The sequence below is a fragment of the Molothrus aeneus genome, chromosome 21 (assembly GCF_037042795.1).
Source record: "Molothrus aeneus isolate 106 chromosome 21, BPBGC_Maene_1.0, whole genome shotgun sequence".
NCBI classification, from domain to species: Eukaryota; Metazoa; Chordata; class Aves; order Passeriformes; family Icteridae; genus Molothrus; species Molothrus aeneus.
In genome coordinates this window covers 152471-268938 of record NC_089666.1, presented here as the reverse complement: position 1 = coordinate 268938, position 116468 = coordinate 152471, and the positions used below count along the sequence as shown (strand labels likewise).

At 47.9% G+C, this 116468-nt stretch overlaps 5 protein-coding genes and 1 long non-coding RNA gene across 16 annotated transcripts; 2 read left to right on the top strand and 4 right to left on the bottom strand.

Annotated features, from left to right (window-relative positions):
• The first annotated feature begins 1110 nt into the window (after positions 1 to 1110).
• Positions 1111 to 6460, top strand: CLDN19 (claudin 19). Of its 7 annotated transcripts, none has more exons than XR_010784872.1 (5): positions 1111 to 1333; positions 2255 to 2419; positions 2652 to 2739; positions 3170 to 3379; positions 5809 to 6460. XR_010784872.1 is itself a non-coding variant. In XM_066564118.1 (5 exons), exons 1-5 carry the CDS (start codon positions 1111 to 1113, stop codon positions 5849 to 5851), a joined length of 666 nt encoding a protein of 221 aa, XP_066420215.1. In that variant the 3' UTR covers positions 5852 to 6460. The 7 variants fall into 7 exon arrangements, 2 of the variants coding, with proteins under 2 accessions (XP_066420215.1, XP_066420216.1); XR_010784871.1 differs by having other exon boundaries at positions 3170 to 3423; XR_010784870.1 differs by having other exon boundaries at positions 3170 to 3423; positions 4087 to 6460.
• Positions 6461 to 10112: 3652 nt separating this feature from the next.
• LOC136565515 (claudin-16-like) lies at positions 10113 to 12982 on the top strand. The gene is made up of 5 exons (XM_066564136.1): positions 10113 to 10277; positions 10572 to 10674; positions 11621 to 11785; positions 11935 to 12126; positions 12695 to 12982. The coding sequence occupies exons 1-5, from the start codon at positions 10113 to 10115 to the stop codon at positions 12796 to 12798; spliced, it is 729 nt and encodes a 242-aa protein (XP_066420233.1). The 3' UTR covers positions 12799 to 12982.
• A 1972-nt stretch (positions 12983 to 14954) lies between these two features.
• Positions 14955 to 24320, bottom strand: YBX1 (Y-box binding protein 1). Of its 3 annotated transcripts, none has more exons than XM_066563836.1 (8): positions 24015 to 24320; positions 23607 to 23670; positions 20253 to 20286; positions 18122 to 18211; positions 17604 to 17906; positions 17171 to 17250; positions 16803 to 17080; positions 14955 to 15330 (listed from the first exon to the last, which is right to left on the bottom strand). In XM_066563836.1, exons 1-7 carry the CDS (start codon positions 24169 to 24171, stop codon positions 16834 to 16836), a joined length of 975 nt encoding a protein of 324 aa, XP_066419933.1. In that variant the 5' UTR covers positions 24172 to 24320; the 3' UTR covers positions 14955 to 15330; positions 16803 to 16833. The 3 variants fall into 3 exon arrangements, with proteins under 3 accessions (XP_066419933.1, XP_066419934.1, XP_066419935.1); XM_066563837.1 differs by having other exon boundaries at positions 14955 to 15325; XM_066563838.1 differs by having other exon boundaries at positions 16803 to 17068; positions 24015 to 24318.
• Positions 24321 to 25658: 1338 nt separating this feature from the next.
• PPIH (peptidylprolyl isomerase H) lies at positions 25659 to 37049 on the bottom strand. Of its 2 annotated transcripts, none has more exons than XM_066563879.1 (10): positions 36930 to 37049; positions 36507 to 36571; positions 35876 to 35899; positions 35341 to 35385; positions 34886 to 34928; positions 33309 to 33401; positions 31725 to 31812; positions 30851 to 30891; positions 29576 to 29664; positions 25659 to 27984 (listed from the first exon to the last, which is right to left on the bottom strand). In XM_066563879.1, the coding sequence occupies exons 1-9, from the start codon at positions 36993 to 36995 to the stop codon at positions 29596 to 29598; spliced, it is 534 nt and encodes a 177-aa protein (XP_066419976.1). In that variant the 5' UTR covers positions 36996 to 37049; the 3' UTR covers positions 25659 to 27984; positions 29576 to 29595. The 2 variants fall into 2 exon arrangements, with proteins under 2 accessions (XP_066419976.1, XP_066419977.1); XM_066563880.1 differs by having other exon boundaries at positions 36934 to 37000.
• On the bottom strand, positions 37001 to 46494 carry HIPK4 (homeodomain interacting protein kinase 4). Its single transcript, XM_066564215.1, has 2 exons — positions 45273 to 46494; positions 37001 to 37233 (listed from the first exon to the last, which is right to left on the bottom strand). The coding sequence occupies exons 1-2, from the start codon at positions 46492 to 46494 to the stop codon at positions 37001 to 37003; spliced, it is 1455 nt and encodes a 484-aa protein (XP_066420312.1).
• Positions 46495 to 56006: 9512 nt separating this feature from the next.
• On the bottom strand, positions 56007 to 63252 carry LOC136565537 (uncharacterized). 2 transcript variants are annotated; one of them, XR_010784879.1, is made up of 2 exons: positions 62636 to 63252; positions 56007 to 60351 (listed from the first exon to the last, which is right to left on the bottom strand). It is a non-coding gene; the product is annotated as an uncharacterized lncRNA (long non-coding RNA). The 2 variants fall into 2 exon arrangements; XR_010784880.1 differs by lacking the exon at positions 62636 to 63252 and adding an exon at positions 61987 to 62192.
• Positions 63253 to 116468: the final 53216 nt, after the last annotated feature.

The window sequence follows — 116468 nt, the reverse complement described above, 5'->3', positions numbered from 1 at the left end:
CCAGTGAGGAGGGAACTGTCCTTGAACAAGAAGGACATTGAGCACCCTGGCACTCCCGGACAGGGCATTGAATTGTTCCTACAGATGTCTGGCCATTACCATAACCATCCCGGGAATGTGGGCAAATAAATCCTGCCCCATGTGCAGCCACCCAGCACCCCTATTTCACTTGGAGGGCCATTCAGCATTGGGGTGGGCAAGGGGGGATCTGGAGGATGTTTTCTCCAGGATGAACATACAGTCCCAGTGGAGGCTGCCCACCATCCCAGTGTCCACCCCCAGCTGCCTGAGTTCGTGAGCAGACTGCTGATGAGGCCATGGCAGTTAACGATTGCCAGGTCCTGGGGCAGCAATGTGCTTGGTGTCACCAGGGTGGTGACACATGTTCCCCACACCCCCGCAGGTATACACCACTGACAGTGGCTTCTCTTGTTGGTGCCATGGTGGCATGGTGTGCCTGAATTCCCTCACTGAATGAACTGTTTCCCTGCTTCCTGCTGAATTCCTGGAGTGACCCCTGGGGGCTCCCAGTCCACGGCAGGGGGTCAAGGATGGTAACTTCCCACTAACCCACTCCCTCCTCCTGTCGGGGAGCCCCATTTTCACATATCCCCCCACTGTCGTTGAGTGGTTTCCATCTCTCTCAAGACCCAAATCTCTTGTAGGACCCAAATTCCTTCCATGCCCCAAATCTTTCCCTTAAGACCACATTCTTCCCTCTAGAATTCAAATCCCTTGCCTCCAACCCCAAATCACTCTCCTCCGATTCAAATCTCTCCCCCTCAGACCTAATGCTCTTCCCTGGGCCCCAGTGCCCCCCCCCAGGCCTCTAATTCCCGCTTCCCGGTACCCAATTCCCCCTAAGCTCCAGGTAACCCACCCCCTTGGCCCCAACTCTCCCACTCGAGACTCAAAAAATCCCCTCTGGGACCTAAATCTCCCCGCACAAGACCCATGTCTCTCCCTTCACCTTAAATCCTCCCCCGACACTGTCCTCCTCCCCCCGCCCCGACCCGTCTTCCCCCTCAGAGCCCCCCCCTCCGGCCTTGTCCCTCCTCCCACGGCCGCTCTCCGTCCGCCGGGGCGGGCCCGGACGCGGCGGCGGCGGCGATGGGCGGCGGGGCGCGGGAGCTGGCCGGGTACCTGGCGGCGCTGGCCGGCTGGGTGGCGGGGCTGGCGGTCGCCGTGTTGCCGCAGTGGCGGCAGAGCTCGTACGCCGGGGACGCCATCATCACGGCCGTGGGGCTCCACGAGGGGCTGTGGATGAGTTGCGCCGCCCAGAGCACCGGGCAGGTGCAGTGCCGCCTGCACGACTCGCTGCTCTCCCTCGAAGGTGGGTACCGGGGCCCGGGGCCCCGTAGGATGAGCCCCGCTTCCTTTCCTGGATGCAGTCCCCCCCTCCCCGTCTCCGCCTTGGTCTGAGCTCCCCTGGGATCCTGAGATGCCCTTGCCCCTTTGTAAGTCTGAGTCCCGCTGTGGGTTTGACCCTCCCCCATAAGGCTCTGAGCCCTTCTCTGTGTTTGAACCCACCTCTATGAGTTTGAATGCACATCCCGAACAGGTCTGTATCCTCTTCATGTCTGGATGCCTCCCTCCCCTATGCATCTGAGCTCCCCTGGCTCTTCCTGGAGCCTGAGTCACCTTCAGGTCCAAGTCCTTCTTGACTCCACTCCTATTGTAGATCTGACCCCCCCTCAGAAGGGTCTGAGTCCACTCATCCACTGAACTGAGCCTTGATGTGGGTCCAAGCTTCCCTCTCCATCCGTGAATCTTGGGCCCCCATCCCAGGACTGAGCCTCTCTTGGCCCTGTGGGTTTGAGCCCATTTGTGTGGCTGGGATGCTCCTGGCCCCAGCAGGTTTGAGCTCCAATGTGGGCATCACATTTAGATACCAACAGTGCCCCATGGGGACATCAAACACTCCCCCCCACCCCTGCTCCATGACCGTGCATCACCCTTTTGGCATTTGGTGACTGTGGTGCCACTCCTGCCAAGGTGTTTCCTAGCCCAGCACAGTCATGACCAGGATGAGGGTGGAAGGGAGGAAGGTCAGGGAAAGCATTGGGAGCAGTGCCTTGAGCAGAGCTGAGGTCCCCATATCTACCAAGTGGGGAGGATATGACATGGGAGCTACACAGCAAGGACAGGGTTAAGGACAGATCCATCACCAGCATGGGACACAGTGACCTTGCTTCCAGTGCCCAGCCGTGGTCAATGGCACCTGCTGGGAGCAGTTTTTCTTCCCCTCTTGCAGTTCACATCCAGACATGCCGGGCTCTCATGGTCATTTCTCTCCTCCTGGGCTTCTTTGGCATCATCGTGAGCGTGGTGGGCATGAAATGCACTAAAGTTGGGGAGGAGGATCCTGTCACCAAAAGCCGCATAGCTGTTGCTGGAGGTGTTCTCTTCATTCTCTCGGGTAAGGCAGCTCTAGCCTTCATACGTCACTGGTGCAGGAATCCTCAAACACCTTTCAACACTGATAGAGGAAGGGGAGCAGTTTGGTGAGGGCTGGATGTCACTGACAGCCAACGTTTGATGTCTAGTGGAACAGCTAGGCAACCATCTCACTGCAGGGGCTTTGAACTAGGTGATCTTTAAAGGTCCCTTCCAACCCAAAACATTCTGTGATTCCACGATTCTGTGCCCAGGTCTGTGCACACTGGCTGCCGTGTCATTGTATGCAACACAGGTGACCTATGAGTTCTTCAGAGAGAGCACCATCCCCATCAACGCTAGGTAAGAGCCTGGCTCAGGGGGTGCCCTTCTGAATCCTGTCTTGTCCCTGCACTTCCCATTGGACCTTTCCTTTCTGGTTTTGGTGAGGTACAGCATTGTGGGCCAATGTGCCCCACGGGTGGGACCTCTGCCAGCCCTCGCTGGCACCTTGCAGAAGATGTCCCTGATGCTAAAGCTTTAGCTGTTACCAGCTGGGACTGGGTAGTGGTGCACATGTGGAATTTCAGCCCAGGGGAGGATTATAAGCTGGGGACATGTGGTAGCTGGATACAGCCAACAGGAAAGATGAGGATGGAGAGGGAAGAACTAAAATCTGCCTTGACATCACCTTGATCACCTAATCAGAGCTTCAAGCATCCTGTTGCCCATCTCAGTTTGCACCTGTGCCTCTCTGCCCCTCCCTGATGCTCCCTTACCCCTTTCATCACAGGTACGAATTCGGCTCTGCTCTCTTCGTGGGCTGGGGGGCTGCCAGCCTCTCCATGTTGGGGGGGTCCCTCCTGTGCTGCTCCTGCCCTGCCAAGGAGCGCCGAGGACAGCAGTACCATCAGCAGTCACGGCCCTCCACAGCCCGGGAGTATGTCTGAGCCCTCACCCTACGCTCCTGCTGCCCAGTGCCTCCCTTCCCTCCCAAAAAGAGGCAAGACCCTGGTGTTCCCACCCTGCTTGGACCCTGAATGCTCCGTGAGACCTTTCTCCTTCTTCCAGGTTTCAGCACCATTTTCAGCGCCAGCCTCTAAAGTAGAGGTTTTAAGTGTCACACCTCTCATATCCATCACTGCTGTGTTCTCCTCAGCTGGGCGGGCCGGTACCCCCAGCCCCACATTGTGGCCACGCCATCTCTGTCTATCACAGGCATTCTGTGGGGGTGATGCAGGGAGGCTGATGCCAGTGGCAAAGGGGCACAGAGCCAATTGGCCAATCCCACAGGGGTGTGCCACATGGAAGGGGTTTCTACCATGGCCACCCCTCTCTCACATCCTGTTTTCAGGAGCAAGTGGGGAGGAAAGCCAGTGTTTGGTTTTCCTTGGATGAGGTCTTTACTTCTAACAGCACCAGCCCAACTTGGGGTTCAAGCATCCCTACACCCTGTTCTTGGCAGAGGGATGCTTTTAGGATGCAGCATTACCCTTCCTCATTGCTACTGAAAAGCAACAGTTTAAAATTATTATTAATTATTATTGATTCCTTCCTGGAGGCCAGTTGCTCCAGCTGAGCCAGCCCAAACCTACCTTGGACTCATTCCTGTCCAGGACCAGGCTGTGCCTTGTTAAACAATAAATGGGTTTGGGCAAATTAAAGCAGCAAAAAGGGGGTCTGAACATAAATTATTTGGTTTTGTTGCAGATGGACAGAGCCCTGAATTTTGGTGCCTCCCTGCTGGGTCCAAATCCCTCTTCCCCTGCCAAGATCCCCTAGAGCAGACAGTGGAGGTTCCAAATACAACCTGCTAATTGTCTACACCACTTTGTACCTCTATTCTACTGTTACTAATTGTTTTGCAACTGCCAAAGCTCCAATTTCATCTGTAAATCCTCCAAACTCTCTGTACTCCATCCCTCCAGCCCTGCTGCAAGTGTTGCACCAACCAACCCACAGGGAAGGACGCTGAAAATTATCCAAACAGCTTCATTATCTATTTTTTAATTTTATTTTTAAACCCAAATATGAAGAGAAAGCTGATTTTTTAAAAATTTTGAGTTGCTCTATTTTATTTTGCTTTATTTTATTTTATTTTATTTTGCTCTATTGTGTTTTATTCTACTTTTCTAATTTTTATTTTCTTTCCTTCTGTTTCATTTCCTTTCCCTCTATTTGATGATATGCCCATGCCCGGGTCTGGGTTCCTGGCTGCGCTGGAGGATAAACAATGCTATTTTTTCCCCGAAGGGGGGCGTGATTTCTCTCTTTCTCCCTGGCATGAACTGCCTTTTTCTCTTTTAAGTTGCAGTCCCCCTGTAAAACTGTCCTGCACACCTCATGGGAGAGCAGTGCTTATAGGCTGGCATCACCCATCAGGTGCTGAACCCAGATTTTGGGGTTCGAAAAACAACCAAAGCCACTGCAGTAAGGATTGAAAAGGAATCTTATGCTTTAAAACAAACAAAAACAACCCCCCCCCCAAAAAAAAAAAACCAACCAAAAAAACCCCCACACACTAAAAAGGCCTTTTTATATTTCACTGTAAATAATGGTTTTTATTCTATTAATATAAATTTCATTAACTTTTCCTTGGGATGTATGGCCTTGGAATTTTTTGTACTTAAAATTGTGACTTGGTGGTATTACCAAATTATAATATTTTAAATCATGGGCATCTTTCTGGAACTGTCTCTTTGATTTCCCCTCACTCCCCATCTGGACCGGAGCCACTTCAGTGTGGCAGGAGCCTTTCCCCCATCCTCAACGGTTCTGGCCCTCCTGTAAATATATTGCATCTTTTGCCACGTGTTGCTCTCAAAGGTGGGGATGTGGTCTTACAAATTTCTTCAGATTAAATCCTTGGGAATCCAGCTTGACCCCTCCACAAGTCTCTTCCCAAGGCTGAAATGCCACCAGCATCTTCCACTTATGGGCCCTCTTATGAACCCTCATAGCTGAAGTCTCGCTGTTTTCTCCCATTTCCCATGAATTCAGAGCTGACTTGTGCCTAATTGGGTAATTACTAATTTAAGCCGATTTTTACTCCACTATGCAGGGACGTGGCCCCTGCTGTGCATGTTTTTCTTTAGAGGTCATGTTTTCCATCCAGGTTTTTGCATGGCTGCTGTGTCGTCTTAGCCTCCTGCATCTAGTCCAGAAATACATCCCATCCCACCTCAAACCCAGGGATTTGCTGTCCTTGGTGGCTGCTGTGACATCTCCAATAGTCACCTGAAGGCTCCCTGGGGGTGGACACCCAGTCTGGAAGCACATCAGAGGGGGGGATCTGCCTTTGTTCACAGCACAGGCAGGCTGAAACTGTTTCCCCCCCTCCAACCACTTAGTCATTAAACCAGTTGTTGGGAGTTGGGGTTTTTTTCCTTTTTCTTTTACTCACAGATTTTTCTTTTTCCCATAAATTGCTAGGAAACTAACTACTGGGGACTTATGGATACTTACGGGTACTTAAGAAAGACAAAAGACTGTGTCTGAAGTCGGGAGAGGAATGGAGCATCTGGCTATACCTTTTTTCCCTCGGGGAGTTTCTCTCCGGGGGACAGAGATACCGCCAGAAAGGGGGCAGGTAAAAAAGACGGGGTTGGAGGCAGCTGGGTGCTCTCCGCTCGTTAGCATCAGAGGAGGACAGCCAGGCTGTCGCTTACTGCAAGAGAGAATTCACCGGCACCGCCACAGTTCAGCCCTGAGGGACCGATCACCATCTGCTCGTGTGCCCTGGGAATCCTGAACCTCGCCTCTCGCTGCCCTGCTCGGAGCCGGGCCCCCGCTGCCCTGGCCCCGCTGTTTTTTCGGTCCGGCCTCTGGGTTTCTCCACACTGTGGCCGGCGCCGTCCCTGAGTTCCAGCTACCACTGTGGAATTCTTAATACATCTAGTCCACCACCCCGGGATTTTTTTTGCTCATTTCTGCCAGCTGTGACAGTAACTGCACTAAAGGGGAAAGTGCCAGCAGTCCAGAAGGCTTTTACTGGGTCCCTGCTTCTGTTTCTTGTTAATGTTATAGTTATTGTTTTGTTTGCCTTGTTATACATACTAGTAAAGAATTGTTATTCTTCTCCTCATATCTGCCTGAGAGCCCCTTGATTTCAAAATTATAATAATCCAGGGGTAGGGGGTTTACATTCTCCATTCCAAGGGAGGCTCCTGCCTTCCCTGGCAGACACCTGTCTTTCAAACAAACACACCAGATTAATGAGCAGTATTGAGGTTTTGGGTCATACCTCGTGCTTTCAGCCAAAGCCCTGTGAAATAACAGGCATTTTTTAAATAGGCAGAAATGAGGGAAAAGGGAAAACTACCCCCACACATAGGCATGCAGAAGGGCTTTTCTCACACATCTGAGACATGGCTGTTTGAATTTGGTGGTGATTTTAATAATTCTTATTCACTGTCCTGCCCCTACAGCATCTGCTGAGTCCTCTCTAGTTCTCTGAGATGATCCCATCTCAGAAAACATCTTTCTTTTTTTTTCCCTTCCAGCCACAGCAGGTTTTTTTTAGTAAAATATTTGCTGAAGTTCAAGGTTTAGGTCTTGCCAGCACTTTTTTAACACATGGTTGTGACAAACCTCATAGTTTTGACAAACCAAAATTTTTTTGGCAAACCCAAGATCCAATTTTCACTGTCATTAACCCGGGAAAGGAGCTTAATCATTTGACCACTGTTATGTGGAGTCGTGGGTGGGAGACAGACACACGACACAACACAGAATCACCAGCAAAGAGCATTGAGCTGAATGCAGCTGCCCTCTTTATAGGGCGTTTGAATCTCCCAGCTTAGATAGCTGATTGGATGGGACCTCTCTCCCCCAGCTCTCTGGCCAGTGGTATATCTGCATCTAAGCTTGAACAGGGTTGGCTGAGGTTTTTGTTACCTCTTTTCTAGAATGAGCCAGGGCAGACGAATGGGATTTGTTATGGCCAGATTTACCTTGTTCAGCTACAGACTAGCTGTGCTGTGACAGACTGCTCCTAGTTCTGCTCCTCTACCTGCCTCTTTTTACCCCCAAAAAGGTTTCAGTTGGGGATTAACAAAGCGGATTAGTTTGATATATCATAAACTGAGTGTTTAGACAGAGCAGAAAATATAAATACACCTATTCTATATGTGTTGCCAAGACCATGGAGGTACAGTTTTGTATCACTTGTGGTCACACAGTATTTCATGCGTCACAGATGTCCAAGAACGATTCTTGATCTGTAAGGGTTGGAAAATGAAGGTTAGCAAACCCTTCTGAACATTTTTGGCCTTAATTCACTGCTGCATTCCAAAGCATTAGGCTTGCCATGTGCCAGAATTCTGGGAAAATAGAATAACTCAAAGCCCCAGGAATCTCACACATCAGGCACCTGGGCATCTCTGCAGGGCTGAAGGATTTGCCAAGATTGGTGTTTTGCCAAAATGCCCACAGTAAAATGCTGCAGAGGATTATCTAGAGGAAAAAAAAAACCCAAAAAAACAAAACACAACAAAAGCAAAACCCACCCTAAAAACCCAAGTGCACCTCAACTATGACCCACGAATGGAAATGAGAGATGAGGGTGAGCGGTGGCAGAGCCATGAGGCACAGCTGAGCCCAGGGATGCTCAGAGGATGCTGTAACACAGATCCTGTGTAATCCAAACAGTAGGGGATTAGAGAAGAAACCTGAAGCTTTTAGGGCAGCTCCAAGTGCCAGACAGCTGGGATGCTGCTACTCAGGTTCAGAGGCACATCCTTGGGGGCTGACTAGACAGGTACCTGAGCTATCACTGCTGCAGGGGTTTTCACTTGTTTTCTGCTTAATGGGAAAAAAAAGAAAGGTCTTAATTACCAGTCAAAGAGGTTCATTATCACCGTGGCATTCCAGCTCCTTTCTTTGGCCCCTTCCAACCCTCTGAACTCAGGTTCCACTCCTGGATCTTACTCCATTCCAGCGTCTTAGGCCACTCAGTTTTAGGCAGTAATTGAAAGGTCTAATAAAAAAAACCGATTATTTGTCTAGCACACATAGTCCCTCACCTGGGGAGAGTTCCCAGCAGGTTTCCACTGGTTTCCTCATGTGACATTTTTGGGGAGGCTCCATTCCCAGCCTATGACTGCTCTAACTGCAGGGATGCCCATCATGTCTCAGAGCACAAAACCCAGCTGACATACCTTGGACAAACCCTAAATAGCCCAGCACAAGCTCCAGCTGTTGCTGCCTATCCCTGACTCCATTAGATGAGTCAGGATCCAATCCCATCAGCACCTAAAAGCCTTCCAGACTTACATCCCTTATCCCAAATCATCAGCAACAAAGAGATTCTGTCATCACTCCCTCTGCAACAAGGATGAGCCTGCAGTGAAGGTAAATAGTTCATGCTCTCCATGAACACCTTTTATTATTAACAAGGTTTAGAGCTGATTTCTCCCAGCATTAAGATTTTCTTTCTCTTCCTTTTTCTTGATTGTATAACTGAAGTGGTTGAACAGATTTTCTTCAAAGGCTCCAAAACAGCTGGGCTCTAGCAGAAACAAATAATGCTCTGGGGAATTAGCTCAGAAGAGAGCATGGGGAATTAAAAAAACTTGCTATAAATTGGGGTCTAAGAGACTGCCCACTTGGAGTGAAGCTGATGGAAGTGCTCAGACATGATGGGAGAGTGATGCATTTACTACCAGTGAGATCTCAAGAGGGGATGTGGGGGGACATGGGGCACATTGGGTGTGGGGACAACCCTCCTTTCTGTCTTTGCCCGACAGGAAGCCTGTGTCATGCCAGGGTGGGCGGCCTCTGGCTGGAGGTACTAAACAAGGATCATGATGAGTTATCATTTCGGTAATTAACTCATGTAGCTCAGAAACTCATCTGGTGCTGCTAATTAACTCATTTGTATGAATCCCTGTCCAAAGGGTTGTTGCAGTGGTTGCAACTTCAGGCAGTAAAATATTTGGCTTTTGGGGTTGAAAAACATGACAAAATAGGGTTCCTGACCAGGGTTTGCAGACACAATGTCCCCAGCTCATACCTTGGGCACAGCCCCCCTCTCTCCAGAGTCCCTTCATCTAGGCATGGAAAACATCCATCTAGGATGGAAAACAAATGGTGCCCTCCCTTCTCCTCTGTGGAAAGCCTTGGCAGCTCCTCAGGGCACCCACATCATGCCCCAGCAGCCTTTGTTCCCCTTGGAATGGGAGATGTGTCTTTGGGCTTGTGCTTAAGATTAGGACGTCTCCATGGGACACTTGTTTGTACTCCAACCTGGACGTTCAACACCTCATAGCTTTTCTTGGAGTGAAAAGCTAAAGTAAGAAAAGGCAGAGGATGTACCCACCAAGTCATATGGCAGGGATGGAGGTGTCTAGAGGTTCTCTGGAGACATACTTAGGTCACAGGTTTTCCTAGCAGCAGTTATTTGACAGTGGTTTCCAGCATCTATTGATTGCCAAAGGGCAAGTACTGATGGTTGGCATTTTCTATTTGGAAGAGAGGGAACCAATGTGGGAATGTATCCACTACAAAATTACTGTGTGTCTAAAAGCTCTCTCTACATGTAAACCTTGTGGCCCAACCTTGGCTGAGGATATTAGAGCATTTTGACAGCAAGTGAGCACTGTGAGACAGGACCCAGATGACTCCTAAGTATCCATAGGATGCCTGGCCCCGGTGGCACCTTGTCCTTGTAAGATTGGGTGTCTGGAAGTAACCAGAGCAGAGTTGGTGAACATCTCTGTGCCCTTGCAGGTCTCCCCATGAGCGCAGCCCTACAGGTGACAGCATTCGGGCTTGCTCTTCTCTCAACACTCTTCCTACTCCTGGCCACGTGCACGGACTGCTGGATGGTCAATGCTGATGACAGCTTGGAGGTGAGCAGAGTAGCCACCTTTAAGGTGAGCAAAGCAACCATCATCCTCAAGGTGAGCAGCTGAGAGCAAGATGGGTGCCTTGCCATCCATGAGGTTGGCTCCACAGGCTTAGAAAAGGGACACGGTGGGGCAAAGCCACTGCTTTTTAAGTTGAAGGATTAGATGATTATGGAGGTAGAGGGATGGAGCAGGAGAAAACAGAGAGCAGGTATGGGCAGGGAGTCACCAGGACATATCCAGGTGTAGTAGTGGGAGCCTGAAATCTGCCTTGCTGGGCTGGGAGATCCATGGGAAGCTGGGGAGACCCTGGTGCTTTTTGCATGAGTGCCTTTCTCCTGCTTCCAGGTAAGTCACAAGTGCCGGGGCCTTTGGAGGGAGTGTGTCACCAACATGCAGGATGGGGTCAGGACCTGCGACCAATATGACTCAATTCTGGCTGACCACCCAGGTGAGCTGACCTGGCCTGGAGGCATTTATTAAGTTCACAGCTCAGAGTCTTCTTGAAAGGCAAGAGGGAAAGTGATTTTCATTGTGCCAAGCTGCCCTTTGTCAGTCAGCCACACCAGCCTCGGGCTGCTCTTGATCTCCTCCCCAATAGCCTGGTCTTGGCAGAAACTTGGCAGTTAGACCTGCCATGGGGTCATCAGGCAGGAAAGATGCTGTGAAGCTGTGCCACCACACAACAAACATGCTCCAGCATGTAGAGCCTAGGATTTGCAACCCACTATGCTGCAGGCAGAGCAAGGACCATTCCCACTGGCCAAGGACTCATGGCCACAGCTCAGGGACAGTCACATCAGGGTAGGGACATTTCTTCTGGCCTGCACAGGGCATACCAAGCCCTCCAGAGAGAACCTTTGTGTTGGGTCATGACATGGAACAACACAGATTCAGGCAGTGGAGAAGGAAAGTAGTTGGTATGGACTAAGGGGGGACTGCCACCTTGCTCTGGGGGAGAAGCGAGCTTTGCAGGGCAGTCCCATCACAGCTAGTGAAATGATCCCTGCCAGCTCTAGTTTTTCACTGGTATATTGACATTTGCTGTTTAAAACACCTGCTACACAACTTGAAGGAAAAAACGGTGTGAGCAGCAGTGTCCTCTGCTCAAGAATGGCTTGAGCAGGCAACGACATACCAGGTGCTGATGGGTATACCTTGAGTTGTTTGGTTTCTTGAGCTGGTATAATCATGGGTTAAAGTCCTCATTAAGTTTCTGATGAGCTTTTTGAGCACCTTCCCTTGGCCCATGGCAGGGATGGAGTTGGTGGATTCCAGTGTGATGGCCACTGGTGAGCTGGGTGAGTCATAAAGGACATGGGCAGAAATCTGGAGACCCCTGTTCCTCTGGTAATTCCTCATTCCTGTTTTTGGTTGTTTTTAACGTTTCTGCCCAGTGAAGATCGTGGTGACACGGACCCTGATGATCACGGCAGATCTCCTGGCTGGCCTGGCTTTGGCCACACTGGTCCTTGGGCTTGACTGCATCACCTTCTTCAAGGAAGATCCTTGTGTCAAACTGAAGATGTGCTATGGAGCTGGAGTCATACTCTGCGCTGGGAGTGCGTGACTGGGCGAGCTTTGGAGCAAACAGACTTCATGTCCCACAGGGAGCTGGGGAGCATGCTGGGAGCTAGTGGCACCCCCTCAGCAGGGCTTGGGGAGCATGGGGTGTTGTATGGTTGTTTCTAACAAGCCCCTTTTCTCCTAGGCATCCTGGGTCTCATAGGCTCTGTGTGGTATGCAGTGGATGTCTACGTGGAGAGGGCCATGCTGGTGTCACACAATATATTCCTGGGAGTCCACTATGACTTTGGGTGGTCGTGCTGGCTGGGGATGGCTGGCTCCATGGGCTGCTTTGTGGCATCTGTCCTGCTGACCTGCTGCCTCTATGCCTGCACAGGTCAGTCTGTCTCATTCCACCCCATCTTATCTCAAGTAGCTTTTTGCCCTGCAGATATAAGGGGTAAAGAACCAGCTCAGAGGGCACACAGGCTTCTTGCAGGGCCCAGCCTAACCAAGGGGGACCCCTCTGTGCCCAACCTGTGCCCCTTGGCTGGGAAGGCTACACAAGGCAGAACAGGGCTGAGTGAGGGGCCCGATAAACCCTATAAGGGCATGAAGAGGGTGCAGGGATCCATCCACTCTGTGGGCCTCCAGGTCCTGATGAAGGTGTGCTGATGTTTACTCAAAGCAGTAGCTGTGCTGAAGTTGAATCCCTGTCATCAGCCAAAGCCTGAGACAGTGGCTACAGGGATGTGCTGGTTGAAATACAGCCCTCCCACCAGGGACATTGGGCAGATGATGCTTCTCCAGACATCATCTCCAATCTTTATGCCTGGTCCCATGGGGTGGAAGTTAACCCTGCTGGCTGTCTCAGTTAATTTCTCCTGCCATGTCCCCATGCTGTGGCAGTCCCAAGTCACCCTGCAACTGCCAGCCATGACACAACCCCAACTCTTTTCTGGTAGCCCCCAGCAGCCACTGTCAACCCCAGAGGCATCCCCAGCCCCGGGGCCGAACAGCCACCCGGACAGCCACCAGCAAGATGTACGCCATGGATTCCCGTGTGTGATGGCCACCGCACCTCCTGCACCCTGCCCTGATATGGGACACTCTCCATGCCAGTCCAACCCCATTAAAGCTCTAGCACCTGTACTGAGACATTTCTGCAGCTGCTTCCAGGTTCTGATGTAGCCAGCTGACTGCTAAAAGCAAAAGTACTGCAGCAGTCAGCCAGGGAAGGGTGTTTTCCCCACTTCCAGCCAGGTTTAATGAAAATAAATCCCAGAAAAGTATTGCTTTAAGGAAAGATGCCCCTGTTCTCTGGAAAAGCTGTCAGGACACTGAGGGCAGAGTAATTCCTCTGACATTGCTCAGCCCATGCTTTGGGAGAATTCAGTGGGAAGTCTTTTCCACACAGAGCAGCACTGACTCCATGTGGCTGGTAGCTCTCCCACACCAGCCCCACTGGAAACCTTCCCTGGGCTCAGACTCAGGGTGGTACGAGGCTTGCGCTCAAAAACTGGGTAAAACCAAGAGTCTGGAATACTTAGTTATCCATGTTTTCATAGGGGATCATGAAGGAACACCGAAGCCATACACAGAAGGAGGTGAGTCAGTCTGAAGCCTGATGGAGATACTCTACTAAGAGTGTGGTTTTTAAGTTCACACAAAATGGGAATTCTGTTTTCCAAATGAATTATTATCTTTCAGCATTTGTAAACCATTATGAAAACAAACCAGAACCTGAAACTCACCAACTCAATCCCCACCACCCTCAATTACTGAATACTGGTTGTGGCCTCATTCCCTTACTTCTCACCCCAAGCTAAGCACACAGACACCGTTGCAGCACAGGGAAACCAAGCAGAATCTCCCTGGCACTGTCACCCTGAGAGGAGGAAAGTCAAGCTCCAGGCCCAAGTAGATGGTGCTGCAGGGGCAGTCAGTCCCCAAAACAGACGGGTGTGAAGACTCGCAGTCCCACTCCTGCAGCCCAGCCAGGCTGCAAAGCACCTGCATCCAAAACCTAGAGGAGCTGTAAGGGTCTTCTTGAGCCATCTGCTCCCTCACATGAAGTCAAAAGGCAGCAAAGCTGTTTTTTAGCTCTGCTTCTCACACTTCTGCAAGATGGAATGTCTAGGGCAAGTCTGTCCTGTTTCCCAGGACCCCAGGAACCTGGGAAAGGAGAAAATCCAAACACTGAGTGGTAGGAAGGAGTAGAGATGAGATTGTGCTGTCAAACAGCAGTGTCTGGAGGGCAGGATGCTCACAAATGGCACAGCCAGGGGATAAGCACGTGTGAGCATTAGCAGGCGCAGAGAGCAAAGCCTGGAGGACTAGGATTGTTGGGACACCTGGGAAGATTGGGACACTGGAGCCCACAAGAAAATTTTTAAGAGTACAGAGCTCACTAGTATGCAGAAGGGTCCCAAAAACTGCCATTGGACAGTGACCCCCTCCTGCAGGTGCTCTGCAGTGGTTCTAATGGGTGTTGTCAGACATGGCACAGCTGTGAGCTCCATGCTGAGGGAGCAGCCCCCACTCACCAGGTTCTCACCATGGCAGTGGGGTGCAGGCAAAGCCAGTTTTGTCATAAGGCACAGCCCCATCTCCATGCTTCTGCACCCAGCTGGCTCTGCAGTGCATTCATGGAGCAATTGTGCTATAGCACAGCCCCAATGGCAAGTTTGGCACTTTTTTGGTATCTAGAACCTGGCACAGGCTGCCCAGAGAAACCATGGCTGCCCCATCCTGGAAGTATTCAAGGCCAGCCCGGACAGGGATTGGAGCAACCCAATCTGCAAGCTGCAAGTACGAAGGTGTCCCTGCCCCACTGAGAGGGTATGGGATGAGGTGAGCTTTAAGGTTCCACATTCCTCCAACCCAAACCAATGTGTGATTTTACCATTTTTGGGGGAGGGTTCCCCCTTTTTTTTAAGCACCATCACACCAAGTCAGGTCTGCAAGTGCTGTATTCCAGCAAGGACACAGCCAAGCTGTACCAGCAAACAGCTGGAAACACACTGGGCTAGCACTAGAAACTCACACCCCTCTGTGGCTGCCCATCATTCTCCAATGTGACTCAATTGCACCTCCAATGGTTTTTTTACTTCAACTTTTCTGCTTTACCCCACCAGCCTGTATGCCTAAAGAGTAAAGCAGTCATTTTTTTCCCCAAACCTTCTATGAATACTGAAAACCTTTAAAACACCCAAGCACACATGGTAACTCTTTAAGACCTTTATTAACAGATGCTTGCAGTTTGACTTGAAAAAATCAGGCGTATATTTCATACAAATTAAAAATGAGGTTCTTAAAAATCTCAACGTGACCAGATATGAAACAATTTACAAACTTTTAAAGGTATATTGAGAAAAACCAGGCTTTTAAAAAACGCGTTTATCATTTCCAAAAAGAGAATTCTTTAGGTAAAAATAATAAAAACCCCATGCTGCATAGATAATGCAGATAGTTCTAGTAATCTGGTCAACAGCAAAAAGCAAGCACTTAAGGTCTTCAGTTCCAATTCTTTTGTTCATTTCTTATTGCTGGAATTTCATTTTCTTCTTCATTTCTTGAAGTCTTTTCTTTGATGACTAAACTGAAAAAGAGGGAAAAAAAGGCTGATCAGACAGGTGTCAAAGGGTTACGGGGTGCTTTGTGTACCAAGGCTCACCCACAACTCAAAAATTCACCCTAAGCTGCCTCTCACAAGCTCACAGCGCAACCCTCACCAGACACTTCTCCTTGTCCACCCCACCCCCCACAACCACACCAGCCACCTTTGCAAAGGAACAATGCCAAGGACTCCAAAGAGTCAGTCAACTTAAACCCACAGGGATCCTTCCTGTCATGGGGAAGGCTGCTTCCACCAGGCTTTGCCAACATTCAGCCACTGCTCAAAGCACAGAAACTAAACCCAATATTCTCCAATGCTACCAGACAGCAAGAGGAACCAAGGTGACTTTGTCATATTCTTCTGAAGCCTATGTTCTAAGAATTCATCCAGGAGGTGCTGACCACAAAGATGAATACTAGGATACAGCAGATGTTCACCAAAAGTGCACAGAGATCACTGCAGCACAGTCTGGACAGTGAATGAATGATCCATCTGCAAGTGGAACATGAAGCAGTAGAGCCCATGCAGATGAACTCCCCAAGCTCCCATAGTTGGGAGAGGCTGCAGCTGCTGCCAACATTGAGCCATCTCCCAGCCCAACTCCTCCAGCCCCTGTCCATCCCATCAGTGTGACCACACAGACTGCTCCCACTACAGCCTAAATGCTTCTTTCACTTTCCTGCCCTCCAAGTAATAAGGAACAAAATGAACCGGATACACACATGGGTGACAAGAAATGCAGAACAAGTAGAGTCTTGGCAATGAAAATATTCCCAAATTAGCAGAACTGTCTCTCAGGAGTCAGCACCAAACAAGCCTCAATCACAAACAGGTTCCCTTGCAACTAACTCAGCCTCTGGCCCCTGCCGTGCACACAACCCTTCCAGAGTCCACATCTTAGCACTGCAACACAACTCCCACATGCTCTGATAAAGCCACAATTTCTACCAGTTTTTCCAGCACTTTGATTAGATAAAAAGCTGCTCCTGAGACACTCCTGCTAATTCTGCATCACCTTTGTAGAAATGGATGCCAAGGTCTCAAAATGCCAAGGTCTCAATGCCATCCACCTCCCTGTAGGGATTTAGCACAGGCACTGATGGAGCTAGGTAAATCCCAGCATGTAATTCCCAGCTTCTCCTGACTACTTTCAAGTCTTTACATTTGCACTGCTTGAATTTCTGGGTGAGCAGAGACTGCTGTGCACCTGAACTACTGCACACAGCCAAGATTTTAGGTGTAACAGTACTCCATCAATGACAATTGAAGCTTGTAACTAAGTCCTCCCAATCAGTCAGCATTGATGCAACAAAGCCTCACAATTCAGTTCTGCAGACACAATCACAGATCAGTTACAGCATGTGTGAGCAAGAAGAGTCCAAACATTGTAAGGCACAAATAAAAAGCAACAAAAGAAAGTCAACAAATGGCATCCCAAGGCCCCTGTCACGCACCCGGATGATGGTAGAGATGTTAAGCCGGTATTTACTCAGCCCCGCCCTGCTCAGCCTCGGGAGCGGACGTGTTCTCAGCTGGTGGTTCGGCTGTCTTCGTCTCTTTGCCATCTTGTGGTTTAGGGTTCTCTGGGCGTCTGCGTCGGTAGTTGAAATTACGGCGGTACCGACGTTGAGGTGGCTGCTGACTTTGGGTTTCATCCCCTTGGTTCTCTTTATCTTCTTCATTTCCATCCTCTCTAGGCTGTCTTTGACGAGGAGGACCCCTGAAAGTCAAGCTAGGCTTTAACTATGCAGCACCTGAGCATCACCATGTCCCGGCTCTGTTGCTGAACAAGGCTAAAACCAGCAGCTGATCTGCAGCATACCTGCGAAATCTTGGTCTGTAACCCCGGTACATGTTTTGCCTGACTGGTCTGCCATCTCCTGCACCCTGGTTGTCAGCACCCTGCAAGACATCAGGCCACAGACCTCCTCAGCCCCAACCAGAAATGTGCTAACTCCACAGCTTGTCACACTGTGAGAAAGCAGCTGGAAGGTCATCAGTTCAGTCAAGGTGGACAGCAGTTCTAGGGAAGAGGTGCACACATGATGGAGAATCCTCCACTTAATCATACAAACTGCAACACTCTGGTTTTTAGAAGCTATAACATGAAGACCTTCAGCTACTTCATCTCACGCTACTGCCAAACCTTTCCAAAATCAGCTGGAGTACCTACAAGAAGTGTCAAAAGGTGCATCCCATCACCCTGCTCCAAAGCAACCAAGCCCGTTTAGCATCATATGTCAGGCAAATGTTACCTCCACTATCTCTCCCTGTACGGGAGGGTTGGTGTATTGTGGACGACGCCCGTAGGGCCTACGCATATAGTAAGGTGGGTACCGCCGCCTGCGATAGGGACGGCGTTGCTGGGCTTGGCCTTCTGGTATGTTCTCTCCTCCTTCATTCTTTTCCCCACTCTCACTGTTCTGGTAGTTCTGCTGATAGTTGCGTGGAGGACCCCTACGACGTGGATATCGTCTGTAATGGTTACGATCTGCTGCGTATTTACTGCCCTGCACTGGAACTCCACCAGGTCCTGTGACATTGGCTGCCTCCGCACCCTAGAGTGGAAATAGCATTAGGGAAACAGTCACCATCCCACCAGCTACAGCGTAAGTCTAGTACTGAGCAAAGATTTACATCCACATTGTGAAGAAATGAAAAACCATTCACCTCCTTGGATGTCATCAGGCATCAACTCAAACCACAGGCACCACACCAAAGCCTGCAACCTGAGTTTTCCATGTGCGCTCTGACACCCGAGAGATGTGTTTACCTTTTCTCCCTCAACCACATCAAACTCCACGGTCTCTCCATCTCCTACGCTGCGGAGGTACTTCCTGGGGTTATTCTTCTTTATGGCAGTCTAACAACACAACAGTGCAGGCACAGCATAAGAATACAAAGGAAGACTTTTTTTTTTTTTTTTAAGATTACTAAATACTCAAGTTTCTTTATCTGAGGAGAAAGACCTGTACTTCTGAAAAAGCAATTGAATAATTGGGAAAATCCAGGAAGTCATAAAATGTACGTGAATTATGCTCTTGACTATTTGAAATGCGCAACAGCTTTACCATTAACTGGAAGCACCTGTCAACATGCTGTCTGCTGGCTAAAAAGGCAGTTTGAAAACAAAGAGGAAAACTCTCACACCATACACTGGCTAAAGCACTCCTATAATCAGAGTTTAAAATTCAACATCACTATGATAGTTATACATTCCTCCGATGCCTATACATCAATATATCACAGCCTTTCCAATCACCCTCTTGGATTTCCAGCCCTCCATTATTTCCCACACACCACAGGACACAGAAGCTTCTGTGTTCCATACTCTGTAAACATAAAAATGGCCAGGTATCAAGAGATCTCCTCCTCCAAGGCTTCCAACACCATAGTTTCTACTACAGGTCTAACCAATTAATCCAAAATCTACTCCAGTTGTGTATTGCACAACAAGGATTGGTCTTTTCCAGGCATCAGCACCAGACAATCCTCTGTATCAGTGGCCCACCTGTCAAACAACATTACTAGAACAGACTCAGTTTTCAGTGCTCTGCTGTACTGGATGACATCTTCAGCAGACAAGTTAATACTCAATACACACCGTGCTCAGGCATGTCCTGCTTATCGAACACTTTAAATGAAGGACAATAACAGTGTAACAACTTTAATATAAATTCCTGCCACACAATTTGATTGGATTTCTTCTGCCTAAATTGTACAAAATCAATGGAAAAGTCTCAGTAACCTTAAGGAAAGCCTTATTACAACAAGCAGCCAGTCCAACAGCTTTTTGTGACACCTGAGGTATATAACAGGGATGGAGAAAAGCATACACAGCTAGACTTCTCAAACAACCTGATTTCTTTCTGATAAGAGCCCTATTACGGCTTAATTGTAAAAATACTACACTAAAACAAATCATTACCAAACTGTTATTTCAGAAACATAGATACCAGCTACATGACAAGTCCTGTAACACAACCAGTAAGTCAAGGTCACTTACAGGTGGCCTTACGTGCCCATCGGGTCTGAAAGCCTCCCCTCAGGGTGTGTATAACCTCTCACAAACCACTGCCTCTAAAAGCTGGTAATTCATACAAAGAACAAGCATGAAGCTGAGAGATTATAAAAACAAAACACTTTCCAGGCATTGTTTTTCCCTTCCTTTGTGTTAACATCAGCAGCATATCCCTAACTTGAGACAAAAGAATGACTCCGAAATGCCAGAGTAAAGCAGGCTCCACTAAGAATTTTTTGTGGTCTGCTTACTAAGGAGATCCTGAGCCAGAAAGGGCAAAAAGCAAATTGCTGATCACAGCCTCTTAATTAGACAAAGAACTAAACCAAGGCAAACCTGCTCCATAAAGTAAGACACAGGTGTTGTGTGCATTCTTGGTCTATTTTCCAGAGGCTTACCTATTTGCCATACATCATATCTAAGGATACATATCAGTTAAATTGAAAAGCCTGTACTAAAATGTTGGTAGACTTTCATGGAAAGCCTATAGCAATAAAATCTGTAATTCTGCCTAGGAAAAAAAGTTTCATTGTCACTTCATCCCTAAATTAAATTAATTTCTCTCCCTGCTGCAAGCTATTCATTTATTTCCAGATGCTTACTTAACCTCCTCATGAATCCACAAGATGACTGAACTCCAAGCAGTTATCCCCAGCCCATACTAGCAGCGAGTGCAATTCTCATCACTGTACAACCTCAGCCCACTTCGCTGATGTGCAAAACCCCAAAGTGCAAGCAGGTTCTTCTTGCAATGCAACCAAAAATCAGTTGTTTAAGTAACAGTGAAAAGGCAAGGCTCTTCCACAACTTCAATCCTACTTAAATGGGTCAGGAACAGGCAATTTCTGAGAGAGAATATGTTTCAGTTTCAAGGAAATCTTACCTGATGGACAAACACATCTTCCTTGGTGTCATTCCTGCAAGACAACAGGAAATTGAACTTAATAAAATGCACAGTAAATTAAAAATTCAGTTGTTTGGTACAAAGGCAAAATGCAGATCTATCATAACAGGCTTTCAGCATTACTCCTCAACCTGCTCCCAACTAGTTCCTACTGTGTGTAGGAAAGAGATCAGCTTACACAAAGTACAAAGCGCATGCTGAATGGTCAGTAAGGCACATTCCTCCTCACTGCTGCACACCCCTCTATCCTTCACATCCTATCATCAGAGATGTTTGAACACTCACTCCCTCCCAGCAGTGCTCTGTGGGAGACTGGCACTTCAGCTTTTGGAAGCAGCTCTGCCCTTGCCACTGTAGCCTCACAACCCCTCAGCCTCAGTGTTTCACTTACCTGAGGAACAGCAACATCAGCTGCCCATGAAGGCAGCACAGTTGGTCAAGCCTTGGTCTCCCCTCTCAATAAACAGAAAAGAGCTCAGGTCTGTATCTATAAGGACCCAAGAGCACCCATCCTTCAGCGTGACCCTGGCAGAGCTTTCGCAACTGCCATGAGCCTGAACAACCACAGCTCAGTACCAGCTTCAGTCAGGAGTTTCTTTTCTGCTCTGAAGAGGTACAACAGAGACAACCTTGCGCTGGTTAGGGCTGCACAAGCCATCTCCCCCACTCCTGAAGCATTCCAGCTCCCACCACACCAACCCACCCTCACTGCAGTGTTAAGTTTCATTACAGCATGGAACAGCCTGAATCAACAGCAAAATGGCTTTTATTTCCTAGTTAAAGACATAAGTAAGCTTGTGTGAAAAACATGCTCTGAACTGAAGTGCTCATGGCTAGTGGAAACAGAATACTTGGGATGGTTTTTAGTAAGATAAAGCCAGGTGCTCCTTACTCCCGGCTTTAAAAAGTGAGATTTGACAATTAAACTTCTTCCAGAAACTCCATCCAAGCTACAGCTATTCCATCAGACATCACCAGTAAAAATAAGTCCCCTTGTTTCCTCTTGAAATTGATGCCTACAGACCACAAAGGTTACTGGGAAAAGGCAGCCAAAAAGCAGAGCCATTCCTATGTCATCTCCAAAGCCCCAAGAAAGCAGCACTCAGAAGCCCTTGCAAAGCCAAAGCTGAAAGACTCTTCTTCAAAATATAATGCCCAAAACGCTGAAAACCTTCACAAGAGAATAGTAACATGCTTCTAGTAAAAATGCTGAGCACCTTCTTTCAGCCTCAGCTGAAAAACAGTGGTAGGAAGTGCTCATTCACAATATGGACGCCTTGTACTTTTGTACAGGTTGAATTTTGGACAACCAGACCAAATACTTGTTTTTAAAATCCATTTGCAAAGCAGTTTCCATTCAAGAGGACATCGGAGTTTTGGCTGGACAACTAACAAGGTCACACAGAGCTCACTGATTCAAGTGAAAAACACACCATGTCATTTTTACAGCCTCATGACACTGGCCACATCACTCCCAATGCTGTTTTCCAGCAAGCATGCTGTCATGTGGATGATGGAACAACAGGACCATCACTTTTTCAAAGAAAATTTGGAAGGGTACAAGAGAAACACCCATTCTGAAAGCCAAACAAATAATTCAACTGATCTTTGCACTATGCCACTCTTCCATTCACATCTTTTATCCACTAAAATATATTAGAAAAAGGGAAACAGACAAGCAGGCAGACTAAGAAGATGCCAAGTCCAGCAGGGCACCAAATACCATGCCAGACAGTGTAGCTCCAGCTATGGCACAGACCAAGCCAGTGGCTTTTGCACATCCACTTGTTATTTTGGCAAACACAAGAAACAACCATCAAAGACCCATAATTCAAACTCCTTCCTATTTTGGAACAGAATCACACCTCTAACACTAAGAACACACAGGAAATACCTGAAGTGAGCATGCAACCACATCAAAGCTCATTTCAGTTCCATAGCCTCATTTTATCTGAAAGCAGACCTGGCTAAAACAGAGCCACGCAAGGGCAGGAGCTCCTGCACAGCTTCCCTATAGCCAAGCAAAGATTCCAGAGCTGAGGAAATGTCCTCCCCTTCAATTACCAGGCTCTAATCTCTTGATAATACGAGATCATGCTGAGTTTCTCATTACAAATGGCAACCTCAGGGATTAAACAGCTGCCAAAGTAATGACTGGGGAAACTACTCGGATGTCTCAACTAGCTGCTGCTGCTTCCTTGCTTGACTGACATCACAGAACATTTTCACTGCCGAGGAAACAGGAAAAGCCTTCCCTCGAGGTGGAGTTTGTGGCTGGGATTTGGGAGGCGTTTCCAAGGCCAGCGACACGACAGCTCTCAACACTGGTGACTCCTCAACACTGGGAGCTGAAGCATGGCATGAGGAACAATGCCAAGTGGGAGACTGGGAGGCAAGTTTGTAAAGCTGCAGACACAAAACCAATTCAGGAGCTTGACAGACAATTTAAGACTAGTTCATAAAGTAACAGGCAGTTCCAAAAGGCAGTGTTTAAACCAAACATAAATAAAAGTTCCAATAATAACACTGTATTTGCTTGCCTAAAGGGGGATTTTCCAGTATGCAACCTCATTCTGAGACTGGGAAGTTTAAGTACCACGAATTAAGGGAAACAGCTCTGGCAACACTCCGGGGAGGCCCCCCCAACTAATGGGGCCAAGAATTGCCCATTTTTAAGAAACTTGTTTGCAGAGCACTTCCTCTCCTTGACAGGCCTACTTCAGGTACTTAAATAAGTCCCAAAGCGTTCAAATTATTCTTTCACATCAACTACTGTCATAAAAAGAATCTTCTAGGCACTTGTTTCATGAGACCAGTCCATACACTCGAGTGTGGCAGTAGACTGTGTGAACTGTGCTCCTTTTGCTCATTTTCCTGCATGTTGGGGGTGTCCTCATTAGAGCGTGTTTTAACTACCAAGTGCTAAAAGCAATTTTTGCTTGCATTGACTGAACTTCACGCAGCAGTTTAAACAAATACTGCGTGTGCTGACAGCCAATGTACTTTTATATCCTTAAGGGGAAAAAAAAAAACCCGAACACCATAAAAGGATGGACCATAATGTAAGACACATCGCCGTGGAAACAGACTCGCTTCGAGAGCGCAGCTCTTGCCTAGGTTAAAGGACTCAAAAGCCAACCAGGCAAGCCCCGAGCGGGTCAGAAACCCCGGGGTGGAGAGAGGGCGCATCTCATCAGCTCCTTCTAAGCAAGAAGGGCGAGAGGCGGCAAAGGCACCGCCGCCCCCGCCCCGCCTGTCACCCGCGCGACACAAGCGCCGTGCCCCCCTCTCCGGGCCTCCCCGTAACAAGGCCCGCCGCGTCTAGGCGCTCACCTGTTGATGAAGCCGTAACCGTTCCTCACGTTGAACCATTTCACTGTTCCCAAAACCTTCGTTGCTGCGGGAAGGGGCAGAGTGAAGAGGGGAAGGAGGGGAGGGAGCGGCGCGTCAGGGGCACGTGGCGGGGCGCGCGCACAAAGGCCCCGCGTGGCGGACATCTTGCGCCGCCCCGCCCCCACCCGGCACGCGGGGCCGGCGGCGCGCGGGGAGGCGAAGGAGAGGGGGGCGACTAACGGCCGCCGCGCGCGCGAGCTAGCGAGCGAGGACACGAGCCGGGGGCGGGGAGGGGGCGCGCACCGCCCCTCGGGGGGGAAGGGAGCGCGCGCCACCCTCAGCCATGGCGGGGGAGGGGCAGGGGATCGGGGCTTCCCACCCCACTCCGGGACCCCAGGCTGCCCTCACCGATGACCTTCTTGTCCCCGCCAGCGGGAGGCGCCGCCGAGGCCAGGCCGCTGCCCCCGTTCCCGGTCCCACCGTTTGGCTTGGAGTCGGCGGGGGCGGCGGGGGCCGCCGCGGGGACGGGGGCGGCGGGCGGCTGGGTCTCGGCCTCGCTGCTCATGGCGGCGGCTGTTCGGTGCGGACGGTGGTGGTGACTGCTGTTTGCGCCGCCTCCCGCGGTGTGATGGTGACTGAGGCCGGCCGTGGGGGGGGGCTGCTCCCTGCTCCGGGCTCGCTGAGCTCCGCTCTCCGCTCCCGATACCGATCGAACTGGCCACAATGGCGGCGCGCACCGGCTAGCCACCCCGCGCGCCCCGCCCGCACGCGCCGCAATTCGCCACCCGGCCCGCCCGTTAAACGGAGAGCGACCCCATTGGCTTTTCCTCAACCCGCCCCCGCCCCCACCGAAAACCTATTGGCGGTGACACCTGCCTTTCCTCAGGAGCGAGCGCTTATTGGTTGCTTCGCCCGCGGCTGCCAAGCTAGCTTTTCTCACCGGCCGACCCGGGGTCCCCGCCCCCGCCCCTGATTGGCCGTTCCGGCCGCCTCTCCCGCCCTCAACGGGCACGAACGGGGAAGTGCGCGCGACCATGTGGCGGCGGCTCATGTCCTATGCCGCCTCCGACCCCGCTTCCGCTTGCTGCCAAGATCCAGGGCAGAGCGATCCTGCGGGCGGCTCCGGTCCTAGCGCTCCGGGGGCGCCCAATCCCGTTAGTGATTGCCAGAAAAGGCCTGGGAACGTTAAATTCCAGCGGAAAATGACGGATTTGGAGCCGTGTTAGAGCTCCCCAATCCACGTACGGACGTGCAGTTACAGCACTGAGCTGACCCGCGCGGATTCAGCCTTTCCCTAAGCATCCCATCCTTCACTTCCCGGAGGGGCGGGGGCAGCTCCTCACCCTGAGCCCTTCTACCCACCCAGGCTGTCGGGAAAGCATTACTTACCCTGCTGGAGCCTTTCTCCAACCACCACCGCTCAGCTCCTCTTTGCCTTCTTACCCCTATGTCCTCGCCTTACAGTGGCCTGGAGATACCCGACATCTCTTGCTGGATTCCCCAGAAGGAAGGTCGAGAGGAAAACCCTGTCCTTGTCCAACAATTAAATTTTTCTTAGGCAGTTGAAGAATGTGGTTGGTGGCCAGATTCCTAGCCCTGCTTTGGCTATGTCATTTGTCTAACATGGCAGGAGGGAAAGGTCATCAGCAGCCACCCAGAATGTCTCTGGGAGATGACCCACCACTCCACCATTTTTGCAACCAACTTGTATCCCCTTGGGATCAGCCCTCTCAGCACTGCACACAAATCGCTGCCCTGTTGGCCATCCCGGTCCCCCATATTCCACCCCAGCCAGGTGAGGGACTCCAAGAGGCCAAGCTCAACCCATTAGGAACACTGGTCTCATCCTGCTCTCTTGGGAACTCTTTCACCTAATCTTTAAATCAGTTAATGAAAGGAAGGGCTTGAAAACAGTAACACAATCCCACAAGGATCTGCACCAGGATGATGACCTGGATAAAGAAGCTAGAATGAGGTAAAAATTGGATGCTGCTTGGTGACTGTCAGAGTTTTGTATGAGAAAAAAAAAACCAAACCCTATTTTAAAAGTAATAAACTAACAAAAAATTTTAAATTTTATTTCTTAACATTATCAGTAAAAAAAAGTTATAAAAGAAAAATATTCTAAAGAGTTTAATTCTTACTACTTTTTTCTTTTAATTACTGTTAATAAAATTTTCTTTATACCGTTTTAAAATTTTAAGCCTACTTTACCTTTCTCCTGATCCTATCTTCCTATTTCACAACAAGAAATAAGTATGTAAGTAATTAGCTGACACTAAAACCCACCACAATCATCAACATGTTAATTAAAAAAATCTCAACATTAAAGAAATCCTAAATTAACAGACCAAAACCACTACAGTGAATCGCCTGAAAAATAATCTTACTATAGAATCAGAATTAGGGAACACACCAGGCAGTGACCCATGATGGAGAAAACTCCAGGGAGGAAATCTGTGGGGATGTGTCAGGGCCATGCACCTACAGCCGAAATCATGGGCCCCAACAATGTCTTTGGGGGGTAACACTGTGGGATCCAGAGGCAACTCAGACCCTCAGGGAAATGCACAGGCCACCAGAAACACCATCTCCAGCTGCAGCATCCACAGCTGGAGGAAGATGCTGGAGCTGAGAGGAGGTTCATCATCTCCTCTACAGGACATTCCAGGATTTGCTACGTACAACACAAGGGTGACATCTTCATGGCAGAATTCAAACAAAAAATGTGAGTTTTGAGAAGACTTTCAGCCAGCAGGTAAGGAACATGGCACAGAAGCTGGAATCCTGCATACTCCACATTGAAGGGAAATATAATGGGATGTAATTAACCATTGTAACAACAAAGAGGTAGTAATTGATTTGCCACTCTTAATTAATCTGGGGAAGCTCTGTGACCCCTGTATGCAGGAAGTGAGGCCAGCTGATGGCAGTGGTATAAATACATCAGGCTGAAAAAGTGCTGCTAAGCCTGGACCAGAAATAAACTGGTTTCCCTGGTGAAAAAATGGTGAATTTGGGTACCAGCAGCCAGAAGTGCAAACCTCAGCACAGCACTGGCAGGCATAGCTCTCTGAGGCACCTGAGCCAGCCTGTTGAGAATCTTCAACTGTCCTCTATAGGAGAGCCTTCTGCAAAGCATGTGTGGGGCTGGGGAAGAAAGGACTACGGTGTCTGTGCTTCTTTTATCACCTGATGTTCTGCAGGTACAAAGTGATATGCCTCAGGCTGGAGAGAAGTGAGTGTTCTCAGCTGCTGTGCAATCCTAGGAATGAGGACATAGGAATCCTGACAGCCAGAGCCTGCTGCCAGGATTTCAAAGAGCCATGAGAGAAAAGAGCACAGCCAAGCCTATGGGAGCTTCTTCCAGCATGTCAGTGCTCAGCAAGGCCAAGCTCAGGCAGAGAGTGCACCCTACACCCGCTGCCCAGGCACGGATGGGATGTCTCCACATGGGATGAACACCTGCATGTGGCAGAACAGACTCTGTCCTAACTTTCATCAGGCGCTTTACCTTTAAACAGCTGGATGAAAAGCTCCTGCTGGAACCCAGCCCTGTGCAGGTGCTGGCTTGTCCCCTGCCAGGAGGGTGAGCTCTCAGCCCTGTTCTGGGAGAAGAAAGACAGCCTCAGCTGCACTCTCCTCAAAACACAGGACAAGCAGCCCCAGTTTCATTCCTATACCATCACCATTCTGGTTTTCCCATATGACAAGCCTGCTCCAACACCTTTTTAAGTACCCAGGTGAACCCCTCCTCCAACACATGTGGCACATAACACCTCAACTGCCTGGTGCTACCATGTGCTAGGGGAAGACTGAAAGACACCTGTTTAAATCAGAACTCTCCTCAGAGCACAGCACTCATGGTGGTGGAATCTGTGCTATACCAATTCCTCATGCCTCAGAAAGGCTGTACACACAAAGGTTCTGGAGATTCGCAAGATGCCAAGAACCTTTCTGCCAGCCAGGCAGTTGTAGTTACCTGCCGAGTGGAAGAGCTGGTGCAGCACAGCTCTGCCAAGCTCCTTCCACCCCTTCTTTCTCTCAATTCCATGCAGTAAATGTTCCTGACTGAACCAGCCAGGGATAATACATGTTGCTGAAGATGTTACAGCCCTTCTCACCTAGAGAGGAATCCATTCCCACTAATGTTAATTGATGTGCACTGCACATGTTTAAAAAATTCTTTATTTACATTTCAAAATGTAAAAAAAAAAAAAGAAAAAAAAAGAAGAAAAAAGACACCCATTATTAAATAATTTCAGGAGAACCTCAAGAGGATGGATCTGGCCTGTGCAGAAGTCTGGGGCAGTAGGTGAGCTGGCTGGAATTAGAATTGCACAGAGCCAGCACAGGTCTAATCACCAGTAAAGGAACACTGAAAGGAAGAAGAAACAGGTAAGTCTAAATACAGGACAGCCGTTCCCAACAGATCCTACAACAGCCAGGCTGTGCAGTGACACTGGGGGCCACACAGTGATTTTAAATGCATGCCAGCTGCTACACACACCAGCTTTCATCATCCAGAGCACTCAGGAGTTCTCCTAAGTCTGCCTGCCAGGCAACCCATCTACTTCTGAAGTTAAAAGCAACAGTGCCTGTTTCTCCCAGCTGGTTTTCAAGGATCTTGACAAGTAGCTGATGTGGCTGTGTGACATCAGGCAATGCAAAAGCTGTTCTCATCTCCAGTCAGATGAGAGACATGAGAGTGCAGCAAGGCTGCAAATAAGTAAAGTGGCACCAGCCTTGCACCTATGAATGAAAAGCTTCCAGGCTCAAGCTGGGCATTGGCCAGAGATCCAGTACTCCAAACCAAAATGATAAGAAAGTCTGGGACTGAGTACAACCCTAAAGGGAACCTGACCCCTTCAGCATAGCTCTGCAAGAAAAGGAACAGCCTTGCTGCAGGCTTTTTTCAAAAGCCTGTAAATGCCACCAGAAGTACCAGGGGAATGGAGGAATGATTACATTCCCTGTTGTCACTTCATCAAATAGCAAGAGCTCCAAAAAGTTTGAAGTGCTGCAGGTCTCTAAGGCTTTATTACAAAAGAAGGAACATTGTGGGGAATTCCAGTTGCCTTTGGATATCATTTAATGGAAGGTCAAAAACTGTGAGTATGTGCTTTTGTCCAAACTGCCTCCTGAAATGTGGAAAAAATCAGCAACCAAAAGGCTAATACAGCAGATTTTTGATAAGCTGAAGCCCAACACACTGAAATCTAGACAGATTTGTTTAAATACCTGTAGTTTTTACAGTAAATTGAGCAGACAAATGGAAACAGAATACTTACTGTATGTTAGCCTGAGACTATTGGTTTAACCAAAATGAAGCCTGAATAACATAAGTAAATAGTGGAAACATCTCTCTTCAGAGAAAGACAGTGGTACTCTTTTCAAGTCAAGGTAAGACTATGCAAAATGGTATTCCTTGGTCCTTCAGTAATGTTGGTCCTACAGCTATACTGAGCAGGAGGCTTAAGTCCTCCCTTTCTCTTCTCCTTTTCTTGATCCCTGCCTGTCCCACCCATGGATAATCTGCTTTTTGTAGCTGTTGGAAAGTTCTCCAATATGCAGGTCAAAGTGAGGCTTCCCACCAGCTAGACTGCCTGGGTAATGCCAGAGGGATTACTGCTGTAATTCCCTTTCATCCACCTTCTACAATCGAGGCTTCAAGGCAGCCTAACCCAATCCAAGAAAAAGCTCCCACAAACCCATCTTCTCCTCAACTACAGCTGCAAAATCTTATCCCTGCTGTGCTGCCTCTGGTGTTTGTGCAGCTTGGAGGAAAGCCAGTTCTGGGACTTCAGCTGACAAAAAACAAATGCTGTTAGAGAAGCTCTTTCTGGTCTTTCAGTGAGCTGACACAGCTCTCTGCAGGTTCAAAGAAATGTGAAAATAAATCAAGAGAAAAGTAAGAAGCAGAACAGCCCAGAGTTCATGGCACTGTGCCTGTGAAGATTGAGACTTACCACATTGCTTTTTCATCGCTTCACATTTCCCCACACTGAGAGATCACAACTGGCAACTTGGGTTTGTTATTGGGACCTGTAGGCACGTTCTGGGGACAAACAAATACAGAACATTAAAATTTATAAAAGCACAGCAAACTCAGGCAGTGACAGGTACTGGAAGATTGGCTAAGAGAGATCTCTGTAACATGAGGAACAGGGAATTCCAGACACAGCTCTGAGGAGCAGAAAAGCAGCATTACACATTTGGCAACAGGCCCAGCCATAAGCTGGTGAATTCCCTCTGTAAGCAGAGGTTTGGGACACAGACCAGAGGCTGGTCCTTTGAATTGGAGGGAAGGAATAGAGTAAGAACTGGAGAGCTCCTCATGGAGATACTTGAGGCTGCTCTGGCTTTGATACTAAAAGCGGCTGCCACAAGCAAAACAAACCTGTGCTCACACAGAAAGGAAAGAGACCGTGGCAAAGAAACCCTCATTCTGAACCTCTTGATGCGCTAGACTCAGCTGTTCTCTGAATCTCTAATTTTCGTTACTTTGGTCTCACTGTACCGATACCCAAAGCAGGCTCACCACAATGCTCCAGCAGATTATACCACACGGTACTACTCCTTCCATGTAACCTCGTCTCAAAGCCCAACAGCTCTGTGTTTTGCCCCACTTCCTAGATTAGAGACCCTTATGCACATTATCCCACATGTGTCATGGAGTCAATGCTGGCTGTCTCAGAGAACTTGCTGCTATTTGTTAAATCTACTCATTATCTTGCCATGACACCCAGGCCTGATGTTGGCAGCAATCATCACCCGGACTGTATTTATCTTCAGCTCCTGGAAGCCTATCAGGAGATTAGCTTAATTTTTTCTTATTAAACATGCTGATCATAGATCAGCAGAACTGATGATGTTGCATCCACTGAATAATCCCAGTCAATGGCAAAGAAGTGAGATGCTTTATGCTCTTGTCTGAGCTGCTGATAGAACAACTTTTTAATTCAGCCTCTGAACAAATGCAAAGCAAATAAAGCCAAGAGCACAATCCCCGCTCAAAGACTATCACAGTCACAAGATCCTAGCATTTCCAAAGCCAACTCATATGACAGCCTGTGCTTCAACAGATTTCCTGCTACATTATAATGATGACAACCAATAATGCCAGTTATCAACACTGGTATTCACTGGTATCCTGTAAACAGACAGCAGGACAACTGTACTTAATCATGTACATAACTTTCCAATGCAGACATTCACAAGGAAGTAGCCATATTCAAACTTACTTCAATTTTTCTCATGACCAACAGCCCATCGACAATTTTACCTAGAATGAGAAAATTTATCCACTTCAATATGTCTGATTTTTACCTTTGTTCCCCCCCACTCATCACAGGTACACATATTTCTGTCCTTCCTGAAAAGCCCGGGGCAGTGTGTAGCTATTGGGCACTTCAGGATATGTTACTGATCTCTAAACTCATAAAGGAAACAATCCCTCTTCAAACATTCTCCACATTCAGCACAGATTAAGTGCCTCTTCCCATCACAGGGGTAGTGTGTATAGAAATTCGGGGGTTGAGACCACCAGCTTAAGACTGGTCTGGAACTCCTACAGTTCAACCAGCAGTAAATGCAAGTTAGCAGATACGGTTTCACAGAATTACTGTCCAAAACTCTGGTGAAAGCTCAGCCCTCTCTGATAGTGGAGAAGAAAGGAATACTTCCACTCATCTGTGCCCTCTGCACACGCACAATGATTTGTGTGCAAATACAGTACACTGAACACTGATCTGGATAAAAGCTAACCTGAAAAAATGATTCAACAGTGATCCAACAGGTTGCACAGATCCCTTAGATAGCACAAGTGAGGAGGGAAGAATGAGCAGTCCATACCCAGAGGTGGCTGGGCACTGAACAGGCACCCCAGGGAATGATTACAGTCCCAAGGCTGCCAGAACTCCAGGAGAATTTTGACAGAGTTCTTAGGCACAGAGTGGGATTTTTGGGGTGACCTATGCAGGGTCAGGAGTTGGTCTTGATGATCTCTCTGGGTTCCTCCCAGTTCGGAAGATTCTGATTCTCAGTACTTATTTTAACAGCTTCCCTGCAGGGATGTCTGTGTGCTGCCACTCCAGGACTTTTACGGCAGGTACTCACCGAACACAACATGTTTCCCATCCAACCAGTCACACTTGGAGCACGTGATGAAGAACTGGCAGCCATTGGTACTCGGACCACTGTTTGCCTGAGGGTTGAGAATAGCAAAATACAAGTATACTATTTCAGACTGAACAAAACTGAAGGCAGACACATAAAGAAGAGGTGTTATTTAAGTATGTATTATTTTAGATTATTGCTAGACAAACCAAAGGAAACAATACATATCTGCAGGAGACCCTGTGCTGGGATGTAGCATGTCACCACACCTGGTCACACCAGAATGCGCAAGCGCCATGTCACTAACTATTTATTATACTTCTACAAAACTGTGCCGAAGTCCAGGCTTAAGAGCAGACTCCTGAAAAAAGGCTGAATGTTTTGGTGATGAGTATTTATTGGCTGCAGCATTACCCTGAGGAAAACTGAACACCAGAAACCAGGGCAAGAAAAGAACCCAGCTGATTTCTGTTTTTTGGGAGGTTTCCTCAGAATACAAATAAAAAACTTTTAGTGATCATGATGAGAAAAATAACAACTGTATTGGCACAGGACTCACAGGAACCTTGGGATGCAGATGTGAAATTTAATTCACACCCAAGTACAAAACCCCAGAGCATTTGCATTCTGTTAAGAAAACATCTCTGCAACACTGAATGCCACTTGTCACATTGACAACCAGAAGCTACTAAAGCAAGTTTCTGTCCTGATGAGTGAACTGGTCAAGTTTTGCAGCTGCAGGACTGCAAAGGACAGGGTCATTTTGGCTTTCTAGTTAATGCCAGCCAGCTTCAAAAGAATCCAGCTGGGATCCATGGTTCCTGGGATCCTAGGTTTGACCCAGTATAATGACTTCAGAGCCATGCCACTTTAATACAAAACTGGCAATACTAGAGTGAATCCCTTCTCTCACACCACAGTACACTAGCTGTTTAGCTGTACCATGACATCTTTTTGGGCCATGTTTTCAACATGGATGAATAACTAACCCAAATTACTAAATGTCCTAAGCAAGTGGTTTTAAGGGCAGAGCAGCTGAAAGAGCTGAGGAAGAAGCAGCTGTGGATAGGAACACTGAAGCACTGGCTCCATTTGCTTTCTATTCCAAAAGTCAGGGTATTGTTCCTACCAGACAATGTGCAATGGTTGCAGTTTCTCCTACTATGTTGAATAGGAAGGTCTGTTTTAAAAGATACCATGGTAACACTGCTGTGACTTTGGAACTCCCAAATGTCTCTGTTTCATCCTTGCCAAGGTCAGTGTTTGATAAGAGTATCAGGAAAGACGAAAACACCACCACCTCACCACTGTATGAAAGCTGCAAGAATTAAGCTCTGAAAGCAAAATCAAGCTAAGCCTGTCCCTGTGCTCCAAAGGGCAGCAAAGAAAGGATGCTGCAGGATCAGGACTATTGTGTTACTCAACATATTAACCTAAAAGTAGCTGCTTGACTAGTAGCTACAAAGCAGACCTTGTACCCAATGGCAGATTCTGTTGCCAAGCAAATACTATATACATTTAGGAAAAGGGCACAGAGAAAGTTCCAAAAGATTTTAGTCTGTAATGTCATTATTTTATACTCACCATAGAAAGCAGGCCAGGAGCAGAATGTTTCAGCTTGAAGTTTTCGTCTGCAAAAGGACCTCTATATATACTGGCTACTCCAGTGCCGTCTCCCTGCATGACAGAGGTACCCAGTCAGCTACAGCATTTGTTCTGTAGCAACTGCTACAGAACAATTCAAATTAAAAATTAATTTAAAATCTCTAAGCAAGAGGAAAGGGCAAAATGGACTTTGTATTGCCATTTACATACACCAGCAGTGAACACATTCAGCGTTTCATTTCAGAACAAGAAATGAACCAGTTTCTAACTACACAGTTCATTGTTCATCATTCATATGTTGGCAAAAGCCTATGCAGATGGTAAGTTTAAGTCCAAACCTCCCAGAGTGAAGTGGAGGCTACAGATTCCTTAGTACAGACCCATCAGGACTTGGAAGGGAAAAGGCAGGAGACACAGAAGTATGGGATGGTGTGACAAAGAAAGCAGAAGTGGTTGCATGGCAATGGCAAAAGTTGTCTTACAGTGGTTTTATATATTTCACCTTATTTTCTGTGACTTTATTGGAAATAGGAAAGCAATCTTTCTGTTCTACAAGGACAGTTTCTAAAATAAAGATTTTCTGTTTATGTTGTACTTTCTACTAAGTCCTTTTGCTCTACTTGCCCAGCCCTTGTTTGTTTCCTTCCTGCTCTCTGTAGTTTACTTAAACTTTTGGCTCTGAGAAAGAAACTTGCACCCTGTCTCAGGGGTCAGTGTGACTGCGCTTGCTCCCCAGGTGGCTTTGTAATAAATATAACATATAAATTGCAAATACTGGAGCAATGTGTAAAGCTTATTGAGATGCAGTGGAAGTAATACAGTGCACTGGGACATCTGAGCAGTGTCACGATTAGCAACTACCACAGAGTCTGGTGTTGCTGAACCACCTGCTGTGTGGTGATTTCTCTAAGAGACTTTCATACAACCAAGTTTTATATTAAAAATCTTTATTACTTCCCTCATATTTTGAAACACTTCCAAAAATAAAATAATTTTACTGGATCCTGGAACAGTGAAGAGATCCTGTGGCCCTTCAGCCTTACTCATATGTTCTGCTTATCCCCATGTCAGAGCACAACCACCATTGTGGGTGCAAAGACTTTTCTATTTTGAGAAAATTTAGTAACAAAAGGTTAGTTTTGATTTAAATGACTTCTTACATTATGCACATTGCACACTGGGTTTTGTACTTAGGGTTTATCAACAATGTGAATTGAAATTCACAGAGGTGTTTTGTCTGGAGGAGGTCCACAGAAGGGGGAAGGAAAACAGGGCAAACAAATTTTTTCAAGTTTTGAAAGCTTCCAGGGTTTTGGCAGGTTACTGCAGAGAGAAAATATTTTGGGAAGAATGTGTGCTCCCCCAAGGCTCCAGATTTGTTTTCAAGTGGTTTATTGTCTGTTGCAGTAGGATGGCAGCAATGCTATGAGGATACCTCCAGTTACTACTGGATACCTCAAAAAAGAAAGAGAGCTCACAAATCAGCACAGACCCTTGGAAACAGCAGCATGTTATACCATAGAGGAAAAGGACAAAAAGAGTACAGGAGTACATACATTTACGAAGTCACCTCCTTGGATCATGAAATCCTTTATTACCCTAAAGAAGTAAAACAACACTTAGTTCTCAGTGGCCAAAAGCCTCAAGAAGCTCAGGATAAGATGAAAAGGGGTTCTGCCTTGCTGTGCAACAGAAGTTAACAATCTGTGAATGCTGCAGCCTAAAATCTACAACAAATATTAATTAATGGTTGATACAAGGTTATTTAGGACTCATTGCTTTTCAACAGGCAAAGTGATACCGTCACAGATGCCATATCTGACGTGGCACACCAGAACCAGGGGATTCCTCCCAGTGGGGAGGACAGCATCCCCAGGTCCCCCAAAGCCACAGAATTACATTAGCCATGCTCCGCAAATGTCTCCAACACCACTAATAGCTCATGGCAGGTCACAAAACCCCGTATGTCTCAGGCTGCTATTCAGTGTCAAAACAACAGCAGATGATTTACCTGTGGAAAGTACTTCCTTTATAACCTATAGGGACACCATCTTTCCTGCAGGGAAGTGAAAAGGAGAATTATTGCAACCTACTAGATATCCCAACACAAAATTGTCTCAGCAATTCAGAGTCCCAAAGGGTTGCTGTATACATTAGCAGCTGCCTTGAAATACAGCCAAGTGCCGCAGCCTCTCGGCTGCTGCTGTTGGGAGGCAAAAAAAAGCCTCAAGTGGGCTCTGCAGATGAAATGAATCTGTTCCCTGCAACACCCACACCATCACCTTTACAGAATCCCACTGCAATGTGCAGCATGAGCAGGTGGGCTTTGCAGATAGGGCTTTTTAGAGCTACCTGAGCACAAAAAAAGTCATATCAGAAAGAGAAACCTGCCATCTCTGTGAGTCTCCAGCCTCTCACAATTTCCTCAGAGATTTCTCTTCCATTTTGTACTAGTACAACATGAAGAAGTTCAAAACAAACCCTTTCTACCTCACCCAGCCCTGTTTCTCCAGTGCGACACTTAAAGGACATTATAATCCACTTACCTGAATTCACCTGTACAAAACTGCCTGGCAAACAAAAAGAGAGCAGAGTGTTAGGTGCATATGAACTCTGAGGGCTGCATCAACAGGTGCACAGGATTTTCCTTATTGCATCAGAGATGTTCCCAGAGAAACAGGAACAGGAAATGGTAACTCCTTCCCCCTGACATTTCAAACATATTCTGTACTCTTTGTAGTGAGGAAGTCAGAGACCTAACACCAAGGTTGTAAGAAACTGTGAATGTGGGGCAGGCACTGTGTTTGACAGAGACCAGGGTATGTCCATCCCTCCAACTGAAGTGGGATTTCACATGGTGCATCCCTCAGTTGATGGCAGGAGAACTGGGTGGCCAGGAGACCTCCACCATGGCACAAGGCACTGCCTGCTCTAAATGCATGGAGCAAACCAGGAGGCTTCACAGAAGAAGCAGAGGAGGACCCCTTCCAGCCAGACAGGGTCCCCTGAGAGACCAGGATGCCACACAGCATCTCTGAGAACAGAGAGATATAAAGTAGGTGAAGCAGTTTGGGGTGGGTGCAGCTAATCAGTTTGCCACCAAAAGCCATTCTTGCACCAGAAAGCCTTTGCAGTTCCAGTCCAGGCTGAGCTGCAGGAATGGTAGCTGCTCGTTACCTGAAGTTCTCTGCTGTTTTGGGTACAACATCTGCGAACAGCTCGATCTTCATGCGGCCGACCTCCTGAGGAGACGAGGGCCAGGTGAGTCTTCCAGGTCCCCTCGCACAGACGCCTGCCGCCCGACCCCAGGCACTCGCACAAATCCGGTCACCTCATTCACCCTCATTCATCCCCACCCCTCCAGGCTCCTCCTTCCCCTCTCCCCTGCGAGCCCTTCCCGACGGGCCCAGTGACCCGAGAGGCCCGCCATCCGGCTCCTGGTGCCGCCCCTCCCAGCGCTTCCAGTTGCGGCCCCGCAAGCCTCACGTTGAACCCCGGGCACCGCCCGTGCTCTCTCATCCCCACAACACTCCGACATCCCCAATTATCCCCGCAGTCCCTCCCCGGGCGCCGCCGCTCCCCGTCCTGGAGCACCCCCACCTGCCCGCCGATGGTTACATCGAAGAAAACCACGGGGTTGTTGGGATTCGCTGCCAGCGCCGACATTGCGACTACCACTGCAGGAAGCGGAAATGGGGGCGGAAGTGGAAACAGCGACGAAAGGCGAGACGGGCGGGAGATGGGGGTGAGGTTGTCCGGGACGTCTGGGATGTGTGTTCTGTGTCCAGACCGTGTCTGTGGTATCCGGGTGGCGTCGGGAGCTCCATCCTGCTGGGGCAGCTCGGACTCCCCAGAGTAGACCGCTGCTCGGTTGGGAAGGCTTGCCCGTTCATCTCCCTGCCCCCTGGGCGCACGCCGGCTGAACATGAGCTCAGTTGTGCCCACATGGGCAAGGAGGCCAACAGTACATGGGCTGTACCAGCCAAGCGTGGCCCGTGGAACCAGGGCAGTCACCACCCAGCTGTGGTGAGGCACCTCTAGTCCTGGGGTCAGTTCTTGGTGCTTCTCTACAAAAAAGACCTTGCGAGGCAGGAGTATGTCTGGAAAAGAGAACGGAACTGTGGAAGGGTCTGGAGCACAAGGAGCAGCTGAGGGAGCTGGGAGGACTCAGCCTGGAGAAAAGGAGGCTTGAGGGGACTTTCTCACTTTCCACAACCCTCTGGCAGGAGGATGCAGTCATGTGAGGGTCAGGCTCTGCTCCCAGGGAACAAAGGACAGGACAAGAGGCACTGCCCTCAAGTTGTTGCAGGGGAAGTTCAGGTTGGACATCAGTAAGAATCTCTGTGGAAAGGCTCATCCAGCCCTGGCACAGACTGTCCGGAGTAGTGGTGGAGTCCCCATCCCTGAAAGGGTTTAAAAGCCATGTAGATGTGGCACCTGGGGACATAGTTTAGTGGTGGCCTTGGCAGTGGTGGGCAAGCAATTGGTTTCAATCTTCAGGGTCTTTTCCACTAATTCCACAATGGCAACAGTTAGATCTGTGCTTGTTTTCAAGGTTTGATCAGCTGAACACTGCCTTTGAGAGGTTTACAGGACATCCTTCAATGTCCTGACCGTGCTTGAGCAGAAGTCATGCTTTCTGTGGCAGAAAGATGAGCATGGTATGTAAACAAGTGCACTGCAACTTTTCTGCTTGGAAAGAGACCTTTCCTGGACAAGAATCCTGATTTGGAAATTGTTATGTATGCATTTGTGGAAACCCAGGGCACCGGGAATATTTCCCTGTCTGCTCTGAGGTGCCCTGACCCCCAGGAGAGCACTGACTAAACTGGGCTTGTGTAAATTGGCAGATGCATGCTCTTTGAGAAGGGCCAGTTGTGAAAAGGGGCAAAATGGACATCTGGGAGCATAAAGATCAGTCACTGCCTGAAAGGGACAGACATGACTGGAAAACAGTGATCTATTTTCCAAAGCCTTGTGCTGCTTCAGTCTTCTGCATGTCATGTCAAGTGTGCCAGAAAATGACAGGCCTGAAGCCACAAGGAGACTGCAAGAAATCAAGGAGGTGGAGAAAGCCCACACACGCTGAGGAGGGGGAGACTTGAATAGAAGCCAGCTAGACATTCCATCTCCCAGGAAGTTCAGGGTACCCTCACCACCAGCTGGGACATGGCCATGGGAACCTGCTCAGCTGTTCCCACAGGGAGAGAAAGAGCCTCCTGATGGTAGAAGCTCGGGGGAGGATGGTGCAAGAATGGAGAAAGGGAACTTTTTCATTCATTCTCAAGAGAGGAGGACTAAAAAGTAGCAACATTTGCAACACTGCAACAGTTGCCTCACTCTTTGCCAATGATTTCAAGTGCATATAGCTTCTGTACAGACCTGTTCAGTACTGGTCACCAAGCTTCCCAGCATAACCTGCCAGTGACCATCAAAGGCTGCAGATATCTCAGAAGAATGTTGACCGTTAAACCTGACATTTATGATTGAAACAATAAAACCATCAAACCAAACCTGGTCCCAAGTGGTTGCTTCTGATTGTTCTATAGAGAGTTTGACCATGCAAGAAACAACAGGGTTTTTTAAAATTTGTTTAACTCAAGACTTCCTTTATGAACACTCCCCTGTTATGTAGAAAGGTGGGAGCTTTGTACAATTGTATTGAAAGAGCATGCAGAGATCTCAGGGAAAAAGAATTCTCAGGAAGTGTCTCCAGAGCTCCTGGATCAGAGGCTCAGCTCCCCTCTGAGTGGCTCACGTTCTCCCAAGTGCAACACCCAGGGAGAGATATCTCTGCAAGAGACAGGGAAACCCAGTGACTGCAAGCATGGACACTGACAGTTCCCATCAACGGGGCTGTTTGGTTAAGCAGGTGGGTTTCCACTCAGAAATCAGTTTCTGAGGCAAAACCAAGACAAATATTTAAGCATTTCTTACCACAGAAAGTATAAAGCACCAGCTCCCAAGCCTGCTGTGAAGCTCACTCCAAAATGAGGAATGATCTCCACTGCCAGTGCTTGGGACTGCTGTGCCCTCTAGCAACTAAGTCCAATGAGAAAGGTGTTGGGAGTAGGGGATGTGAGCAGGAGCAGAGTCCAGATAAGCATCCAAGTGCAGGGATCTTTCTTGGCACTAGTCACATTCTGTGTAAAAGTCACTTCTTCAGCAGCCCCGGAGAAAGGGAAAGATACTTTACTATAGAATTACCAAGATTAATGATTTTATTATTTAGCTACATGTATTGCATCCGCATAAACCAGTTCTTTCTGCCTTGTCCTCTTATCTTCTCAGGCACACATGACATCAAAAAACACCCTTGCAAATCATGTAAAAATTGCAATACAAGCCAGGTTACTCTTCCCCATCATCTGTTCAACCAACAGTGTCTCTCTCCAGGGCCTGCACACTATGAGTGCCCTCAGTTTCCACTTTCCATCTTTTTCATGTCCTGTCTCCCTGGGCTCTCCTCTCTGCTGGGCACTCTTCTCAGTCACTCCCTGACCCCCCAATGCTTTTCACTGTAATTGTACTGGCAGATGTTACCTAAAAGCACTATCCCAGCTTGGTGATCTGCACATTTTCCTCTTCTCTTGCTGCTGTTTGATGCATTTTCTGGATCTTATGAGCCCTTGTGCCCTGGCTCCCTCCTGCTGTTAAACCCAGTTCCTGCAAGAGAAATGACAGTGTCTCCTCCATGGTGCCTTACCTGTGTCTCTCTGATCTGGACAGCTGGTGGGAACCATCACAGCACATCCTGGTTTGTCTCTGGGTGTGGAACGTGGTTTCTCAAGGAGAAGAGGGAAACTTACAGTAATGCCTTGGCAATATCCTGCTTGTAGAGCTGATTGGAAGGCAGCTCTCCAGGCTGCTGGTGAGGCAAGTTGGTATCAAGTCCCAAGGCTGGTTCAGGGATGCTCTTGAGTATAAGTGACACATTGTCAGCTCCACAGCTTCTATGGGCAAGCCATGTCAGTGCTTCACCACCCTTGCAGGAAAGAATTTCTTCCCAGTGTCCCTTCTAACCCTGCCAGATAATAGTATGATGCCATTCTCCCTTTTCTTGTCACACCAGCCTGTCCCAAGTCGCTCTCCAGATGGAGTTCTGTCTGAGCAAAGAAGAGGGGCAGAACCCCCTCTCACCTGCTGCCCATGCTGTGGGGATCAGCCCAGGACGCAGTTAGTTTCTGGGCTGCCAGTGCACATGGCCAGCTCATGTCCAGCCTCTTACCAGCATCCCACATCTTTTTTGGCAGGGCTGCTTTCAATCTCTTTATTTCACAGCCTGTATCGATACTGGGTGTTGCCCTGACCCATGTGCAGCACCTGCACTTGGTCTTGTTGAATCTCATAAAGTTCCTATCGGCCCACTGATTGAGCCTGTCCAAGTCCCTCTGGGTGGCCCTATTCTCTAGGTTTGTCACCTGCACTGCCCAGCTCAGTGTCATCTGCCAGTGTGCTGAGGGTGCACTTGATCCCACTGTCTGTTTCATTGATGAGGATATTGAATAGCACAGGTGCCAGTACAGACCCCCGAGAGACACCCGTTGTCACAGATGTCCATCAGTACTCAGCTATCTGTCCATCCATTCATCTGTCCTTTTGTCCTTCCGTCCATCCATCCATCCATTCATCCATCCATCTTACCATCTGACCACTCTCCCATCTATCCTATCCCCATCCATCTCGCCATCCTTCCCTTTGGCCTGGCCATCCCTGCTCTCTCCATCTGTCCAGCCATCGACCTGTGAGAGCCTGGAATGTTTATGGTTAAAGACTCAAAACAGTTGTGCCCCATCTGAAGTGTTACATTATACAGTGTAGAACTCCTGCTCCAAGGGAGGTACCTGGGTGTTCCCACCAAGCCTGGCTATATATTAACCTATTGACCATTGCATTTTGCAGGCTTCCTCCACCCCTGATGGATCAAGACTGTGAACATCACTTTGACCAACTTGCATTAAAATTGCAACAACCAGGTTTTGTCGCTGGACCTGCTTGTGGGTGATAACTATATAACCATTCTGTTCTTATCCTTTCTTTCTCTTTCTTTTTCCTTATAAATTTTCTTTAATGTTATTTTTATGCTTTTATATTACTGATAGGAAAGTTGAATGCTAATGTCTTTACAAACAATTCCATGGGCATGGGTATGGATATTAATGTCTTTGAAATGAGTCTTAATGTCTCTACTAACTTGAAGCCACAGGTTTGTTGCAGAACCCAGACTGTTTGACTCCTGAAATGGCAAATGGGTCTGCAAAAGTCTGAGTTTCTGAACTTGGGCCAAAATTTTATGTTTAAGGGGGGAATATGTGGTAGGTGATTAGGGAAGGCTGTATATTCCTGGTACCTCAGCCAATGGGGAAAGGAAGAGGGCAACATGTGTCTGGGAGTTTAGGATAAAAGGAGGCTGCACCCTCCAAAACTTCAAGAGAGAAAACCCAGTGGGCGTGTGCCCCAGTGGACTCTCTCCCTTTATTCAAATAAAGTTGCAGGACTCCTCTGTCTTCTTTATGGACACTGGCTTTTCATTGTGTGATTTTCTGCCCATTACTATAGATAACAACTGAAACAGCTACATTTTAAAACTTGCTAAAAACCTTATTCTACCTAATGTTCTAAAGTTTGCAAAAAATAGTTTGTTCTTGAACTTCCTGAGTACTTTGTTGTTTCTCCCACACACTGCCCAAAGTAAATCAAAGAACCTTCCCCTAAACCCTCCAAGTAGACTGGTGCATGACATCACCCCAGCCAGTCGTCCAGCTGTGCATCCATCCCTCATCCTGGCTATCCCTGCTGTCCATCTGTCCAGACAATCCCTGCCATCTCTCCCCCTGGCCTGGCCATCTCTGCTGTCTGTTTATCCATATGGCTCATGGCTGGCCAATCCTGCTGTCCGTCTACCCATCTGTCCGTCCATCCATCCATCCATCTATCCATCCATCCATCCATGGAGGAATGGCTTCGTGACAGGGGCCATGTTCTGGACCAAGAATTGGGAGGATGCAGCTAATCTGGGTCCCTGCACCTGCAAAACACTGTGTCCTTGAGCATAGGTGTGGTACAATAACAAGTAGTGAGAGAGACATGAGAAAAGAAAGATGTAACCCCTAAGGTATGAGGAAGAGCTGATATTGTAGTATAGCCAATAGATTGCTTAGCTTGCAGAATATGTATGAGCTTATTACTTGTTGTGCATAAAAGTCTGATGCTCTCTTCAATAAAGGAAGCTTGCTAAACACTCATATTGAGCGTCTAAGTTTCCCTCACCGCGACATCCATCCATCCATCCATCCATCCATCCATCCATCCATCCATCCATCCATCCATCCATCCATCCATCCATCCATCCATCCATCCATCCATCCATCCATCCATCCCCCCAGTGGAGAGAGGGAGGTGTTTGTCCATCCATCTATCCCATCTATCCCTAGCCCCCACCCTCTCAAGAAGCCTTCTCCACCCAATTTCCCCCATGATCCTGAAGGGGACAAGCTGGACGATGACTATCACTGCTGCAAGAAGAAGGGCAAAGTGATACCTTGCAGGGGAACAGAGAGGGACAGGTGGGAATCCCCACCTCCAACAGGCATAGGATGGAGATGAAGATGATGATGGATACCATTCTGGAGCAGGACAACCCCTACATGTGTGACAGCATAGGGGAGTTTGCAGTGAGATGAACCCCCAAAATTGACCCCCACCAGCACAAGTACAACGGCATGATTGGGAGCTGAGGAGCTGGGATAAAAGTGTGGATGGGTACTCAGAACCCAGCTTGGGAGGATTCCAGACCCCATTTGGAGATCCCAGGAGTGCTGGGGGAGCCTCTGTCCTACTGGGGGAGTTCTTGGGGGTCTTGGCCTCTTTTAGGGGGCCTCATGTGTTGTGGAGGGGTCCCACGGGTGGTGGGGGGAGGTTTGCCCCTTGCTGTATTTGAGGGTGCTGTGTGGGGATATTGTTGGAGGGTGTCCTGAATGCCTGTGTCGCCTCCACTCTGGATTTTGGTTGGGGTCAGCGCTTCTGGGTGAGTCACCACCAGCTGCTGCTGACAGGGGCTTTGGGGCAGTTCTTGGGTTGTTTTGTCCTTCCCCAAAAAATCTCCTTGCAGGGATATCCGACTGGTCTTGGGACTTTGTGCAGCCAGCAAGCTCGTGCTGGTGGTGAAGCTCAGGGTGAGTGGAGCTGTTGCTGCCCATACCATGCCACCAGCAGCACCCAAGAGCAGCCACAGGCAGTTTGTAAGCAGGCAGTGCCAAGTGCTGGGAAACCCTCTGTGGGCTCCATTCAAGGCTAAGGAATATTCTACTGAGGAACCACTGGGTCTGGCTGTGCTGAATCTGGCTTCCCACTCCAGTTTGGGGAATGTCACAGGGTGAGTAGAAGCCTTAGACAAGCCTTGCCAGTTTAAATTTAAGAAATTACTATGGCCCACAAGTTCTAAGAATAATGCATTAGGTCTATTTATAAATGAGTTATTTATTAAACAGAAGGCGATAACATGAAAGATATTAATCAGAATTACTTACTACTCAGTATAAAATTAAAGGATCTACTAGTAGATTATATAGAACAGTGCACAATATTAAGGTACCATTATTAAAGCTAGTAAAAGAAATAGTACTGATTAGGAGTCAAATGTAACTTGCTACCGAGATGATGATAATGTACACAGAGTTCTTTTACTCAGCCTCCAGGGGAGTAATTGGAAAGCAGACATCCCTGATATGGAGACAAACTACACATATTTCCAGAAAAATGTGCAGATTTTTGCTTTGTGAAAGTAACTTTTATAATTTGTGAAGTGTGTGTCAGTCAGAAATGCAGCTTATCTTGCTAAATTTCACTTCAACAGTAAGGTGTTTATTGGCAGTTGGGAGATGCCAGACTAATGTTAACCCTATGGCACCAAAATAATTCATACAAGACAACTTGCCCTGTTTGAGCTATTGGACCACTTAACAAGCTACAGATAAATTTTGTGAGATGTGAGATGTCCTGCTACAGGAGAAAAAGCAGAAAACACAAGTTTTCTGGAGTTCATGTTGTTGTTGAGCCTGGGGATGGGGGTTGCCCATGCTGCAATGGTGAAAAGTGACAGGCCTTTGCCAAGTGCTCTGCCAGCCCTGGGTGAGAAGCTGGGATACCCCTCAAGTCTTAGCAGTATCAAACTCCCCTGGCAAATAATCAGTTGAAATTCTCAGTTTTGGGCAAAACTATTTATTGGGGAATCAATGTGAGAAACATAGCCGGTAGCACCTGGCACAGTATGTTCTGCTGCAGCCCTGACTGTGGTCTCCACCAGCAAGGCGCTGGGTTTTGGTGGTTGGGGTGCTTGAGGGTGAGGAAGAAGAAGGTCTCTTGCAAGCTCTGGACTGCTGGAGTGTATGCAAGGGTTGCTGTGGAATCTCAGTGGTGCTGGGAGTGCCACTGGCTCTGTGGTAGGAAGAGCATGCTGAGTACTGCAGGGGCATCCCAGCCCAGCCTCTGGAGCCCATTCTCCAAATCCCTGGAGGCTTGGGGTTGCGCCACATCACCAGAGCTCTCTGTGGTGGGGAGCAGGGCAGAAAGCATGGGGACAGGGTGAGTGTTACCTCCTTTTTTGTGGGAACCTCAGGCACCCGGGGACCTGTGGCACCAGGAAACCCAAGTATGGAAGGGACCCCAAGCACCCTTTGTCCCAGAGTCCCCATGCCCAGGAGCCCCCTCCCTGTACCTTGGCACAGGATGAGCTGTAGCATCTTCCAGGCAGGTTCTGTTCCATGATGCCACCGCCTGGGCTGCCATACCAGTGGCTGTACCATTTCATTTTGCTGGGAGACCGTGGCACAGCCAAGTGACCCTTGGTGAGCTCCATCTGGGGACACCAGTGATGCTGACAGCATTGGCTTCCACAGTGGATGAGACTGGGGGCTTGACAGATGTCCTGCTGACATTTGTCACCAGTGTCCCCAGCTGGCTCAGCCAGGCTGAGCCCATCCATCTGAGCAGTGGCTTTCTGGATGCCTCCCTGGCTGGCAGGGATGAAGGCACCTTTCTCTGTGCCTGGGAAGATCTTGACTATGCTGGAATCCTTACAGGATGCCCTCAGGTTTTCCTGACTGAGCTGGTAGTACTGGGTGGCCTCAAAGCTGGGCTTCACCTCCTTCATGGAGATGAAGGGATGATGAAGGGCAGCACTGGGTGTGATTCGCTCATGCGAGTCCCAAGTGAGCATCCTCTTGACCAGCTCCACCATCCTGTACAGATCACAGTGCTTGGCTAGCTCCTCCTGATCAGGATCAGGCCTCGGGTGGACATTCACCACTGCCAACTGATCCAGTGAGGAAAAGATATGCTCCCTCCTCTCCATTGGCTCTGCCATCACCTTCCCTGGTGGTTTGAGCTGCCAGGTGCCAGTGGAACATGGCACACGTTGGAAGAAGGACTGTGTCTTTTGGGCAGCACAGAGCAGCTCACCCCGGGGTAGCCCCAAGGTAGAGCAGATGTAGCATACCTGGTCATATTCATCATTGCCCGGGTAGAGTGGCCAACCCAAGTGAAGCTCGGCCATCACACAGCCCAAAGACCAGATGTCCACCTTTTCGCAGAAGGGCAACCCCAGCAAGATCTCTGGTGCCCGGTAGAAGCGGGTTTGGATGTAGGGCTCCTGGACATGGCAGACCTCAGGGAGGAGGATAGCCGAACCAAAGTCAACAAGCTTGATGCGGAATGGATAGCGTGCATGGTCCACTAGCATGATGTTCTCTGGCTTAAGGTCAGCATGGATGATGGAGAGCTCCTTCAGCTTGACCAGTGCCACCAGCACCTGTGCTGTGATGGTTCGGATGTGTCGGACTGGCAGTGGTGAGAAGTTGTTTTGCTTTTGGAAGTCAAAGAGGTTTTGCTGCAGCAGCTCGAAGACCAGGTAGGTCCAGACCGTGTCACTGAAGGACTCGAGGAAATGAATGATGTGAGAGTCCTTTGTGTCCCCCTCCTGCAAAGCCTGCAGCAGTTTCAGTTCATTCTTCACTATTTGGCCATCGTGATCACAGTTCTTCAGGATCTTGATGGCCACCATCTCCCCAGTGCTCCTGCACTGCCCCTGGATCACCTGTCCAAAAGTCCCCTTCCCCACCATGGCCATTATGTCATAGCACTCGGCACCTACCACTGGTGTCACCATGGTGGGTTGGCTCTTCACCAGGGGCTCAGGATCCTCCAGCTCAGCATCCAGTGGAGACTGGAGACACCTAACTGTCCCAACCCAGCCTCACAACACTGTAGGTTCCAACATCACCATGACAACACATGATGTCACAACAGAAGCAACCTGGGTGGAGGAACCCCCTCAAACCAACACTGCCCCCCCGAATCCAGCCATGTTGTCTCCAGATTCATCTGCAAACCCAATAACACATTCCTGGTTCCCCCAGGAAGGATCCCAGCCCCCTGAAAACTAATTTTCAACCCCCTAACCCCTTTCCCTGGTCCACCAAAATCCATCCAAGTCCTCCATGACCCATACACAGTCACCCAAAACCAATTTCTAGTCCTCTAAACACAGTCCCTTGTTCCCCAAAACCCATTCAAGCCCCCCAAGATCTATCCCCAATTCCCCGAAACCCATCCAAGGCCCCCAAACCTCCCCTAGTCTCCCAAACCCATCTGAGCACCCCATGATACATCCCCAAACCCCAAATCTCCAGCCCAACATAACCCACCCTAGGCCCCCCAAACCCAGCCCTAGCCCCTTGAAATCCACTTCTGTTTCCCTAAAACACAGCCTAACTCCCCTCCCTTATTGCCAGCCCCAAGAAAACCTGTCTCTGGCTCCCCAACTCCATGTCCAGACTGCACAGACATTCTCATTACTTTTTGGGCGTTAACATTTATTTCAGCCAAGCCAAGCGCAGGGAGCTATTAAACACCTCCCCTGCTTGAAAGTATACACAAAATCTTTGATCACCTACCAAAAAAGATGGATTTAGGGGAGTAAATGAGTTAAAGATGGTTTGGGGCAGTGATGCTCCACTACTCCATCAACATTTTAAGGGATTGCCAAAGATTCCCATGCTTGGTGGGGGGTTCATTGCTCACCAAAGAGTTGGGAGCTCAGTGCCAGATTATGCAGCTGAAATTTAAGGGTTCCCTCACCCCTGAGTTTCCCCAGACTGAAACATGGGGTGACTTCCATCATCACTGGCTGCTGGTTGAATTGGGGGCCCCTGGGGAAGAGCTCAACATTCGGCAACAGCCTCTTCTTCCCCTTGTAATGGGTGATGGGGGTTCTGGTGGGGACTCTCCCAGAGGAGAAACCCATGCTGGGCACCTACTGCCAACACTGGACTTTGCCCTCTGCAGCCCTGTTGACATGGGGCTGGAAGTTCTCCACCTGTTTGGTTTCTCCTTTTGCCTTCAGTTTTACCACTGCTGCTTTCTTCATACTGCCCATCCTCATCCTCCCCTCACCTTCCAAACCACTCCCAACCAAAACTATATCAAATTTTTGCAATTTGATTCTCAATCAGCATCCCAGAGTTGTATTCTTCCTGGTGGTCTCCTTCATTGTTCCATCCATCCCCAGTGGTGCAAATTCAATACTGGCAGCTTCAACACCTGCATGCTGGTGGGTTTTGGTATCCTCTCCCTGACTGGATCCTCTGGTTGTTGCACTGAGACAGTGCAACCCACCAGTGGAGACAATGAACCACTGGGTCAATGGCTGCACTCACTCATCTCCCATTATTCCCCTGGTTTTCAGTTTGAACTGGATTGTGCCTGGAGACTATGACTTCTTCCTTCCTGCTGTGGCAGTGATTAAGCTCCCAGGTTTTTCCCCATGTCTCATTATTTTGGGGTCCTGTTATGATCCCATTTAAACCCAGAAGAGTAAAGAAAACCAAGTCTCTGTGTATAAAGCGGAAAGAATTTGAAGGTTCAAAATATACCCAAAAAATGTGATTAAAACCAAATGGGGTTTGATGTTGGTGCCAAAAAATCTATATATTTTATTTAATAGTAGAAGAGGGAAGGAACGAAGTGGCAGAAGGAAGAAAGTGGCAGAAGGAAGAAAGTGGTTAGAAGGAAGTGGTGGAAGGAAGTGGCGGAAGTGGCAGAAGTGGTGAAAGTGGCAGAAGGAAGGAGGGAAGAGAGAGAGAGGGAGAAAGGAAGGAAGGAAGGAAGGAAGGAAGGAAGGAAGGAAGGAAGGAAGGAAGGAAGGAAGGAAGGAAGGAAGGAAGGAAGGAAGGAAGGAAGGAAGGAAGGAAGGAAGGAAGGAAGGAAGGAAGGAAGGAAGGAAGGAAGGAAGGAAGGAAGGAAGGAAGGAAGGAAGGAAGGAAGGAAGGAAGGAAGGAAGGAAGGAAGGAAGGAAGGAAGGAAGGAAGGAAGGAAGGAAGGAAGGAAGGAAGGAAGGAAGGAAGGAAGGAAGGAAGGAAGGAAGGAAGGAAGAGAGAAAGGAAGGAAGAGAGAAAGAAAGAAAGAAAGAAAGAAAGAAAGAAAGAAAGAAAGAAAGAAAGAAAGAAAGAAAGAAAGAAAGAAAGAAAGAAAGAAAGAAAGAAAGAAAGAAAGAAAGAAAGAAAGAAAGAAAGAAAGAAAGAAAGAAAGAAAGAAAGAAAGAAAAGAAAGAAAGAAAAGTGTGTGTGAGGGGTGGGGGGACAGGGAGAGAGTGACAGGGGTTAGGTAGAAACATATCACCTTTCTGGGGGTCCCAACAATGTCTTGTTGCTCCCCTTCATCTGGTCTTCTTGGTGGTGAGTGTCCGCCATCACCGCACTGTGCCACACCACGATGAAAAGTATGGAATCCAGTGCATTAATATACGTTTTGGGCAGGTGGGAATGCCCATGTGCCTCCCTTGCAGGAGGTCACTGTCCCTTGCAATATTGTGAATTTGTTGCATCATCTGCAGTGTTCTGGAGCAGGTTCTGGGGACCCCTTGGGGGTGCCTTTGATGGACCATGGCACCCCTTGTGCTGTGGATAAGCTTTGCCTGGGACAAAGGGCCCCTGCAGCTTGGGGTTCTCTGCACAGTAGAGGGTGGGTGATAACTGCCTCAAACCAGAGGCATTTTCATCACACACCTAAAGCCTTTTTCCCCCCACCCTTTGGTGTGAGGACCTATGGGAACCTGGCAGCTGATAGCCCTGGGGCTTTGGTCTCCACTCTGAAGGTGTTAAGCTTGATCCCTGTGTGAATGTATTCTTTTCTTCTAGACCTGAGTTTACTTTATCTTATTTCCATCCATGAACAGTTCAGTGCCCCAATCAGACAGCCTATTCAGGGTGTGGCGGTCTTCTTTGCAGCTTTTGTAATGCATTTTGCTATAATAGGCAAAAGTTATCCATGAAAATGTTTAAGTCATAAACTATAACATTTCAGTCACCAACAGGTCCCCCCAGTCTAGGTAGCAGGGTTGGATCTCCCAAATTTTGGCAACTTCACCCATGCCACCCAGCTCTGGCCAGACCCAGTGAGCAGTTTAGGCAGTACTGGCACAATGGATGCCCATCACGAGCAAAGTAATATTGTTCTGCTTACAGAGAGGGAGCAGAGTTTTAAGACTCTGTGGATGTGACCAAGTTGTTATTCTATATCATATACGTCATCACTAGTTCTGGCAGGAAAACCTGGGCACCCTAACTGGAAGTTGGCCATTTTTCCCTCGTTCTGCAAAGGTGTCAGCATCAACCTCTATGGCCTCAGTTCCTTTGCCATCTCACTGGTCCCCTCTCCCATTTTTTCTCCCGAGTGCAGCCACAGACCATAGTGCTGAAATGGACAGCCCAGAAAACACTAACTGACTGCAGTGCTGAACTGACAGCACTGGCAGGGAGACTACTGCAGAAAAGGACTGGCAGGAGAGACCCCACAGTGCTGTATAAGTGACAGAGGCATCCATGCAAAACTGAGCTCAGCAGAGTGGCAATGCAACCCCTACTTGGATGACCTGGCTTCCAGGGGGTTTATTTTGTCACTGTTTTTCATTATTTCAGGCTAGGTAAGCAGGAAATGTTAGCCACAGGAGCTTCCCTGCCATCTTGCTTTAGTTCCTGATGACCACATGGGTGTTGTGTGGGAATGCTTGCCATATTAGTCATGTGGACACAATATATAGAAGCATCTACCATCTTTTTTTGTTCCCAGTGGTAAACACCTTTCTGTGGGTGAAACACCTTATCTTTTTGTATACTTTTGCTATTAAAACTGCCATTGTTATTATTGTGAGAAACAGCCACTCACTTTAAAAATTTTAAAGAGTTTATTAAACCTTAAAAAAATACAACAAAAGGACTAAAGAGAGAAAAACTGCAGCACTGGGAACTGCCCTCATGGCTGCCTACCATGTGGCTGGCTCATCTTCAAGATGGATGCTCAGTCTTTTATACTCTGGGGCGGGGAGGTTGCATCAGCCAACCCTGGCCCCTCCCAAAGTCTGTCAGTTGGCTCTTCTTTGCCATTTATCAGTGGAACGTGCTTTCTTGTAACTTGATTGGAGGGTCAGGGGTTGTCATGCCATGCCTGCCTCGCAACAAGCTTTTCCATTCCCAACTGCCCCATGCAAGGGGCACATGTGCACACCTTCTTTCTACTGGTCCTAGTCAGCCCTGGCTGTCTGATGGCAACAATACAGGGGTGGAGGGGATGGGGCGGGGGGTATGGGGAACTATGGGGAGAAGACATTTAAACTACAATAACATAACATCACTAAAGCTTTTCTTAATATTCACACAATATTCATCCCTTAATTGTGAGAGCCATTCTTCTTATTATCCATCATAGATAATGGATAATCCATAAACAAAACCCCCTTTTCTTTTTTATAAGTTATTTGGCTTGAGCAATTAGCTATTTTTTTTTCATGAACTACTCCTGTTTTTTCCTTAAGTCAAGTTTGATTATGGATTAGTTATAATAGTATCTGTTGATATGGGTGAGGATAGTGGAAAAGGGTTTTAAATAAAATGATTGGTGGAGTTTGAGAACAAAGGTCCAGTATGGCTTTTACCCCCACCTCCCATGGGGGTTGCTGCCTGCAGCTGGGTTGTAGTCTTCTCGATGGGGAGTATAGGGGTCAACTTGGTCTTGCTCTCAGTTCCCACCATACTTTAGTTTTAATGAATCCTTTTAACACTTTACACTGTTCCTCCCCTTCACAGATACTTGTAATTTTAATAGGACAATTATATTAATGACTAATACAATTTAAATTCTCCATTAAAAATGTTACTTAATGTCCTGGTTTAGGGCAAATTTGGAGGAGAATTTCCAAATTAGGGCCCCTCCAGTAAGCAAACCCACACGGCCCCTCCCCCCAACTGGTTCGGGAAGGATTCCTCGGAGAGAAGTGGAACGAACCTGTTCATTTAATAGGCATAGCACCCCCCAGCACGCAAAAGGAACAATTCTGGATGACAGCACTCTGAAAAAGATGACAAATTCAGAAAGTCTCTCTTGGGGGGGTGGTCACTCTGTTCTCAGTCCCTCCAGTGCTGGGGCAGCTGCTGCAGGCCGCAAGGTGGAAACTCTCGGTGTTTCCCAGGTCCCAGTCCGGAGCAGGTTCGAAATGGTCAGAAAAGGAAAGGAGAAACAGTCCAGGAAGAAATTTGGACAGTTTAGCTAAACTAGCTAATGAGCAAAAGCAAGCAGAAGCGAAGCAAGCAAGAGCGAGAGAGAGCAAAGCGAAAAGCAAAAGCAGAAAAAGCAAAAGCTGCAGTCTCTGTGTCCTGCCAGGCTGATAAGAAAACCAAAACAAAACTTTCCCTCTTCAGAACCAGTCTTAAAGGTACAGAACATAATATCCAACATTAACAGAACACATGAATGGGAATACAAGCATCATAATTTCACCCTAGGACACTTAAACTGTTAGTTAAACCATGTAGAGTAGTCCTGTGAGGCTTTCACTTGTCTTTCACAAAGTATAGCAACAGGGGAATAATGCTAATCTATCAATATACAAGAATGAGTTTACTCATAAGTTTTAACAAGTCTACAGCAAAATTAAGACACAAGGTAAGAACATAAACTAAGTTGAACTCTACATATTCTAACATAGTGTACACAGGGAGTTGGGGCTACTGTGATCAGTAGAGCTCAGTAGTGATACATATACGTAGACACACACAAACACACATGTTTGTTTTCTCAGGTGGGACAGCAGTCAGAGGCACAGAGCTGTGCATCCAGAGCCGTGTTTATGGGCGTGCTTAGCCCATGTCTGCACGTAGGGGTATTTGCAGAGCTAGTAGACACACTTGTTTACTGGTATAGAACCTTGGTGTACAGTGGTACCTATCAGCAGCATACACTTGCACACACACACACACAGAGCTGTGCACACTCTACTTGCACATGCCAGCACACAATTGCCACAAAGACACTCACTTATGTACACTCTCTACTAATGCACATACGCTCACAAACACGAGACTTGCTCATATGTAGAACTTGTGTATATTAACATGAGCATATAAATCTGTGCACACTAATATGTGTAATGTCATCAACACACATATCTTACACAGGGCTATGCTCACACTTGTAGGGCCTGTGCACATTCACAAACACAGGGCTGTACACCAACTTAGTCATACCTAAGAGGGGATAATTTAACACTTATGTATATAGTAATGCACACATCACGTGTATACCTTGGTACTTGTGTGTGTGCACCCGGCACACACAGGTATTGCATGTGCAGACTCACACACCTTGGTACACATAGATATACACTGGTACATACTTGTAAAGCACTCCCCAGAGCTCTTCTGGAAAGAGAGTAGTAGGACATCTACTGTTTGTTACACCCTGTCACTTCCAGGCAGTATTTCACCCTCTGTACCTTTGGTGTGGGATCAGACAGTGTTGTTTTAAAGGAAAGGTTAAAGAAAAGCTGTGTTGGATTCTTGCCTCTGGCCTCCTACCCTACAACGGCAGGAGGGCACAAAATTGAGCACTTTTTGTTGTTTCGTCTTTCCTAGAGGCTTGATCAGCACTAAGGAGAGGTCATTTATTTAGATCGTGGAGATTTGGACAAGTACTTCTCTTGCAAAGAACAAATATAAAATAATTGACTTATCTCTTTTATAAGGAAAAGAGGTTTCTCCTTTGAAGTGAATACAAACTAGAACCAGAAAGAAGGGCATTGAAAAGAGAGAGAACAAGGCATAGAACTGGTTATCACATGTTCTCAGAATGATGCAAAGACTGAGGCACTTTCCAGTAGATGAGACTGAAGGCTTTGAAATGAAGAGATGCCAAATTTCCAAATACTCTCAGTGTTTCCATGGTATACTTAATCTGTCTCATCCAGTACTTCTATTCATTACAGCCAAGTACAGATTTCTTGCATCATTTCTGAAGACGGAAATACAAAGAAAGCTTGGGAGAGGGCTTTGCAGCCCACTGTCTGCCAGTGCAATTGGAAAAAAACAAAGGTTATAGTTGCTGGCAGAATTAGTTTTGGAGAAATCCAGTAAACTTTGCAAATTCCTAGCTTGGCACCAAATAGTCTGCCAGGTTGGGTGGCTGCAAACAGACACCATTATCCATGGGAAAAAAAAGGATCTGGGTATCACCACAGACACAGCATTTGTGGGTCTAAGGAGTTGCATGCTCCTAGTTGCTGGCAGCTTTAGTTTTGGAGAAATCCAGCAAAGTTTGCAAATTTCTTGCTAGGCACCGCACTGTCTGCCAGGGCGACTGGCCACAAAGGGAGGAGATTTTCCCTGGGAAAAAGAAGTTATTTCTGAAGGGTCTGGGGATCAGCTCAGAGGTGGGTTTTGGGGCTCTAAGGACTTGCAGGGTCCTAGTTGCTGGCTGCTTTAGTTTTGGAGAAATCCAGCAAAGTTTTCAAATTTCTAGCTTGGCACCGTACTGTCTACCAGGCTAAGTGGCTGCAAACAGTGGCCATATTCCATGGGAAAAAGGAGTCATTTCCCCAGGGTTTGTGTGCCACATTAAAGGTGGGATTTGGGGCTCAAAGGACTTGCACGGTCTAGTTGCTGGCAGCTTTAGTTTTGGAGAAATACAGCAAAGTTTGCAAATTTCTCACTTGGAACTGCACTGTTGCCCAGGGCAAGTGGCCGCAATCGAAGGGTATTTCCCTTGGGAAAAAGAAGTAATTTCCCGAAGGTCAGAATACCAGATTACAAGTGGCATTTGGGGCTCAAAGGACTTGCAGGGTCCTATGTACTGGCAGCTTTAGTTTTGAAGAAATCTAGCAAAGTTTGCAAATTTCTTGCTTGGAATCGCACTGTCTGCCCGGCCGAGTGGCCACAAATGGAGGCCATTTCCATGGGAAAAAGATGTCATTTCATCTGTGTTTGTATTTCAGACTAAAGGTGGATTTTGGGGCTCTAAGAACTTGCAGGGTGCTTGATGCTGGCAGTTTTAGTTTTGAGGAAATCCAGCAAAGTTTGCATATTTCAAGCTTGGCATCGCAGTGTCTGATAGGGCAACTGGAAAAAAATGGAGTCCATTTGTCATGGCCAAAAGAAGTCATTTCCCCAGTGTCTGGGTCTCACCTCAGAGGTGGCTTTTGAGGCTCTAAGGACTTGCAGGGTCCTATTTGCTGGCAGCTTTAGTTTTGGAGAAATCCAGGAAAGTTGGTCCATTGCTAACCTGGCGCCGCTCTGTCGGTTAGAGCAAGAGGCTGCAAAAAGGAGGCCATTTCCCATGGGGAAAAAAAGTCCTTTCCCCATAGTCTGGGTATCAGTTAAAAGGTGGCATTTGGGGCTCTAAGGACTTGCACAGTCTTAGTTGCTGGCAGTTTTAGTTTTGGAGAAATCCAGAAAAGTTTGCCAATTTCTCACTTGGACCTGCACTAATGGCCGGTGGCTGCAAACGAAGGGTATTTCCCTTGGGAAAAAGAAGTAATTACCCCAATGTCTGGGTACCAGATGAAAGGTGGTCTTAGGGTCTCTAAGGACTTGCAGGGTCCTAGTTGCTGGCAGCTTTAGTTTTGGAGAAATACAGTAAAATTTGCCAATTTCAAGTTTGGAATTGCACTGTCTGCCTGGGCAACTGGAAAAAAATGGAGGCCATATGTCATAGGCAAAAGAAGGCATTTCCCACTGTCTGGGTCTCACATCAGAGGTGGCTTTTGGGGCTCTAAGGACTTACAGGGTTCTAGTTGCTGGCAGCTTTAGTTTTTGAGAAAATCAGCAAAGTTTGCAAATTTTGAGCTAAGCGCCGTCCAGTGCCCATGGTGAAGTGACTGCAAAATAGAGGCCATTTAACATAGGAAAAAGAAGTCATTTCCCCAGTGTCTGGGGATAAGATAAAAGGTGACCTTTGGGGCTCTAAGGACTGGCAGGGTCCTAGTTGCTGGCAGCTTTAGTTTTGGAGAAATCCAGCCATGTTTGCTAATTTCTCGCTAGGCACCGCACTGTCGGCCAGGGCAACTGGAAAAACATGGAGTCCATATGTCATGGGAAAAAGAAGTCATTTCCCCAGTGTCTGGGTACCAGATGAATTGTGGCCTTTGGGGCTCTAAGGACTTGCAGGGTCCTAGTTGCTGGCTGCTTTAGTTTTGGAGAAATCCAGCAAAGTTTGCCCATTTCTTAACTGGTGCCGTTCCGTTGGTCAGAGCGAGTAGCTGCAAATGAAGGCCATGTCCCATGGGAAAAAGAACTCCATTCCCCAGGTGCCACTGGCAACTATTTACAGACTCGAACAGGATGGAACATTTGAAAATCAGTGTCTTAAGCCGTTTTATTTCAACATCAGTCTCAACACTTAACAATGGAGACACTCGATGTGAACAGCTCACTGATTTAAACAGAATGCCAAAGAAACGTAATGTTACAACACAGCATAAAGCAAAATCTTTCCAAGTTTCAGCCAATCACACATAGAGCAAAAGCATATTGACATTACTTCTACCCAATTACATGGAGCACACGTAGCTTCGGTTAAAACAATAGCAGCCTATTTTTAACACAATGGCTCGTTCATGTTAGCCTTCTAAAACATACATTAAGTAAATTTGTTGCAACCAAAAAGGACAAACCACATAGGCTTATTGTTCTATTTCTCATGTCTAAGCTGCAGCCTAAAACTCTTTCTGCTATCTTGGCATTTCTCTGTCCTTGCTGGCTCTTTGGGGCCTGCTTTTTTACCATTTTCTCAAAACCCTCTAACCTTATGGATTCCAGCACTTCCCCCTCTCTGTTGACCTAAAAAGAGACCCTCATACTCTTGTCGTTTACTACTTGCGTTCCATAGCTCTACTCTAAACTTTTTGCTTAATGTCTGCTGAAGGCCTATTTTTGCTGATACTAAGCATTGCTATATTACAGCACAGCAACTTAATGCTGTGAAGGCCCAGTCAGTGAAAGAGATTTGAATCACACCTGACAAGATGTAACACTGGTTACAAGTCATTGTTCAAAAAATTCTTGTCGATTCCTGGGTCTTAATTCAAAACCTTCCTCTATTTCTATACCTTCGTCTACCATTTCTGTGAGATCTTGAACACTCTCTGTGCTTCTACTTGCTAATTCTCTCTCTTGTATGGCAAAAACTTCTCTGCCTGTTTTGCTCATCATTCGCTGCACACAATGAAGTATGCAGGGAATTACTATCAATATCACTACTAGAACACCCAGTACATAAAGACCTATCTTGCAAAGTTGCCTTAGCCAAGGTGCAAAGCTCCATTCTTGGAACAAATCATCCAACCAGGAGCCACCATCTTCTTTAATTTGGATTGTCAAATCTTTCAGTTTTTGTATGCTTTTGTGAATGGATTCAGAATGATGGGACAAGTTCATACAACACAATCCTTCAAATTCTTCACAACCATGTCCCTATGCCAGTAAAAGAAAATCAATTGCTGCTCTATTGACCGAAGGCAACTCTTTTACTGGCACACCAACCAGATAGGTTGAAAAAGGTTTTTCTGGTTCCGAATTAGACAAACATATAGTATCCGAGCCGGCTACCTTGGCTAAAGTCACCCAAACATTTGTTTTCGGTTGTTCCACAGGCAACTCTGCACGACAAAAAACAGTTAAAACCTACCAATACCAACATACAACCTGCGTTTGCTCCATCTTTTTCATGAGCTAAGTTTTGGCAGAATCCTTACATGTATATCAATTTCAAAATTTTGCTCTCAACAAAAACAAAAACTTCAACTTTTGCCAAAAATTAGCTCTGTTAAATAAACATTTAACATACAATTGACACACTTATAAAAAACATTAACACGAAATCAGAGTTTACAGGTTCTGCTGATGCTCAAAGAACATCAGGCACAAGGAACGTCAGGCGTGACCTGAGATCCCTCTGCTCGGCTCACGTCTGCATACTTGCTTCCTTGGTTCTGGGCTCGTCAACACGTTCTGGGGTGCGATACAGTTTGACGTTTTTGGCGGGGACCTACTTAATTCCAGTACCTGTAGAGACAGAAGCATACCCTTTGCCCCAAGTGATTAATCTAAAAGGACCTTCAATTTTACCAGATTCAGGGTTTTTAATTAGAACAGGAGGATTTTCTTTCAGTTTTGCCTGAGAATTATTTGAAAAGTGCCTAAGGATTGGTGGATGAGGTTCTGCATCCGAACACTTTAGAAAATTAAAAACATACAAAGCTTTGTTCAGCCTCATCTGCGGTGTCACCTGAACTCCCCCTCTCTGTTGATCTTAGATGCGTTTTAACATTTGATGTGTCCTTTCAATAATTGCTTGGCTTGTGGGAGAGTGAGGAATACCAAAGATGTGACGAACACCCCATTCATTTATAAAGGTGGCCAATTTTTGAGATATATATGCGGGACCATTGTCAGTTTTTACCTCTTGAGGTACACCCAATGAAGCAAAAGCTTGCAAAAAATGATGACAGGCATGGTTGCCTGTTTCATCTGTGTGAAGAGAAGCAAAAATTGCACCGGAGAACGTGTCCACTGAGACATGAATATTTTTAAATTTACCAAAGGAAGGATATTTAGTGATGTCTGTTTGCCATAACTGCAGACTTTGCAAACCTCGTGGGTTAACAGCTCCTGTAGAAACAGGAGGTTGCACAAGCTGACAGTCAGGGCAAGTGCTGATGATAGCTTTAGCTTGACTTTTAGAAATTTGAAACATTCGCACAAGTGCTTGTGCATTTTGATGGAAAAAAGCATGACTCAGTTTTGCTGGTTCAAAAATGTTTGGCAAAGTATTTGAAATGACCATTGTGAGTTTGTCCGCTCTCATGTTTCCTTCCACTAAAAATCCAGGAAGCGAAGAATGAGCCCTGATGTGAGAAACAAAATTTGGATTAGTTCTATATTGCAAAGTTGTAAAAAGACATGAAAGCCAATGACATAAAATATCATTATTAACATCTTTTAAAATTGACCTTTCTAATCTCTTAACTACATTAGCAACATAAGCAAAATCTGTGATTAAGTTAAAAGATTGAGGGAAAAGCTGAAAGGCCCAAACCACAGCAGCAAGCTCAACAATTTGAGGGGATCCTTCTACTGTTTGAATGTCAGATTCCCAAGCATTAGTTTTTTGATCCAACCAAGTTACGACTGATTTGTGACTTTTGCCAGAGCCATCAGTGAAGAGAGTCACTGCATTTAAAGGTTCTTCACTTAATTTAGGTTTTTCTCTGGAACTCAATTTTGCTTGTAATAGTTTGTGAGCTGGGTAGTGAACAGAACAAATACCTGGGAAACCCAAGAATGCATATTGTAAATCCTCAGAATTTTGCATTGCCCAATTAAGGTAATCTTTTTTCAATGGTAAATAGGTAACAGAAAACTCTTGGCCTGCTAACGTTAACAATCTGGTTCTGGCCTTCATTACAATGTGTGCAATCATTTCTAAAACTGTGAAAATAGTCTTTGAAAACCTGTAAGGAGGAAAAATCCACTCTATTATCAGCAAAGAATCTGGCTCAGAAGGGTCCCACTGAAAAATGAGACCACAAAGTTGCATCTTTTCTCCTAAAACTGCAAAAAAGAAAGGACTTTCAGGAACACAACGATGAGCTTGTCTTTTCTGAAGAGCTTCTGTGATCTTGTTGAGGGTTGCATGAGCTTAAGGGGTTAAAGTTCTTGGAGAAGTGATGTCGCCGCTTCCTCTCAGCAAATCAAAAAGTGGACTCAGTTCATCATTGGTGATTCCCAACACTGGTCGGACCCAATTGATTTCTTCCAAAAGTTGTTGTAATTCTTGCAGATTGTTGATACTGGTCCAGATCTGTATCTTCTGTGGTGTTATTGTTGTTTCAGTCATCTTTCATCCCTGGTACTTCCAGGGTGGAACTTCTTGAATTTTTGTTACAGAGATTTCAAGTCCAGCCTTTTGGATTTCAGCACAATCACGGGTTTCTTCCGTCTCTTCCTGTGTTGCAGCTGTAATGAGCAGATCATCCAGGTAGTGTAGAATCATGGATCTTGGAAATTTTTGGCGAACAGGAAACAAAGCTTGAGCGACGAAATATTGGCAAATTATAGGCGAATTCTTCATTCCTTGTAGCAACGATTTCCAGTGATATCTTCGGACGGGTTCTCTTCGATTGATGATGGGAACGGAAAAGGCAAATCTTGGAGCATCATCGGGATGGAGTGGAATGTGGAAAAAACAGTCTTTTAAATCAATTACGACGAGAGGCCAATGTTTTGGTATCATTGATAAAGAGGGAAGTCCAGGCTGAAGAGGTCCCATGTCTTCAATCACCTCATTGATCCTTCTCAAGTCATGCAGCAACCTCCAGGAATCTGATGTCTTCTTGTGGATGACGAAGACTGGAGAATTCCAGGGACTGTTTGTGGGAGCGATGTGAGCGATTGCGTGTTTTCACACGGCAATCCTTTTTAAAGCGACCTGCTTTTCCACAAGCAAAGCAGCAATGCCTTTTATCAGAATCCAACTGCACAGTGCTAACAGATTGTTCCATATTTTTTTCTTGTTTTTCTAAAAGCTTTTCAATTTTATCCATTCGTTGTGTCAAATTATCTTCCAATGTTTTAGTCAAAGCATTGACTTGTAAATTGGCATCGTGCTGGGGTCCACCCAGTCTGCTGCAAGCTGTTAGCATCTGCATGACAGTTGGAGGTTGATCAGGCAAAGTTAAAATAATTTTTCTACATTCATCATTAGCATTTACAAAAGCAAAATTTTGAACAATATAGGAACGAGCTTGTTCATCTGGGCATTATCTTTCAACTGCTTGAGTCAACCTATCCAAAAAGGAACCATAGGATTCTGCTTCACCTTGTTTAATCAGGGTATAAGAATTTATATGTGTGCCAGCTGGCTCTATAGAAAACAGGGCCTTCCTAGCAGCATCTTTAATGTCTGCTAATACAGGCTGGGGTAATTCTACTGCTTGATTTTCTGCTCTATGGTAAGGTGGGTCACCTGCTAACTGAACAACATCTAAATTTGCATAATCAGTATCTGCGTATTTTTCAACCAACTTATTAAGAAGTTTCTTCCATTGTAATTCCCATAATAGATACTGTGAATTGGCTAAAATTAGAGAAGCTAAATTTCGACAATCAGCAGGAACTAAATCATAAGAGTTAAAAGTACTTTTCAGCACATTGTTAAAATAGGGAGAAGAGAACCCACTTTCTTTTAAAGCTTGACGTAATTCCTTTATGTCATGGTGAGTAAGTCTTTCATAAAGAGGATTACGATCATTACGTCCATACCTCACAGGTAAAGCAAGAAGTTGTTTCTTAGAGTCCGAATCTTTTTCTAATTTTTGATTAATAGAAGACCAATCAGGCAATTTTAATGAAAATTCAGAATTGGAGCTGGCATTTTCACTGACTGCAGCTGTTCCCGGAACTCTGCCAGCATCCAAATTTGAGACACTGTAGCAACAAACTTTTCCGGGAACTCTGCCAAGATGGACATAAGAACACGCCCCCCTTGGTGCACTGCCATGAGGGACAGAAGAGGAGGGCTCAGCCAAACAACAGACTCCCTCCGAAGCCCTGCCTACAGGGGCTGGGCAAAGGGCGTGCTCCCCGTTTTGTGGAGGGAAGCCAAAATTCGAGCTCCCCTGGCTTCCCTGGGAAACCGATCTTGAGTTGCTACTTTTAATAATTTTTACCGAACAAGGACACGTTTCACAAAGTCTCTTTGCCTATGAAAACTCAGTTGGAGAACAGCCAACATCTTTTCTCTCAACAGCAAAAGAAATAGCTTTCGTATTCTCTAAAATCTCAGTTTCTTTTTCTCCAAAAACCTTTCAAAAATCTCCTGCTCTTTTTTCAAACCTCTGTCCGGGCAGAATCCCTCTAACTTGGCTTAATTCCTGACTGCTGTCCATTGCATGTGTCCCCCGCCCTGCTCTGCTCTCCGAAAACCAAGCCGCAGTTCCAGCCATTTCATTATCTGTATCAAAACTTTGACAAACAACAGAAAAACCTGGCACTAACTTATTTGAACAATTTACCAAAAAAGAACTCCCCGAATCACAAAGCACCCTATTTTTCTGAACCGAATCCAAGGGGTTCCCTTCCTGAGAACGACAAACAGTGACAGGAGTGGTCCCCACAGCCCCCCGAACAGGCAAAGCAGATTCTAAATCAGTTTCAGTTGTCCCTACTGGTACAAATTGAGAACACATAATTCCTTTATCACAAAACCTCTGCAAATTCTCATCTCCCCCCTCTGCGCGGCTTGCATTCCCCCCCGAACAAATTTCATGAACTCTTACATTCCCAGAATACAACGAAACTCCCGAACGCTTTTCCCGACATGGAAAGAGTTCATCGTCTCCCGGAGGGGTGATAGAAAGATTATTTTCTGCCGCAGGGAGACTTGAGGAACTCAGAAGAAACCCGGGGGACCCAGAAGACACTACCCCATCTGAAAGTTGTTCCGGTTCCCAGCCAACCTTTCTGGGAGATTCACCAGGCGAGTCAGCAGATTCCTCTCGACCAAAACCCAAAATCCCCCCAGAGAGGGACGCAGGCTCAATTTCATTCAGATTTAAAGGATCTGAACAAGATAATTTGTTCTGTAGTTCTGAAGAATTTTTGTTACAGTCATTTTGCTTAAAGCTCTCCAGCAAAGCTCTAGATACAGGCATTAGCCTGCATACAGTTTCGTCTTTTTTGAGAGAACAGATTATAAATCTTCCAGTTTATTTGGTCCCAAAAAGCAAAAGTAAAAGCAGACTGTAACGTTATATTTTGAATATTGGCTTTCACCCAAATTAACAACTCTTTCAGTTCAGTTTTTGAGATATCTGAACGTCCTTTATCTTGTAATATTTTCTCAAGCTGGTAAAAAACGTCCCATTCTGTTTTACTTAAATGATTTCCCATCTCCGTAACCCAAGCACCCCTGAAAAAACTACTTACAAACATGAGATGCAAAATTCAGGGGATGAACTAGACTCCTTCAGATTAACACTTGGGTCTCCAGTGGCCAGAATTATCCAAGATTTTCTTCTTCTCTTTTTTATGCTATTCTACCAAAGTCCTCATTGAGGGGCACCATTTTGCCACTGGCAACTATTTACAGACTCGAATAGGACGGAACATTTGAAAATCAGTGTCTTAAGCCGTTTTATTTCAACATCAGTCTCAACACTTAACAATGGAGACACTCGATGTGAACAGCTCACTGATTTAAACAGAATGCCAAAGAAACGTAATGTTACAACACAGCATAAAGCAAAATCTTTCCAAGTTTCAGCCAATCACACATAGAGCAAAAGCATATTGACATTACTTCTACCCAATTACATGGAGCACACGTAGCTTCGGTTAAAACAATAGCAGCCTATTTTTAACACAATGGCTCGTTCATGTTAGCCTTCTAAAACATACATTAAGTAAATTTGTTGCAACCAAAAAGGACAAACCACATAGGCTTATTGTTCTATTTCTCATGTCTAAGCTGCAGCCTAAAACTCTTTCTGCTATCTTGGCATTTCTCTGTCCTTGCTGGCTTTTTGGGGCCTGCTTTTTTACCATTTTCTCAAAACCCTCTAACTTTATGGATTCCAGCACCCAGGGTCAAGGTATCAGTTCAAAGGTGACTTTTGGGGCTCAATAGCCTTGCAGGGTCGTATTTGCTGGCAGCTTTAGTTTTGGAGAAATCCACCAAAATTTGCCCATTTCTAACCAGGCGCCGCCCTGTTGGCCATAGCGAGATGCCGCAAACAGAGGCCATTTTCAATGGGAAAAAGTAGTCCTTTCCCCAGGGTCTGAGAATGGGTTGAAAGGTGACATTTGGGGCTCTAAAGCCTTGCAGGATCCTAGTTGCTGGCAGTTTTAGTTTTGGAGAAATACAGTAGAGTTTGCAGATTTCTAACCAGGCATTGTCCTTTGGGCCAGGACGAGAGGCCTGAAATAGAAGCCATTTTCCCTGTGGAAAAGAAGTCCTTTCCTCAGGGTCTGGGTATCAGTTGAGAGGTGACGTTTGGGGCTCTAAGGACTTGGAGGGTCCTAGTTGCTTGCAGCTTAAGTTTTTGAGAAATCCAACAAAGTTTTTCCATTTCCACCTTGGCACCACTGTGTCAGTCAGGGCAAGATGCTGCAAACGTTGTCCATTTTCCATGGGGTAAAGAAGTCCTTTCCTGAGGGTCTAGGTATCAGATGAAAGGTGACGTTTAGGGCTCTAAGGATTTCCAGCGTCCTCTTTCCTGGCAGCTTAAGTTATAGAGAAATCCAAGAAAGTTTGCTGGTTTGGAGCTTGGCACTGCACTGTTTACATGGGCCAGATGCTGCAAAACTGAGGCCATTTTTCTGTGGGAAAAAGAAGTCATTTATTCAGGGTCTGGGTATCAGTTAAAAGGTGACACTTAGGGCTCTAAGGATTTGCAGGGTCCTAGTTGCTGGCAGCTTTAGTTTTGGAGAAATCCAGCAAAGTTTGAAGATCTGTAACCAGGCATCTCCCTTTTCGTCACGGCGAGATGCTGCAAACAGAGGCCATTTCCCAAGGGAAATAGAAGTCCTTTCTCAGGGACTGGGTATCAGTTGAGGGGTGAGTTTTGGGGCTCTTTAGCATTGCAGGGTCCTAGTTGCTGGCAGCTTTAGTTTTAGAGAAATCCAACCAGGTTTGCCCATTTCTAAACTGGCACGGCCCTATCGGTCAAGGTGAGTTGCTGCAAACAGATTCCATTTTCCATGGGAAAAATAAGTCCTTTCCCTAGGGTCTGGGAATCACTTGAAAGGTGACTTTTGGGTCATTAAGAGCTAGCAGGGTTGTATTTGCTGGCAGCTTTAGTTTTGAAGAAATCCAAAACAGTTTGCCAGTTTCCAACCTGGCGTTGCCCTGTCGGTCAGAGCGAGTGGCTTCAAATGAAGGCCATTTTCCATATGGAAAAGAAGTTGTTTCCTGAGGATCTGGGTATCAGTGTAATGGTGACGTTTGGTGCTCTAAAACCTCGAAGGGTCCTAGTCACTGGCAGCTTTAGTTTTTGAGAAATCCAGCAAAGTTTTCAGATTTCTAACCAGGTGCCACCCTGTCAGTCAGGGTGAGTTGCTGCAAACAGATTTCATTTTCTATGGGAAAAAGAAGCCCTTTTTCCTAGTGTCTAGGTATCAGATGAAAGGTGACATATTGAGCTCTAAGGCCTTGCATGGTCCTCGTTGCTGGCAGCTTTAGTTTTGGGGAAATCCAGCAAAGTTTGCCAATTACTAACCTAGCTCTGCCCTGTTGCTCAGAGTGAGTGGCTGCAAAGAGAGGCCATTTTCCTTGTGGAAATGACGTTGCTTCCCCAGTGTCTGGGTATCAGTTGAGGGGTAACGTTTGGGGCTCTTTAGTCTTGCAGGGTCATAATTGCTGGCAGCTTTAGTTTTGGAGAAATCCAGCAAAGTTTGCCTATTTCTAACCAGGCACCGGCATGTTGGTCAGAGCAAATGGCCTCAAATGGTGGCCATTTTCCATGTGGAAAAGAAGTTGTTTCCTCAGGGTCTGGGTATCAGTTGATTGGTAACTTTTATGGCTCTATAGCCTTGCAGGGTGCTAGTTGCTGACAGGTTTACTTTTGGAGAAATCCAACAATGTTTGTCCATTTCCATCTAGGTACCACCCTGTCAGCAAGGGTGAGTTTTTGGAAACAGATTCCATTTTCAATGGGAAAAAGACATCCTTTCCCCAGGGTCTAGGTATCAGATGAAAGGTGGCCTTTGAAGCTTTAAGGAGGTGCAGCGTCCTAGTTGCTGGCAGCTTTAGTTTTGGAGAAATACAGCAAATTTTTCTAATTTCCAACCAGGTGCCACCCTGCCGGTCAGAGCGAGTGGCCTCAAACGGAGGCCATTTTCCGTGTGGAAAAGAAGTCGTTTCCGCAGTGTCTGGGAATCAGTTAAAAGGTGATGTTTGGTGCCCTAAAATGCTGCTGGGTTCCAGTTGCTGGCAGCTTTAGTTTTGGAGAAATCCAGCAAAGTGTGCCCATTTCTAACCAGGCACCGCCCTGTTGATCAGGGCAAGATTCAGCAAACGGAGGCCATTTTCCTTGGGGAAAAAAAGTCCTTTTCTCAGGGTCTAGGTATCAGAGGAAAGGTGACATTTGGGGCTCTAAGGATTTGCAGGGTCCTAGTTTTTGGCAGCTTTAGTTTTGGAGAAATCCAACAAAGTTTGCAGATTTCTTAGCAGGTGCTGCCCTGTCAATTAGGGCGTGATGCTGCAAACGGCGGCCATTTCCCAAGGGAAAAAGAAGTCCTTTCCTCATGGACTGGGTATCAGTTGAGGGGTGAGTTTTGGGGCTCTGAGGACTTGCAGAGTCCTAGTTGCTGGCAGCTTTAATTTTGGAGAAATCCAACAAGGTTTGCCAATTAAGAGCTTTGCACTGCACTATTTGTCCGGTCCAGATGCTGCAAAATGGAGGTATTTTTCCATGAGAAGAAGAAGTCATTTATCCAGGGTCTGGGTATCAGTTGGAAGGTGGCGTTTGGGGTTCTAAAATCTTGAGGGGTCCTAGTTGCTGGCAGCTTTAATTTTGGAGAAATCCAGCAAAGTTTGCCCATTTCTAACCTGACGCCGCGCTGTTGGTCAGGGTGAGATGCTGGAAACGGATTCCATTTTCCATGGGGAAAAAAAAGTCCTTTCCTCAGGGTCTGGGTATCACTTGAGGGTTGACGTTTGGGGCTCTGAGGATTTGCAGGGTCCTAGTTGCTGGCAGCTTTAATGTTGGAGAAATCCATCAAAGTTTGCCCATTTCTAACCAGGCGCCGCCCTGTTGGCCAGAGCGAGATGCTGCAAACAGAACCCATTTTCTTTGCTAAAAAAGAAGTCATTTCCTCAGGGTCTACGTGTCAGTTGAAAGGTGGCCTTTGGGGCTCTAAGGATTTGCAGGGTCCTAGTTGCTGGCAGTTTTAGTTTTGGAGAAATCCAGCAAAGTCTGCCAATATGGAGCTTGGCACTGCACTGTTGGCCTGGGCCGGGTGCTGCAAAGCGGATTCCATTTTTCTTTGGGAAAAAGAAGTCACGTATCCAGGGTCTGAGAATCAGTTGAAAGGTGATCTTTGGGGTTCTAAAACCTTGAAGGGTCCTAGTTGCTGCCAGCTTTAGTTTTGGAGAAATCCAGCAAAGTTTTCAGATTTCTAACCAGGCACCACCCTGTCGGTCAGGGCGAGATGCTGCAAACGGAGGCCATTTTCCAAGGGAAATAGAAGTCCTTTTCTCAGGGACTGGGTATCAGTTGAGGGGTGACGTTTGGGGCTCTAAGGCCTTGCAGGGTCCTAGTTGCTGGCAGATTTAGTTCTGCAGAAATCCGACCAGGTTTCTCCATTTCCACCTTGGCACCGCCATGGCGGCAAGGGGGGGGTTGCTGCAAACGAAGTCCATTTTCCTTGGGAAAAAAAAGTCCTTTTCTCAGGGTCTAGGTATCAGATGGAATGTGACGTTTGGGGCTCTAAGGATTTGCAGGGTCCAAGTGGCTGGCAGCTTAAGTTATGGAGAAATTCAAGAAAGTTTGCCAATTTTGAGCTTGGTACTGCGCTGCTGGCCCGCGCATGTTGCCGCAAAATGGAGGCATTTTTCTGTGGGAAAAAGAGGGTTGGAGTATCAGATGAAAGGTAACGTTTGGGTCTCTAACATTTGCAGGGTCCTAATTGCTGGCAGCTTTAGTTTTGGAGAAATCCAACAAAGTTTGCAGATTTCTTAGCAGGCACCGCCCTGTCAATTAGAGCGTGATGCTGCAAACGGCGGCCATTTCCCAAGGGAAAAAGAAGTCCTTTCCTCATGGACTGGGTATCAGTTGAGGGGTGAGTTTTGGGGCTCTGAGGACTTGCAGAGTCCTAGTTGCTGGCAGCTTTATTTTTGGAGAAATCCAGCAAAGTTTTCCAATTTCTAGCCTAGCACCAGTTAGCCAGACTGGCCTCAAACTGAGGCCATTTTCCATGTGGAAGTAATTTTCCCAGCATCTGGGTATCAGTTGAAAGGTTTTCTTTGGTGCTCTAAGGCCTTGGAGGGTCCTTGCTTCTGACAAATTTAGTTTTGGAGAAATCCAGAGAAGCTTGCCAATTTCTTGCATGGCGCCGCCCTTTCTCTGCTGAATGACCTCTAGGACGGGTGTGTAGCTTCTGAGAGCTCGTTATCTCTGTCTTTGTCGTCTCTTGTTGTGTGCATTTTAGCGATAAGATTTTCCACAATTTCTCACAAGGAGAAACTATGCCAGCACAGAAAACGCCCTTCTCTCTTGTCCTGGTCATTGCACGGAGGGCTGCATAGATTTTAGCAGGATGCACAGAAAAGTGGGTATGGGACTCCTCTCTTCGAATATGACTGTGAATGTAAAAGACAGGACAGTGGAAAGGTCCTGTCCTCTCTCAGTTTGAAGGCTGTGCACACAATGGCAGTGTTGTGCGACTCCGTTCCTCTCCTTTCGGGACCTGCTGTTCTCTCGTTCTCCCAGAGGTGAAGAAGCGGCTTCTTCGTGCACAGAGCATTGTGCCTGTTGCCGTGTGCTCCAGAGCACGGCTTATGACAAAAGACACTCAGAACTGGCGCTTAGCTTCAATAAGCTCCGTATCTTTGTATTCTGTGTCTCTTGTCACCTACATGTTAGCGAAAAGCTTTCCCACTATGTCTTGCAAGGAGAAACTGTGTCAGTACAAAAAAGGTCCCCCAAACTTTCCTTAGATTTTGAACAAAGAGCTACATAAAGTTTAGCAGGCTGCACAGGAAAGTTGTTTCAGAACTTCTTCCTTAGGAATGTGAATGTAAATGGAAAAGGCAGGAGAGTGGTTAGGTCCTGTCGTCTCTCAGTGTGAAAGCTGCACATAAAATGCCAGTGTTTTCCAGCTCCGTTCTTCGCCTCATGGGACCTGCGCATTCTCTCTTTCCCGGAGGTGAAAAAGCAGCTTCTTCGCGCATAAAGCATTGTGCCGGTCACTGTGCACTCCGGAGTGCAGCTTCTGCCGAAAGACGCTCGGGACTGGCGCTTAGCTTCAATGTACTCCGTATCTCCATCTTCTGCTTCTCATGTCCCCTACATGTTAGTGAAAAACTTTTCCACTATGTCTCGAAAGTAGAAACTGTGCCAGCACATAAAACGTCCCCCGATCTTGTTCTTGAAGTTGATCGGAGTGCTGCATAAAGTTTAGCAAGAAGAAAGTTGTTTCGAACCCCTTGTATTCGAATGTCAACGTGAATGTAAAAGGCAAGAGAGTGAAAGGGTACTATCCTCTCTCAGTTTGAAAGCTGTGCACACAATACCTGTGTTGGGAGGCTTACTTCTTCGCCTTTTGGAAGCTGCCACTCACTCTGTCTCCCGGAGGCAAAGAAGCAGCTTCTTTGCACTCAGAGCACTGTGCTGCTCGCAGTTCTTTCCAGAGGGTGGCTTCTGCTGAAAGACGCCCTGGACCAGCATTTACCATTGGAAAGCTCAGTATCACTGTCCTCTGGGTCTCTCATTGCCTATGTCTGAGAGAAAAGTTTTCCCACTAGGTCTCTCAAGGAGAAATTGTGCCAGTACAGAAAACAGATCTCCCAATCTGGCCCTAGAATTACTAGTGAGGGCTGCATTGTGTTTAGCAAGAAGCAAAAGAAAGTTGCTGAGAAGTCCTTCCATTCAAATGTTTATGTGAATGTAAAAGGCAGGAGATTGGTAAGATACTGTCCTCTCACAGTTTGAAAGTTATGCACACAATCCTTGTGTTGAGAAGCTCCATTCTTCTCCTCTTGGATGCTGCTGTGCTCGCCGTCTCCCGGAGGCGAAGAAGCGTTTCTTGACACACAGAGCATTGTGCCGGGTGCGGTGTGCTCCAGAGCGCGCCTTCTGCTGAAAGACGCACAGGACCGGCACTTCAAAAAACTCTGTATCTCAGTCTTATGCATCTCTTGTAGTGTACAACTTAGCAAAAACTTTTCCACTATGTCTCACAAGATAAAACAGTACCAGCACAGAAAACGTCCCCTGACACTTCCCTAGAAGTTGAACGGGGGGCTGCATAAAGTTAAGCAAGCTTCGCAGGATAGTTTTTTTGGAACTCCTTCTATTCGAATGTTAATGTGAATGTAATAGGCAGGAGAGTGGAAAGGTGCTGTCCTCTCTCAGTTTGAAAGCTGCGCACACAATGCCGGGTATGTGTGGCTCCGTTCTTCACATCTGGGAAGCTGCCGCGTTCTACTTCTCCATGAGGTGAAGAAGCAGCTTCTTTATGCACCAAGCATTGTGCCTGGCACGGTCTGCTCCGGAGCGCAGATTCAGCTGAAAGATGTCCGGGACCAACGCTTCGCTTTGGAGAGCTCCATATCTCCGTCTTCTGTCTCTCTTGTCGCCTGCATGTTAGCGAAAAGCTTTTATACTATGTCTCGCAAGCTGAAACTATGCCATTGAAGAAAACGTCTTCAGATCATCCCCTAGAGGTTCCACAGAGGGTTGCATAAGGTTTAGCAAGAAGCAAAAGAAAGTTTACCAAGAAGTCCTTCCATACAAATGGTAATGTGAGTTTAACAGGCAGGTGTGTGGAAAGGAACTATTCTCTATCAATTTGACAGCTGAGCAAAGAATGCTGGTGTTGTGTGGTTTTGTTCTTCGCCTCTCAGGATCTGCCTCGCTCTCCGTCTCCCGGAGCTGAAGAAACAGTTTCTTCACGCACAGATTACACTGCCAGGTGCTCTGCGCTCCAGATCGGCATCTGCCCAAAGGTGCCTGAAACTGGTGCTTAGCTTCGTAGAGCATCATATCTCCATCTTTTGCATCTCTTGTCATGTGCATCTTAGCAAAAAGCTTTTCTTCTATGTCTTGCAAGGAAAAACTATGCCAGCACAGAAGACGTCCCTCGATCTTGTCCTAGACATTGCATGGAGGGCTTAATCAAGTTTAGCAGGAAGCAATGGAAAGTGGTTACGGAACTCCTTCCCTATTAATGTTAACATGAATGGAAAAGGCAGGAGAGTGCTAAGGTACTGTTTCCTGTAAGCTTGAAAGCTGCGCACACTATGCTGGTGTTGTGCAGTTTCGTTCTTCACCTTTCAGAAGATCCCACTCTCTCCATCTCCCGGCAGTGAAGAAGCAGCTTCTTCGCGCACTGTGCCGGGTGCCGTGCGCTCCGGAGCGCAGCTTCTGCTCAAAGACACACAGGACTGGCACTTCGCTTCGGAGAGCTCTGTATCTTTGTCTTTAGCATCTCTTGTCACCTACATCTTAGCAAAAAGCTTTTCCACTATGTCTCACAAGGAAAAACTGTGCCAGTATAGAAAATATCTCCTGATCTTGCCCTAGAATTTCCACAGAGTGTAACATAGTGTTTAGCGAGAAGCAAAAGAAGGTTTTCTAAAACTCCTTCCATTCAAATGTTAACGTGAATTTAAGAGGCAGGAGATTGATAAGGTATTGACCTCTATAAGTTTTAAAGCTGTTGCAAGGAGAAACTCTTCTAGCACCTCAAACTTTCCATGATTATGCCCCCAATCTTTCATTTGCTGCACATTCAAGAAGCAGCCCTCTTTCTTAGTTAAGCTGCAAGTTATTTTCAAATCGCTGTGCTCCCTGTCCCCTCCCCCACATTTCGAACAGACACAAGCACATTACCTTCCAGGAAAAAAATCCAGGTAATAGATTCAGGAAGAATACACTTTGACTTTGAGAACCAAAACATATCTAAGAGTAAAAAACATAGTCCATTCTTTGAGATCTAATATCACACATCTGTGTGCAGGAGGAAGAGGGGTATCTGCGTGTGTGAATGGGAAGTGTACTCGCCAAAAACCAGAGCCAATATTTAGTAACCAACATGTAACAAGTGTGGACGTATATAACTTCCTGCTCTTTTTTGGATCTTTTTTCTCAAAGGTTAATTTCCTTTAAGATTTTCTAGTAATTTGAAAAATTCTTCTGTGTTTGTGTGAGAATAGAAATCTCCATAAAGCTTACTGTGTAAAAGCAGGGTAATCCTTTGGAATTGATGATGACTATTTGGAAGATGATATTTTCATCTGCATAAATCAATTTCCTTGTTTTAGAAATATTTTTGTTACTGAAAGTAGTAACTTTCACGATGTGTTTTTAGAAGGTGTAAAAATTGAGAACCTCATTTGTATCACAGAAATACAAAGAAGATCCCTTAAAACCATCCATTCCATCCTTTCCTTTTTTATTTCTGAATTTTCAATAGCTAATTCTCACTTTAAAATCGGTTTTTAATGCACTGTTTTGACACAATTTTGTTATTTCTTCATTTCTAAGCTCCAAAAGGATACTTAAAGAGTAATTTCCTGTAACTACTTGACAGTTTGCAAATTAACATCAAAGTGGAGGCAGGGAAGGAAGTGGCAGAAGGATGTGGCAGAAGGAAGGACATAGTGTATAGAATAGTAATCCCAATATATCTGGGTGGGACATGCCTGGGCCCGTCTGACCCTTGCTGCTGGGCCAAAGGCAGCGGCTGTGGTGTTTCACCTCAGAGATACATTTGGCCGGCTGGGTGCTGCAGCTAGGCACTCGCAACAAATCCAGGCATAGTAGGAACTCAGTTTACCTCTGGTGGAAAAGGTTCAGGCGACGGTGAAGAGAAAGGAGAGGATTCTATCGTAGAGTCTTAATCCAGAGTTTTATTGCAGGATGGTAGACCTCTGAAACAGCTCCCAGTAGAATACCGACCACATGGTCTCGTCTCCTTTTAAGCCCTGGGGACAGGGGGAGGGGAAGGGACAGGTGAGGACCAACCAGGTGTGAGGAGGGGAAGGCTCAAGGGATAAAGGCACTTGGACAGGCCAATGAGCCCGGACCTGAGGGGCATCTTTTGAATTTCTGCCAACCACACGGCACCCTTGCTGGAATGTTAAGATTGATGGACAGCTCTTAGTAGGAGGGCAAAAGGGGAAAGGAAAGGCACACTGGGGGGTTGGGATAGGTGAAACAGGAAATGGCATCACACTGCAACATCTCCCCCTAGTTTTGTTTAAAAAGAAGAGGACTGGGTTTGTGGTGCAGAGTGCTTGCCAAACCATGGTTGGTAAAGCGGTTCCTCCTCTACAGGACGTTCAGTGCTTTCCACTGAGGCTTCCATGTCATTCATTGGAGCACTAAGGGCTTCCAAATGGTAAACTTCAGGAGGGGGAGATGAGCTTGAAATCAACTTGAGAACCATGCGTTTGACTAGTCCAAAAACAATGCTAACAACTACAACAACAGTAACTAATATAAACAATACTAAAATTACAGTTTTCAGAATAGATCCCACCCAGCCCGAGAGTCCCCAGCCTTTGAACAGTCCACTCAGCCAGTCATCAGTTTCTTGCTTGATGTCGCTCACCATGGTTTTCATCTTGTCGATCGTGGCATGGATGTTCTGTGCCTTTGATGACAAATTGAGGCAGCAGAGACCTTCAAATTCTTCACAGCGATGGTTGTGCAGAAGGAGCAGATAGTCTATGGCTGCCCTATTCTGAATGGTGGCTTGCCTGGTAATTTCCTCATCTGATAAGAGGTCACTCAGGGCAGTAGAAGTAAGGTTTGCCTGTTTTGAAACCCAGCATTCCAATCAGCCTAATTCTCCCATGCTTTTTACTTCCGAGATCCACGGCAGAAGGACTGTAATTGCGGTGGCTTTAGGTCTAGACCAGTGAACAATTTCCGAATTACAGTCAGGGTCTAATTGCCTTAGGTCTCTTTTTTGGATAGCCAATGTATGTGTGTTGTTTTTTGTTTGCCAATGAATTAGGATTGTTCGATTTGGGGTTAACAAGCTTAGCTTGCCAAAGGTACATGGACCCCAGAGCAGACAAGGAGGGAGACCTGCCCATGCTCTGTCTCCACATATTAAAAACACACCTTTTGGGAGTTCATGAGGCTTATAATCACCACCTGATGAGTGCATGACTAGGACTGAATTTTCACACCAGTTTTTGTCTGTATAGTGTGGGTTGCTAGGGTCAGGATAGGTGTTTCGTTTAACTTCCTGATATGGTAATCGGGAATTGAATTTAAAGTGAATGCAAAAGGTTGCATTCATGGAGCCTAAGAGATGGAACTCTTGTGGCTCCCTTTTTGGCACTGGTAACTTTCTTGCCCACTCCTACCAAAACAGTAAAGGATTGTCAGCAGGATAGGGGCCAGGAGAAGGTGCAAGTAAGTTAACTTCTTTTAAAGCATTCCACATTTCATTTGGGAACTCTGAGGATTTAAAGGGAACTCCTGTGGAGAGCTTTGTGGACAGTTGGCTAGCTGAGAAAGGTCATGTCGACATAATACCGTTGGTTAAGTTAGAAGGAGACAAGTCTAGGATTCAGCAGTCAGTGTCCAACAACTGACAAGGACATTGTGCCCTTGGTGCAACAACTGGATAGAGGAGAGGATCTTATGCCAAAAATATGAGGATAATTTCAGCAGAATAACCACAAGAATGTAGAAGTAGTAACAAAATAACCATAAGAATATAGAAGTAGGCATGGTTGGCCGATAAGTAATTAACCAATAATGAGCTCAGCTTTGCAATATGTATAAGCTTCATTAACACCAATATAAATATGTGTGAACTATCAATAAAGTTTGAGACTTGCTGATCACGCATATTGTGTGCCGCATTTCTTCCGCCGATTTCCCACAAACTCCCAGCAGGCAAGTTGAGAGGGGATCAGAGGCCGTTGCTGTGGAGAGACAAATGTGATCTTGTCCAAGGGCTCTGGCTAAGGTGGTCCATACGTTCGCTTTGGGCTGAGGGACTATCCAGGAGATCGCTGGAGAAATGATCGCAAATAGGATGAGGAGCAGGCTCGGTCTCATGGCGTCTCGAGACTGCACATGAACAGCGGGATCTAAACCAGTAAAAGGAAACTTAAGATGAACATATATTACAAACTATTCCAGATAGGAGGCTTAAATGGAATTTCCTCCAGAGAACGCGTGCGGCGTTTCCTTCTCCAGGCAGCATTGGCAACCTGGGGCGCTTCTGTCGATTTCTCTGAGACCTTGGGAACATAGGGCCTTACCCATTTGGAAGGAACCCACTTTAACTCAGAGGGGGTGGACACACAGGCATATGTACGTCCCCAAGTAACCAATTTTTAAAGTCTCACCGTCTTCCAGGTCTCAGGGTCCTTTACTAAAACCGGAGGCTTTTCTTTCATCAACGTATGACTGCTCCCCCCAAAGTGGCATAGGATGGGCGGGTTCAGGCTGCCAAAGGAACAATTCAGAAAATTGATTGTGAACAGCGCCCTGGACAACCGGATGTGGGGAGGTTCCGCTCCAGAACCTGTTGTTGCTGGTCCAGGACTCTTTTAATATCACAGTGAGTCCTTTCTACAATGGCTTGACCTGTAGGGGAGTAGGGGATGCCAGTTTTGTGCTCTACTTCCCATTGCTGCAGGAAGCTCCCGAATTCCTTGGATTTGTAGGCAGGCCCATTATCAGTTTTCAACTCCTTGGGGATGCCCATGAAAGAAAAAGCCTGTAAGAGGTGCTTAATGGCATCATTAGATGACTCTCCTGTGTGGGCAGAAGCATAGACCGCTCCAGAAACTAACGTGAACGTATTTCTGCCGTGTAAATGACTGTATGTGTGTAACATCTGTTTGCCACAGTTCACAACTGTTCAACCCCCTAGGGTTTGCTCCCGTACTCACTGTAGGGAGTGCATGTTGTTGGCAATTTGGGCATGTGTCCACAATCGCTTTGGCCTGTTCTCCAGTGATGTGAAACTGATGAATCAGACCAGGTGCATTTTGGTGGAAAAGCTGGTGGCTGATTTTTGCCTGTTCAAAAACATTTGGAAGTGTGGCCATCACTGCAGGTGCAGCAAGGGCATCTGCCCTTCTGTTGCCTTCAGCGATAAACCCTGGCAAGTCGGTGTGTGACCTGACGTGCATCACATAAAATGGTTGCTCCCAGCGAGTGACTAACTTTACAAGTTTTGAGAGCAATTTGAGAAGTGCGTTATTAGACACTTCTTGCAGTATTGTTTGATCTGCCCTGGATACTACTCCTGCCACATATGCAGAATCCGTAATCAGATTGAATGGTTCTGAGAACCTTTCAAAAGCCCTAACAACAGCAGCCAATTCAGCAACCTGAGGTGAACCTTCCACCTCAGCAATGTCCGTCTCCCACCACTGGGTTTGAGGATCCTTCCAAATCATAACAGACTTGTGGGACCTCCCGGATGCTTCTGTAAAGACACTCAGAGCCTTTTTTAAAGGTCTCCTACTCTGAGCACTTCTCAATTTCAGAGTAAATTGAACATCTTGTTTGAAATTTTATGCACAGGCCGCTCTACAGAAATTTGTCCTGAGTAGGAATGAGGAGCAAACTGCAACACTTCATTTTCTCGAAATGATTGTTCCAATATTTGCATAGTATTTTGACCCAATTTTAACTCAATTGGAATGTGAATGCACTTAAAGTCACATCCTGCTAACTCTCTGATCCGAGTCCTTGCTTTCTGGATCAGTTCTGCTACCAGCTCTTGAGACTTTGTCATTCTCTTGGACCTTTTGTGACTGAGGAAAACCCATTCTGTGCTGAAGAGAGGGTCCCTCTTCTCCTGGCCCTTTTTTAGGTGTGTCCTTTGCCTTAGGTGTTTGTTTTTCCTCCCACTGGAAAATGATTCCATGGAGGTATGGCAACTTACCTAAGATGATAAATTTGAATGACAGGTCAGGCTGACATCGGTTAGCCTGTCTTGTGGACATTGCAATCTGAACCTTTTCTAGAGCTTTCCGTGCCTCTGGGGTAATAGACCTAGAAGCACCTGGGTCCTCTCCCCCTTTCAATAAATTGAAAAGAGGGGCAAGGTCTTTGTTAGTCAGACCAAGCCATGGCCTTACCCAATTCAAAGACCCACACAAATTGTGGACATCCGCAAGGGTCTTGATCCTTGGATTGATTTCTAGTTTTTGAGGAGCAATGGTCCTATTTCCAATTTCTAAGCTCAAATATTTCCAAGGTGGCATCTTTTGAATTTTCTTTCCTGGAGTTCGAACCCTGCAACAATCAATGCATCGATCGTTAGGTCAAGCGCATGTGTGAGTAGATCATCATTGGGGGCACACACAAGGATATCATCCATATAATGATAGATGATGGCCTTCTCTGTGGCTGCACACACTGGGGAAAGCAGGGAAGAGACATACCACTGGCAGATTGCTGGCAAGACCTTAAGGCCCTGAGGGAAAACTGTCCAATGGTACCTTTTCATAAGAGCTTCCATGTTGATGGTGGGGACTGAGAATGCGAAACGCGGTGCATCGTCAGGGTGTAGGGGAATATGGAAAAAACAATCTTTTATATCAATAACAGCTAATTTCCAATCCTGGGGAAGCATTGTTGGGGATGGCATACCAGGTTGGGGAGAGCCCATATCTTCAATGACATTACTAATTTGTCGGAGGTTGTGGAGGAGCCACCATCTCTTTTTGTCAGCTTTCTGAATGACAAACACTGGAGAGTTCCACGGGGACTTGGTCTCCACAATGTGACCCTTTTTAAGTTGCTCTTCCACTAGCTCCTCAAGCGCCTTCATTTTTTGTTTACTGAGCGGCCACAGTTTCACCTAGACTGGTTTGTCTGTTTTCCACTTCAGTTTTTGGGTGGGGCGCTGTTGTTCAATGGCCGCTGTACAAAAATGCTGTGGAGAGTCTGGAATATCAATTGTGACACCCCACTGGGCCATTGAATCTCTCCCTAACAAAGGTTCCGAATAATCTAACACAAATGGACGGATATTTGCCAATTGTCCGTTTGGTCCCTCGATTTGGATGACGCTTTTGGATTGTCTCACCAATTGCAGGCCTCCTACACCTTGAACGTGACCGGCAACATTTTCCAAAGGTCAATGTGCAGGCCAGTCTTGTACTGGGGTCACTGTGCAGTCTGCACCTGTGTCTACAAGAATCTCAATGCATTTTGACTCCCCACCCCCACCAACATTACACCATAATTTGGGTTTGTCTCTCCCAATAACTTGGACCCGGGCAACTGTGGGCCCTTGTTTTTTGGTGCCTTCAGGCAAAAACGGCACAGGGATAGCTTGTGCAACAATTTGTCCTTTGGGAAGAAACAGGGGTGGGTGGAAACAGTGCAGCCCAAGAACGAATTGCTCAGGATCTGATGTTGTCATTCTTGGAACAATTTCAATCTCATGTGGTGTGTGTTTGGTGTCCCCAATGACCATGTACTTACAACGAATTCGGTGCCAAGTACCCTTCTGTTCTGGATTGACAGAGACAAAATGCCAGTCAGTGTCTTTCAGGTGGAGTGATCCTGTCAGCTGCAAACTGTAAGGCTCATTGACAGAAGACGTGGTTAACATAGGTTCACCTAAATCATAACAAAGGTTATTTTCTTTCACTCTCAACAGTGGACCAGCAGACGGGGTCTTTGAAGCATCTGCTTCACTTACATAAATAGTAATATTACCGCACACTTGGTTTGTTTTGGTTCCCTTATTCCCTTGGCCTGCTCTTTTTGTGTCTGCATGCCTGGCAGGCCAGCGCTCCCCTTTTAGTTTTTTTGTTGTTGTTGACCTCCTGGGAGTGCTTGTAATTCTCCTCCCGTGCCATTTCTAAATTCATCAAATTGCTTTTTCAGGGGGCACTGGCTACTCCAATGCCTAAGGTTATTGCAAAGCAGGCATGGATTTGTGGGGTCAACCGTTGCTGGTCTTCGCTGCTGCCCAGGGTACAGCTGTGCTGAGGGAATGGGCTCAGGGCTGGCAACACCGACACGCTGTGGTGGTCTTGGCAGCAGCCTTGATCTGGTGTCTTCAGCAACACTCATCAGAGGCACTTTCCTGTTGCAGACTAGAAGCATATCTTTTAGTGTAGGGGGAGGTTCTAGAGGGAGACTCAAAATTGCCGCTCGACACTGTTCATTTGCATTTGTAAATGCCATTTCCTCTAAAACCTCTTCCCTTGCATTCTCTTTTTTAACTTGGATTTCAATGGCTCTAGTTAACCATTCTACAAATTTCAGAAAAGGCTCTGATGGTAGCTGCTTAATCTTACTGTAGGGCTCAAAAGGCCCCTCAGGTTGGAGGGAAAAGAATGCTTTCTCAGCGGCTTCCTTTACTTTCTTGAGTGTTTCTACAGGAATTGTGGTAGCTTGGATTGAGGGTGAAGACCATTGGCCTTCACTGGAGAGATGCTCAATGGAAATTGGCATACCATTAGCATCTAAGGGTGTGTTTGGATCAGCATGCAAGCCAGGGAGAGCCTCTTTTAACAGTTGTGTCTATGTGAATTGTCAATTTTTTGAATTCTGTAAAGGTCATGAGGCATGAAAAAAGCTATTTTTAATCATGTGGGACTAATAAAGTCCACCTCAATTCAGAATTTAAAAGGCCATGGAAATAGGGACTGTGTGGGCCATACTACCCTTGAGATTTAGACATTTTAAATCAATTCTCGTCCAACGGGGCCCTAAGGAGTTGCAGGGTCATCGTTGGCGGCAGCTTTAGTTTTGGAGAAAATCAGCCAAGTTTGCAAATTTCACACAGGCAACGATGCAGACGGCCAGCGCAAGAGGCCAAAAACAGATGTCAAATGAAAGGTGGCCTTTGGGGCTATAAGGACTTGCAAGCTCCTAGTTGCTGGCAGCTTTAGTTGTGGAGGAATCCAGAAAAGTGTAAAAATTTCTCACTGGGCACTGCCCTGTTGGCCAGCGCAAATGGCTGCAAATGGAGGCAATTTTGCATGGGAAAAAGAAGTCCTTTCCCCAGGGCCTGGGTATCAGATGAAAGGTGGCTTTGGGGCTCCAAGGACTTGCAGGGTACAACTTACTGGCAGTTTTAGATTTGGAGCAATCCAGAAGGGATTACAAATTTCTTGCTGGGCAGAGCTCTCTTGGTCAGGGCGCGCGGCCGCAAACGAAGAGTATTTTCCATAGGGAAAATGATGTCATTTTCCCAGGGTCGAGGTATCAGATGAATGCTGGCGTTTGGGGTTCTAATGACTTGCAGCGTCCTAGTTGCTGGCAGCTTTAGTTTTGGAAGAATCTAGCACAGTTTGCAAATTTCTCGCTTAAGCACTGCCCTGCCTGCCAGGCCAAGTGGCCAGAAATGAAGGCCATTTTCCATGGGAAAAATGACCTTATCCAGGGTCTGAGTAATATGTTCAAGGTGGCCATTGGGTCTCTAAGTACTTACAGGGTCCTAGTTGCTGCCACCTTTTCTTTTGGAAAAATCAAGCAAAGATTGCATTATTCTAGCTTGGCTCCCCACTTTCTGCCAGGGTGTCTGGATGCAAACCGAGGCCATTTCCCATGGGAAAAAGAAGTCATGTCCCCAGGGTCTGGGTGTCAGATGAAAGGTGGACTTTGGGGCTCTAAGGACTTGCAGGGTACTACTTACTGGCAGCTTTAGATTAGAAGAAATTCAAGAAAGATTGCAAATTTCTTGCTGGGCACCAGCCTATTGGTTACGGCAAGAGGCTAGAAATGGAGGCCATTTTCCACGGGGAAAATGAAGTCATTGGCCCTGGGTCTGGGTATCAGATTAAAGGTGGCATCTGGGGCTCTAAGCACTTGCAGGGTCTTAGTTGCTGGCAGCTTTACTTTTATGGAAATCCAGCAGAATTTTCAAATTTCCTGCTTGGCACCCCAAATTCTGCCAGGGTAAAAGGCCGCACAGGGATACCATTTCTATGGGAAAAAGAAGTAATTTCCCCATGATCTGGGAATCAGCAGAGAGGTGATGTTTGGGGCCCTAAGGAGTTGCAGGGTCCTCGTTGGAGGCAGCTTTAGATTTGGAGAAAATCAGCCGAGTTTGCACATTTCACACCGGGAACGATGCAGACGACCAACGCAAGAGGCCTCAAAGAGACACCATTTTTCATGGGAAAAAGAAGTCATGTCCCCAGGGTCTGAGTATCAATGAAATGTGGCCTTTGGGGCTCTAAGGACTTGCAGGGTACTACTTACTGGCAGGTTTAGATTTGGAGAAATCGTGCCAAGATTGCAAAAGTCTTGCTGGGCACCACCCTCTTGGTTAGGGCAAGAGGCCACAAATAGAATCGATTTTCCCTGGGGAAAATGAAGTCATTGGCCCCGGGTCTGGGTATCAGATGAAAGGTGGCATCTGGGGCTCTATGCACTTGCAGGGTCCTCGTTGCCAGCAGCTTTAGTTTTGGAAGAATCCAGCAAAATTTGTAAATTTCTCACTGGGCACTGCGCTGTTGGACAGGGCAAATGGCTGCAAATGGAGGCCATTTTGCATGGAAAAAATGTCTTCTGCCCAGGGTCTGAGGAATATGTTCAAGGCGGCCTTTGAGGCTCTAAGTACTTCCAGGGTCCTAGTTGCTGCCAGCTTTTCTTTTGGAAGAATCCAGCAAAGACTTGGTAATTCTCGCTTGGCTCCCCTCTTTCTGCCAGGGTGAATGGCTGCAAAAGGCGGCCATTCCCAGGGGAAAAGAAGTCCTTTCCCCAGATTCATGGTATCAATGAAAGGGGGCTTTTGGGGCTCTAAAGACTTCCAAGCTCCTAGTTGCTGGCAGCTTCAGTTGTGGAAGAATCCAGCAAAGTTGAAAAATTTCTCACTGGGCACTGCCCTGTTGGCCAGGGCAAATGGCTGCAAAGAGAAGTTATTTTGCATGGGGAAAAGAAGTCCTTTCCACAGGGTCTGGCTATCAGATGAAAGTTGGCATCTGGGGCTCTAAGGACTCTCAGGGTCCTAGTTGCTGGACGCTTTTGTTTTGGAAGAATCCAGCAGAGATTGCAAATTGCTCGCTTGGCACTGCCCTGCCTGCCAGGCCAGGTGGCAACAAATGAAGGCCATTTTCCATGGGAAAAATGTCCTTTACCCAGGGTCTCAGTACTATGTTCAAGGTGGCCTTTGAGGCTCTAAGTACTTACAGGATCTGAGTTGCTGCCAGCTTTACTTTTGGAAAAATCCAGCAAAGATTTGGTAATTCTCGCTTGTCTCCCCTCTTTCTGCCAGGGTGAGTGGCTGCAAACAGAGGCCATTTCCCATGGGAAAAAGAAGTCCTTTCCCCAGGGTCTGCGTATCAGATGAAAGGTGGACTTAGAGGATCTAAGGACTTCCAGTGTGCTCATTGCCAGCAGCTTTAGTTTTTGAGAAAATCAGCCAAGTTTGCAAATTTCACACCGGGAACGATGCAGATGGCCAGGGCGAGTGGCCTCAAACTGATCCGATTTTCCATGGGGAAAATGAAGTCATGTCCCCAGGGTTTGGGTGTCAGATGAAAGGTGGCCTTTGCGGTTCTAAGGACTTGCAGGGTACTACTTATTGGCAGCTTTAGATTTGGAGAAATCCAGCAAAGATTGCAAATTTCTTGCTGGGCACCACCCTATTGCTCAGGGCGATAGGTCAGAAATGGAGGCCATTTTCCATGGGGAAAATGGAGTCATTGGCCCAGGGTCTGTGTATCAGATGAAAGGTGGCATCTGGGGCCCTAAGGAGTTGCAGGGTCCTCGTTGCCAGCAGCTTTACTTTTGGAGAAAATCAGCCAAGTTTGCAAATTTCCCACCAGGAACGATTCAGATGGCCAGGGTGAGTGGCCTCAAACTGACCCCATTTTTCCATGGGGAAAATGAAGTCATGTCCCCAGGGTCTGGGTGTCAGATGAAAGGTGGCCTTTGGGGCTCTAAGGACTTGCAAGCTCCTAGTTGCTGGCAGCTTTAGCTGTGGAGGAATACAGCAAAATTTGCAAATTTCTCACTGGGCACTGCGCTGTTGGCTAGGGCAAATGGCTGCAAAGAGAGGTTTTTATGCATGGGAAAATGAAGTCCTTTCACCAGGGTCTGGGTGTCAGAAGAAAAGTGGCCATGGAGTTCTAAGGACTTCCAGGGTCCTCATTGCCAGCAGCTTTACTTTTGGAGAAAATCAGCCAAGTTTGAAAATTTCCCACCGGGAACGATGCAGATGGCCAGGGCGAGTGGCCTCAAACTGACCCCATTTTCCATGGGGAAAATGAAATCATGTCCCCAGGGTCTGGGTGTCAGATGAAAGCTGGCCTTTGGGGCTCTAAGGACTCGCAAGCTCCTAGTTGCTGGCAGCTTTAGTTGTGGAGGAATCCAGCAAAGTGTAAAAATTTCTCACTGGGCAGTGCCCTGTTGGCCAGGGCAAATGGCTGCAAATGGAGGCAATTTTCCATGGGAAAAAGAATTCCTTTCCCCATGGTCTGGGTGTCAGATGAAAGGTGGCCTTTGGGGCTCTAAGGACTTGCAGGGTACTACTTATTGGCAGCTTTAGATTTGGAGAAATCCAGCAAAGATTGCAAATTTCTTGCTGGGCACCACCCTATTGGTCAGGGCGAGAGGCCAGAAATGGAGCCCATTTTCCATGGGGAAAATGAAGTCATTGGCCCCGGGTCTGCGTATCAGATTAAAGGTGGCATCTGGGGCTCTAAGCACTTGCAGGGTCTTAGTTGCCGGCAGCTTTACTTTTGGAGAAAATCAGCCAAGTTTGCAAATTTCACACCGGGCACGATGCAGATGGCCAGGGCGAGTGGCCTCAAACTGACCCCATTTTCCAAGGGGAAAATGAAGTTATATCCCCAGGGTCTGGGTATCAATGAAAGGTGGCCTTTGGGGCTCCTAGGACTCGCAAGCTCCTCATTGCTGGCAGTTTTAGTTGTGGAGGAATCCAGCAAAGTGTAAAAATTTCTCACTCCGCACTGCCCTGTTGGCCAGGGCAAATGGCTGCAAATGAAGGCCATTTTGCATGGGAAAGAGAAGTCATTGGCCAAGGGTCTCCATATCAGATGAAAGGTGGCCTCTGGGGCCCTAAGGTGTTGCAGCGTCCTAGTTTCCAGCAGCTTTAGTTTTGGAGAAAATCAGCCAAGTATTCAAATTTCCCACCGGGAATGATGCAGATGGCCAGGGTGGGTGGCCTCAAACTGACCCCATTTTTCATTGGGAAAAAGAAGTCATGTCCCCAGGGTCTGGGTGTCAGATGAAAGGTGGCCTTTGGGGCTCTAAGGACTTGCAAGCTCCTAGTTGCTGGCAGATTTAGTTGTGGAGGAATCCAGCAAAGTTTGCAAATTTCTCAGGGGGCACTGCGCTGTTGGCTAGGGCAAATGGCTGCAAAGAGAGGCCATTTTTCATGGGGTAAAGAAGTCCTTTCCCCAGGGTCTGGGTGTCAGATGAAAGGTGGCATCTGGGCCTCTAAGGACTTGCATCGTCCTAGTTGCTGGCAGCTTTACTTTTGGAAGAATCCAGCAGAGTTTTCAAATGGCTGGCTTGGCACTGCCCTGCCTGCCAGGCCAAGTGGCCACAAATGAAGGCCATTTTCCATGGGAAAAATGTCCTTTACCCCGGGTCTCAGTTCTATGTTCAAGGTGGCCTTTGAGGCTCTAAGTACTTACAGGATTCTAGTTGCTGCCAGCTTTACTTTTGGAAAAATCCAGCAAAGATTTGGTAATTCTAGCTTGTCCCCCCTCTTTCTGCCAGGGTGAGTGGCTGCAAACAGAGGCCATTTCCCATGGGAAAAAGAAGTCCTTTCCCCAGGGTCGGGGTGTCAGATGAAAGGTGGCCTTTGGGGCTCTAAGGACTTCCAGTGTGCTCGTTGCCAGCAGGTTTTGTTTTTGAGAAAATCAGCCAAGTTTGCAAATTTCACACCGGGAACGATGCAGATGGCCAGGGTGAGTGGCCTCAAACTGATCCGCTATTCCATGGGGAAAATGAAGTCATGTCCCCAGGGTCTGGGTGTCAGATGAAAGGTGGCCTTTGGGGCTCTAAGGACTTTTGGCGTCCTCGTTGCCAGCAGCTTTAGTTTTTGAGAAAATCAGCCTAGTTTGAAAATTTCACACCGGGCACGAGGCAGGTGGCCAGGGCTAGTGGCTTCAAACTGACCCCATTTTCCATGGGGAAAATGAAGTCCTTTCCCCAGGGTCTGGGTGTCAGATGAAAGGTGGCCTTTGGGGCTCTAAGGACTTGCAAGCTCCTCATTGCTGGCAGCTTTAGTTGTGGAGTATTCCTGCTAAATTTGAAAATTTCACACCGGGAACGATGCAGATGGCCAGGGCGAGTGGCCTCAAACTGACCCCATTTTCCATGGGGAAAATGAAGTCATGTCCCCAGGGTCTGGGTGTCAGATGAAAGGTGGTCTTTGGGGCTCTTATGACTTGCAAGCTCCTAGTTGCTGGCAGCTTTAGTTGTGGAGGAATCAAGCAATGTTAAAAATTTCTCACTGGGCACTGCCTGTTGGCCAGGGCAAATGGCTGCAAAGAGAGTTTTTTATGCATGGGAAAATGAAGTCCTTTCACCAGGGTCTGGGTGTCAGAAGAAGAGTGGCTATGGGGCTCTAAGGACTTCCAGGGTCCTCATTGCCAGCAGCTTTACTTTTGGAGAAAATCAGCCATGTTTGAAAATTTCACACCGGGAACAATGCAGATGGCCAGGGCGAGTGGCCTCAAACTGACCCCATTTTCCATGGGGAAAATGAAGTCATATCCCCAGGGTCTGGGTATCAATGAAAGGTGGCCTTTGGGGCTCCTAGGACTCGCAAGCTCCTAGTTGCTGGCAGCTTTAGTTGTGGAGCAATCCAGCAAAGTGTAAAAATTTCTCACTGGGCACTGCCCTGTTGGCCAGGGCAAATGGCTGCAACTGGAGGCCATTTTCCATGGGAAAAACAAGTCCTTTCCCCAGGGTCTGGGTGTCAGATGAAAGGTGGCCTTTGGGGCTCTAAGGACTTGCAGGGTACTACTTATTGGCAGCTTTAGATTTGGAGAAATCCAGCAAAGATTGCAAATTTCTCACTGGGCAACACCCTATTGGCAGGGCGAGAGGCCAGAAATGGAGCCCATTTTCCATGGGGAAAATGAAGTCATTGGCCCAGCGTCTGCGTATCAGATGAAAGGTGGCATCTGGGGCCTTAAGGAGTTGCAGGGTCCTCGTTGACAGCAGCTTTAGTTTTGGAGAAAATCAGCCTAGGTTGAAAATTTCCCACCAGGAACGATGCAGATGGCCTGGGTGAGTGGCGTCAAATTGGCCCCATTTTCCAAGGGGAAAATGAAGTCATATCCCCAGGGTCTGGGTATCAATGAAAGGTGGCCTTTGGGGCTCCTAGGACTCGCAAGCTCCTAGTTGCTGGCAGATTTAGTTGTGGAGGAATACAGCAAAGTTTGCAAATTTCTCACTGGGCACTGCGCTGTTGGCTAGGGCAAATGGCTGCAAAGAGAGGCCATTTTGCATGGGGTAAAGAAGTCCTTTCCCCAGGGTCTGGCTATCAGATGAAAGTTGGTATCTGGGGCTCTAAGGACGTGCATCGTCCTAGTTGCTGGCAGCTTTTGTTTTGGAAGAATCCAGCAGAGTTTTCAAATGGCTGGCTTGGCACTGCCCTGCCTGCCAGGCCAAGTGGCCACAAATGAAGGCCATTTTCCATGGGAAAAATGTCCTTTACCCAGGGTCTCAGTACTATGTTCAAGGTGGCCTTTGAGGCTCTAAGTACTTACAGGATCCTAGTTGCTGCCAGCTTTACTTTTAGAAAAATCCAGCAAAGATTTGATAATTCTAGCTTGTCTCCCCTCTTTCTGCCAGGGTGAGTGGCTGCAAATGGAGGCCATTTCCCATGGGTAAAAGAAGTCCTTTCCCCAGGGTCTGCGTATCAGATGAAAGGTGGCCTTTGGGGCTCTAAGGACTTCCAGTGTGCTCGTTGCCAGCAGGTTTTCTTTTTGAGAAAATCAGCCAAGTTTGCAAATTTCACACCGGGCACGATGCAGATGGCCAGGGCTAGTGGCCTCAAACTGACCCCATTTTCCATGGGGAAAATAAAGTCCTTTCCACAGGGTCTGGGTGTCAGATGAAAGGTGGCCTTTGGGGCTCCAAGGATTCGCAAGCTCCTTGTTGCTGGCAGCTTTAGTTGTGGAGGAATCCTGCAAAATTTGAAAATTTCCCACCGGGAACGATGCAGATGGCCAGGGCGAGTGGCCTCAAACTGACCCCATTTGCCATGGGGAAAATGAAGTCATGTCCCCAGGGTCTGGGTGTCAGATGAAAGCTGGCCTTTGGGGCTCCTAGGACTTGCAAGCTCCTCATTGCTGGCAGCTTTAGTTGTGGAGGAATCCAGCAAAGTGTAAAAATTTCTCACTGGGCACTGCCCTGTTGGCCAGGGCAAATGGCTGCAAGTGGAGGCCATTTTCCATGGGAAACACAAGTCCTTTCCCCAGGGTCTGGGTGTCAGATGAAAGGTGGCCTTTGGGGCTCTAAGGACTTGCAGGGTACTACTTATTGGCAGCTTTAGATTTGGAGAAATCCAGCAAAGATTGCAAATTTCTTACTGGGCAACACCCTATTGGCAGGGCGAGAGGCCAGAAATGGAGGCCATTTTCCATGGGGAAAATGAAGTCATTGGCCCAGGGTCTGCGTATCAGATGAAAGGTGGCATCTGGGGCCCTAAGGAGTTGCAGGGTCCTCATTGCCAGCAGCTTTACTTTTGGAGAAAATCAGCCACGTTTGCAAATTTCCCACCAGGAACGATGCAGATGGCCAGGGCGAGTGGCGTCAAACTGACCCCATTTTCCATGGGGAAAATGAAGTCATATCCCCAGGGTCTGGGTATCAATGAAAGGTGGCCTTTGGGGTTCCTAGGACTCGCAAGCTCCTAGTAGCTGGCAGATTTAGTTGTGGAGGAATCTAGCAGAGTGTAAAAATTTCTCACTGGGCACTGCCCTGTTGGCCAGGGCAAATGGCTGCAAAGAGAGGCCATTTTGCATGGGAAAAAGAAGTCACTGGCCCAAGGTCTGCATATAAGATGAAAGGTGGCCTTTGGGGCTCTAAGGACGCGCAAGCTCCTAGTTCTGGCAGCTTTATTTTTGGAGGAATCTAGCAAAGTTTGCTAATTTCTCACTGGGCACTGCGCTGTTGGCTTGGGCAAAGCGCAGCAAAGAGAGGCCATTTTGCATGGAGAAAAAAAGTCCTTTCCCCAGGGTCTTGGTGTCCGATGAAAGTTGGCCTTTGGGGCCCTAAGGACTTCCAAGCTCCTAGTTGCTGGCAGCTTTAGTTGTGGAGGAATCCAGCAAAGTGTAAAACTTTATCACGGGGCTCTGCCCTGTTGGCCAGGGCAAATGGCTGCAAAGAGAGGCCATTATGCATGGGGAAAATCAAGTCATTGGCCCAGGGTCTGCGTATCACATGAAAGGTGCCATATGGGGCCCTAAGGATTTGCAGAGTCCTCGTTGCCAGCAGCTTTACTTTTGGAGAAAATCAGCCAAGTTTGAAAATTTCACACCGGGCACGAGGCAGATCGCCAGGGCGAGTGGCCTCAAAATGCCCCCACTTTCCCTGGGGAAAATGAAGTCATGTCCCCAGGGTCTGGGTGTCAGATGAAAGGTGGCCTTTGGGGCTCCTAGGACTCGCAAGCTCCTAGATTCTGGCAGATTTAGTTGTGGAGGAATCCAGCAAAATTTGAAAATTTCCCACCGGGAACGATGCAGATGGCCAGGGCGAGTGGCCTCAAACTGACCCGAATTTCCCTTGGGAAAAAGAAGTCCTTTCCCCAAGGTCTGGGTGTCAGTTGAAAGGTGGCCTTTGGGACTCTAAGGACATGCAAGCTCCTAGTTGCTGGCAGCTTTAGTTGTGGAGAAATACAGCAAAGTATGAAAATTTCTCACTGGGAACTGAACTGTTGGCCTGGGCAAATGGCTGCCAAGAGAGGTTATTATGCATGGGAAAAAGAAGTCCTTTCACCAGGGTCTGGGTGTCAGAAGAAAGGTGGCCTTTGGGGATCCAAGAACTTCCAGGGTCCTAATTACCAGCAGCTTTACTATTGGAGAAAATCAGCTAAATTTACAAATTTCATACCCGGAACGATGCAGATGGCCAGGGCGAGTGGCCTCAAACTGACCCCAATCTTCCTGGGGAAAATGAAGTCATGTCCCCAGGGTCTGGCAATCAGATGAAAGTTGGCATCTGGGGCTCTAAGGACTTGCAAGCTCCTAGTTGCTGGCAGCTTTTGTTTTGGAAGAATCCAGAGAGTTTGCAAATTGCTCGCTTGGCACTGCCCTGCCTGCCAGGCCAAGTGGCCACAAATGAAGGCCATTTTCCATGGGAAAAATGTCCTTTACCCAGGGTCTCAGTACTATGTTCAAGGTGGCCTTTGAGGCTCTAAGTACTTACAGGATCCTAGTTGCTGCCAGCTTTACTTTTAGAAAAATCCAGCAAAGATTTGATAATTCTAGCTTGTCTCCCCTCTTTCTGCCAGGGTGAGTAGCTGCAAACGGAGGCCATTTCCCATGGGTAAAAGAAGTCCTTTCCCCAGGGTCGGGGTGTCAGATGAAAGGTGGCCTTTGGGGCTCTAAGGACTTGCAAGCTCCTAGTTGCTGGCAGCTTTAGTTGTGGAGGAATCCAGCAAAGTGTAAAAATTTCTCACTTGGCACTGCCTGTTGGCCAGGGCAAATGGCTGCAAAGAGAGTTTTTTATGCATGGGAAAATGAAGTCCTTTCACCAGGGTCTGGGTGTCAGAAGAAAAGTGGCTATGGGGCTCTAAGGACTTCCAGGGTCCTTATTGCCAGCAGCTTTACTTTTGGAGAAAATCAGCCATGTTTGAAAATTTCCCACCGGGAACAATGCAGATGGCCAGGGCGAGTGGCCTCAAACTGACCCCATTTTCCATGGGGAAAATGAAGTCATATCCCCAGGGTCTGGGTATCAATGAAAGGTGGCCTTTGGGGCTCCTAGGACTCGCAAGCTCCTAGTTGCTGGCAGCTTTAGTTGTGGAGCAATCCAGCAAAGTGTAAAAATTTCTCACTGGGCAGTGCCCTGTTGGCCAGGGCAAATGGCTGCAAATGGAGGCCATTTTCCATGGGAAAAACAAGTCCTTTCCCCAGGGTCTGGGGGTCAGATGAAAGGTGGCCTTTGGGGCTCTAAGGACTTGCAGGGTACTACTTATTGGCAGCTTTAGATTTGGAGAAATCCAGCAAAGATTGCAAATTTCTCACTGGGCAACACCCTATTGGCAGGGCGAGAGGCCAGAAATGGAGCCCATTTTCCATGGGGAAAATGAAGTCATTGGCCCAGCGTCTGCGTATCAGATGAAAGGTGGCATCTGGGGCCTTAAGGAGTTGCAGGGTCCTCGTTGACAGCAGCTTTAGTTTTGGAGAAAATCAGCCTAGGTTGAAAATTTCCCACCAGGAACGATGCAGATGGCCTGGGTGAGTGGCGTCAAATTGGCCCCATTTTCCAAGGGGAAAATGAAGTCATATCCCCAGGGTCTGGGTATCAATGAAAGGTGGCCTTTGGGGCTCCTAGGACTCGCAAGCTCCTAGTTGCTGGCAGATTTAGTTGTGGAGGAATACAGCAAAGTTTGCAAATTTCTCACTGGGCACTGCGCTGTTGGCTAGGGCAAATGGCTGCAAAGAGAGGCCATTTTGCATGGGGTAAAGAAGTCCTTTCCCCAGGGTCTGGCTATCAGATGAAAGTTGGTATCTGGGGCTCTAAGGACGTGCATCGTCCTAGTTGCTGGCAGCTTTTGTTTTGGAAGAATCCAGCAGAGTTTTCAAATGGCTGGCTTGGCACTGCCCTGCCTGCCAGGCCAAGTGGCCACAAATGAAGGCCATTTTCCATGGGAAAAATGTCCTTTACCCAGGGTCTCAGTACTATGTTCAAGGTGGCCTTTGAGGCTCTAAGTACTTACAGGATCCTAGTTGCTGCCAGCTTTACTTTTAGAAAAATCCAGCAAAGATTTGATAATTCTAGCTTGTCTCCCCTCTTTCTGCCAGGGTGAGTGGCTGCAAATGGAGGCCATTTCCCATGGGTAAAAGAAGTCCTTTCCCCAGGGTCTGCGTATCAGATGAAAGGTGGCCTTTGGGGCTCTAAGGACTTCCAGTGTGCTCGTTGCCAGCAGGTTTTCTTTTTGAGAAAATCAGCCAAGTTTGCAAATTTCACACCGGGCACGATGCAGATGGCCAGGGCTAGTGGCCTCAAACTGACCCCATTTTCCATGGGGAAAATAAAGTCCTTTCCACAGGGTCTGGGTGTCAGATGAAAGGTGGCCTTTGGGGCTCCAAGGATTCGCAAGCTCCTTGTTGCTGGCAGCTTTAGTTGTGGAGGAATCCTGCAAAATTTAAAAATTTCCCACCGGGAACGATGCAGATGGCCAGGGCGAGTGGCCTCAAACTGACCCCATTTGCCATGGGGAAAATGAAGTCATGTCCCCAGGGTCTGGGTGTCAGATGAAAGCTGGCCTTTGGGGCTCCTAGGACTTGCAAGCTCCTCATTGCTGGCAGCTTTAGTTGTGGAGGAATCCAGCAAAGTGTAAAAATTTCTCACTGGGCACTGCCCTGTTGGCCAGGGCAAATGGCTGCAAATGGAGGCCATTTTCCATGGGAAACACAAGTCCTTTCCCCAGGGTCTGGGTGTCAGATGAAAGGTGGACTTTGGGGCTCTAAGGACTTGCAGGGTACTACTTATTGGCAGCTTTAGATTTGGAGAAATCCAGCAAAGATTGCAAATTTCTTACTGGGCAACACCCTATTGGCAGGGCGAGAGGCCAGAAATGGAGGCCATTTTCCATGGGGAAAATGAAGTCATTGGCCCAGGGTCTGCGTATCAGATGAAAGGTGGCATCTGGGGCCCTAAGGAGTTGCAGGGTCCTCATTGCCAGCAGCTTTACTTTTGGAGAAAATCAGCCACGTTTGCAAATTTCCCACCAGGAACGATGCAGATGGCCAGGGCGAGTGGCGTCAAACTGACCCCATTTTCCATGGGGAAAATGAAGTCATATCCCCAGGGTCTGGGTATCAATGAAAGGTGGCCTTTGGGGTTCCTAGGACTCGCAAGCTCCTAGTAGCTGGCAGATTTAGTTGTGGAGGAATCTAGCAGAGTGTAAAAATTTCTCACTGGGCACTGCCCTGTTGGCCAGGGCAAATGGCTGCAAAGAGAGGCCATTTTGCATGGGAAAAAGAAGTCACTGGCCCAAGGTCTGCATATAAGATGAAAGGTGGCCTTTGGGGCTCTAAGGACGCGCAAGCTCCTAGTTCTGGCAGCTTTATTTTTGGAGGAATCTAGCAAAGTTTGCTAATTTCTCACTGGGCACTGTGCTGTTGGCTTGGGCAAAGCGCAGCAAAGAGAGGCCATTTTGCATGGAGAAAAAAAGTCCTTTCCCCAGGGTCTTGGTGTCCGATGAAAGTTGGCCTTTGGGGCCCTAAGGACTTCCAAGCTCCTAGTTGCTGGCAGCTTTAGTTGTGGAGGAATCCAGCAAAGTGTAAAACTTTATCACGGGGCTCTGCCCTGTTGGCCAGGGCAAATGGCTGCAAAGAGAGGCCATTATGCATGGGGAAAATCAAGTCATTGGCCCAGGGTCTGCGTATCACATGAAAGGTGCCATATGGGGCCCTAAGGATTTGCAGAGTCCTCGTTGCCAGCAGCTTTACTTTTGGAGAAAATCAGCCAAGTTTGAAAATTTCACACCGGGCACGAGGCAGATCGCCAGGGCGAGTGGCCTCAAAATGCCCCCACTTTCCCTGGGGAAAATGAAGTCATGTCCCCAGGGTCTGGGTGTCAGATGAAAGGTGGCCTTTGGGGCTCCTAGGACTCGCAAGCTCCTAGATTCTGGCAGATTTAGTTGTGGAGGAATCCAGCAAAATTTGAAAATTTCCCACCGGGAACGATGCAGATGGCCAGGGCGAGTGGCCTCAAACTGACCCGAATTTCCCTTGGGAAAAAGAAGTCCTTTCCCCAAGGTCTGGGTGTCAGTTGAAAGGTGGCCTTTGGGACTCTAAGGACATGCAAGCTCCTAGTTGCTGGCAGCTTTAGTTGTGGAGAAATACAGCAAAGTATGAAAATTTCTCACTGGGAACTGAACTGTTGGCCTGGGCAAATGGCTGCCAAGAGAGGTTATTATGCATGGGAAAAAGAAGTCCTTTCACCAGGGTCTGGGTGTCAGAAGAAAGGTGGCCTTTGGGGATCCAAGAACTTCCAGGGTCCTAATTACCAGCAGCTTTACTATTGGAGAAAATCAGCTAAATTTACAAATTTCATACCCGGAACGATGCAGATGGCCAGGGCGAGTGGCCTCAAACTGACCCCAATCTTCCTGGGGAAAATGAAGTCATGTCCCCAGGGTCTGGCAATCAGATGAAAGTTGGCATCTGGGGCTCTAAGGACTTGCAAGCTCCTAGTTGCTGGCAGCTTTTGTTTTGGAAGAATCCAGAGAGTTTGCAAATTGCTCGCTTGGCACTGCCCTGCCTGCCAGGCCAAGTGGCCACAAATGAAGGCCATTTTCCATGGGAAAAATGTCCTTTACCCAGGGTCTCAGTACTATGTTCAAGGTGGCCTTTGAGGCTCTAAGTACTTACAGGATCCTAGTTGCTGCCAGCTTTACTTTTAGAAAAATCCAGCAAAGATTTGATAATTCTAGCTTGTCTCCCCTCTTTCTGCCAGGGTGAGTAGCTGCAAACGGAGGCCATTTCCCATGGGTAAAAGAAGTCCTTTCCCCAGGGTCGGGGTGTCAGATGAAAGGTGGCCTTTGGGGCTCTAAGGACTTCCAGTGTGCTCGTTGCCAGCAGGTTTTGTTTTTGAGAAAATCAGCCAAGTTTGCAAATTTCACACCGGGCACGATGCAGATGGCCAGGGCTAGTGGCCTCAAACTGACCCCATTTTCCATGGGGAAAATGAAGTCATGTCCCCAGGGTCTGGGTGTCAGATGAAAGGTGGCCTTTGGGGCTCCAAGGATTCGCAAGCTCCTTGTTGCTGGCAGCTTTAGTTGTGGAGGAATCCTGCAAAATTTGAAAATTTCCCACCGGGAACGATGCAGATGGCCAGGGCGAGTGGCCTCAAACTGACCCCATTTTTCATGGGGAAAAAGAAGTCCTTTCCCCAGGGTCTGGGTGTCAGATGAAAGGTGGCCTTTGGGGCTCTAAGGATTTGCAAGCTCCTCATTGCTGGCAGCTTTAGTTGTGGAGGAATCCAGCAAAGTGTAAAAATTTCTCACTGGGCACTGCCCTGTTGGCCAGGGCAAATGGCTGCAAAGAGAGGCCATTATGCATGGGGAAAATCAAGTCATTGGCCCAGGGTCTGCGTATCACATGAAAGGTGCCATATGGGGCCCTAAGGATTTGCAGAGTCCTCGTTGCCAGCAGCTTTACTTTTGGAGAAAATCAGCCAAGTTTGAAAATTTCACACCGGGCACGAGGCAGATCGCCAGGGCGAGTGGCCTCAAAATGCCCCCACTTTCCCTGGGGAAAATGAAGTCATGTCCCCAGCGACTGGGTGTCAGATGAAAGGTGGCCTTTGGGGCTCTAAGGACTTGCAAGCTCCTAGATTCTGGCAGATTTAGTTGTGGAGGAATCCAGCAAAATTTGAAAATTTCCCACCGGGAACGATGCAGATGGCCAGGGCGAGTGGCCTCAAACTGACCCCAATTTTCCTGGGGAAAATGAAGTCATGTCCCCAGGGTCTGGGTGTCAGATGAAAGGTGGCCTTTGGGGCTCTAAGGACTTGCAAGCTCCTAGTTGCTGGCAGCTTTAGTTGTGGAGGAATCCAGCAAAGTGTAAAAATTTCTCACTGGGCACTGCCTGTTGGCCAGGGCAAATGGCTGCAAAGAGAGTTTTTTATGCATGGGAAAATGAAGTCCTTTCACCAGGGTCTGGGTGTCAGAAGAAAAGTGGCTATGGGGCTCTAAGGACTTCCAGGGTCCTTATTGCCAGCAGCTTTACTTTTGGAGAAAATCAGCCATGTTTGAAAATTTCACACCGGGAACAATGCAGATGGCCAGGGCGAGTGGCCTCAAACTGACCCCATTTTCCATGGGGAAAATGAAGTCATATCCCCAGGGTCTGGGTATCAATGAAAGGTGGCCTTTGGGGCTCCTAGGACTCGCAAGCTCCTAGTTGCTGGCAGCTTTAGTTGTGGAGCAATCCAGCAAAGTGTAAAAATTTCTCACTGGGCAGTGCCCTGTTGGCCAGGGCAAATGGCTGCAAATGGAGGCCATTTTCCATGGGAAAAACAAGTCCTTTCCCCAGGGTCTGGGGGTCAGATGAAAGGTGGCCTTTGGGGCTCTAAGGACTTGCAGGGTACTACTTATTGGCAGCTTTAGATTTGGAGAAATCCAGCAAAGATTGCAAATTTCTCACTGGGCAACACCCTATTGGCAGGGCGAGAGGCCAGAAATGGAGGCCATTTTCCATGGGGATAATGAAGTCATTGGCCCAGCGTCTGCGTATCAGATGAAAGGTGGCATCTGGGGCCTTAAGGAGTTGCAGGGTCCTCGTTGACAGCAGCTTTAGTTTTGGAGAAAATCAGCCTAGGTTGAAAATTTCCCACCAGGAACGATGCAGATGGCCTGGGTGAGTGGCGTCAAATTGGCCCCATTTTCCAAGGGGAAAATGAAGTCATATCCCCAGGGTCTGGGTATCAATGAAAGGTGGCCTTTGGGGCTCCTAGGACTCGCAAGCTCCTAGTTGCTGGCAGATTTAGTTGTGGAGGAATACAGCAAAGTTTGCAAATTTCTCACTGGGCACTGCGCTGTTGGCTAGGGCAAATGGCTGCAAAGAGAGGCCATTTTGCATGGGGTAAAGAAGTCCTTTCCCCAGGGTCTGGCTATCAGATGAAAGTTGGTATCTGGGGCTCTAAGGACGTGCATCGTCCTAGTTGCTGGCAGCTTTTGTTTTGGAAGAATCCAGCAGAGTTTTCAAATGGCTGGCTTGGCACTGCCCTGCCTGCCAGGCCAAGTGGCCACAAATGAAGGCCATTTTCCATGGGAAAAATGTCCTTTACCCAGGGTCTCAGTACTATGTTCAAGGTGGCCTTTGAGGCTCTAAGTACTTACAGGATCCTAGTTGCTGCCAGCTTTACTTTTAGAAAAATCCAGCAAAGATTTGATAATTCTAGCTTGTCTCCCCTCTTTCTGCCAGGGTGAGTGGCTGCAAATGGAGGCCATTTCCCATGGGTAAAAGAAGTCCTTTCCCCAGGGTCTGCGTATCAGATGAAAGGTGGCCTTTGGGGCTCTAAGGACTTCCAGTGTGCTCGTTGCCAGCAGGTTTTCTTTTTGAGAAAATCAGCCAAGTTTGCAAATTTCACACCGGGCACGATGCAGATGGCCAGGGCTAGTGGCCTCAAACTGACCCCATTTTCCATGGGGAAAATAAAGTCCTTTCCACAGGGTCTGGGTGTCAGATGAAAGGTGGCCTTTGGGGCTCCAAGGATTCGCAAGCTCCTTGTTGCTGGCAGCTTTAGTTGTGGAGGAATCCTGCAAAATTTGAAAATTTCCCACCGGGAACGATGCAGATGGCCAGGGCGAGTGGCCTCAAACTGACCCCATTTGCCATGGGGAAAATGAAGTCATGTCCCCAGGGTCTGGGTGTCAGATGAAAGCTGGCCTTTGGGGCTCCTAGGACTTGCAAGCTCCTCATTGCTGGCAGCTTTAGTTGTGGAGGAATCCAGCAAAGTGTAAAAATTTCTCACTGGGCACTGCCCTGTTGGCCAGGGCAAATGGCTGCAAGTGGAGGCCATTTTCCATGGGAAACACAAGTCCTTTCCCCAGGGTCTGGGTGTCAGATGAAAGGTGGCCTTTGGGGCTCTAAGGACTTGCAGGGTACTACTTATTGGCAGCTTTAGATTTGGAGAAATCCAGCAAAGATTGCAAATTTCTTACTGGGCAACACCCTATTGGCAGGGCGAGAGGCCAGAAATGGAGGCCATTTTCCATGGGGAAAATGAAGTCATTGGCCCAGGGTCTGCGTATCAGATGAAAGGTGGCATCTGGGGCCCTAAGGAGTTGCAGGGTCCTCATTGCCAGCAGCTTTACTTTTGGAGAAAATCAGCCACGTTTGCAAATTTCCCACCAGGAACGATGCAGATGGCCAGGGCGAGTGGCGTCAAACTGACCCCATTTTCCATGGGGAAAATGAAGTCATATCCCCAGGGTCTGGGTATCAATGAAAGGTGGCCTTTGGGGTTCCTAGGACTCGCAAGCTCCTAGTAGCTGGCAGATTTAGTTGTGGAGGAATCTAGCAGAGTGTAAAAATTTCTCACTGCGCACTGCCCTGTTGGCCAGGGCAAATGGCTGCAAAGAGAGGCCATTTTGCATGGGAAAAAGAAGTCACTGGCCCAAGGTCTGCATATAAGATGAAAGGTGGCCTTTGGGGCTCTAAGGACGCGCAAGCTCCTAGTTCTGGCAGCTTTATTTTTGGAGGAATCTAGCAAAGTTTGCTAATTTCTCACTGGGCACTGTGCTGTTGGCTTGGGCAAAGCGCAGCAAAGAGAGGCCATTTTGCATGGAGAAAAAAAGTCCTTTCCCCAGGGTCTTGGTGTCCGATGAAAGTTGGCCTTTGGGGCCCTAAGGACTTCCAAGCTCCTAGTTGCTGGCAGCTTTAGTTGTGGAGGAATCCAGCAAAGTGTAAAACTTTATCACGGGGCTCTGCCCTGTTGGCCAGGGCAAATGGCTGCAAAGAGAGGCCATTATGCATGGGGAAAATCAAGTCATTGGCCCAGGGTCTGCGTATCACATGAAAGGTGCCATATGGGGCCCTAAGGATTTGCAGAGTCCTCGTTGCCAGCAGCTTTACTTTTGGAGAAAATCAGCCAAGTTTGAAAATTTCACACCGGGCACGAGGCAGATCGCCAGGGCGAGTGGCCTCAAAATGCCCCCACTTTCCCTGGGGAAAATGAAGTCATGTCCCCAGCGACTGGGTGTCAGATGAAAGGTGGCCTTTGGGGCTCTAAGGACTTGCAAGCTCCTAGATTCTGGCAGATTTAGTTGTGGAGGAATCCAGCAAAATTTGAAAATTTCCCACCGGGAACGATGCAGATGGCCAGGGCGAGTGGCCTCAAACTGACCCCAATTTTCCTGGGGAAAATGAAGTCATGTCCCCAGGGTCTGGGTGTCAGATGAAAGGTGGCCTTTGGGGCTCTAAGGACTTGCAAGCTCCTAGTTGCTGGCAGCTTTAGTTGTGGAGGAATCCAGCAAAGTGTAAAAATTTCTCACTGGGCACTGCCTGTTGGCCAGGGCAAATGGCTGCAAAGAGAGTTTTTTATGCATGGGAAAATGAAGTCCTTTCACCAGGGTCTGGGTGTCAGAAGAAAAGTGGCTATGGGGCTCTAAGGACTTCCAGGGTCCTTATTGCCAGCAGCTTTACTTTTGGAGAAAATCAGCCATGTTTGAAAATTTCACACCGGGAACAATGCAGATGGCCAGGGCGAGTGGCCTCAAACTGACCCCATTTTCCATGGGGAAAATGAAGTCATATCCCCAGGGTCTGGGTATCAATGAAAGGTGGCCTTTGGGGCTCCTAGGACTCGCAAGCTCCTAGTTGCTGGCAGCTTTAGTTGTGGAGCAATCCAGCAAAGTGTAAAAATTTCTCACTGGGCAGTGCCCTGTTGGCCAGGGCAAATGGCTGCAAATGGAGGCCATTTTCCATGGGAAAAACAAGTCCTTTCCCCAGGGTCTGGGGGTCAGATGAAAGGTGGCCTTTGGGGCTCTAAGGACTTGCAGGGTACTACTTATTGGCAGCTTTAGATTTGGAGAAATCCAGCAAAGATTGCAAATTTCTCACTGGGCAACACCCTATTGGCAGGGCGAGAGGCCAGAAATGGAGGCCATTTTCCATGGGGATAATGAAGTCATTGGCCCAGCGTCTGCGTATCAGATGAAAGGTGGCATCTGGGGCCTTAAGGAGTTGCAGGGTCCTCGTTGACAGCAGCTTTAGTTTTGGAGAAAATCAGCCTAGGTTGAAAATTTCCCACCAGGAACGATGCAGATGGCCTGGGTGAGTGGCGTCAAATTGGCCCCATTTTCCAAGGGGAAAATGAAGTCATATCCCCAGGGTCTGGGTATCAATGAAAGGTGGCCTTTGGGGCTCCTAGGACTCGCAAGCTCCTAGTTGCTGGCAGATTTAGTTGTGGAGGAATACAGCAAAGTTTGCAAATTTCTCACTGGGCACTGCGCTGTTGGCTAGGGCAAATGGCTGCAAAGAGAGGCCATTTTGCATGGGGTAAAGAAGTCCTTTCCCCAGGGTCTGGCTATCAGATGAAAGTTGGTATCTGGGGCTCTAAGGACGTGCATCGTCCTAGTTGCTGGCAGCTTTTGTTTTGGAAGAATCCAGCAGAGTTTTCAAATGGCTGGCTTGGCACTGCCCTGCCTGCCAGGCCAAGTGGCCACAAATGAAGGCCATTTTCCATGGGAAAAATGTCCTTTACCCAGGGTCTCAGTACTATGTTCAAGGTGGCCTTTGAGGCTCTAAGTACTTACAGGATCCTAGTTGCTGCCAGCTTTACTTTTAGAAAAATCCAGCAAAGATTTGATAATTCTAGCTTGTCTCCCCTCTTTCTGCCAGGGTGAGTGGCTGCAAATGGAGGCCATTTCCCATGGGTAAAAGAAGTCCTTTCCCCAGGGTCTGCGTATCAGATGAAAGGTGGCCTTTGGGGCTCTAAGGACTTCCAGTGTGCTCGTTGCCAGCAGGTTTTCTTTTTGAGAAAATCAGCCAAGTTTGCAAATTTCACACCGGGAACGATGCAGATGGCCAGGGCTAGTGGCCTCAAACTGACCCCATTTTCCATGGGGAAAATAAAGTCCTTTCCACAGGGTCTGGGTGTCAGATGAAAGGTGGCCTTTGGGGCTCCAAGGATTCGCAAGCTCCTTGTTGCTGGCAGCTTTAGTTGTGGAGGAATCCTGCAAAATTTGAAAATTTCCCACCGGGAACGATGCAGATGGCCAGGGCGAGTGGCCTCAAACTGACCCCATTTGCCATGGGGAAAATGAAGTCATGTCCCCAGGGTCTGGGTGTCAGATGAAAGCTGGCCTTTGGGGCTCCTAGGACTTGCAAGCTCCTCATTGCTGGCAGCTTTAGTTGTGGAGGAATCCAGCAAAGTGTAAAAATTTCTCACTGGGCACTGCCCTGTTGGCCAGGGCAAATGGCTGCAAGTGGAGGCCATTTTCCATGGGAAACACAAGTCCTTTCCCCAGGGTCTGGGTGTCAGATGAAAGGTGGCCTTTGGGGCTCTAAGGACTTGCAGGGTACTACTTATTGGCAGCTTTAGATTTGGAGAAATCCAGCAAAGATTGCAAATTTCTTACTGGGCAACACCCTATTGGCAGGGCGAGAGGCCAGAAATGGAGGCCATTTTCCATGGGGAAAATGAAGTCATTGGCCCAGGGTCTGCGTATCAGATGAAAGGTGGCATCTGGGGCCCTAAGGAGTTGCAGGGTCCTCATTGCCAGCAGCTTTACTTTTGGAGAAAATCAGCCACGTTTGCAAATTTCCCACCAGGAACGATGCAGATGGCCAGGGCGAGTGGCGTCAAACTGACCCCATTTTCCATGGGGAAAATGAAGTCATATCCCCAGGGTCTGGGTATCAATGAAAGGTGGCCTTTGGGGTTCCTAGGACTCGCAAGCTCCTAGTAGCTGGCAGATTTAGTTGTGGAGGAATCTAGCAGAGTGTAAAAATTTCTCACTGCGCACTGCCCTGTTGGCCAGGGCAAATGGCTGCAAAGAGAGGCCATTTTGCATGGGAAAAAGAAGTCACTGGCCCAAGGTCTGCATATAAGATGAAAGGTGGCCTTTGGGGCTCTAAGGACGCGCAAGCTCCTAGTTCTGGCAGCTTTATTTTTGGAGGAATCTAGCAAAGTTTGCTAATTTCTCACTGGGCACTGTGCTGTTGGCTTGGGCAAAGCGCAGCAAAGAGAGGCCATTTTGCATGGAGAAAAAAAGTCCTTTCCCCAGGGTCTTGGTGTCCGATGAAAGTTGGCCTTTGGGGCCCTAAGGACTTCCAAGCTCCTAGTTGCTGGCAGCTTTAGTTGTGGAGGAATCCAGCAAAGTGTAAAACTTTATCACGGGGCTCTGCCCTGTTGGCCAGGGCAAATGGCTGCAAAGAGAGGCCATTATGCATGGGGAAAATCAAGTCATTGGCCCAGGGTCTGCGTATCACATGAAAGGTGCCATATGGGGCCCTAAGGATTTGCAGAGTCCTCGTTGCCAGCAGCTTTACTTTTGGAGAAAATCAGCCAAGTTTGAAAATTTCACACCGGGCACGAGGCAGATCGCCAGGGCGAGTGGCCTCAAAATGCCCCCACTTTCCCTGGGGAAAATGAAGTCATGTCCCCAGGGTCTGGGTGTCAGATGAAAGGTGGCCTTTGGGGCTCCTAGGACTCGCAAGCTCCTAGATTCTGGCAGATTTAGTTGTGGAGGAATCCAGCAAAATTTGAAAATTTCCCACCGGGAACGATGCAGATGGCCAGGGCGAGTGGCCTCAAACTGACCCGAATTTCCCTTGGGAAAAAGAAGTCCTTTCCCCAAGGTCTGGGTGTCAGTTGAAAGGTGGCCTTTGGGACTCTAAGGACATGCAAGCTCCTAGTTGCTGGCAGCTTTAGTTGTGGAGAAATACAGCAAAGTATGAAAATTTCTCACTGGGAACTGAACTGTTGGCCTGGGCAAATGGCTGCCAAGAGAGGTTATTATGCATGGGAAAAAGAAGTCCTTTCACCAGGGTCTGGGTGTCAGAAGAAAGGTGGCCTTTGGGGATCCAAGAACTTCCAGGGTCCTAATTACCAGCAGCTTTACTATTGGAGAAAATCAGCTAAATTTACAAATTTCATACCCGGAACGATGCAGATGGCCAGGGCGAGTGGCCTCAAACTGACCCCAATCTTCCTGGGGAAAATGAAGTCATGTCCCCAGGGTCTGGCAATCAGATGAAAGTTGGCATCTGGGGCTCTAAGGACTTGCAAGCTCCTAGTTGCTGGCAGCTTTTGTTTTGGAAGAATCCAGAGAGTTTGCAAATGGCTGGCTTGGCACTGCCCTGCCTGCCAGGCCAAGTGGCCACAAATGAAGGCCATTTTCCATGGGAAAAATGTCCTTTACCCAGGGTCTCAGTACTATGTTCAAGGTGGCCTTTGAGGCTCTAAGTACTTACAGGATCCTAGTTGCTGCCAGCTTTACTTTTAGAAAAATCCAGCAAAGATTTGATAATTCTAGCTTGTCTCCCCTCTTTCTGCCAGGGTGAGTAGCTGCAAACGGAGGCCATTTCCCATGGGTAAAAGAAGTCCTTTCCCCAGGGTCGGGGTGTCAGATGAAAGGTGGCCTTTGGGGCTCTAAGGACTTCCAGTGTGCTCGTTGCCAGCAGGTTTTGTTTTTGAGAAAATCAGCCAAGTTTGCAAATTTCACACCGGGCACGATGCAGATGGCCAGGGCTAGTGGCCTCAAACTGACCCCATTTTCCATGGGGAAAATGAAGTCATGTCCCCAGGGTCTGGGTGTCAGATGAAAGGTGGCCTTTGGGGCTCCAAGGATTCGCAAGCTCCTTGTTGCTGGCAGCTTTAGTTGTGGAGGAATCCTGCAAAATTTGAAAATTTCCCACCGGGAACGATGCAGATGGCCAGGGCGAGTGGCCTCAAACTGACCCCATTTTTCATGGGGAAAAAGAAGTCCTTTCCCCAGGGTCTGGGTGTCAGATGAAAGGTGGCCTTTGGGGCTCTAAGGATTTGCAAGCTCCTCATTGCTGGCAGCTTTAGTTGTGGAGGAATCCAGCAAAGTGTAAAAATTTCTCACTGGGCACTGCCCTGTTGGCCAGGGCAAATGGCTGCAAAGAGAGGCCATTATGCATGGGGAAAATCAAGTCATTGGCCCAGGGTCTGCGTATCACATGAAAGGTGCCATATGGGGCCCTAAGGATTTGCAGAGTCCTCGTTGCCAGCAGCTTTACTTTTGGAGAAAATCAGCCAAGTTTGAAAATTTCACACCGGGCACGAGGCAGATCGCCAGGGCGAGTGGCCTCAAAATGCCCCCACTTTCCCTGGGGAAAATGAAGTCATGTCCCCAGCGACTGGGTGTCAGATGAAAGGTGGCCTTTGGGGCTCTAAGGACTTGCAAGCTCCTAGATTCTGGCAGATTTAGTTGTGGAGGAATCCAGCAAAATTTGAAAATTTCCCACCGGGAACGATGCAGATGGCCAGGGCGAGTGGCCTCAAACTGACCCCAATTTTCCTGGGGAAAATGAAGTCATGTCCCCAGGGTCTGGGTGTCAGATGAAAGGTGGCCTTTGGGGCTCTAAGGACTTGCAAGCTCCTAGTTGCTGGCAGCTTTAGTTGTGGAGGAATCCAGCAAAGTGTAAAAATTTCTCACTGGGCACTGCCTGTTGGCCAGGGCAAATGGCTGCAAAGAGAGTTTTTTATGCATGGGAAAATGAAGTCCTTTCACCAGGGTCTGGGTGTCAGAAGAAAAGTGGCTATGGGGCTCTAAGGACTTCCAGGGTCCTTATTGCCAGCAGCTTTACTTTTGGAGAAAATCAGCCATGTTTGAAAATTTCACACCGGGAACAATGCAGATGGCCAGGGCGAGTGGCCTCAAACTGACCCCATTTTCCATGGGGAAAATGAAGTCATATCCCCAGGGTCTGGGTATCAATGAAAGGTGGCCTTTGGGGCTCCTAGGACTCGCAAGCTCCTAGTTGCTGGCAGCTTTAGTTGTGGAGCAATCCAGCAAAGTGTAAAAATTTCTCACTGGGCAGTGCCCTGTTGGCCAGGGCAAATGGCTGCAAATGGAGGCCATTTTCCATGGGAAAAACAAGTCCTTTCCCCAGGGTCTGGGGGTCAGATGAAAGGTGGCCTTTGGGGCTCTAAGGACTTGCAGGGTACTACTTATTGGCAGCTTTAGATTTGGAGAAATCCAGCAAAGATTGCAAATTTCTCACTGGGCAACACCCTATTGGCAGGGCGAGAGGCCAGAAATGGAGGCCATTTTCCATGGGGATAATGAAGTCATTGGCCCAGCGTCTGCGTATCAGATGAAAGGTGGCATCTGGGGCCTTAAGGAGTTGCAGGGTCCTCGTTGACAGCAGCTTTAGTTTTGGAGAAAATCAGCCTAGGTTGAAAATTTCCCACCAGGAACGATGCAGATGGCCTGGGTGAGTGGCGTCAAATTGGCCCCATTTTCCAAGGGGAAAATGAAGTCATATCCCCAGGGTCTGGGTATCAATGAAAGGTGGCCTTTGGGGCTCCTAGGACTCGCAAGCTCCTAGTTGCTGGCAGATTTAGTTGTGGAGGAATACAGCAAAGTTTGCAAATTTCTCACTGGGCACTGCGCTGTTGGCTAGGGCAAATGGCTGCAAAGAGAGGCCATTTTGCATGGGGTAAAGAAGTCCTTTCCCCAGGGTCTGGCTATCAGATGAAAGTTGGTATCTGGGGCTCTAAGGACGTGCATCGTCCTAGTTGCTGGCAGCTTTTGTTTTGGAAGAATCCAGCAGAGTTTTCAAATGGCTGGCTTGGCACTGCCCTGCCTGCCAGGCCAAGTGGCCACAAATGAAGGCCATTTTCCATGGGAAAAATGTCCTTTACCCAGGGTCTCAGTACTATGTTCAAGGTGGCCTTTGAGGCTCTAAGTACTTACAGGATCCTAGTTGCTGCCAGCTTTACTTTTAGAAAAATCCAGCAAAGATTTGATAATTCTAGCTTGTCTCCCCTCTTTCTGCCAGGGTGAGTGGCTGCAAATGGAGGCCATTTCCCATGGGTAAAAGAAGTCCTTTCCCCAGGGTCTGCGTATCAGATGAAAGGTGGCCTTTGGGGCTCTAAGGACTTCCAGTGTGCTCGTTGCCAGCAGGTTTTCTTTTTGAGAAAATCAGCCAAGTTTGCAAATTTCACACCGGGCACGATGCAGATGGCCAGGGCTAGTGGCCTCAAACTGACCCCATTTTCCATGGGGAAAATAAAGTCCTTTCCACAGGGTCTGGGTGTCAGATGAAAGGTGGCCTTTGGGGCTCCAAGGATTCGCAAGCTCCTTGTTGCTGGCAGCTTTAGTTGTGGAGGAATCCTGCAAAATTTGAAAATTTCCCACCGGGAACGATGCAGATGGCCAGGGCGAGTGGCCTCAAACTGACCCCATTTGCCATGGGGAAAATGAAGTCATGTCCCCAGGGTCTGGGTGTCAGATGAAAGCTGGCCTTTGGGGCTCCTAGGACTTGCAAGCTCCTCATTGCTGGCAGCTTTAGTTGTGGAGGAATCCAGCAAAGTGTAAAAATTTCTCACTGGGCACTGCCCTGTTGGCCAGGGCAAATGGCTGCAAGTGGAGGCCATTTTCCATGGGAAACACAAGTCCTTTCCCCAGGGTCTGGGTGTCAGATGAAAGGTGGCCTTTGGGGCTCTAAGGACTTGCAGGGTACTACTTATTGGCAGCTTTAGATTTGGAGAAATCCAGCAAAGATTGCAAATTTCTTACTGGGCAACACCCTATTGGCAGGGCGAGAGGCCAGAAATGGAGGCCATTTTCCATGGGGAAAATGAAGTCATTGGCCCAGGGTCTGCGTATCAGATGAAAGGTGGCATCTGGGGCCCTAAGGAGTTGCAGGGTCCTCATTGCCAGCAGCTTTACTTTTGGAGAAAATCAGCCACGTTTGCAAATTTCCCACCAGGAACGATGCAGATGGCCAGGGCGAGTGGCGTCAAACTGACCCCATTTTCCATGGGGAAAATGAAGTCATATCCCCAGGGTCTGGGTATCAATGAAAGGTGGCCTTTGGGGTTCCTAGGACTCGCAAGCTCCTAGTAGCTGGCAGATTTAGTTGTGGAGGAATCTAGCAGAGTGTAAAAATTTCTCACTGCGCACTGCCCTGTTGGCCAGGGCAAATGGCTGCAAAGAGAGGCCATTTTGCATGGGAAAAAGAAGTCACTGGCCCAAGGTCTACATATAAGATGAAAGGTGGCCTTTGGGGCTCTAAGGACGCGCAAGCTCCTAGTTCTGGCAGCTTTATTTTTGGAGGAATCTAGCAAAGTCTGCTAATTTCTCACTGGGCACTGTGCTGTTGGCTTGGGCAAAGCGCAGCAAAGAGAGGCCATTTTGCATGGAGAAAAAAAGTCCTTTCCCCAGGGTCTTGGTGTCCGATGAAAGTTGGCCTTTGGGGCCCTAAGGACTTCCAAGCTCCTAGTTGCTGGCAGCTTTAGTTGTGGAGGAATCCAGCAAAGTGTAAAACTTTATCACGGGGCTCTGCCCTGTTGGCCAGGGCAAATGGCTGCAAAGAGAGGCCATTATGCATGGGGAAAATCAAGTCATTGGCCCAGGGTCTGCGTATCACATGAAAGGTGCCATATGGGGCCCTAAGGATTTGCAGAGTCCTCGTTGCCAGCAGCTTTACTTTTGGAGAAAATCAGCCAAGTTTGAAAATTTCACACCGGGCACGAGGCAGATCGCCAGGGCGAGTGGCCTCAAAATGCCCCCACTTTCCCTGGGGAAAATGAAGTCATGTCCCCAGGGTCTGGGTGTCAGATGAAAGGTGGCCTTTGGGGCTCCTAGGACTCGCAAGCTCCTAGATTCTGGCAGATTTAGTTGTGGAGGAATCCAGCAAAATTTGAAAATTTCCCACCGGGAACGATGCAGATGGCCAGGGCGAGTGGCCTCAAACTGACCCGAATTTCCCTTGGGAAAAAGAAGTCCTTTCCCCAAGGTCTGGGTGTCAGTTGAAAGGTGGCCTTTGGGACTCTAAGGACATGCAAGCTCCTAGTTGCTGGCAGCTTTAGTTGTGGAGAAATACAGCAAAGTATGAAAATTTCTCACTGGGAACTGAACTGTTGGCCTGGGCAAATGGCTGCCAAGAGAGGTTATTATGCATGGGAAAAAGAAGTCCTTTCACCAGGGTCTGGGTGTCAGAAGAAAGGTGGCCTTTGGGGATCCAAGAACTTCCAGGGTCCTAATTACCAGCAGCTTTACTATTGGAGAAAATCAGCTAAATTTACAAATTTCATACCCGGAACGATGCAGATGGCCAGGGCGAGTGGCCTCAAACTGACCCCAATCTTCCTGGGGAAAATGAAGTCATGTCCCCAGGGTCTGGCAATCAGATGAAAGTTGGCATCTGGGGCTCTAAGGACTTGCAAGCTCCTAGTTGCTGGCAGCTTTTGTTTTGGAAGAATCCAGAGAGTTTGCAAATTGCTCGCTTGGCACTGCCCTGCCTGCCAGGCCAAGTGGCCACAAATGAAGGCCATTTTCCATGGGAAAAATGTCCTTTACCCAGGGTCTCAGTACTATGTTCAAGGTGGCCTTTGAGGCTCTAAGTACTTACAGGATCCTAGTTGCTGCCAGCTTTACTTTTAGAAAAATCCAGCAAAGATTTGATAATTCTAGCTTGTCTCCCCTCTTTCTGCCAGGGTGAGTAGCTGCAAACGGAGGCCATTTCCCATGGGTAAAAGAAGTCCTTTCCCCACGGTCTGGCTATCAGATGAAAGTTGGTATCTGGGGCTCTAAGGACGTGCATCGTCCTAGTTGCTGGCAGCTTTTGTTTTGGAAGAATCCAGCAGAGTTTTCAAATGGCTGGCTTGGCACTACCCTGCCTGCCAGGCCAAGTGGCCACAAATGAAGGCCATTTTCCATGGGAAAAATGTCCTTTACCCAGGGTCTCAGTACTATGTTCAAGGTGGCCTTTGAGGCTCTAAGTACTTACAGGATCCTAGTTGCTGCCAGCTTTACTTTTAGAAAAATCCAGCAAAGATTTGATAATTCTAGCTTGTCTCCCCTCTTTCTGCCAGGGTGAGTAGCTGCAAATGGAGGCCATTTCCCATGGGTAAAAGAAGTCCTTTCCCCAGGGTCTGCGTATCAGATGAAAGGTGGCCTTTGGGGCTCTAAGGACTTCCAGTGTGCTCGTTGCCAGCAGGTTTTCTTTTTGAGAAAATCAGCCAAGTTTGCAAATTTCACACCGGGAAGGATGCAGATGGCCAGGGCTAGTGGCCTCAAACTGACCCCATTTTCCATGGGGAAAATAAAGTCCTTTCCCCAGGGTCTGGGTGTCAGATGAAAGGTGGCCTTTGGGGCTCCAAGGATTCGCAAGCTCCTTGTTGCTGGCAGCTTTAGTTGTGGAGGAATCCTGCAAAATTTGAAAACTTCCCACCGGGAACGATGCAGATGGCCAGGGCGAGTGGCCTCAAACTGACCCCATTTGCCATGGGGAAAATGAAGTCATGTCCCCAGGGTCTGGGTGTCAGATGAAAGCTGGCCCTTAGGGTTCTAAGGATTTGCAAGCTCCTCATTGCTGGCAGCTTTAGTTGAGGAGGAATCCAGCAAAGTGTAAAAATTTCTCACTGGGCAGTGCCCTGTTGGCCAGGGCAAATGGCTGCAAGTGGAGGCCATTTTCCATGGGAAACACAAGTCCTTTCCCCAGGGTCTGGGTGTCAGATGAAAGGTGGCCTTTGGGGCTCTAAGGACTTGCAGGGTACTACTTATTGGCAGCTTTAGATTTGGAGAAATCCAGCAAAGATTGCAAATTTCTTACTGGGCAACACCCTATTGGCAGGGCGAGAGGCCAGAAATGGAGGCCATTTTCCATGGGGAAAATGAAGTCATTGGCCCAGCGTCTGCGTATCAGATGAAAGGTGGCATCTGGGGCCCTAAGGAGTTGCAGGGTCCTCATTGCCAGCAGCTTTACTTTTGGAGAAAATCAGCCACGTTTGCAAATTTCCCACCAGGAACGATGCAGATGGCCAGGGCGAGTGGTGTCAAACTGACCCCATTTTCCATGGGGAAAATGAAGTCATATCCCCAGGGTCTGGGTATCAATGAAAGGTGGCCTTTGGGGCTCCTAGGACTCGCAAGCTCCTAGTAGCTGGCAGATTTAGTTGTGGAGGAATCTAGCAGAGTGTAAAAATTTCTCACTGCGCACTGCCCTGTTGGCCAGGGCAAATGGCTGCAAAGAGAGGCCATTTTGCATGGGAAAAAGAAGTCACTGGCCCAAGGTCTGCATATAAGATGAAAGGTGGCCTTTGGGGCTCTCAGGACGCGCAAGCTCCTAGTTCTGGCAGCTTTATTTTTGGAGGAATCTAGCAAAGTTTGCTAATTTCTCACTGGGCACTGCGCTGTTGGCTTGGGCAAAGCGCAGCAAAGAGAGGCCATTTTGCATGGAGAAAAAAAGTCCTTTCCCCAGGGTCTTGGTGTCAGATGAAAGTTGGCCTTTGGGGCCCTAAGGACTTCCAAGCTCCTAGTTGCTGGCAGCTTTAGTTGTGGAGGAATCCATCAAAGTGTAAAAATTTCTCACTGGGCACTGCCCTGTTGGCCAGGGCAAATGGCTGCAAAGAGAGGCCATTATGCATGGGGAAAATCAAGTCATTGGCCCAGGGTCTGCGTATCACATGAAAGGTGCCATATGGGGCCCTAAGGATTTGCAGAGTCCTCGTTGCCGGCAGCTTTACTTTTGGAGAAAATCAGCCAAGTTTGAAAATTTCACACCGGGCTCGAGGCAGATCGCCAGGGCGAGTGGCCTCAAAATGCCCCCACTTTCCCTGGGGAAAATGAAGTCATGTCCCCAGCGACTGGGTGTCAGATGAAAGGTGGCCTTTGGGGCTCTAAGGACTTGCAAGCTCCTAGTTGCTGGCAGCTTTACTTGTGGAGGAATCCAGCAAAGCGTGAAACTTTCTCACTGGGCACTGCGCTGTTGGCTAGGGCAAATGGCTGCAAAGAGAGGCCTTTATGCATGGGGAAAATGAAGTCATTGGCCCAGGGTCTGGGTGTCAGATGAAAGGTGACCATGGGGCTCCAAGGACTTCCAGGGTCCTCGTTGCCAGCAGCTTTACTTTTGGAAAAAATCAGCCAAGTTTAAAAATTTCACACCGGGAACGATGCAGATGGCCAGGGCGAGTGGCCTCAAACTGACCCCAATTTACAAGGGGGAAATGAAGTCAGGTCCCCAAGCTCTGGGTATCAGATGAAGGCTGGCCTTTGGGGCTCTTAGGACTTGCAAGCTCCTAGTTGCTGGCAGCTTTAGTTGTGGTGAAATCCAGCAAAGTATGAAAATTTCTCACTGGGCACTGCCCTGTTGGCCAGGGCAAATGGCTGCAACTGGAGGCCATTTTCCATGGGAAACAGAAGTCCTTTCCCCAGGGTCTGGGTGTCAGATGAAAGGTGGCCTTTGGGGCTCTAAGGACGTCAGGGTACTACTTATTGGCAGCTTTAGATTTGGAGAAATCCAGCAAAGATTGCAAATTTCTTGCTGGGCAACACGCTATTGGTCAGGGCAAGAGGCCAGAAATGGAGCCCATTTTCCATGGGGAAAATGAAGGCATGTCTCCAGTGTCTGCGTATCAGATGAAAGGTGGCATCTGGGGCCCTAAGGAGATGCAGGGTCGTCGGTGCCAGCAGCTTTACTTTTGGAGAAAATCAGCCAAGTTTGAAAATTTCACACCGGGCTCGAGGCAGATCGCCAGGGCGAGTGGCCTCAAAATGCCCCCACTTTCCCTGGGGAAAATGAAGTCATGTCCCCAGCGACTGGGTGTCAGATGAAAGGTGGCCTTTGGGGCTCTAAGGACTTGCAAGCTCCTAGTTGCTGGCAGCTTTACTTGTGGAGGAATCCAGCAAAGCGTGAAACTTTCTCACTGGGCACTGCGCTGTTGGCTAGGGCAAATGGCTGCAAAGAGAGGCCTTTATGCATGGGGAAAATGAAGTCATTGGCCCAGGGTCTGGGTGTCAGATGAAAGGTGACCATGGGGCTCCAAGGACTTCCAGGGTCCTCGTTGCCAGCAGCTTTACTTTTGGAAAAAATCAGCCAAGTTTAAAAATTTCACACCGGGAACGATGCAGATGGCCAGGGCGAGTGGCCTCAAACTGACCCCAATTTACAAGGGGGAAATGAAGTCAGGTCCCCAAGCTCTGGGTATCAGATGAAGGCTGGCCTTTGGGGCTCTTAGGACTTGCAAGCTCCTAGTTGCTGGCAGCTTTAGTTGTGGTGAAATCCAGCAAAGTATGAAAATTTCTCACTGGGCACTGCCCTGTTGGTCAGGGCAAATGGCTGCAACTGGAGGCCATTTTCCATGGGAAACAGAAGTCCTTTCCCCAGGGTCTGGGTGTCAGATGAAAGGTGGCCTTTGGGGCTCTAAGGACGTCAGGGTACTACTTATTGGCAGCTTTAGATTTGGAGAAATCCAGCAAAGATTGCAAATTTCTTGCTGGGCAACACGCTATTGGTCAGGGCGAGAGGCCAGAAATGGAGCCCATTTTCCATGGGGAAAATGAAGGCATGTCTCCAGTGTCTGCGTATCAGATGAAAGGTGGCATCTGGGGCCCTAAGGAGATGCAGGGTCGTCGGTGCCAGCAGCTTTACTTTTGGAGAAAATCAGCCAAGTTTAAAAATTTCACACAGGGAATGAGGCACATGGCCAGGGCGAGTGGCCTCAAACTGACCCCATTTTCCAAGGGGAAAATGAAGTCATATCCCTAGGGTCTGGGTATCAGATGAAAGGTGGCCTTTGGGGCTGCTAGTACTCGCAAGCTCCTCGTTGCTGGCAGCTTTAGTTGTGGAGGAATCCAGCAAAGTTTGCAAATTTCTCACTGGGCACTGCGCTGTTGGCTAGCGCAAATGGCTGCAAAGAGAGGCCATTTTGCATGGGAAAAAGAAGTCATTCACCCAGGGTCTGCGAATCAGATGAAATGTTGCCTTTGCGGCTCTAAGGACTTCCAGGGTCCTCATTGCCAGCAGCTTTACTTTTGGAGAAAATCAGCCAAGTTTGCAAATTTCACACCGGGAACGATGCAGATGGCCAGGGAGAGTGGCCTCAAACTGACCCCATTTTCCATGGGGAAAATGAAGTCATGTCCTCAGGGTCTGGGTGTCAGATGAAAGGTGGCCTTTGGGGCTCTAAGGACTTACAGGATCCTAGTTGCTGCCAGCTTTACTTTTAGAAAAATCCAGCAAAGTTTTGATAATTCTAGCTTGTCTCCCCTCTTTCTGCCAGGGTGAGTAGCTGCAAATGGAGGCCATTTCCCATGGGTAAAAGAAGTCCTTTCCCCAGGGTCGGGGTGTCAGATGAAAGGTGGCCTTTGGGGCTCTAAGGACTTCCAGTGTGCTCGTTGCCAGCAGGTTTTCTTTTTGAGAAAATCAGCCAAGTTTGCAAATTTCACACCGGGCACGATGCAGATGGCCAGGGCTAGTGGCCTCAAAATGACCCCATTTTCCATGGGGAAAATGAAGTCCTTTCCCCAGGGTCTGGTTTTCAGATGAAAGGTGGCCTTTGGGGCTCTAAGGATTTGCAAGCTCCTCATTGCTGGCAGCTTTAGTTGTGGAGGAATCCCGCAAAGTGTAAAAATTTCTCACTGGGCACTGCCCTGTTGGCCAGGGCAAATGGCTGCAAAGAGAGGCCATTATGCATGGGGAAAATCAAGTCATTGGCCCAGGGTCTGCGTATCACATGAAAGGTGCCATATGGGGCCCTAAGGATTTGCAGAGTCCTCGTTGCCGGCAGCTTTACTTTTGGCGAAAATCAGCCAAGTTTGAAAATTTCACACCGGGCACGAGGCAGATCGCCAGGGCGAGTGGCCTCAAAATGCCCCCACTTTCCCTGGGGAAAATGAAGTCATGTCCCCAGCGACTGGGTGTCAGATGAAAGGTGGCCTTTGGGGCTCTAAGGACTTGCAAGCTCCTAGATTCTGGCAGATTTAGTTGTGGAGGAATCCAGCAAAGTGTAAAAATTTCTCACTGGGCACTGCCTGTTGGCCAGGGCAAATGGCTGCAAAGAGAGTTTTTTATGCATGGGAAAATGAAGTCCTTTCACCAGGGTCTGGGTGTCAGAAGAAAAGTGGCTATGGGGCTCTAAGGACTTCCAGGGTCCTCATTGCCAGCAGCTTTACTTTTGGAGAAAATCAGCCATGTTTGAAAATTTCACACCGGGAACAATGCAGATGGCCAGGGCGAGTGGCCTCAAACTGACCCCATTTTCCATGGGGAAAATGAAGTCATATCCCCAGGGTCTGGGTATCAATGAAAGGTGGCCTTTGGGGCTCCTAGGACTCGCAAGCTCCTAGTTGCTGGCAGCTTTAGTTGTGGAGCAATCCAGCAAAGTGTAAAAATTTCTCACTGGGCAGTGCCCTGTTGGCCAGGGCAAATGGCTGCAAATGGAGGCCATTTTCCATGGGAAAAACAAGTCCTTTCCCCAGGGTCTGGGGGTCAGATGAAAGGTGGCCTTTGGGGCTCTAAGGACTTGCAGGGTACTACTTATTGGCAGCTTTAGATTTGGAGAAATCCAGCAAAGATTGCAAATTTCTCACTCGGCAACACCCTATTGGCAGGGCGAGAGGCCAGAAATGGAGGCCATTTTCCATGGGGAAAATGAAGTCATTGGCCCAGCGTCTGCGTATCAGATGAAAGGTGGCATCTGGGGCCTTAAGGAGTTGCAGGGTCCTCGTTGACAGCAGCTTTAGTTTTGGAGAAAATCAGCCTAGGTTGAAAATTTCCCACCAGGAACGATGCAGATGGCCTGGGTGAGTGGCGTCAAATTGGCCCCATTTTCCAAGGGGAAAATGAAGTCATATCCCCAGGGTCTGGGTATCAATGAAAGGTGGCCTTTGGGGCTCCTAGGACTCGCAAGCTCCTAGTTGCTGGCAGATTTAGTTGTGGAGGAATACAGCAAAGTTTGCAAATTTCTCACTGGGCACTGCGCTGTTGGCTAGGGCAAATGGCTGCAAAGAGAGGCCATTTTGCATGGGTAAAAGAAGACCTTTCCCCAGGGTCTGGCTATCAGATGAAAGTTGGTATCTGGGGCTCTAAGGACGTGCATCGTCCTAGTTGCTGGCAGCTTTTGTTTTGGAAGAATCCAGCAGAGTTTTCAAATGGCTGGCTTGGCACTGCCCTGCCTGCCAGGCCAAGTGGCCACAAATGAAGGCCATTTTCCATGGGAAAAATGTCCTTTACCCAGGGTCTCAGTACTATGTTCAAGGTGGCCTTTGAGGCTCTAAGTACTTACAGGATCCTAGTTGCTGCCAGCTTTACTTTTAGAAAAATCCAGCAAAGATTTGATAATTCTAGCTTGTCTCCCCTCTTTCTGCCAGGGTGAGTGGCTGCAAATGGAGGCCATTTCCCATGGGTAAAAGAAGTCCTTTCCCCAGGGTCTGCGTATCAGATGAAAGGTGGCCTTTGGGGCTCTAAGGACTTCCAGTGTGCTCGTTGCCAGCAGGTTTTCTTTTTGAGAAAATCAGCCAAGTTTGCAAATTTCACACCGGGCACGATGCAGATGGCCAGGGCTAGTGGCCTCAAACTGACCCCATTTTCCATGGGGAAAATAAAGTCCTTTCCACAGGGTCTGGGTGTCAGATGAAAGGTGGCCTTTGGGGCTCCAAGGATTCGCAAGCTCCTTGTTGCTGGCAGCTTTAGTTGTGGAGGAATCCTGCAAAATTTGAAAATTTCCCACCGGGAACGATGCAGATGGCCAGGGCGAGTGGCCTCAAACTGACCCCATTTGCCATGGGGAAAATGAAGTCATGTCCCCAGGGTCTGGGTGTCAGATGAAAGCTGGCCTTTGGGGCTCCTAGGACTTGCAAGCTCCTCATTGCTGGCAGCTTTAGTTGTGGAGGAATCCAGCAAAGTGTAAAAATTTCTCACTGGGCACTGCCCTGTTGGCCAGGGCAAATGGCTGCAAGTGGAGGCCATTTTCCATGGGAAACACAAGTCCTTTCCCCAGGGTCTGGGTGTCAGATGAAAGGTGGCCTTTGGGGCTCTAAGGACTTGCAGGGTACTACTTATTGGCAGCTTTAGATTTGGAGAAATCCAGCAAAGATTGCAAATTTCTTACTGGGCAACACCCTATTGGCAGGGCGAGAGGCCAGAAATGGAGGCCATTTTCCATGGGGAAAATGAAGTCATTGGCCCAGCGTCTGCGTATCAGATGAAAGGTGGCATCTGGGGCCCTAAGGAGTTGCAGGGTCCTCATTGCCAGCAGCTTTACTTTTGGAGAAAATCAGCCACGTTTGCAAATTTCCCACCAGGAACGATGCAGATGGCCAGGGCGAGTGGTGTCAAACTGACCCCATTTTCCATGGGGAAAATGAAGTCATATCCCCAGGGTCTGGGTATCAATGAAAGGTGGCCTTTGGGGCTCCTAGGACTCGCAAGCTCCTAGTAGCTGGCAGATTTAGTTGTGGAGGAATCTAGCAGAGTGTAAAAATTTCTCACTGCGCACTGCCCTGTTGGCCAGGGCAAATGGCTGCAAAGAGAGGCCATTTTCCATGGGAAAAAGAAGTCACTGGCCCAAGGTCTGCATATAAGATGAAAGGTGGCCTTTGGGGCTCTAAGGACGCGCAAGCTCCTAGTTCTGGCAGCTTTATTTTTGGAGGAATCTAGCAAAGTTTGCTAATTTCTCACTGGGCACTGCGCTGTTGGCTTGGGCAAAGCGCAGCAAAGAGAGGCCATTTTGCATGGAGAAAAAAAGTCCTTTCCCCAGGGTCTTGGTGTCAGATGAAAGTTGGCCTTTGGGGCCCTAAGGACTTCCAAGCTCCTAGTTGCTGGCAGCTTTAGTTGTGGAGGAATCCATCAAAGTGTAAAACTTTATCACGGGGCTCTGCCCTGTTGGCCAAGGCAAATGGCTGCAAAGAGAGGCCATTATGCATGGGGAAAATCAAGTCATTGGCCCAGGGTCTGCGTATCACATGAAAGGTGCCATATGGGGCCCTAAGGATTTGCAGAGTCCTCGTTGCCAGCAGCTTTACTTTTGGAGAAAATCAGCCAAGTTTGAAAATTTCACACCGGGCACGAGGCAGATCGCCAGGGCGAGTGGCCTCAAAATGCCCCCACTTTCCCTGGGGAAAATGAAGTCATGTCCCCAGGGTCTGGGTGTCAGATGAAAGGTGGCCTTTGGGGCTCCTAGGACTCGCAAGCTCCTAGATTCTGGCAGATTTAGTTGTGGAGGAATCCAGCAAAATTTGAAAATTTCCCACCGGGACGATGCAGATGGCCAGGGCGAGTGGCCTCAAACTGACCCGAATTTCCCTTGGGAAAAAGAAGTCCTTTCCCCAAGGTCTGGGTGTCAGTTGAAAGGTGGCCTTTGGGACTCTAAGGATATGCAAGCTCCTAGTTGCTGGCAGCTTTAGTTGTGGAGAAATACAGCAAAGTATGAAAATTTCTCACTGGGAACTGAACTGTTGGCCTGGGCAAATGGCTGCCAAGAGAGGTTATTATGCATGGGAAAAAGAAGTCCTTTCACCAGGGTCTGGGTGTCAGAAGAAAGGTGGCCTTTGGGGATCCAAGAACTTCCAGGGTCCTAATTACCAGCAGCTTTACTTTTGGAGAAAATCAGCTAAATTTTCAAATTTCATACCCGGAACGATGCAGATGGCCAGGGCGAGTGGCCTCAAACTGACCCCAATTTTCCTGGGGAAAATGAAGTCCTTTCCCCACGGTCTGGCTATCAGATGAAAGTTGGTATCTGGGGCTCTAAGGACGTGCATCGTCCTAGTTGCTGGCAGCTTTTGTTTTGGAAGAATCCAGCAGAGTTTTCAAATGGCTGGCTTGGCACTACCCTGCCTGCCAGGCCAAGTGGCCACAAATGAAGGCCATTTTCCATGGGAAAAATGTCCTTTACCCAGGGTCTCAGTACTATGTTCAAGGTGGCCTTTGAGGCTCTAAGTACTTACAGGATCCTAGTTGCTGCCAGCTTTACTTTTAGAAAAATCCAGCAAAGATTTGATAATTCTAGCTTGTCTCCCCTCTTTCTGCCAGGGTGAGTAGCTGCAAATGGAGGCCATTTCCCATGGGTAAAAGAAGTCCTTTCCCCAGGGTCTGCGTATCAGATGAAAGGTGGCCTTTGGGGCTCTAAGGACTTCCAGTGTGCTCGTTGCCAGCAGGTTTTCTTTTTGAGAAAATCAGCCAAGTTTGCAAATTTCACACCGGGAAGGATGCAGATGGCCAGGGCTAGTGGCCTCAAACTGACCCCATTTTCCATGGGGAAAATAAAGTCCTTTCCCCAGGGTCTGGGTGTCAGATGAAAGGTGGCCTTTGGGGCTCCAAGGATTCGCAAGCTCCTTGTTGCTGGCAGCTTTAGTTGTGGAGGAATCCTGCAAAATTTGAAAACTTCCCACCGGGAACGATGCAGATGGCCAGGGCGAGTGGCCTCAAACTGACCCCATTTGCCATGGGGAAAATGAAGTCATGTCCCCAGGGTCTGGGTGTCAGATGAAAGCT

Excerpts from the sequence above, each read along its gene's own strand:
- CLDN19 (XM_066564118.1), top strand. The coding sequence starts at position 1,111 with ATGGGCGGCGGGGCGCGGGAGCTGGCCGGGTACCTGGCGGCGCTGGCC. Across the intron at positions 2,420-2,651 it reads TGTTCTCTTCATTCTCTCGG|GTCTGTGCACACTGGCTGCC; the intron begins GTAAGGCAGCTC and ends TTCTGTGCCCAG. Across the intron at positions 2,740-3,169 it reads ACCATCCCCATCAACGCTAG|GTACGAATTCGGCTCTGCTC; the intron begins GTAAGAGCCTGG and ends CTTTCATCACAG.
- LOC136565515 (XM_066564136.1), top strand. The coding sequence starts at position 10,113 with ATGAGCGCAGCCCTACAGGTGACAGCATTCGGGCTTGCTCTTCTCTCA. Across the intron at positions 11,786-11,934 it reads AGTCATACTCTGCGCTGGGA|GCATCCTGGGTCTCATAGGC; the intron begins GTGCGTGACTGG and ends CTTTTCTCCTAG. Across the intron at positions 12,127-12,694 it reads CTGCCTCTATGCCTGCACAG|CCCCCAGCAGCCACTGTCAA; the intron begins GTCAGTCTGTCT and ends CTTTTCTGGTAG.
- YBX1 (XM_066563836.1), bottom strand. The coding sequence starts at position 24,171 with ATGAGCAGCGAGGCCGAGACCCAGCCGCCCGCCGCCCCCGTCCCCGCG. Across the intron at positions 23,671-24,014 it reads CGGGGACAAGAAGGTCATCG|CAACGAAGGTTTTGGGAACA; the intron begins GTGAGGGCAGCC and ends CCCTTCCCGCAG. Across the intron at positions 17,907-18,121 it reads ATGTGGTTGAGGGAGAAAAG|GGTGCGGAGGCAGCCAATGT; the intron begins GTAAACACATCT and ends TTTCCACTCTAG.
- PPIH (XM_066563879.1), bottom strand. The coding sequence starts at position 36,995 with ATGTCGGCGCTGGCAGCGAATCCCAACAACCCCGTGGTTTTCTTCGAT. Across the intron at positions 36,572-36,929 it reads ATGTAACCATCGGCGGGCAG|GAGGTCGGCCGCATGAAGAT; the intron begins GTGGGGGTGCTC and ends TCGTCTCCTCAG. Across the intron at positions 34,929-35,340 it reads AAAGGAAGTACTTTCCACAG|GGTAATAAAGGATTTCATGA; the intron begins GTAAATCATCTG and ends TTACTTCTTTAG.
- HIPK4 (XM_066564215.1), bottom strand. The coding sequence starts at position 46,494 with ATGGTGACACCAGTGGTAGGTGCCGAGTGCTATGACATAATGGCCATG. Across the intron at positions 37,234-45,272 it reads TGAGCCAGCTGGGGACACTG|GGGGCAGGGAGATGAACGGG; the intron begins GTGACAAATGTC and ends GCGTGCGCCCAG.